The following is a 116,526-nucleotide window of genomic DNA, read 5'->3' as shown; positions in this document are numbered from 1 at the left end:
TAACCATCTGCAAAATACTTGTAGAAAGGCTAGAGATAAATAGAGGATGAGCCCTCTCCTCTGGCAGCTCACAGTCCAGTAGGGGCTGAAGAGAGTAACCTTGTATGTGTGCTAAATGACCTACTATGTGCCAGGAATCATTCCAGCCAGGGACACTTTCATCAACATTCATAATAATTATTATTGTTGTTAGGTGCTGTTGAGTTGGTTCCAACTCATAGCGACCCTATGTACCACCGAAAGAAACACTGCCCAGTCTTGCACCATCCTCACAATCGTCGTTATGCTTGAGCCCATTGTTGCAGTCACTGGTCAATCCATCTCACTGAGGTTCTTCCTCTCTTTCGCTGACCCTCTACTTTACCAAGCATGATATCCTTCTCCAGAGACTGATCCCCCCGATAACATGTCCAAAGTATGTCAGAGGTAGTCTCGCCATCCTTACTTCTAAGGAGCATTCTGGTTGTATTTCTTCCAAGACAGATTTGTTAATTCTTTTGGCAGTAATAATAGTATCAATAATATCAGTATTATTAATGTTAATAATAATAACATTAATATTAATAGCAAATATTATTGAACCTGACTATGTGCCAGGCACTTTGCTAAGCCATTTACAAGGATTATCTCATTTAATCTTCACCCCAATCCCATGGGGAGATGTGACTACAATTTTAAGGATAAGGAATCTGATGCTCAGGGAGGTTGAGCATCTCATCCACGAGCACATAGGAAGTGGGTGGGAAACCAAGGATTTATACTCAGGTCTGTCTGATCAGAGCTTCTACCACAGGGTGCTGTGATAGAGGTGCTGGGCACTGTGGTGGAGGGGCAGGGTACTGGGGTAGAGGGGCAGAGTACTATGGTACAGGGACAGGATACTGAGGTAGAGGGGCAAGGTACTATGGTACAGGGGCAGGGTACTGGAGTAAAGGGCAGGGTACTGGAGTAAAGGGCAGGGTACTGGGGTAGAGTGGCAGGGTACTGGGGTAGAGGGGCAGGGACTGGGGTAGAGGGGCAGGGTACTAGGGTAGAGCATAGGGTACTGAGGTAGAGGGGCAGGGTACTATGGAAGAAGGCAGGGTACTGGGGTAGAGGGACAGGGTACTGGGGTAGAGGGCAGGGTACTATAGAAGAAGGCAGGGTACTGGGGTAGAGGGGCAGGGTACTGGGGTAGAGGGCAGGGTACTGTGGAAGAAGGCAGGGTACTGGGGTACAGAGGCAGGGTACTGTGTTTGCTGAGCCCCTCTCTGGTGCCAGCGGATGGGCTTTGGATGCCAGGATGACTCAGTAGGCCCTCATAGGAGCTCAAGATTTGAGCAGTGGAGACAAACCTTCCTTTCATTTATTTTTTTACACATTCAAAAAACAAAAAACAACAAAAAATAAAAAGCCTATACTCATCCCCAACACTGGGCCAGGTCCTTTGCTCTGTCTGCGCACACAGAAAAGAGTAAAATCTGTGCCTGCCTGCGAGGCGCTTCCAGTCTGGTCAGTGACTGCTGCAAACCGCTAAGCGCATGGTGTGTCCCCAGGGCTGTGGGGCACCAAGGCAAATGTTGTTGTTGGTAGTCGCTGTCCAGTTGGTCCCCGACTCACGGTGACCTCATGCACAATGGAACAAAACGCTGCCCCTGCTTAGCCCTTTGCCATCTCCATCATCGGTTGCGGAACAGAACATTGTGATCCCCAGGGTTTTCAATGGCTGATTTTTGGAAGTAGATCCTAGTCCACCTTAGCCTGGTACTCTGCTAAAACCAGTTCAGCGTCATAGCAACACACGAGCCTCCCTGACAGATGGGAGTTTTTTCCAAGAATGAGCTCTGTAAATCAAAGCACCCAATAAGTGATTGGTCCATTGATTGAAATGCTTCACAAGAAGTTGCTAGCAGCGATAGGGCCAGATTCAACCACCCAGGGCTTTCTCAATGCGGAGCAGATCTACCCTCAGCTTGGCTGGCTCAAAGCGAATCTACAGCTCTAGGCTGCAGAGCCTCCTGCAAACTCAAAGTAAAATGCAGCAATCTCGGCCTGCCTCCCAAGGGGGTCGTGAGCATTAATTAGTTACCATTGGTAAAGTGCTCTGAAGATGTAGGGGTGTATAAACATGGCAACTCATTAGGCCTCTCCACACCACCATGCTCTACAGCCTGGGAACTGCTAATTGAGAAATAATTAACACCTCAGGGTGCTGAGGATAGATGCCTGGCTTTTCCAGGATTGGAAGAGAAGTAATAGCATGCACGGGGAACAGGGAGAAATATAAGGCTGCTTTGAATATGTGGACTCCGAATTATGCCAAGGGAGTATTCACCCAACCCCCCACCCATCCTCACAAAAGCGGGAGTGAGGATATTGCCCAGCAAAACTTTTGGGACTGACCTCCTTGGGGAAAACCCCAACCATAGTGTGAGGTGCAAAGGACAAGCAAGTCTCTTAGAGACAAAAGGGCTCAGTCCAGCCCAGCTCTGCCCGGCCTCTGAGCTGGTGGGCACACGCCAGTCATGTGGTCTCCCGAGCTGTAAAAGCAGATGATAACATGTGGCCACCCCACGCCCTCCCCGGGTTGTCCAGTGACTTCCCTCTACACCAGCCTGCACATTCAGAGCAATCGTCTCAGGGACTATAAAATCCTGATGCCTGAGCCTACCCCAGATCAATACCCACTGTCTCTATGGTGGGGACACATGGCAGTTCCAATGCAGCCAAAGCTGAGAACCACCGCTCTGTCCTGTGTGCCAAGCACTGTGTTAGGAGCAGTAAGAAATAAAGATGTTACCCCACCATGCCTCCATGCCTCCCTCACAACTGCTTATCATTTCCTGATTCGGGCCTTCGACTGTCTGGGTCCCTCTGCCTGGTTACTCTCCCCTGTCAAGCCTCTGCCATTCTTGTTCTGGTAAGCCCCCATCATCCGCGAGGCCCAGCTCAAAGGTCACCTCCTCAGTGAAGCCTACCTCCCCGTGCTCCGGCGGGACTTTTCTCAGCCCCCGTTACACCACTAATCACTCTGTGCTGTTCCTTGTAGCTCCTGGCAGTAGGTGAGCTTTTTAGGGCCAGGAGAATCACCAGTAAAAAGCCCTATTGGCACAGTGATTAAGTGCTCAGCTGCTAACCAAAAGATAGGCACTTTGAACCCACCAGCTATTCCATGAGAGAAAAAATGTGGCAGTCTGCTTCCATAAAAATTACAGCCCTGGAAACCCTATAGGGCATTACCAGTGTCATGCATAGGGTCTGGCACATTTTAGGCAATCAATAAATTATAGCTGTTATTAGTTGTTGTTGTTGTTAGTTGCCATTGAGTCAGCTTGGACTCATGGTGACTTTACGTACAACACAGAGAAGCATTGTCTGGTCCTGTACCATCTTCATGATTGTCGGCATGCTCAGATCCATTGTTGCAGCCACCGTGTGATTTGAGTGCCTTCCACCCTAGAGCGCTCCTCTTCTAGCGCTATATTGGACAATATTCTGTTGTGATCCATAGGGTTTTTGTTCACTGATTTTTGGAAGTAGATCACCAGACCTTTCTTCCTAGTCTGTCTTAATCTGGAAACTCCACTGAAACGTGTCCACCTGCTAGGATTTGAAATGCTGGTGGCATCATTTCCAAAATCATAGCAACATGCAAGCCAACACAGTACAACAAACAGACAAGTGGTGGTGTTATTAAATATGTAGAGCTCTGACTCAAACACTGCAACAATTGTGAGGATGGTGCAGGACCAGGCAGTGTTTTGTTCTGTCGTCCACAGATTCTGTCGCTATGAGTCAGAATTGACTTGATGGCACCTAATGACAACAAATGATATGCAGCTCCCACCTCAGGACATTTGCACTTGTTCCCTCTGTCTGGAACATTCTTTCCCCAGGTAGCTGCAAGGCTCTGTTTCTCACCTCCTTCAAGTCTTTGCTAAAATGTCACCTTTTTGATGAAGCTTTCCTTGATCATCCCGTTTTAAATGGCAACCACCCAACCTCCACTCCATTCCCCTTCCCTGGTTTATTTTTCTCCATAACATTTAACATCATCTGACTGATAGACCCTGTCATTATTTAAAATTTCATATTTTCTTCAAACATCAACAAAGCAAATGGATTTTTGCAGTAATTTTAGCTTTTTAAAAAATATTGCATTAAGATATTATTTATCTTGATTACTCAGTATTTTGGCACTCCCTTAAATTTTGTGCCCTTGTCAAGTACCTCATTTGCCTCATCCTACTCCTGGCTCTAAAGGTTTTGACATACTTCTTTTATTTCACTCATGTATTGGTTTATTGACTGTCTCCCCTCACTAAAATGTAGGCTACATTGACAGCCAGGATTTTTGTTAGTCTGTTTAGTTCACTGCAGTAGTCCCAGTGTCTAGAGCAGTGCCTGGGACCTGGTAGGTGCTTAATAAATATTTTGTGAATAAATGTTTGATTTCGTGTTTTAAAGAATGCCTTAGGGTTTGTAAAAAAAAAAAAAAAAAGAAAGAAAGAAAAGGCCGTTTTCCAGCTTTTCAATTTTTTTATTTAAAAAATCTAAAGTTATTTAAATTGAAAGCCCGTAAAATCACAGGGTACATGCGAAACTCCATTGGCCGATGTGTTGTCATGGTTACACCATGACGGGTTGTCGCCCTATTCGGACAGTGGGGCGGGAGTGCCTGGCAGCAGGAGGGAACACCAGACCAACGAGAGCGGCTTTGATCATAGAGTTAGACTTCTCTACTTCCTAGAGGGCACATCCGGAACGGTAATTTATTCATCGCTGCCCCAGCCAATCCATGATCCTGGGGGAGAGCCAAGCTCTCTCTCTTTGCCTAAGCTTCCGGAAAACCTCTCACGTGCGTCTAGAATGGGGTGGGGCCAGAGTGCGCGCTTCCCGCCTACGTGAGCGCGGCTTTGTGATTGGCGAAAAGCACAGGAAGGGGGTCTCGGGGCTGACACTGCCTCTGACGCTGGCGCGCTGGCCCGGCACAGCGGTCTCGCGGGTGGTGTTGGCTGTAGCTGCGGTTGGTGAGTGTGGGTGACAGCGAGGGACGAGTGATGGGCGGGGGGCAGTGGAGTGAAGAGAAGACCGTGTTCTGGGTGGCGGAGGTCTGGGACCTTGATGCCTGTTTTCCCACTCGCATCCGGGCCTTGAAGTGGGAGGGGGCAACAATCATATAAACTCCTGAATAATACTCATCTCCTAGTCCCAGGTTCCTCTGTTGTAAAATGAGGGCAAGTACTTCTTGTCTGCCTCGTATTGTTGTGAGCGTGACGGTGTTTCTGCAAGTGCCAGCCCTGGAAAGGCCCTGAAAAGATCAAATTTCCTATTTTACGTATGGGGAAACTGAGATCCGGAGAATGGAGCGCATTGACCAGCGAGTTGAAGGCCGGGCCAGTTCTTAGAGCTAGATCTGAAATTCCATTGCTGTTTTATGCAGCATGGTCAAGTGATGGTAACTTAATGGGATTTGGAGCCCAGGACCTTGCCTGTCTTCCAGGTGTGGCCCTGCGCTCATTTGCTGTGTTGCTTGACACAAGTGACTTCACCTGCCTGATCTTTTCTGTGCTTTGGGCACAATAGTAATTATAGCAAACACTTTATGGCACTTATTGTCTACCAGGCACTGTTCCAAGCGCTTTGAGTTCTGTGCGACTTCTTGCTTGTATTGCCAAGGATTGTGAGTCAAAGAATCTTTAAAAAGGCCTGGGCTGGGAAGGTGGGCAGCCTGCCACAGAACAAAAAACCAAATAAACCAAACCTGTTGCCGTCGAGTCGATCCCAACTCGTAGTGACCCTATAGGACAGAGTAGAACTATCCCATAGAGTTTCCATCCAGCGCCTGGTGGATTCAAACTGCCCACCTTTTGGTTAGCAGCTGTAACACTTAACCCCTACGCCAGCATCAGGGTGCTCTGTAAATATTTGTTGAATGGTCGAATGACTCCGAAGCTCTTTGTCAGAATCTGAGGTGCTGGACAGGTAGTTACTATATTGCTTTGGAGGGATTGTCTGTGGATAACCTGGAACGACTGAGATGCTACTAATTATCTTCCTGTTTGTATAAGCTCAAGTGGCCTGGTGGGGGAGGGCTTAAGGCTTCTACTTAAATTATCTAGATAATTATCTCATCATATTCCTTCACTTTGTTCTTCATCTGTTAATATATTTGATCAACAAACAAAGACATCAGGAGAGACCAGTCCCTGGAGAAGGACATCATGCTAGAAGGTCATCGAAAAAGAGGAACACCCTCAATGAGATGGATTGACACAGTGGCCACAACAATGGGCTCAAGCATAACAACGATTGTGAGGATGGCACAGGACCAGGCGGTGTTTGGTTCTGTTGTGCATAGGGTCAGTATGAGTCTGAACTGACTCAGCAGCACCTAAAGACAATAGATATAGAGGCATTGTGCTGGGCCCTGAAATGTAAAAATGTAGAAAACCTCATGAACTTATAGTTTCAAGGAGGAATAGGACATGAAACAATTTTCCCTCCAAGAGCCTGCTCATAATGGTTTCTCAGAAACATTTTTAAAAATTATCCGATCACAGCATAATAAATACTGTAAAGAATTAGAAGCATGTGCAGTGGGAGCACAGAGAAGGCAGTGACTGTCTGCACTTAGAGGGGTAGGGAAGGCTGCTTAGAATAAGTGAACCTTCAGTGATGAAGTGGAGTTGGTGGAGATTGAGGAAAGGAGACATCTTGGCTGAAGGTGGCCTCTTCTGGGAATGACAGGCAGTTTGGGGCATGATGGGGGAGTGGTGGAGCCCTGGTGGCGTAGTGGTTAAGAATTTGGCTGCTAACGAAAAGATTGGCAGTTTGAATCCACCAGCCACTCCTTGGAAACCTTATAGGGCAGTTCTACTCTGTCCTATAGGGTCATAATGAGTCGGAATCGACTCAACAGCAATGGGTTTGTTTTTTATTTGGTTTAGGGGAGTGGCAAGAAGCTGGAAGAAGTGTGTTGAGATCAAAATATGTAGAGGCTTAGGTGCAATTCTGAGAAAATTATGATGGATTATAAGGAGACTAATTGAATCAGCTATTTTTTTTTTAGCTGTACTGTGGAGACTAGACTGTAGACTGACAGGGTTTAAGGATCATTCAGTTCATTCATTAATAAAACATTAATGTGTATCGTGTCCAGCTACTATGTTGGAGGCTGGGCATACAGCTTGGAATAAAACAGGCCTGGTTACTGCCCTCATGGGAGTTTACAGTCTAAATCAGCAAGTGAGCAGTTAGGCTCCTGCAGTGGTTCTCAAAGTGTAGTCCCCAGTTCAGCAGCATCAGCCTCTTTGGAGAACTTGTTAGAAATGCAAATTCTTGGGCTATACCACAAACCTACTGAGTCAGATACTCTGGGGGCAGGGCCCAGCAATCTGTTTTCACAAGCCCTCCAGGCGATTCTGATGCTTACTAAAGCTTGAGAACCACTGGGCTACGGTAACATAGCAAGCTGTACTGAGGGGCTACCCCAAAGCTGAGGCAGTAAGGGCCAGAAAGGAGTGGGCTGACTTGAGAGGGATCTTGGAGACAGGCTTCTTTGCTTCAGGACATGAACAGTTAAGGGTGAAGCTTGGGCCACTGGTCTGAGATCAGACTGCAGTAAGTGATGGAGCCAGGTGTGAGCCCACGTGTGCCTTGTCACCAAAGCCTACACTTTTCCACACCTCCCTTCACATAGGGCTCTGTCTGGCAGAGCCTCCCAACCTTTTTCAGATCATAGGCCACACAGGAAATGGTAATACTTGTACAGTGCACAGGGAAGATGGATGAGGCTGCTTGAGGTGGGAGGTGAGCAGTTGGAGGACTTGAGGCTGCTAAAGGCTGGCGGTAACCACCTGGGGATTCCAGCTACCCAGAGCTGAGAGGAATCAGCAACCCATAGAGCTTTGCTCTATGGGGTATGCCTAGAAGTACTCTCTAAATTTGGCAGTGTAAGTCAAGAACCATAAAAGAGTTCATACCCTTTAACTCTTAATTCCATTCCTGCAAATCTCTCCCAAGTATGTTGTTGTTGTTGTTAGGTGCCGTCAAGTCGGTTCCGACTCATAGCGACCCTGTGCACGACAGAATGAAACACTGTCCAGTCCTGCGCCATCCTTACAAGTATATAACCAAAAAATACCTGAAAAAAGCCTTGTGCTCATCTTAGGGGAAGGACAAACCAGTCCCTGGCAGACTCACCTCCAGAAGTGATAGAAAAGTAGAGGAACATTCAGCCCCAGGGTGAGCCACTCCTGTGCACACAGGAACATGATCCAGAAGAGGCTGTGGATGAAATATTCTGGCAGCACCAGCTGAAGAGGGAGTAGAGACACGGGCCTGGGTTAGAGGGAGGAAAAGCCACTCCTGCTTCTACGGCAGCTGACTTCTGCCTGGACCCAGCCTCCAACGTGCTGGTGGCATGAGCCCTCCCTGCAGCAGCACAGAGTCCCTGCCCCAGGACTGGGAACTGACAAGTTCCCCTCTTTGTAGTACCACCCAGCCAGTTGCCAGCTGAGTTGATTCCGACTCATGGCAACCCCATGCGTGTCAGGGTAGAATTGTGCTCCATAGGGGTCTCAATGCCTGATTTTTCAGAAGTGGATACCACGCCTGTCTTCAAAGGTGTCTGGGTGGACTTGAATCACCAGCCTTCAGTTAGCAGCCGAGCACTTAACCATTTGCCCTACCCAGGAGTTCATCTTAGATTGTGTTTAAGGGGAAGACTGACAGCTCTCCAGTAGTGGGGGGATTGTTTTTTATACAGTCACTCAGTGAAATGTTGTACTGCCATTAGAAATATTTTGTAAAATCGTGAAGAAAGGATGTCTAGTAAACTCCTGCTGTGTGCTGAAGATAACAGTGGTGAGCAAGTCAGATGTGGTTCTTGCCCGCACAGAGCTGAGTGTCTGGGGGGCAAATAGGCAGCCAAGTGAGCAATAACCTGAAAGGGTGATTGGTGTCTGATAGGGGATGGAAGAGTGGGCTGCTGCAGTAGAAGCCAGTCTTTTGGAGTATGGAGAGGGGTCAGGGAAGGCTTTCTGGGGGACAGGATGGTAATCCTAAGGCCTGGAGGGTGAATAAGGATGAATAGATGTCACTAGGCAAAGGGGAGGGGAGTGTTCTATGCAGAGGGGACAGTGTTAAGAATTAGGGTGATACAGCGGGAACACAAAGCGGGCAGTGCTGAGAGATGAGGCCAGAGGGGCCCAGCAGCCACCTCACATGGGGCCATGTACACCATGAAGGTCACACATTTGGATCTTATTCTAAGGGCATTAGGAAGCCATTGGAGGATTTTATGCAAGAAAAACTATTCCTGGCTGTGTTTTGGAAGCATCTCCCATGGCTTCAGTGTGGCAAGCAGATTGGTGCAGGGCAGGAATGGAAGTCAGGAGACCCATGAGGAGGCTGCTACAGTACGCCAGGTGAGAGATGATGGTGACCTGGACCTGGTTGGGTGCTTGGTGGTGGAGAGAAGGGGATGGACTCAGCAGCAATTGAAGAGGTAGGAATGAGGGGCTGAGTGGGCTGATGAATGTGGGGCAGAGGGATCGAGAGGTTTCTGGTTTGGCCATTCAGAGTGATGGCCCTGGGGAGAAGGCTGTGTTCATTCCAGGGACACTGAAGAACCTGTGTAAGGATATGTTGGATACGTAGATCTGAAGCTCAAGAGACACCTTGAGTGACGATGTTGACTTGGAGTCACCAGCCTGTGGCCTGACCAGGGAGTGTGTTGAAGTATAAGGAGAGAAAAGACACAACATTTAAGGGGTGGGCAAAGGACAGACCCAGTTGTTGTCGAGTCATTTCTGACTCCTGTGTTGCAGAGTAGAACAGTGCTCCATAGGGTATTCAATGGGTGATTTTTCAGAAGTAGATTGCCAGGCCTTCCTTTCAAGGCCCCTCTGGGTAGATTCGAACCACCAACCTTTTTTTTCAGTAGCTGAACGCTTAACAGTTTGTGCCACCCAGGGACTCCTGGGCAAAGGACAAGGGCTTGTAAAACAGACAGGATTGCAAAAAAATGTCAGCAACGGTTGTCTCTGGGCAGAGGGATTATGGCTAGTCGTCATCTTTTCTTTTTTGTTTCTCTTTTCCCTCTCATTTTATATAATAATAACATCAAACATTGAGCTCATAGTATGTACCAGATCCTGTTCTAAGAACTTTCCACAGCTCTTCCAATTCCCACAATAAACCTACAAGGTGGGTGCTGTGCTATTGCCATTTACAGATGAGGAAAGCAGGCACAGAGGGCTAAGTCACACGTCCCAGTTGACGTGGGTGCAGACCTGGGGAAGCTAGACAGAATCCGGGCTGCCTGCTCTCACAGCCTGCACTTCAAATCACTACCCAGTCGTGTCTCTCGCCAGTATATTGTTATTTTTTTCATAATTGGGTAAATACTGATTTTTTAAAATGGCGGTCAGGTAAGAAAGTAGTACTTTGGTTTGCCAGGACATTAGAGATGAAAGGCTTTGTATCTGCAAAGTCAGCGGCTGTCTAAGAAGTTTGTTGGAGACCGGACTCAGCTGGCAACTTCATGGTGTTGAAACACATTTAATGCCTATTTCTGTACAACTTATTTTCGTCCAGGCGCGAATGCTTCCTTGTGCTGTGGTGTAATGGGAAGACTGCTGACAAGATGGAGAACGTTGCCCGTCCTGGCCACCTGCAGTCGCCACCTCTCCGGGTACGTTCCCTGCAGGCTTCACCACCGTACCCTAGGGAGAGGGAAGCACTTGGTGCTGTCCCGCATGTTCCAGCCGCAGAACCTGCGGGAAGACCAGGTGCTGTCCCTGGAAGGCAGATCTGGGGACCTGACCTGTAAGAGCCAGCGGCTGATGCTTCAGGTGGGCCTGATCCACCCGGCGAGCCCCGGCTGTTACCACCTTCTGCCTTACACTGTGCGTGCCCTGGAGAAGCTCGTGCGGGTGATAGACCAGGAGATGCAGGCCATCGGGGGGCAGAAGGTCAACATGCCCAGCCTGAGCCCAGCAGACCTCTGGCGAGCCACCAATCGGTGGGACCTGATGGGCAAGGAGCTTTTAAGACTTAGAGATAGACATGGGAAGGAATACTGCTTAGGACCGACTCATGAGGAAGCCATCACAGCTCTGGTTGCCTCCCAGAAGACACTGTCCTACAAGCAGCTTCCTTTCCTGCTATACCAGGTGACAAGGAAGTTTCGGGATGAGCCTAGGCCCCGCTTTGGGCTTCTCCGTGGCCGAGAGTTTTACATGAAGGACATGTACACCTTCGACTCCTCCACAGAGGCCGCCCAGCAGACCTACAGCCTGGTGTGTGGTGCCTACTGCAGCCTGTTTAGCAGGCTGGGGCTGCCATTTGTCAAGGTTCAGGCTGACGTGGGCAGCATTGGGGGCACGATGTCTCATGAGTTCCAGTTACCGGTGGATGTTGGCGAGGACCGGCTTGCAGTCTGTCTCAGCTGCAGCTTCTCAGCCAACATGGAGACACTAGACTTGTCACAGACGCACTGCCCTGTGTGCCAGGGACCACTGACTGAAACCAAAGGCATTGAGGTAGGGCACACATTTTACCTGGGCACCAAGTACTCCTCCATTTTTAATGCCCAGTTTACCAATATCTATGGCAAACCATCGCTGGCCGAAATGGGGTGCTATGGCTTGGGTGTGACGCGGATCTTGGCTGCTGCCATTGAAGTACTTTCTACAGAGGACTGTATTCGCTGGCCTGGCCTCCTGGCCCCTTACCAAGTCTGCCTCATCCCCCCTAAGAGAGGCAGCAAGGAGGAGGCGGCCACGGAGCTCATGGGGAGCCTGCACAGCCATATCGCCGAGGCACTGCCACAGCTTCACGGCGAGGTCCTGCTGGATGACAGGACTCATCTGACCATTGGAAACAGACTGAAAGACGCCAACAAGCTTGGCTACCCCTTTGTGATAATTGCTGGCAAGAGGGCTCTGGAGGACCCTTCACATCTTGAAGTTTGGTGCCAGAACACTGGTGAGGTGGTCTTTCTTACCAAAGAGGGGGTTGTGGAATTACTGAGCACAGTGCAGGTTGCCTAAATGCCCCTATTTTTGGCTGGGTTCTCTAGAGAAGCAAAACCACTGAAGCGTCTGTATATATAGAGAGAGAGATTTTATCAAGGAAATGGCTCACGTGGTTCTAGAGGCTGAAAGTCCCAAGTCCGTGGACCAGGCTGGAAGCTTCTCCAAGCTCACAAAGCTGCAGGGACTGGCAAACCCAAGATCAGCAGGTCAGACAGCAGGCCCTGGCTCCCAGGCTGCGGAGGCCAATGAATCCCAAGATCATTAGGTAAGACAGCAAGCCACTGGCTTACAGACTGTGGAGGCTGACAAATCCCAAGTTTGGCGAGTAAGCTGGCAGGCTGCTGGCTTACAGACTGCTGAGGCTGATGAATCCCAAGATCGGCAGGTAAGCTGCTAGCTCAAGTCCCAAGAACTGGAGGTCAGATGAACAGGAGCGAGCTATAGGATCCAGAGCGAGCAAAAGCCCACAAGCCTTGCCAGAAAGTCCACCTATATTGGATGCAGGCCACACCCCCAAGGAAACTCCCTTTTAACTGATTGGCTACTCACAGCCTTATGGAGGTGATGATATTATATCAGATCTCATGGAGGTGCCAAGCTATATCATAACTGCCAAACCAGTGAGAGTCATGACCTAACCAAGTTGTCCACAGCCCTACCCCTGCCCCCATCCTGCATCCTTGGTGTTCACTCTGAGGCCGCATTTTCCTAGGGTCTCTGGGCTGGCCTCTCCAGAAACAGGGCAGCTCCTGACAGATGATGCTGTGTTTCCAGTACCTATTGCTGTTGAGTCCACTCTGACTCATAGTGACCCCGTGTGTGTCAGAGTAAAACTGCCGCATAGAGTTATCAGTGGCTGATTTTTGGGAAGTAGATTGCCAGCTTTTCTTCTGAGGCACTTCTAGGTAGACTCAAACCACCAACCTTTCAGTTAATAGCTGAATATTTAACTGCACCACCCAGGAACTCCTCGAGACTGTGTTAGGGAAACCAGTTTTTATCTCAGTCATTTGTTCACACTGTTTGTATTTTAAGTTATTAACGTTATCTGTTTGTCTGGATTGGCCAAGCCACCACATACCATTCCTCTTATATGCTACTGGCGGAAGCTTCTGTTAGGAGGCAAACAAGAAGGAAACCCGGGTTCCAGTTTTGTCCCTGGGATGAGCCGCTGTCCTCAGCTGAGTTTCCCTCCCGGTTCTGCCATCTGTGACCACAGGCCTCTTGCTGCTAGGCCCAGAGGGCAGGCCCTTCAGCCCTCCCCCACTGATCAGTGGGCTGAGTGTGTGGGCAAAAGAATCAGGAGATCTGACCCTGCCACCAAATCACTGGTGACTTGGGCATGTCCCTTTCTCTTCGGGGGCCTCTGTTTCTCATCTGTAACATGAGAAAATGGTATTAGATGTGTCAGGTCCCAACAGCTGTCCCAGGGTGGTTCCATGACAGGTCCGTGACAGGTAGAGCTGGTTTCCCTGACCCTCCACAGTCTAAGCTAACTGGCAAGTTGATATAGTTAGCTGATGGCTCAAGTCAAAAACTGCTCCAGAGACCTGGCCCTATTGAGGCAGCTTAAGCTCTCCAGATCATGTTGTATTGATTGAATAAAGTCAAACTGTTGAAATGCGCCTTGCATGTTAATTTAAAACAATGGTCTTGCACTTTTACCAGTGGAATGGCTTCCTGTCTTGAGCCTCTCCTTTCTTTTTCTACTGTTTCTACACCCCACTCAACAACAACAGCAACCAAAACAAAACAAACATTGGGGGTTGGAAAAATGTGTTTTAAACCATTTTTTCTGACAGATGCCAGGGACGAGCAGGCTTAAACCACCATGGTGACCTTGTCCTAGGAACAGAGCTGGATCCTAGAAACATTCACAAGGGGAGAATATTAAGAGATGGTCTCTGCCAACATTCTGTGAAAACTGGGAGTGAACTTTAGCTTCCACAGAGTGTCGTCTACTTTCGTTGCTCCTGTACATCAGATTGGGAGCACAGTCAGGTGCCCTGTCCTTGGCCTCCTAGGGTCTCTACATGTCCACATCTAATAAGAATGGATAGGCCAAGTTCAAGCCACCACCTCTTCAAAACATTCCTGGCAGGTATTGGAAGTGGTCCCCCCCTACCCCCAGTGGCACTTTGCCTATGGCATTGATCACATTCCTTATTTTGCAGCAGCTCATTGTATGTATGGCTCAGCCACCTATGGTTGATAGTGAGCTTCCTGAAGCCAGGGTCCTGAGCCCATTCCTAGTGCACTGCAGTTCTCATTTTGGCCTGTTTCACCTGCTCACTGGCTTTCTGGCAGCTTGTTCTGCTAGAGTAACTCCATCCCCCAAACACACCATCAGGTCTCTTAGTTAATGTATATACCAAACCCTAATGACTCCCAGGCTTCCGTTGGAATACTTCAGATTTTCAGCTCAGGATATGTGGATTCTGAGAGAGATATGGAAAGGCTGGATGGTAAGGCAGGGGACCTTACCCTTGGCTGCTGGTTGGAGTCACCTGGGTCCCATGCAGAAGTTCTGATTAAGGTCGGGGTGTGGCAGACCATATGATTTTTTAAAGCTCCCCCGGTGATTCGAATGTGCAGCCAGTCGATTGAGAGCTTCTGGCTGGCGTAAGGGTAGCCACCACCCCAAGTCCATTTTGTGGCTTGGCATTTCTTTGAGTAATTTCTATTGTGCATTATCAGACTGCTGTGAGCCCTCTGCTTTTAATGGGGTGCTCATTTATTTGTTGAGGGCCTGCCATGTGCCACTAGGCTATGAGTTCCCAGACCTTACAACTGTGCAAGATAGATGCTATTATTCCCGTTTCACAGATGAGGAAACCTGAGACTCAGTTTAAGTAGCTTACTCGAGGATGCATACATAGCTGTCAAGTGTCAGAGCTAGAATCTGAGTATCAGCCAGAAACCATGCCCTTCCTGCTACCATACATGGCCTCTGCCTTAGCAAAGCGATCTCAATAAATAAAACTGGATTATTTATGTCTGTTTAATCAGGTTGGCCTGGAGTATATGAGAAATTGGAGCTCACACAAATGGGTGCTTTAATTTTTTTAATTTTAAATTTGTGTTCCATAAGCGTATTTATGGAAGGCTAGCCTAATGTAAGCACTTTTAAAAACCAGATTCCAAGAATAGAGAACCAATTAATTTTAAATTCTTCATAAATGTGCTAGTTACAGAATGATTTGAGGATGGATAAAAGATCGTGGCGCTTTAGAACAGGAGGAGAACCTGGGACCTGTGTATCCAGCCCTCTTTTCACCAAGGGAGAACAGATCTGAAGAGAGAATTAACCTACCAGGTACCATTTGACTGACAAAACTGATTCAGGCCAGGTGCTGTGTCCCCTCAATCAGGCTACCTCTTGTTGCATTAGAAGACTGGCTGGATCACAGAAGCCTCGTAGGTTTGCTAAAATAGGTACCCATATGTTTATTTTACCATGTGGGGACAATCCAGGGAGCATGGTGATTTGCCCAAGGTCAAGCTGAACTATAACCTAGGTGTCCTGGTCATTAAGCCAGTGTTTCTTCTAGTAGCCACAGGCAGCATGATTTGGTGGAAAGATCAGAACCTGGAAGACACACAATCCTAGGTCCAACACTTTGCAGGAATGTCACATTGGATCAGTTAATTGCCCTTGGTGCCTCTCAGATTGTTCATCTGTAAGATGGCCGTGATAATGCTGCTCACCTCATAGGGTGGTTTGGGGGTTGAATGAGCTCACATGAAACGCATGGCCCGTAGTGTGCTTAAGAAGACACTTCCCTTAGACCGTATGACTTAGGAAGTCACTCCGTTGGGAGCCCAGGTTCTGCTATTAACTTCGTTATCTTGAGACCTGGGTCTTGTTTTATTGATGTGATGTTTTACAATCTTCCTGGGGAGTGCCACCAGCAAGAATTAGGTCACGCCTACAGAATGGTTCCATCTCCTTAGAGGAAAGATGGAAATATTCAAACTGCGTACCTTGCTCTCTCATTACTGAACTTGCCAGTTTTACCTCTTGCCATAAATTGATGAAATTGAGATGCTGGCAAAATAACAGGTACAGCCTGTATTATCATTGCTCATTCCTTGGAGAGACTGAGAAGCAACTGGCTGGGAAATATTTAGCAGAATTAATACTTGGGGACAAAGGCTGGTGCATAACAAAACCGTCATGTAAATCAAGCCTAGAATGTAAATCAAGGGCTCCATTAATATTCTGTTTTAATGGAGAAACACCTGCTGGGCTATCAATAAAGGAGCTTTGCAGAAATCTGTTGAAATTGCCATTTCCTTAACTACTTGTGTACCAGGCCCCTGCAGATTTCCCACCACCCATTCGCACACCAAGATGCTTATATGATTTTAGAATGGAGTTATGCACCCAGGGGCACATAAGGCTTTGTGTTAGAGTTAGGAAAAGGATTTTTAAAAGCTTTCTTAAAATGTGTGAAATTGTTTTATGATGCTATTAGACCAACAACAACAAAAAAAGTACTTCACCTAATTTTAAAAACAACAGTGAGCCAGACTGGAGACTTTGGAGTCAGACTGCATGGGGTGCACTGCACTTCCTCATACTCTCTGCACTGAACGTACAGTGTCCTCATCCTTAAAATGGGAGAACCGTGCCTGGCTCACAGCAGGTGCTTGGTAAGTGGCAGCTGCCTTATATTAGGCCAGTTGGCCCTTTGCTCATAGTAGGTGGGCGAGTGGTGTGCTGTGGCCCAGCAGGATGGATGACACCTTTAGGCCCCGCTGTTAATGCACCATCCCTGGTGTAGGGTTGGTGTCCACCTCTGTCAAGCCAGCAGCTCTAAAGGCTGCTAATGAGCTTCATAATTAGAGCTTAATTGACCTTGGCTAATTAAAACTATGTAGGTAAGGGAGTGAGGAGGAAGCACTTACCAGTTAATGGTAGTGGAGGACGCCCCATTTGCAAAGGCAGAATATGCTGCTTAGGCCCAAGAGTGCAACTGGTGGGCTAGGGGAGCCCTATTGGTGGTATGTCACTTGGTGTGGGGATTTGGCCGTAGGCTCTGGTAGAGGTTTCTGCAGACAGTGGATTCTTCTATCCAAGCAGACAGGTTGGGGACTTTACATGACACAGCAAGCACTACCTTGGAGTAGGTGGGCAACGGCAGGTGGGTCGACTGGAAGCTCCTTGAGGGCAGGGGCTGGGTCTTGTTCCTATTTGTATCTCCCAAAGGGCTGAGGAGAGTCCTGAGTTCACGTTTTGTCTGGCTCGATGTTCCATTAGCTAGCTGACTTTGGGCAAGAAACTTAACCTCTCTGTGCCACTTATCAGTAAAATGGTCCTAGAATGTTGGGAGAATTAAATGAACTAATGCATGCAAAGCCCCTAGAATGGTGTCTGCCATATTGTAAGTACTCAAGAGATGGAAGCTGAGCCATGCCAGCATATCCCCTGGAATATTTCCCTTGCAAGTCTCATTGCCTTTGCTTGTGCTGTACCCCATGCCTAGAAGGCCCTCTCACCTCCCCCACCCCCAATTCCTTCACGCCTTCATGGCCCAAATCCATCATGGGTAGTGGCTTCCACCCTAAGCTATTCCCTCCTCTGTGCCATTAGGCAGTGATTATTTGTTGTGCACCTACTATGTGCTGAGCAGGTGCTGTGTTAGGCCCCAGCAGTGCTGAAGTGTAATTTACACAAAGTAGGGAAAACCATCAGGTAAACAGACATGAAGTGATGGTGCAGATGGCAACAGGACCTGAATGAAGGCAGGGAGGAACAGTTAGGAGAGGGAGTAACAAATGGGAGGGAGTACACTAGGCAAAGGGAACTGAATTATGCAAAGGCCCAAAGCTAAGAGAGCATGGCAAGGTTGGGGAATAAAAAGTAGTGTCATAGACTGAACACTTATTACAAGCAAGCTCTATTTGTTTCACACAGATTAACTCAGATGAGGTAAGTGCTATTATCCTGCTTATACTTCAGATGAGGAAACTGAGGCACAGAGAGCCGAAACAGCGTGTCCAAGGCCATACAGCTAGTGAGCTGCAAGACTGGAATTGGAATCCAGACAGGATGGCTCCAGAGCCCACATTCTTAACCACTGCACCCTCCTGCCCCAGAACTGAAACATGTCCAGGATGACTGGGCCATGAATGCCAGGCCAAGAGTGTTGCTGAGGAAAAAGGGGGAGCCACTGAGGGTTGAGAGCAGGGATGTGGATGGACTTGCTTGTGGCTGTATTTCTCTTCACTGGAGTTCAGGGTTAGAGTTATATTCACTCAGCAGTGTGACCTTGAAGGCAGACGCTGCCCGATGCACTTTGACCTTGAGGGTCTGTCCAAGGAGCACGGAAAGGGAGGGAAGGTGGGCTGTGGTGTGAGGTGCATGGGCTCAAATCCTGGCTCTGACACTCACTAGTGGTGTGACTGCAACGTTTCTAATCACTCTCTGTCTCCATCTCCTTATTTATGAAACGGATCACAGACCTTAAAGAGAGGCTGCTCGGATTAAATAAGAGAACCCAGACACAGCAGGTTAGCGCAGGGCCGGAGCTGTGTTAACAGTGACCATAATCACTCCCCCTTCCCCGCCTGCCCTGTGCATCTGCCAGCAATGTGTGACAAGGGTTGCCTTAAGGGGGCTTTGTCCCCCCACCCCAATTCTCTCATCTATCACCCGGAATCCACAGAGGTAACCAGACAGAAGAGCACAGTGGTGGTTCGGTGGCAGAATTCTCACCTTCCATGCAGGAGACCCGGCAAACCCCACCAAACCCAACGCACCTCAGGTGCAGCCACCATGCATCTGTCATTGGAGGCTTGTGTGTTGCTATGATGCTAAACAGTTTTCAGCAGAGCTTCAGACTAAGAAGAAAGGTCTGACAATCTGCTTCCAAACATGAGCCAACAGATCACAGTGGTCCGATCCCATGCATCCCAGGCTGACTGCAGCTAAGAACCAGACTGAAGTGGTCCAGTGCCACCTCTGTAACGGAGGCCTCAGTTCTGGGAAGGGCTGCACTAGGGTGTGAGTGCTGTGGGATGGAGGGTCCCAGGGTGGTGGGAAAACCTGTGGCCTCAAGTCAGGGGTGCAGAGGCTGGTGCACAGGCTGGTGCACGTGCTTTGGCCTTGCCCCTGTCCTCCTCCTTTCTGGGCCTTGATTCTCTCATCCTTGAGGGGATCTTGGCTGGTCTCTCCTGGAGGCAAGGTGGCCCAGGAAGCACCCACCCACGAGGCCCAAGCTCACCATCCCCACAGGCAGCTTCAGCCTCATGGGCTGCTTCCCTCCCCGCACCCCCGCCGACCCCGCTCCTGGAGGAAGAGGAGAACCCAAGGACTGTCCCCCGACCAGCTGCGCCCTATCTGGCTGCTTAGGTCCCGGAATCCTGCTGCTAGTTCGCCACGGCACAGCCGCGACTCAGGGACCTGCAGACTGCGCAGCACTCGGTAAGCAATGGGGAGCGGTGGGGGGTGGGGTGGGGTGTAAGGGTGCGCTCTGCACCCCCCGGGGCCGCGTGGGCTCTGAACGCGCCTGGCCTGGCAGCCATCCGGGGAACCAGCTGCCGGCCACGTGCTCGACCGCAGGGCGCCGGGGAGCGGGGCCACGACTGGGTCTCCCCTCCCAGGCGAAATCCTAGTCCTTTTCTCCACACCAACCCAGGGCTTCATCCAGAGCCGCCTCTTCCCCTTCTACTTCCACATGGGCTCTGCCTGCCCCTTTGCGACCTGATTATTTTTTACCACATACCACCCAAGGGAGCTCCTCAATGAGGAGCCCACGCAGGTATGCAGGCCCCCTCGCCTCCCAGCCCAGTGCCCACCCTGGCTACCAGAGTTTAGGAAAACCCCTCTGAGCATACCACTTTGCTCAGAGTGCATCCAGGGCTCCCCAGGGTGCACAGAATCAATTGCAAATGCCTGGGCCCAATGATCAAGGCCTTTCATCTCCCGGTCATAGCTCTGCTCACCTCCTGCCATTCTGTCCCTCTCTCCTTGGCTCCAGTGCTACCACACTGCTCGCTGTTCCTCCAGCATGCCAGCCCAGCACCACCATACATTCCAGCACCTCCTCTGTGCTGGGCTCTGAGCTGGGCATTGGGCACACAGGTATCAGATACCAGCCTGGCTCCTGGGGAGCACAGTCTGGCAGGGTAAAAGGGTGAAAAGAACTGGGTGTAGGAGATGTGGATGCAGTGAAACATACCTGGGAAGGGCAAAAGGTCAGGAAAGGTTTCCACACCTTTGCATATACTGAGCCCTCTGCCGGGAATGCTCCTGTTTCTCCCCTTGGGCCTCTTTATCTTCTGAGACCTAGTTCATGCATCACCTCCTCTGAAAAGCCTTTCCTCTGCTCTCCCCCAGCCTCTCCATCAGGATCAATTACTCCTGCTGCTTGGGCCTCTTCTGCATCATTGATTGCATCCTCCTTCTGTCCCACATCTCCCTTGCTGATGGCTTGGGTGTTCCTCAAGGGCAGGGCCCAGTGCCCAGTGCCCAGGGCGGGACCTGCCCCAGAGCCAGCCCCAGTGAAGGTTTTGGCAGAATGACAGAAGCAAATGTTTTTTTCCAGCCCTGGTGTGGCTGCAATGTCCAAACCACCTCTAAAACGGGTGTGGGGACAGCCCTTCTAGCTCAAGAATTATGGTGCTTCCAGCACCTGTTGGGCTGGAGATAGGCATCCTGGTTCCAGATGTCAGGATGAGGGCTAGGAAATCATCTTACAGGATTGTGCCCTGCAGACATCACTGCTTACACTTTGGCAAAGGCTTTTCGCATGTAGTACCTGAGTTGATGGAGGAAGGGAATCGTGTATCACTATCATTTTGTTGAGTGCAGGTACCTTTATTAGCCTCATTTTGCCAAAAATTCTGAGTCTCAGTGAGGTTAACTTGCCCAAGATAGCACAGGAGCATGGATGTGAACCCAGGTCTCAGTGCTCTGGCTACCCTGGCGGCCTGTAATGGTGGGAGAGGGCAGCAGGAGGGCCATGTCCTGACCTTTTCTCTCCCACCCTGCTACAGCTGGTCATCTTGTTTGTGTGTGTGGCCATGGCGAACTCCCAGTGGTTTGGGCAGATGACGTCAGACATCGTGGCTGACATGTACCTTACTGAACAGAGCTATGGCCTGGGCCATGACATCAGCCTCTTCTCCAGGAAGTCCTACACCCACCTGCGAGCTACCAACCCCCACTACCAGGCCCTTTGCTGCCAGCTTACCTGCTACCATTGCCTCTTGCTCCTTTGCAACCTGGTCTGCATGGCCTGTAATGGTGTAAGCCTACACCACCTGGCCACACACCTCTTCACACTCTAGTCCTACTGACGGGGAGGGGCCTTGTGGCTTTCTCCCAAGTGAGCCTCTAGCCCTGTCGGGGGGCTCACCCAATAAACCTGCTGTGCTGAGGGCCCTCAAACCCCATTCCTCCCCAACCTGGTGAGATCTGCAAGGGGCTCCAGGGATCATCTCTCCAACCTTCTTTAACAGAAAAAGAGACTAGAGGCCCATAGCACGCACAGCACTTGCCCGTGGCCACAGAGCCAGGCAGTGTAAGCTGGGTCTGAGCTCTATCCCATTTGAGGCCAGTGAGGAGGCTGGCACCTTTCTCAGCTGTCTCAGGGTTCATGGTGGCCCATTTCTAGCCACAGTGGCTTCTCCCTAGCTGCAGATCCACCATGGGCCCTGCACGTCCACAACTCTGGTATTCCGGGCCCATTTTCTCTGGCCTTTCAGCAAGCACTACCCACTGAACATTGGCCAGAAGGGGCCAGGCTGTTTCCCCTGTCGAGGTGGGGATGACAGAGCTGCAGAACCAGAGAGCATGGCAAAGAGCCCTACAGATGTTCAGGTGAGGAACATCTGGTGACAATGCAGTCACACAGTGGGTCTGGGCAGGACCAGGACTCCAGCTTCCCATGTGGCCAACAGTAATTGAACATGCAACCACATTTCAGCAGGGTTGGGAGCCCTTTTTTTTCCATCTTTGTACTGGTGACACAGGGCATAATGACCAGGCCAACAGCGTGGGCTCCTCTCTGCACCCCTACCTTTAGGCCTGGGAAAGGCTGAGAAACTACTCTTAGGGATTGCTATTTTAAGTGCTTCAACTTATACAGACTGGTGACTACTGTGAACCTGTTTGACTCAATGAAAGTTTCATTTTATTTTTTTGGTTTAGTGCAAGGTTTTTTAATCTCAGCACTATCAACATTTGGGACGGCTAATTCTTTGCTACTGGGGGCTTTCCTGGGCATTGCAGGGTGTTTAGCACCGTCCCTGACCCACTAGATTCCAGCAGCACTCCACTGAGTTGTGACAACCAAGAATGTCTCCAGATACTGCCCAATGTCTGCTGGAGGCAAAATCACCCCTGGCTGCGAACCGCTGAACTAGCACTATCAGTCAGCATAGATGTGCCCTGGATACAGTTCACTTAACAGAAATTACTGAATAACCATGTTCCAGGCACTGTGCTGGGTCCTTCACATACCATTTTGTACAGAAGTCCCACAGACTCCAAGTGGTAGTGCCTTACCGGTGGCCGCACCAAGTCAGCAGCCACCAGGATTCAACCTGTGGTCTAACAGTCTATTATTTGAAGTCCCTTTTCACCCCTTTCCCAAGCTGAAGAAAGAGCTTGTATCTGGGACACGTGTTCTCATGGCAGAAGGAAAACAGCGCACATCTCTCACGCGATGGCAGTTCACACTTGTTGGAACACGGCACCCGTCACGTCGCTAACATCCCTTTGAAGTCAAGTTGCACAACTAAGCCCAATGCTAGAGAAGCAGAAGCATCCCTGCGGGGAGCGGGGGCTACAAGAAGGCAGGTAACTACGGGCAAGGACATACATACAAAAGCCTCTAAATAGGTAAAGGGAGCAAAGATAGCTGTAAACAAAAATACAACCTGTGACAATCATCCAACATACAAAAAGATTTTTCAGTTTAAAAGGCACAAAATCCTAAGATGTGGAAACTGGAGAGGAATTCAGGGGCCACTGCTCAAGTCTATGGTAGACCTCTGTCCTGCAAAGATCAGGAGCACTGACTGTATCTTTAGAGGTACCAAGGACCTGTTTGCATGCTGTTTATAAATGTGGAAATGGGACCTGGCTTTCCTGGCCCCATCTCACCCCAAGGCATCTATACCACATCCCACACAACTCCCCCTGTGCTCACCAAATAGCTGGAGGCTAGTGTATCTTAGCTTGGCCTTCAGCGATTCAGTAAATGCCTTAAAATTATATGCACAATTTGCTTATATGAATAAGTGCAATTTGAGGGGTAGCTTTTCTAAGTCATCTTAACTCCACAGAGGTCCAGAGCCATGTCACTGGATCCTGAGCCAGTCTCTGCAGGCCAGTTAGTCACTTGGGTCAGCTGCTGTGTTAAATGCGATAGATGGTCTCTTCTGAGATGGAGGCTGGTAGTAATACAGCTAGCTCACAGGGAATCCAAGGATGACAGGACCAAGGCACAGAGTTTTTTGTCAGCAGAGGAGAATGGAGACCAGCTGGAGCTCAGCATTTTGGCCAGAAAGGCTACAGTCCAGGGAAGTCAGCGCCAACTTCCCTAGCCAGAGGCTAGGAAGCACTGTCCTGAGAGGGAGAGAAATGGCATCTCAGAGCTGAATCAAGTGTGCTGGACTTCGGCCACAGGCGGGTGAAGGAGGAGGTCCAGGGGTCTGGCTCCCACAGCCTGGCTTGGTCACTTTACCTGGTGCACCTTTCTCCCCCGGAGATAATTCTTGCAAAAAGGAGAGGATCCTACACATACCAAAAATGCTGGTGTCAAGGCTTTTACAGAGTACCTGCAGTGAACACAATGAAAGAGAGGGGGTTAACTGAATTACAATCTTAATCATCCATGGACCTTCCCGATAACCTTTAAAGTGAACCTCTGGAAGTTAGTCAACATTAAAACCCAAGTTTAACACATTTATTTGGTTGGCTGTTTATAGAACCGGCAAATTAGCATGACGCTCTCTCCATTACCCAAGCCAGAACCTTTAGGCCAGTCCTCCAGCATCATGCCTGCCTATGGCTAAATCTGAAATAAGCTACAAAACATGCTTTCATTCATTCAGCAGACATTCAGTGAGTGCTAGCGTTAAGCCAGGTCTCCTGTGCTGAAAACACAGAGATTAAAAAAAACAAAAACCATCATCCTTGCTTCCAAGTTCAGTACTGGGGCAAGGAGATAAGGAATCAATTAATGACAGCAAGGCTCAACCGCAGACACATGTGTGAGGTACAGTGTTAGCCATGGAGGCATGATTCCCTCTCTGGGGAAGAGGAATCAGGAAAGGCTTCCTGATTGGCTTTCCTGAAAGGTTTTAGATTGGCTTTAATTTGGAAAAGTGGTGGTGATAGTGGGGGCGGCAGGAGCGGGGAGGCAAAAGCCAGGGGGTACACAGAACCAGAAGCTGTCTGCTGTTATTGGGGCAGATTGTAAAGGGAGTGAAGCAGGGTGGAGAGGGTTAGGGCCTTGGCCTCCCAGGTCTGTTAGCATTACTCAGTGGGTGTGGTTTTAGACAGGAGGCCCTATGTCTTAGCTCCGCCCAGTTCAGGGTCTAGAGTTGCCAGAAACCAGCCCTGGGAAGCCTCTTGCCTATGCTAGTCATTTAAAAAGCAATCACTTTCAACAGCATTTACATTACTTTCTGAGAAGCATGAAATTGGTTTCCCTCCACAATCTGCCTGCTTTCTCTTTAAATCCTTCCCTCCAGCCCCCCATCTCTTAGAGATAGGGTAGGTGGACCTCCAGCCTTTAAAGAATTCTATGTAATTTGCTAACAAGTGAGAAAACGAACAGTTAAAACTGTGTCTACGAACTTGGAGAAGAGAGATGTGCAGCCAGAGGAAAACACCAAGGAAAAGTCAGAGGTCAGCTCTGAGGAAATCTTCCCCTCCTGCCTACCAAGCCAAAGCAGCAGGAACAGGACAAGCTGGCCATCTCTACCAAGTCAGTCAACACATCACCAGTTCCCACCCAATCTGCCTCCTAAACCTCTCTAATCCCTCTCTACTATTTTAGGCCTCACCAGTAAATAGTACACTTAAAATCTGTGCATTACTCTGTATGTAAATTTTACCTAAACAAACCCCCTTTGGCTCCACAATGCCATCAGAATGAACTGCACACTCCCTGGCAGGGCATTCAAGGCCTTTGTGCAGGGCCCTAACTAGCTCTCCAGCCTCACCTCCTGCCACGCCCAACCTCTTCATTCTACCTCAGTGCAAAAGTATCTGCTTTTCCCTTTTTTGCTTTGCTCAAACCTTAGGGAATAGTAGTCCAGCAGCCAACTTATACACCTACTGAGGGCATTCTCTTATAGTCTGGGAACACCTCACAGCTGTAAAAGGGGACAACTTGCCAAATCCAACTGGCTGCCACCACTAGTTAACAAAGACGCCCTTGTGTAGTGGGACCACTTTACGCTTACCAGAGCACTTGGATGCCTACTCTCTCACTGGCTCTCAGAAATCCCAAGATATGGAAGGCACAAGTTATTCCCGTTCTGGAGATGAGGCAATAGCCTCGGACAGGTAGTGATCTCCTAGAGTCACACGGCCAGTAAATGACTGTATGTCTGACTTCAAGAGCCAGTGCTCTTTCCTTTAAACAATTTCCGGGGACACAGACACAATTAGGATCAGGAGGGTCAGCTCAGCTGCCCTCAGGTACAGAAGCCTGGCAGCTTTTCCCTGCTCAGACCAACCCCATTTATGTCCCCCAGCCTGGGGGTGTCACATGCAGTGCAATGAGCTGTCACTCACTGTATCCTGTCTGGCCAATGGCCCAGTTTAACAGGCCAGGTGAGGCTCCAGGATGCCATCTCACTTAGTTTTGCACCCAGTTCAGAAGTGAGGGGGTGTAGGCAATCAACCGGCAAAGCTGGCAGCCAGCGATAGCCTGAGAACCTGGCTGCCTGCCTCGGACTGTGCCTGAGCACCCTCCCCATTCTACTCAGCCCCACATGGATGACTCACCTGGGGTGCTGCAGTGTGTGCAGCAGGGTGCTCTCAGGAGGCACCCGGTATAGTTCTGCTCTCTCTGAATCCTCAAAGTAGACCTGCAAGATTAACAGAGAAGCAGTGCTGTTGCTGTTGCTGTTGTGTGCCGTCTACTTGATTCTGACTCGTAGTGACCCTGCAGGACAGAACACAACTGCCACTAGGGCTTCCAAAGCTGTAATCTTGACAGGAGCAGACTGCCAAGTCTTTTCTCCTGCAGAGCCACTGGGTGGGTTCGAACTGCTGACCTTTCTGTTAGCAGCCGAGTGCTTAACCACTGGGCCATCAAGCGCTCCTTTAGAGAACGAGTAGTCAGTATGAATAAAAGGCATCAGCAGCACTAGGTGTGCTACAGGCAAGCCCAAGGAAAAGGTAAAGAGATTGCAACTGGTATTAGCTGAGTGACTTCTTTATACAGTTGTAGGGCTGGTTACTTTGCCTTTAGTCCTCTTCGTGACACTGAAAAAACACATTACCAGCTCCGTGTTCCAAAGACAAAACCAAAGCTAAGAGAAGTGAAGTAACTTGCTAAAGTCACCCAGCTAATAAACCGAGCAGCCAGGACTCAAGCCCAGGCCTATGCAGCCTTCCCTTCCCTAACAATTCAGTCCCAGAGCCATTAGGTGTAGCGGGGAAAAAGCCGTGAGGAGGGAAAGAGCCCAAGCAGGGCGAGAAGGATGGCCACAGAGTGGACAGACCTGTGCAGGGTATCAAAGCCCAAGCAGGGCAAGGGGACGTCTGCACAGCAGGGCTGCCAAAATGTGAGGGTGTCAGAGCCCGACCAGTGGAAGAGAGCACCCACGCTGGGAGACTGCCAGCCTGAGCAGAGTGAAAGGCTTCCTTGTCATATGGCTGTCCAGCAAAGGGTGTCAGAGCTCAAGCAGGGTGAGAAGGCCGTCCACACAGGGGGTGCCTGTTGTGGGGAGTCAGAGCCTGAGGACGATGAGGAGGCTGTGCACACAGGGAGGTTGAGCAGTGCAGTCAGAGTCTACACAGGATGAGGAAGGCCCGAATGCAGAGGCCACAGCCTGACACAGGGAGTCGAGAGTCCAACCCGGTGAGGAAGGTCCATGTGGGCGAGACGCAGTGGTGGTGACAGAGACTGATTAAATATGAGGGATTGATCAAATGAATAAACATATTAAGAATAATAAAAGCCACTGTTTATAAATACTGGAGAAAACAAGAATATAAAATCTGGTATTGGATTAGAACTGGAGGTATCAATGAGAACTCATGGTTATATATGTGTGTGTGCATGTTAATGTGTACACACACACGTAAATACAGCTGAGAATGTCAGGCAATATGCACTGAAGTATTTGGGGGTGATAGGGCATCAGTTGGCATCTTACCCTCAAATAAAAAAAAAGCCAAACCTACTGCCGTTGAGTCGATTGACTCATAGTGACCCTATAGGACAGAGCGGAACTGCCCCATAAGGGTTCCCAAGGAGCAGCTGGTAGATTCAAACTGCTGACCTTTTGGTTAGCAGCTGAGCTCTTAACCACTGCGCCACCAGGGCTCCTTTCAAATTATTAGAAGATGATAAGTTCTTTGTATTGTAAATTTGCGATTGTTTAAAAAAAAAAATCCCACAGAAGAACAAAGTAAAACTTCTCTTACCTCTAAATTATCAGGGCGGTATTTTTGCTCCAAGTCCCAAGAGGGCGTTTCACCAAACATCACCATTAGATGATCAATAAACCTAAGGGCACAACGTATACTTCTGGGTGTCACTAGCTCATGACCGGGCTTTCCCACACCACAGTCCCTAGATACCGATTCTCAGATACCTCAGGGATACATAAAACATGCAATGCAGGCTTGAGCCGTTTTGACAATAGCATCCAAAATATGTACGTGTATCACCTCCTATTACTGACATAATATTGTTCTTTAAATTCACTCAGGCTTGAAAACATTACTTACATTTAGCTACTTTCTAAGCATTAATTTCATCAATCTCAAGCTAAATGTGCTAATTATATTTTTTCTAATCTTCATACACTTGATTTATTATTCACGTACAACCTAAAATGATTTCACATCTCAAGAGTGATATGTGAAAATGATATGTGATACACTCTTTGGCGAACACTCTACTGTGGTGTTACACTTACTAACCCAGTCAGCATGCTGGTGAGGCTTGTGTCTGCCACTGCAAACCTCATTAGCAAGGGAGAACTCAGCTACAGGTAGACAGGTTACACCAAACCAGGCTGTGTAAAACCCTCTCAACTATTCTACTCCCTCCTCAAGCAAAATCTACCACTTCCTACTTTCTAGTCAGTGGGAGAGAACGTAACCAGAAGCAGAAGGATCTCAGGCAGGTAAGTACCTGGAGTCCTCGTGAAAGGCAGAGATGAAGTCCGACTGGCCACACTCTGGGTACAGAAAGAGCACAGGCCAGCTCAGCCTGCCCTGGTCATCGAGACTCACTCTGGCTCCGTAGGGGTTCTCAGAGATGAGCCCATCCCGGAAAAGCTCAGCTAAACCTTCTGAGGCGGCATCTTCATCTTCACCGGCAGCTTCAGAAACTAACCTGATGTTCCTAGCCTGCATTAAAGAAACACACACACACACACAAACCTTTCTGTAGAGGAGAATGCAGACCTACTTCACTGAAATAGGGAAACAGCACTGCGAGCTCCCTGAGGGCCAGCCCTATACACAATTCATCTTCATTATCCCTGAGGCCTGGCACATGGTAGGCATCATCTGTTCAACTCATCATTAACTACACATGCTGGCCCCTGTGCCACACAGGTGAGCCAGACATGGTTTCCTGCACGCAAGGATTTCATGGTCTAAGGAGGAGACAGCTATAGAAATAATCACAACGTAAGGCAAGAAGTGGAGCTGTGGAACTGCAAAGCTGGAATGAATGATGGAGGTGCCTGGGGAATGCTAGGCCAAGGGCAATGACTTTGATAGGCAGAGCAGTTGAGGGGGGGGGGGGGGGAAGAAAGGCATTCCAAGCCAAAACCAGCGTGTGCAAAGGCAGAGAAGAAATAAGGTGTCATGTATACAGGAGTGGCAGAAGTCTCGCTTAGCTAGAACATGGAATACTTAAAATAATGTGTGTGGACTTAATCGTTACTCTTTCATGGAAATGATGGCCAAATCAAGTGTCTGAATAGGAAGGGGTTACCTCTTTTTTTTGTGTGTGTGCGCATATGTGCGTTGTGGAGAGGATCCTGAAGTTAGCACGTTAGGAGAAAATTACATGCAATCAGAATTGCTCTTGACAAATCAGGAGCTATCCATCTTAAATCAGGGGTTGGCAAACTTTCTTTGAAGGGTCACATAATAAATATTTTAGGGTTTGTGGGCCAAACTGTCTCTGTCCCAACTACTCTGCTCTGCTGTTATAATGTGAAAACAGCCATGGATAATAAATAAATAATGGAGCAAGGCTGTGTTGTAGCACTGCAGTTTGCCGATCCCTGCCTTAAACCCTCAGTAAAATACGGTTTGTATGGCTTTGTGTATACTACTGGTGAGAGTAATCTTATAAACACTGAAGTTTAAGATGAAGAGTTAGACTAAAGGAGGGAACAACCAAAAAATCTATATGCAAATGTCTGGCACTCAAATATTCTACTTTTAAGAAAATAACCAAATCCCTCACTGTGAATGATGATGAGAAACTGGAGTATTCTATTCTGCTTAATCTGTTCATACACGTTAACAGTTGGCTTGTTGTGGGGAGGGACAAAAGTAGTGCATCTTGGCAGCATTAGGTTCTCAAGGTCAGTGAGTACCTTAAATGGGTTCATAATTTAGCTGCACGAAGAATGAAACAAAGAACCTATCCCGAAACCTCACAGAAAGTCTTCTCTCCCTTTTGAAGACCAAGCAAGCCAACGTTCCAACAGGTGACTTGCTGGGTATCAAGTTAAAGGCAAGATGTGGATCAGACTGCATTCATTTCAAAATTTAAAAAGGAGAGAAAATGCCGGTGTTTTTTTAAATTGTTATTATTACAGTCAGAGAGGCAATGTCCTAAACACAGACATTCTCAGGATGCAGTATAGTACAAAGCACAGTGGTTGAGAGCAAGGGTATGTTTCTGACACACGTTAGCTGTGCCAGGTCTCTTCACCTCTCAGAGAATGTTTTATCATCTAGCAAAACAAGAACAAGCTGTCTGCCTCAGAAGTCAACTGTGAAGACTAAACGAGATAATGCTTAACACAATGTCTAAAAACAAAAAAACTAAACCTACTGCCATCCAGGTGATTCCAACTCATAGAGAGCCTACGGAACAGACCAACACTGCCGCATAGGGTTTCCAAGGCTATAAATCTTTACCGAAGCAGATTGCCACATCTTTCTCCCACAGATTGGCTAGTGGGTTTGGACAACTGACCTTCTGGTACTTAACCACTGTCCCACCAGGGTTCCCTACCCAATGTCTAGCACACAGTAAATATTCAGCATATGATAGCTAGCATCAGTTTTTATTCCAGAGCTGCGAAATCATACCCATATATACCTTTTACAAGTAGGCTCCTGTAAACAGGTTGGTATCAATGTAACTCATCAGTTACATGTTTATAAAGAGATAATGCCTTCATTTTACAGATAAGAAACTGCCTTGGAGGGGTTCTATGACTTGCCTGAGGCCAAACATGCATACATGTGGGAGTACTGAGAATAAATTTGGGTGGTCTTACTCTAGAACCCAGGTTCTTTCATCACACTGCTTCACCAAAGCAAAATGAAAATGAGCAAATTCATTCAGGTAAAGCATCCCAAGAAAGGTTCTCGACAAACTTCAGGCTTAGTGGATTTAACAGGACCAGAGGGGCCTAAGCTTTGAGAACTCACCTTGATGGCCTGGATTAAAGTCTCAATCTGATTCTGCTCCTTCTTTTCTTTCAATTTTGCTTTCCTTATATCCCTCTGTTCAGTTCGCTGAAAATGAAATTCAGATTCATCAACCCTAGGGAACTTGTTTCCTCTGTTACCCCAACCTGCTCCTGAATTACTATCTCTAGTCTCTTCAACCCATACTCCTGTGTTAAGGGATACCAGTAGTGAGATCCAATTAACATTTACAAAGCACATGTACAAAGCCTGGGGCAGCAGAAATATAAAAGTCAGTGTACAGTTCAATGAGTTTTGGCAAATGTACACACATGAGTACCCAACAGTCAAGACAGAGAACATTTTCATCCCCTAGAAAGTTCCCTCATGCCTCTTTGCAGTCAACTCCCCTCAATCACTGATCTGGTAAGTTCTTTCTTTCTATCACCAAGTAATATTCCACTGTATGAATATACAATTTGTTTATCCTTTCTCCTACTGTTGGACACAAACGCTGTTTCCAGTTCTACACTATTATGAATAAACCAGCTATGAACATTCTTACATGAATCTTTTTACAAAAACATGTTTTCATTTCTCTTAGGTAAATAGCTAGGAGTGAATCTGCTGGATTATGGAGTAGGCATATATTTCACCTTACAAGAAAATGCCAAGCTGATTTCCAAAGTGGTTGCAGCAATTTATATCCCGTGGGAAAGTGTGAGAGCTCTAGTTGCTCCCCATCTTTGCCAATATTTGGTCTGTCAGCTGTTTTAAAATCTTAGGCATCCTAGATGGTGTCAAGTGGTGTTCTACTCAAGTTTTACTTTGAATTTTTCTAATGACTACTATGTTAAGCATATTTCATTTGCTTACTGGCCATTTATATATCTTCTTTAGATAAGTATTTGTTCATATCATCAAATCAAGCCCATTTTTTAGTTTTTTTTTTTTTTGAGTATATATATTTCTTTATACATTCTGGACACAAATCCTTTGTTAGATATAAGTATTATAAATATTTTCTCCCACTCCATAGCTTGCCTTTTAATTTTCTTAACAATGTCCTTTGAAGAGCAAACTTTTCTAAAAAATAATTCACCATGAGCAAGTGGGATTCATACCGGGTATGCAGGGATGGTTCAACATTAGAAAAACCATCGATGTCATCCACCACATAAATAAAACAAAAGAACCACATAATCTTATCAATTGTTGCAGAAAAGGCATTTGACAAAGTCCAACACCCATTCATGATTAAAACTCTCAACAAAATAGGAAAGAAGAGAAATTCCTCAACATAAGCAAGGGCATTTATACAAAGCCAATAGGCAAAATCCCCCTAAATGGAGAGTCTGGAAGCATTCCCCTTGAGAACAGGAACCAGACAAGGATGCCCTTTATCACCACTCTTATTCAACATTGTGCTGGAGGTTCTAACTGGAACAATTAGGCTAGATAAACAAACACAGGGCACCGAGGCTGGTAAAGAAGAAGTATCTCTATTTGCAGATGACACGATCTTATACACAGAAAACCCTGAAGAATTCACAAGAAAACTACTGGAATAGAAGGTTTCAGCAATGTATCAGGATACAGGATAAACATAAAAATCAGTTCAATTCCTCTACACCAACAAAGAGAACACTGAAGAGGAAACCACCAAATCAACACCATTTACAATAAATAGCCCCTAAGAAGATTTTTTTTTTAAGAAGATAAAATACTTAGGAATAAATCTAACCAGAGACATAAAAGGCCTATACAAAGGAAACTGTAAGACACTACTGCAAGAAACCTACATAAGTGGAAAAAAACACACCTTGCTCACAGATAGGAAGATTCAACATTGTGAAAATGTCTATTCTACCCAAAGCAATCTACAGATATAGTACAATCACAATCCAAATTCCAATGGCACTTTTTAATGAGATAGAGAAACAAATCACCAACTTTATATGGAAGGGAAGCCCGAGATAAATAAAGCATTACTGAAAAAGAAGAACAAAGTGGGAGGCTTCACTCTACCTGAATTTTAGAACCTATTATACCACTGCAGTACTCAAAACAGCCTGGTACTGGTACAACAACAGATATACAGACCAATGGAACAGAATTGAGAATCCAGACATCAATTCATCTACCTATGAGCAGCTGATATTTAACAAAGGCCCAAAGTCAGTTAAATGGGGAAAAGACAGTCTCTTTAACAAATGGTGCTGGCATAACTGGATATCCATCTGCAAAAAAATGAAACAAGACCTGTAAATCACACCATGCACAAAAACTAACTCAAAATGGATCAAAGACCTAAATATAAAACCGAAAATGATAAAGATCATGGAAGAAAAATTAGGGACAACGCTAAGAGCCCTTATACACGGCATAAACAGTATACAAATCATTACTAACAATGCACAAACACCAGAAAAGAAACTAGATAACTGGGAACTCCTACAAATCAAACACCTATGCTCATCCAAAGACTTTACCAAAAGAGTAAAAAGGCAACCTATAAACTGGGAAAAAAAACTTGGCTATGACAAATCCCATCAGTGTCTAACCTCTAAAATCTATAAGATGCTGTAAAACCTCAACAACAAAAAGACAAATAACTCAATTAAAAAATGGGCAAAGAATATGAACAGGCACTTCACCAAAGACGACATTCAGGCAGCTAACCGGTACATGAGGAAATGCTCACAATCATTAGCCATTAGAGAAATGCAAATCAAAACTACAATGAGATTCCATCTCACTCCAACAAGGCTGGCATTAATCCAAAAAACACAAAATAATCAATGTTGGAGGTTGTAGAGAGACTGGAATACTTATACACTGCTGGTGGGACTGTAAAATGGTACAACCACTTTGGAAATCGATTTGGCACTTCCTTAAAAAGCTAGAAATAGAACTACCATATGATCTGGCAATCCTACTCCTTGGAACATACCCTAGAGAAATAAGAGCCTTCACACGAATACATATATGCACACCCATGTTCACTGCAGCACTGTTTACAATAGCAAAAAGATGTAAACAACCAAGGTGTCCATCAACAGATAAATGGATAAATAAATTATGGTATGTTCACATAATGGCATACTACACAACAATAAAGAACAATGATGAATCCCTGAAACATCTCCTAACATGGAGGAATCTGGAAAGCATGCTGAGTGAAATTAGTCAGTCACGATGGACAAATATTGTATGAGACCACTATTATAAGAACTCAAAAAAAGGCTGAAACACAGAAGAAAACATTCTTTGATGGTTACAAGGGTGGGGAGGGAGGGAGAGGAATATTCACTAACTAGATAGTAGACAAGAATTATTTTAGGTGAAGGGAAGGACAGCCTACGATACAGGGGAAGTCAGCACAACTGGACTAATTCAAAAGCTAAGAAGTTTCCTGAATACAACGAAACACTTTGAAGGACAGAGTAGCAGGGGCGGGGGTCTGGGGACCATGGTTTCAGGGGACATCTAGGTCAACTGGCATAACAAAGTGTATTAAGAAAACGTTCTGCATCCCGCTTTGGTGAGTGGCATCTTGGGTCTTAAAAGTTAGTAAGCGGTCATTTAAGATGCATCAATTGGCCTCAACCCACCTGGAGCAAAGGAGAATGAAGAACACCAAAGACACAAAGAAAATACAAGCCCAAGAAAAAGAAAAACCAAAAAAACCAAACCCAGTGCCGTCAAGTCAATTCTGACTCATAGTGACCCTATAGGACAGAATAGAACTGACCCATAAGGGCCACATAAACCAGAGACTCCATCAGCCTGAGACCAGAAGAACTAGATGGTGCCCGGCTAAGACCAATTACTGCCCTGACAGGGAACACACAGAGAATCCCTGATTGTACAGGAGAAAAGTGGGACACAGATCTCAAATTTTAGTAAAAAGACCAGACTTAATGGTCTGACCAAGACTGGAGGGACCCCAGAGGACAAGGCCCCTTGACTCTGTTAGCCCAAAACTAAAACCATTCCTGAAGCCAACTCTTCAGACAAAGATTAGACTGGGCTATAAAACATAAAACGATACTGGTGAGGAGTGTGCTTCTCAGCTCAAGTAGATACATGAGACTGTGTGGGCAGCTCCTGTCTGGAGGCGAGATGAGAAGGCAGAGGGGGACAGGAGCAGGTTGAATGGACATGGGAAATAATAGGGTGGGGAGAAGGAAAGTGCTGTCACATTGCAGGGAGAGCAACCAGGGTCATATAACAATGTGTATAAGTTTCTGTATGAGAGACTGACTTGAATTGTAAACTTTCATTTAAAGCACAATTAAAAAAAAAAACTGACATAAAATCCATATAACATAAAATTAACCATTAGCCATTTTAAAGTGTACTATTCAGGGTAATTTAGTATAGTCACTATGTTGTACAACCATTACCTCTATGTAGTTCCAAGACATTTCATCACCCCAAAAAGGGAACTCTACCCGTTAGCAGTCACTTCCTCCAGCCCCTAGTCTGCTTTCTGTATCTAGGGATTTATCTATTCTGGATGTTTCATATAAGTGGAACCAGACAATATATGACCTTTTTATGTCTAGCTTCTTTCATTTAGCATAATGTTTTCAAGGTTCATCCAAGCTGTATGAATCACTACTATATATATTATATATTCTTGCTTACTTTTATATCACACATTGTAACTGCTTATTTACTTATTTGTATTCTCACCGAGCTCCAAGGGTAGGACTGTCATATTGGCTGGTTTGGGTTTTGGTTTTTAAAGAAGAAAATGTCTGCAATGGCCTGAGAGCCACAATCTGGGGAAGCCAAATGGTAGTTGGCTGCTTATTCCACCACCAACCTTCAGCTTGTCAGCTTTAGCCCTTGTGTCCAGAAGCTTCTTCTCTTTGGCATCTATCTGCAGTCCCTCATCACACCAGCTCACGGCCTCAGCAAAGTTTTTCAGTTCCAGATGGCATAAGGCACCTGTAGAATCCAGAACCCTTAGAATGCATGGACATGGAAAGAGGCCTGCCTTGAGCAGGACCCCAACAACCCCCACCCCTAGTAACCACCAGCCAGCACCCTGAAGGGAAAACAGGCGATAAAGCCCCTTGTGCTGTACTCCCCAAACAAAGAATATATTTTACATATATATGATATATATATCCGATAAAAAAAATAAGTCTTCCAAGTATTAAGGACTCTTAAAGTCAGGAAGGTTATGGCTCATTAGCAAAGAGCACAGGCTTGAATTCTGGCTCTATCAATACCAGCTGGGCCTTATTAAAAAAAGGACTGAGCATCTCTGAGCTTCAGGTTCCTTATCTGCAAATGGAAAGAATAAAGCCTATCTCACATAATTTTTTTAAAGGGAGACAGTAAGTAGAATTTGCCTCAGCCATTCATCAAGTCAGTGGCATGACCAAAGCCATCTAGGTCTCTCCTAATCTTGTTCTTTATGGCTACCAGTTTAAGCTACCTCTTTTTTCTATTAAAAAAAAAAAAAAACAGTTTTTATTGTAATTGCGTTTTCTCCAATAAGCCTCTTTAGGTTTTACACATAATTTCAAAATACCAGAATTGGAAGGGCTTAGATATCACAGACTCCAACTCCATTTTCCAGAGATGAGCACACTGATCAGACTGGGTATCCTGCCAAGGTCACATGATAAGGTGAAACTGACAACTGATCAGAGGACTACAGACTTCCAGCCCGAGGCCAATCCCACAGGACTGCACTTGATTCACCTGCCCATCTTCGGTCTTTGGTCAGTACCTTCTTTTCCCTACAGCTGAGGAAAGCAGATCTACTTGCCATCGTCTAATCGTGACCATCCAAAGAAGCATAACTTCGTTAAAGCATTTTAAGCTGGTCCGTGGGGATGTAGCAAAGATTAATGTATGATGAAGAAATTAAAGTTTGCAAAGCACCTATCAACTTCTCAAAGAAAAGGTGAGGTATAAAAGTAATAACAGCACTGTTATTATACAGAAAGGTCAGACTACAACAGAAAAAATAATCTGGGAACACTGCAGCATCAGTGTTACCAGCAAAGGTCCTGTAACTTATCTGTTAATTAACATTAACATGGCATTTGAAGATCTCGCCCTTCAATCAATTTGGAAAAAAAAAAATTAGTATCTTAGCATCTTAGTACCTAAGCTTAAAATATCTCAATATTTGGTGTGACATGTTCCATCCTTTCCATAATGACAATCGTACTGCAGTTCTCTAAGACTTACCTCTTACTACTGCTTTCAGGTGGCTGGGTTTTAGCTTCCTGGCAGTCATCGCATCATTGAGTGCAGAACGGAAATTGCCTAACAAGTTGTGATTTAATAAAAAAGAAATTTTGAGACAGAATGTTTCCAAAATTTTGTGTGTAGTGACAAAGACACTTATACAACTTGAAGAAATATAAATCAGAGCAACTGTCTTTAGAAAAAATATAGCTGTGCTCATCGAGAGCCTCAAAAATGTTTATAACATCAGGCAACCCATAGAACATACGTGGCTTACTAGCCACATCAAAAAATGCTCAACCTCACTAATGATTATGAAAATGAAAATATGAAATAGGTAAAAATGAAAGACAGATAATATCCATTATTGAAGAAGGTATGAAAAAGGAAGAGATCCTTGCTTTAGCCTAAGCAGTAGTCAGAACTGTTGGTAATACTTCACGACTAACTTCGTTCATTGTTACATTTTTAAAAAAAAACCAGAAACAGCCTATCTACTCAGTAAAAATGGAACAGTAAAGCAAGTAGTGTAAATATGATGGAACTCCATGTAGCTATTCAAATAGCATTTGCAAATAATTTTTAATGACAGGTAAAATTGTAAGCAGAAAAAAAAGCTGCGTACAAAATTGCACACGTGCATGTAGAAACTGTTGAATTGGCGAAGTTTTGCTGTGTATATTTGTACCACAATAAAATAACTGTCCATACATTTATATATAAAATAAAACTGTGTACACAGCATGATCTCAAATATGGCAAAAAATGCATATAGAAGATCCAAGGACTTCTGGTTAAAGGTGGTAGACTGAAAACATGTACTTAACTCAGCTCCCTCCCAAAAATCCCACTGAAAAACAAACAAAAAGCTATAAACCCACAGAGAGAAAAGGAATGAGAAGAACACAGAACAAATTTTGAAAGCTGGAAAGTAAAGGGACAAGGACTGACTGACTTATCTGGCCTGAGAAAACTGAACTCTAACACAGCAGGAGGAAAGCCAAAAAGCCACCAGCTTGTGCTGCGGAACCTCCAAGACCCAGGAATTGATGGCACCGGCGATCTCTGGAAATGGGGGGTGAAGGTGCATTGAAATCTATTTAAGAAGCAGTCAGATGCCCGTGCTTGTTAACTTGTGTCCTGTGGTGGGACCTACCCCTCCCCCTTGCTTAGTGGAAGACCAGAGGTTAATTCTATATAAAGAATAAAACAGGGTCTCTGGACAGAGACCACTAGGCATAGTGGTGATTCAGTGAAAGCACATTCTAAATATTGAGCCCTTAGCCCTATTCCCCTACTTGGTTCTCAAAACACCAGGAGCTAGGATTTCCAAAAAGAGAAAACACTATAAACAGAAATAAGGAAAGTATGAAATAATTCAAAAAAAACTTTCCTAAAAACAACTCTCCAGACAGAAAAAGTTGTTCACTGAATACACAACACACAGGACCCACACTAAGGCACACTGTTATGAAACTTCAGCACATTGGAGACAAAGAAAATTCTAGAAGCTTCTAAAGGAAAACAAAACAAAGAGAACACCATTCAAAGGATCAGGAATCAGAATAGTTCTGGATTCTTAACAGCAACACTTCTGAGTATTGCTAGAAGACAATGAAGAAATGCTGTAAATTTTGAGGGAAAATGATTTTCAATCTGCAATGCCACACCTGTCCAAATTATCAATTAAACGTGAGAGTAAAATAAAGGTGTTTTCGGACATATAGCCCGTTGCTGTTGAGTCGAAAGGTTTCAGAAAGTTCACCTCTACTGCCTCCTTCATCAGAGAGCTACTGAAGAATGCATTCCACCAAAACACTGGAGTAAATCAAGAAAGAAAAAACTGTGGGATCCAGAAAACTGGGATCAAACACAAAAAAGGGAAATGGAATCCCTAAAGGAGAAGAGAGATCCCAGGATAACAGCTGTGCACTAAGCACAAAGAGTAAGCAGGCCAGACCAAAATCAGAAGACTCCCAGGGAGATGTCACCAAGAAGGTAAAATGGATGGGGCAAGGAGTTAGAAATATGGGGAGAATGCATCAATGAATTAGTGATAAGTACAATGAAAACCAAGTAAACATAATAATTAAGACAGCTATTAACTGGAAACCCTGGTGGCATAGTGGTTAAGCGCTACAGCTGCTAACCAAGAGGTCGGCAGTTCAAATCCGCCAGGTGCTCCTTGGAAACTCTATGGGGCAGTTCTACTATGTCCTACAGGGTCGCTATGAGTCAGAATTGACTCGACGGCAGTGGGTTTTGTTGGGTTATTAACTGAAGGGAAAACAAATGTTCATTAAAAAAAGAAAAATGATTATAATATTCAACATTGTTGTAAATAACATTTACATAGTGATGCAATTTACATTACATAATAATGTAAAGACTGAATACCAAACTCAAATATACACTTGAGGACATGGAGACAGAATGTATGGAGATGTGGTAGCAGTAGTGAAAGAGAATAAACTACTCATCTTCCATAGCAGGAATCAGCAGATAATGGCTAAAACTGAAAGATAAAAAAGTAGCAATGTAAGCGTGTTATTTAGTTATACGGAGATACATGTGAAAAGAAACAGCTAACAGTTGGACGTGGCTGCCTCTGAGGAGCAGAAAATGGTAGGAGAGGCAGTCGAGGGACTGATAACATTTCATAAGAAGCTTTAAAAAACTATTTGACTATTTAAATTACACGTATACGTAAATGTGATAAAAATCTGAATGTAAATAAATAAGACTAGGAGGATATATATCCAATGTTCCCAGTAGTTACATGCTTGTGGGATTATGATTTTAATTTTCTTTTTACCCTTCCTGTATTTTTCAAAGTTGCTACAATAAACACGTATTACTTTAACCACAACAACAAAAATTACTAAGACTCTCCTATTTCCAAATCAGCAGGTGGTGGTCCTACATTTTAAAAGCAGGTATCTGTCCACGTGATTTCACAGTTCTGCATGCTGCATAGAAAAGAAGAAAACCTCCATCCAGAGAGTAGCCAAGACATACTGTTCAGTTTTTTGGAAATATCTGCAATACATATCTGGGGTACAAAATAGCTGGCCAACAGTTATTTCAGTCTACTTCTTTTTCCCTTAGATTTATCCCCTAGACACTGGTGATACTACTGTTTCCAGGTTCTCTTCATCTCTCCCTGGTCAATCTATTTTGGAGCCACTTCACCTACCAGTTCCCTGTTTCTGATTCCTAAAGTTTCTTCCTCAGCCACTCATTCTGTTTTACTATACACCCTCCTTGGGGGATTTCTGACCACTTTTTTTTTTTTTTTAGCTCTCACCTGCTACCTTCATACTCTTGACTATGAACATAAATTTGTGAGTATAAATATCACATCAACATGTCCAACTACTTCCAAACTTCTCCACCTGGATATCTCACACGTACCTCGAACCTGACATGCCCCAAAATAAACTTATTACTTCTCCCCATACCCACTTCCCAAACTCTGCTCCTTTTTCTCTAGAGTACCTATTTCATGGGGTGTTATTACTATCTTCCCACTTACCCTAGCTAGAATAATCACCCAAATAATCAGTATTTCCCAAAGTTCCATCAGCAGAACAGCCCTGTAACATGTTAATAAGTGTTACTCCAAAGGGGGGGTTTACAAAACTTGAGAAAGATAGAGTGAGACTATTGTAGGTCACCTCAAGAGTTTTTAACATACTAACAAAGAAGTAACAATAATCAAACTTGCCCATGGAATTTTTTTTTTTTTACTCCAAGGGTTCCACAGAATACTTCTCGGGAAATCCTCCTTTAGATTAATATAGTATCTCTCACTCATGGACATCTATCACCTTAATCCTTCTCGTATCCCTGAGAAAAGGGTAAAAGCCACAAAAAAAATTTTTTTTTTTTTATTGAGAAGTGTTTAGGTTAAAAAAAATCTCAGATCATAACAGCTCAAATACCACACGAAAGTAACTATACTGGGTTGAATCACTGTTGTTGTTAGGTGCCATCGAGTCAATTCCAACTCATAGTGACCCCATGTACAACAGAACGAAAAACTGCCTTGCCCGGTCCTGTGCCAACCAAATCAATGCTATGTTTGGGCTCACTATTGCAGCATCTATGTCAATTCATCTCGTCAAGGGTCTTCCTCCTTTTTTGTTGGCCCTTTACTTTACCATGCATGAAGCCCTTCTCCAGGGACTGGTCTCTCCTAATAACATGTCTAAAGTACACGAGACGAAGTCTCACTATTCTCGCTTAAAGGAGCATTCTAACTGTTCTTCTTCCAAAACAGATTTGTTCGTTCTTCTGGCAGTTCATGATATATTCAATATTCTTTGCCAACACCGTAATTCAAAGGCATCGATTCTTCTTCGGTCTTCCTTATTCCTTATCCAGCTTTCACATGCATATGAAAAAGGTGGTCAAAAATACCATGACTTGGGTCAGGTGCACCTTTAAGGCACCCTTTAAGGAGATCTTTTGCCACGTATTTGCCCAATGCAATACGTCTCCCAACAGTCATGTCCCCCAAAATTTATGTCCACCAGGAAGCTCAGAATGTGACCTCATTTGGAAATAGGGTCTTTGCAGACATGATTAGCTAAGATGAAGTCATTCAAGATTAGAGCTGGCTCTAAATCCAATGAGTGATGTCTGTATAAGAAGGCCATGTGAGGACACACACAGACACACAAGGGAGAGAACACAGGAAGACAGACGCAAAGACTGGAGTGATGCTGCTACAAGCCAAAGAATGCCAACGACTGTGGGCAGCCACCAAAAGTTAGAAGACGCAAAGAAGGATTCTTCCCTAGAGCCTTCAGAGGGAACATGGCCATGCTGACACTTTGATTTTAGACTTCTAACCTCTAGAACTATGAGAGAATACATGCTGTTGCTTTAAGCTACTGAGTTTGTGGTACTTTATTACAGCAGCCCTATGAGACTAATACAGCTACTAAGCCACTTATGTGTTTCAGAGAGTAAGAATTACGCAACCTATCTTTTCACTGTCTACCAGGAAGGTCAGAGTTCACTTACAACAAACTATCCTTTAAAAAAAAAAAAAACAACTTCTTTTTGTTTTTTATCCTTAGTCTAGTTTTCTAGGATAAACCGACCCTCTTCCTCTGACTCTGTCAAACATTCTAGTATCCACTGTAAAGCCTTTTATCATAAGCTAATTCTTTAGAAAGCATTAAATAATAAAATAAATTACCCAGGTAGTACTGTGCTGCTGCCCGGTTGGTATAAAGGACAACATTCAAATCAGGGTCTGCACATTTCTTCTTTAATCCTTCGGTGTAGGAAATCACAGCTTTCTTATAGTCTTTTTCTTTAAAGTAATCATTGCCCTCACCTTTATAGATCTTGGCCTGTTCTGAAAGAGGAGGAAAAATGATCACTATTTCCTAATTTTTAAAGGGCTCATCAAAAATAAATCATGCAATAATCTAATATATGATAAACCAAACAGAAGAAGCCCATAGGGGAAGAAAACACAAATTTATTGCTATGAGAAAACGGATCAATATGGAGAAACAAAGTCATGCATACTTAACGCTACAATTAATTCCAAGGATCTTATACAGTAGATTACAAAGTGCTTACCAAAAAAAAAGAAAAAAGTATAATTATCCTAGCTCTTGGAGAAAGGATTTTTTTAATTGCTGAAAAAACAGGATGAAATTATATTTCTGCTTTTGCTTACGTTGTTTCATTCCCTGGAATGCAAAGTACCCTCCTCACTCTGCTAAGAGCCTGCAACATTTTTAAGACTTGGTTCAAATTTCCAACCCATTGTGAGCCCACTCCTGCCCTTCTGCATTCCCAGAGCTAGTACAGTAAAACCTGCAAAAGCCGGAACAGGTGTAAAGCAGGAACCTGTCAGAAAAGGAAAATGCAAATATTTTCCACTAAACGAGTGATAGAAATGTGCTAAGATCACACCCTGTCAAAAGCAGAAAACTTTTGAGACCCAGAAACAAGGCAGTCCCATTGAGTTCTGGCTCTCACAGGTTTCACTGTATACAGCTGCATATTGGCACTGATCACACACATTTGCCCTGATTCTTTAGAACAATCTGGCTATCCAGTGGAGTGTGACCTTTGAGAGCAAAAATTTGTATTTACCTTTGCCTCCTCAATGGACAGCATTTAGTAGGAATCCAAAGACGTGTGTGGAATGTATAGTGACAAGGACACTCACATGCTAACTACCTCTTGTTATCCACCAGAACTTTTCTAACTCACACTTTACCTCAATTCAACGCAGACACAAAATTAATGTTACAGTCATGTAAAATACCTTCTGGAGATCGCTCATCATCAAAAATAATTGACTGGAGGCAAGCCAAGTCCGGACTGTCTTTGGGATCAATTTCTGATGGTGCTGTCTTCATAAACAGGGGGATCTTTTCAAATTCCTGGGGATTGTTAAGAGAAGAATTAAGTCTATGAATAAAGTTTTCCACTGAGTAGATCCAATTCCATGACTCTATATCAAAGTTGCCTTACTCATCACAATTTGCTGTATCTCCCTCCCCTCATCCAGGTCTCAGTTTCCCTCTGTAAAATGAGAGTGTACGATAATGATCCCTAAAGAGTTTTTCATTTCTCATTCTACAATCATGTGCCAGGTACTTCACCCACCATCTCATTTAATCTCCACCACAACCCTACGAGCTTGCTGCTATTGTTAAGGCAATTTTACAGGTGAAGAAAGGGGCTGAGAGAAGTTAAATAACTCACTCAATATCAGAAGCAATAAGCGGTGGAGCCACAAGTCTTTCTGACTCCAAAACCCGGACTCTTAAATGTACCGACAGCTGAAACAAGACCCTCAAAACCTCGAGGCAGATTTTTAACACCCCAGTGGAAACTCTCCCGCTATCTGCTCGTAGCGCCAGTGACCCGAGGGGTGAGGTAGATGTGCCTGAGCGAGGGGCCCCAAATACTCGGACGACACCCCCACACACGTGCGGGGCCCCCGGGACCGCCCACCTCCTCCCACTTGTCCTCGTGGAAGCCGCCGCGGTAAGGCTGGCTCCGGAACTTCTCCAGGAACGAGTCCATGGCGTCGTCGGACACCGCGTCCGGCCCAAGCCGCTCCATAGCAGCTCTCCGGCCCTCCAGCCACAGTCCCGTCGTCGAGGTCCCGGTGCGGAACCGCGACGCTCCTTCCGGCGGCGCCAGCGTCCTACCCTCAATCCTCCGGGCGGCGCCGACCCGCACACCTTGGGTTCCGCCGGCGTGGGGGCGGGGCCAATCCGGCTCTATCTCCTCGGCCAAACTGTTGGCACATCCTTCCCTCCCTTCGGGAGTACCTAGTCCTGCTGCCGGTCCCTAGTACTCTTGGAGTAATGGGTAAGGCCAAAACCCCGTAGTGCCCCCACCTGATCCATCATTTCATTCCTCTGTAAAATTAGTCAGCCCATATTTACTAAGCTCCTTCTGTGTTTCAGGCCCTCTTCTAGACAAATCCTAGATAAAATCACTGCCCCGTAGGAGATTATAAGGTAGTACGGAGAGACAAAGAAGATGTAATAGTTTGTCAGGTGGTAGCAAGAGCTATTGAAAAATTTTAAACAGGGCAGTCAGGGTAGTCCTCACTGGGAAAGTGGTATTCAATCAAAGACTTGGGAGTGACAAGACACATATCTGGGGAACAGCATTCCTAAGAGAGGGAACAGGTTGCAGGGTCTAGGAGGGAGAGAGGGCGGGGGCGTGCTTGTGGAACATGAAGGAGAGGCCAGGGTATCTGGAGCCAATGAAGAAGGGGCTGAGTAGTAGGGGAGGAGGAAGGGCCAAGGGGCCATGAGGGGCCTGTTACCACTGTCTGGATTTTGGCTTTTCTTGGGAGTGCGATTGACGTGTTGGAGAGTTTTGAAAAAGGAAATCGAACATGTCTGTTTCTGAGCTTAACTCCTCCCCACTCCAACAGCAGGGATGGAAACAGGGTTTCTAGCCCAGTTGAGGTAGATCTAGTGTGCCTTCCTGCAGCCAGTTACTCAGCAGATGGCTGCCAGGCCCTGCACTGGGTGCTGCAGCCTGGTCTGGAAGGACAGACAGACAGGCAGTGGACCAGTGTAAACCAGAGCTGAGTCACAGATCTGCACAGTGGAGGCGCAGAGGGGTTGTTGTTACCTGAGGGATTCAGGAAGGTTTAACAGAGGGGGTGATGCTGGATTTGAGAGCACAGATGAGAAAAGTCTCTGCAGATGGATGGGGCTCGAGACAGGTTGGTCATCTAGGCAGTGGAAGGCTGTGTGTAGAGTCATGGAGATGTACAACAACTTGGCATGCTGGATATTGCAAGAGCTAAGAGGTAAGGCCAGCAAGGTGGGCAGGGGCCAGTGGTCCTGAGTACCTTGTTGGCCTTTATACTGCAGAGGGGTAGTGAGACATTGAAGAGATCTCAAGGGAGGGAGGGCCATGGACAAATTTGTCTTAGGAAGGCCTGGGCTTCCAGGTGAGCAAGGATTAAGGTGAAGAGACTGAGTTAAGTGATTGGCAAGGAGGCTACCAGTGACAGAGAAAAGGTCTGAAGCTTGGCCGTGGAGAAGGTGGAGCTGGCTGGCATGGTCATTATTTAATATGGGGATGAGGACTAAGGGTGATAAGGGGGCCATGAGCCTTCCAGGGCCAGAACTGTATCTTTTCTAAAATGCCCACACCTAGCAGAAGACCTTGTTCAAGTGCTTCCTTTCCTCCAAAGCCAAACCTCATTTTCCACACTTCCTCCTCCAACCCTGCTCCCTAAGCCTAGTTCCCCCTTCCTTATTCTCCTCTTCATTATCGTTTCCCCTCTTGAGTACAGAGCTTACAAAGTCCTTCTGTCTCCATTTTCCCATCTGATTCTTACAAGAACCCTGTGAAGTAAGAACAGATGATGATAGGGGAGGCTCAGAGAAGGCAAATGACTTGCTTAGTGCTCTTTGCACCCTCCAACTCAAGACTAATTTAGGGGCTGTAGTTTTTTTTAGTGGTTAAGTACTATGGCTGCTAACCAAGAGGTCAGCAGTTCGAATCTACCAGGCACTCCTTGGAAACTCTATGGGGCAGTTCTGCTCTGTCCTATAGGGTCGCTGAGTTGGAATTGACTCGACGGCAGTGGGTTTTGGTTGGTTTTAGTCTCCAGAGGAGCCCTGTGGCACAGTGATTAAAGCACTGGCCTGCTGACTGAGAGGTCAACAGTTTCAACCCACCAGCTGCTCTAGGGGAGAAAGATGTGGCAGTCTGTTTCCATAAAGATTAACCCAAAACAAAACCCATTGCCATCCAGTCAATTCCAACTCACAGTGACCCTGTAGGACAGAGTAGAACTGACCCATAGGGTTCTCAAGGAGTGGCTGGTGGGGTCTAAGTGCCTACCTTTTGATTAGCAGCCCAGGTCTTAACCACTGTACCACCAGGGCTCTCCATAAAGATTAAAGCCCTGGAAACCCTATGGGGCAGTTCTACTCAGTGCTTCAGGGTTGCTATGAGTCAGAATTAACTCAGGTTTGGTGTTTTGGTTAGTTTCCTAGGACTACCACAAGGTGAGTGGCTTTAAAGAACAGAAACTTATTATCTCAAATTCTGGGGGCTACAAATCCAAATCAGGATATTGGACATGTCGACTCCTTCTGAGGGCTTTGAAAGAGGAAGTGTCCATGCCTCTCTCCTGGCTTCCATTGTCACGTGACTGTCCTCCGTGTGCTCTTTTTATAAAATACCACTCAGAAGAGATTAGGACTAGGACTCCCCCTCTTCCAGTATGACCTTATTAACATAACAAAAGAAAACCCCTATTATCAACCAGGGTCACATTTATGGGTACAAAAATCCATTGCCATCAAGTTGATTCTGACTCATGGTGACCCCATGTGTCACCGAGTGGAACTACTCTCTAGGGTTTTCTTGGCCATAATCTTTATGGAAGCAGATCACCAGGCCTTTCTTCTGTGGCGCCACTGGGTGGGTTTGAACTGTCAACCTTTAGGTTAGTAATCAAGTGCAAACCACTTGTGCCACCTGTCTTAGGCTGGGTTCTCTAGAGAAGCAAAACCAGTAAAGCATGTAAATATATATCTAGAGAGAGATTTATATCAAGGAAATGGCGCACATGGTTGTAGAGGCTGTAACATCCCAAGTCCATGAGTCAGGATAGAGACTTCTCCTGATTCACGTAGCCAAAGGGGCTGGCGAACCCAAGATCAGCAGGCTGGAGAGCAGGGCTATTGCTCACAGGCAGTAAAGATCAATGAATCTCAAGATTGGCAGGTAAGACAACAGGCAAGCTGCTAACTCGTCCCAAGAACTGGAGGCCAGACAAATAGGAGCCAGCTGCAGGATCCAGAGTGAGCAAAAGCCCCCAACCCCTGCCTGAACGTCTGCCCACACTCGATGCAGGCCACACACCCAAGGAAACTCCCCTTCAACCGATTGGCCACTCACAGCAGATTCCACCATGGGGGTGGATCACACATCCCATCTCAACAGGGAAATGGCCACAACATCACACAACTGCCAAAACACTGAGAATCATGACCCAGACAAGTTGACACACAATCTTAACCATCACGCCACCCAAGGAATCCAACACACATTTTTGGGGGGGATACAATTCAATCATAACTGTGTCCTTGGCAGATAACAAAGCCCATCAGTTTCTGCCATGCTCCAAGGCCACCCTGACCCAGAATGTGGCAGCTGTCACTGGCCAAGGCCACCCTGGATGGAAAGGTCTCAGGCATGGGAATTGGGAGACCTCTGGGACTACACTTCCATTGGTTCCCTTGTGAGACCTTAAGCAAGGTCTGTCTGTCTTTGCGCCCATGTCCTCATCTGTAGAGTGTAAGCAAAATGCTACCCTACTACCATGAGATTCAAAGGCCGCAATGCTTTGCATCCTTCTTGGCAACGGAAAAAGCAGAGAATAGGGGACCACCCCTATTCCCTGCACTCTCTCAGGACCAGGATTCCGGTGGCCTTGGCCTACCATTCACTGGAGTGTGATTGTGTCTTCAGTGTCATGACTCCTCATCTTCAGTTGGAGCTTAAATATAGGAGCTTTCCAGGCTTATGTTTCTTCGCACTCTACACACTCTCCCAGGGAATCTCACCCCATCCTCTGTACACAGATGAACTCCAAATCTGTTTCCATCCCAGACCCTCTGCTGAGCTCCACCCTGTGCAGCCAACTACCTGTGGATGTCTCCACCAGAATGTCCCAAAAGCCCCTCAAGCTCACCGTGTTCAGACGGAACTGACCCCTGCTCCTGGTCCTGGGTTCACCACTCAGTGGGGGCACAATTGGCCCAGTCACCCACCCAGAAACCATCCTTGATGCCTCCCTCTCTCTACCTTCTGCCCATTCTGTCAACCACCAGAAAAAAAAAAAACCCATTGATGTCAGGTCGATTCTGACTCATAGTGAACCTGTAGGACAGGGTAGAACAGCCCCATAGGGTTTCCAAGGAGTAGCAGGTGGATTCAAACTGCCAACCTTTTGGTTAGCAGCTGTAGTGCTTAACCACTGCACCACCAGGGCTCCTTGTCAACTTCCTTCTCCATCCAGCACTGCCAGAGCCCAGGCCACCCTCCAGCCAGGCCCCTCTCTGTGCTCTCGTCCACTCCAGTCCCCCAGCTTTCACTGCACTAACAGAGTGACCTTTCTTCTGCCCCCTTCCTTTTTTTTTTTTTTTAAATTCTCTTTTATGCTTTGGGATTTTTGGGTGGCTCTTGGCTGCTAACTGAAAGGTTGAAGGTTGGAGACCTCCCAGAGGTGCCTTGGAGAAAAGGCCCAGTGATCTACTTCCAAAAAAATCCGCCGTTGAAAACCGTACGTGTAAAAATGGCCATGCGGACATTTGACCTCCTCTAACTTCATGAGGGAAGATCAAGATCAACATCAACCCAAGGCTGATTCCTACAAGGCGGAGGTTAGACATACCTCCTCTCCTCAAGCTTTTTACCAATTCTGACACCAGGCGTCTCTCCCATGGCACTTTCTACTTCTCTGCCAGGGCTTTGAACTGGTTTGGACCGGTTCAGTCATGGCTGATGAAGCAAAATGGGAACAGACCCAAATTTTTTTAAAATTTGGGTTAAGCAGAACAGGAAAAAATTATGGGTCAAAGCCCTGGAATGAGAGACTTGAAAGAAGGGTAGTAAGATATTACAGGAGCCTGATGCAGGAGATCAGATTATTGCCAGGACTGGGCCCCTTAGCCTTGCCTCTGCTCTGCTTGGTCAAGTGTTACAAAGCTCTTTAGCTCTGCCGATGAGTGCCCAGAGGCACCCCACTCTGCCAGAATGCCTCCTGCCCAAAGGCAGTCAACTCTCTCACTCTGTGGGGCAGCATGTCCACCATAACGGCCTTGTTCTGTGGGCCAGGAAGCCCATCTCGCCATCTCACACCAGTCTCCTGGTTCTGCTGCAGCTGTTTTTCTGCAACTGCTTCTCATCATCTCTCACCATCTCCGGTGTTACAGCTCTCTCTCTCTCTCCCCCTGTCTCCTGGGCCTAGAAGGTTCTCCATGCTGGGACCCTGGGTCTGAAGGATGTGCTCCACTCCTGGCTCTGCTTTCTTGGTCATAGTGAGGTCTCCCTCTGCTCTGGGATCGACTCTCTTTTAACCCTGGCAAAACTGGCAAACTGACCAATCCCCTCATTAGGGTTCCATGCCCCTTATTTGCATTATTAGCAATCTGCCCAATTCCCTTTTTGGGCCACAAGCACCTTATTTGCATAGTCCCACCCAATCATTGTATGGGAGTCAAAAAGACTATGGCTAGAAGGGCCCTAATAAGTAATTCATTGCACCACACTATGGAGCAGAGTTCTACTCTGACACACATGGTGTCGCCATGAATCAGAATCTATTCGACAGCAATTAGTTTTTTATGCTTCAGTGCTCCCCTCCCTCCCCCACTATAAAAAGTCATCCTAACGTAATTAATGAGTATCTTCAGTTTGAGTGTTCTTGCAAAATATTAATTCATTTGTGGATACATTTTGGATATACTTTTCTCACTCAGCACTAGGTTGGAGGCTGTCCCCTTCCTCCCCAGGCACCACAAATAACACTGCAATAGACTTCCCCATACATATCCCCGTACAGACTTGTGCAAAGATTTCCCTGAGATGTGTACCCACACATGGAATTGCTAGTTCACAGGTCTGCATAAATTTGATATGACTGAGTAGTGACAGATGGCCGTGCAGGATGTTGCACCAAGCTACCCTCCCACCAGCAGCGCCTGGGTGTTCCTGCCATACATGTGCCCGTGACGCCCGCCTGCTTGTTGTTGTTAGTTGCCATTGAGTAGATTCCAATTCATGGCCACCCCACGTGTGCAGAGTAGGACTGCTCCACAGGGTTTTTAAGGCTGTGACCTTTGAGAAGCAGATCGCCAGGGCTATCTTCCGAGGCACCTCTGGGCAGGTTTGAACTGGCAAACTTTTGGCTGGTAGTTGAGTGCTTGACTGTTTGTACCACCCAGGGACCTTCTTCCCTGCTTAGCACCCAGCTATTGCTGCTGCTGCTTCTCCTTTTTTTTTTTTTTTTTAATTGTGCTTTAGGTGAAAGTTTACAGAGCAAATTTATTTTTTCATTAAAAAATTTATACACAAATTGTTTTGTGATACTGGTTGCAGTTGCTGCAACATGTCAGCACTCTCCCTGGTCCCCTGTGTCTGTTCATCCAGCTTTCCTGTCCCTTGCTGCCTTCTGGCCGTGGCTTTGGGGCAGGTGTTGCCCACTGGGTCTTGTATACTTGATTGATCTAAAAAGCACCTTCCTCACGTGTGTTATTGTTTTATTTTTTTTTAACCGTGAATGAACAGATTTATTGACAATATTATTTGTATTTTTAAAGACACATGAAATAAAAAAAAAACCTAATTACAAATAGAAATTTGGTTTACAGTATTCTGCCTGTTAGAACTAAAAGGAAAAAAAATAAGCAAACAAACTGTAATTGAAATTGACCAGCACAGAGTTGAAGCTTTCCTAAGAGACAGAAGAAATTCTGCCTCAGGACAACAGCTTCATGCCTTTGGATTTCCAATCTGCTGTGATCTTCTCTCTCTCTCTTCTTTTTGGCAGTAATTATTTGGCTTTTTTTTTTTTTAACTGATTGTAAAAGTAATACATGCTTGATGATGAAAGTTAGACAATAATATATAAAAGAAAATATTCACTCAGAGTCCCATCACCAAGAGAGAATGTTACGGTTTTGGTTAATTTTCTTTCAATAGTTTTTTTTCCTATACACATATTGTTATAGTTTGTTTCATAGGGCTGTCTAATCTTTGGCTCAAAGGTGAACTTCAGGAGTAGCTTCAGTTCTGAGTTAGCAGGATGTCTCATGGGGTTCCTCCAATCTCTGTCAGACCAGTTAAGTATGATCTTTTTTATGGATTTGAATTTTGTTCTACATTTTTCTCCCACTCTGTCTGGAACCCTCTATTGTGATCCCTGTCAGGGCAAGCGGTGGTAGTAGCCAGACACCATCTAGTTCTTCTGGACTCAGGTTGGACTAATATTTTCGTTGTGTCTTTGGTTTTTTTCATTTTCCTTTGCTCCAGACGGGATGCGACCAATCGATATATCTTAGGTGGCTGCTCACAAGCTTTTAAGACCCCAGACACTACTCACCAAAGTAGGTTGTAGAAATTTCCTTTATGAACTGTTATGCCAATTGACCTAGATATCCTCTGAGACGATGGTCCCCAGCCCTCAGCCCCAGTAATTCGGTCCTTCAAGGTGTCTGAATGTGTCTAGAAACCTTCTATGATGTGCCCCCTTTGTGATCTATTATATATATGAATATATATGAATATATATGTATATGAATATATATGTTTTGGGGGGGTTATGCTGTACGTATAAATAGTATTTTTTTTAACCTATGTATGTATGTGGATATACTCCTATACCCCCTCTTTCTCCTATTCAGCATATATGTCTGTCTGTGTATCTACTTGTAAGTTATTGTTTTTACTGTTGTTGTAGTGTTGTATAAGCTATAGAATTTACTGTGGTTGCCTCTTTTTTTTTTTTTCTCTTGTGTTCCTTTAAGTGTCTTCCTTTGCCTTGGTCAAGTTGTGCTAACTTCCCCTATATTATGTATTGTCTTTCCTTTACCAAAGTTAACAGTTGTCTACTATCTAATTAGTGATTTCCCCTCTCCATGACTCCCCTCCCTTGTAACCATCAAAGGTTCTTTCTGTGTGTAAACCTTTTCTAGAGTTTTTATAATAGTGGTCCCAGACAATATTTGTCCTTTTGTGATTGACTTATTTCACTCAGCATAATGCCCTCCAGATTCATCCATGTCGTGAGATGTTTTCCGGATTCATCATTGTTCTTTATCGTTGCATAGTATTCCATTGTATGTATGTACCATACTTTGTTTATCCATTCATCTGTTGATGGGGACTTAGGTTGTTTCCATGTTTTTGCTCTTGTAAATAATGCTGCAATGAACATGGGTATGAATATGTCTATTTGTGTGACAACTCTTATTTCTCTAGGATATATTCCTAGGAGTGGAATTGCTGGGTCCTCTAGTATTTCTATTTCTAGCTTTTTAAGGAAGCATCATATCATTTTCCATAGTGGTTGTGCCATTTTATATTCTCACCAGCAGTATATGAGAGTTCCAGCTTCCCCACAACTTTGTCAGCATTTATTGTTTTCTTAATTTTTTATCAGTGCCATTCTTCCAGAGGTGAGATAGTATCTCATCATGGTTTTGACTTGCATCTCTAATGGCTAACGATGGTGACCATCTTTTCATATATTTGGTGGCTACCTGAATGTCCTCTTTGGTGAAGTGTCAGTTCATGTCCCTTGCCCATTTTGTGATTGAGTTGTCTTTTTATTGTTGAGTTGTTGAAGTTTTTTGTATATTTTAGAGATTAAACCTTTATCACATATGTGGTTGCCAAAGATTTTTCCCAGTCCATAGGTTTTTTTATTCCTTAGAAAAGTCTTTTTTTTTTTTTTGAAAACTCTTTTGATAATCATAAGTATTTAATTTTTAGGAGGTCCCAGTTATCTAGTTTACCTTCTGGAGTTTGTACATTTTTAGTTATGTTTGATATTCTGTTTATGCCATTAGGACCCCTAGTGTTGTCCCTATGGTTTCTTTCATGAACTTTATAGTTATAGGTTTTACATTTAGGTCTTTGATCCATTTGGAGTTAGTTTTTGTGTATGGTGTGAGGTGTGGATCCTGTTTCATTTTCTTGAAAATGGATATCCAGTTTTGCCAGTAGCATTTGTTAAAGAAACTATCTCTTCCCCATTTAATGGACTTCAACACTTTGTTGAAGATCAGGTATCCATAGGTGGGTGGATTTATTTCTGGGTTCTCAATTCTGTTTCATTGGTTTATATGTCTGTTGTTATACCAGTACCAGGATGTTTTGACTACCACAGCTGTATAGTAGGTTCTGAGACTGGGTAGTGTGGGGCCTCCTACTGTGTTATTCTTTTTCAATAATGTTTTACTTATCCGGGGGCTCTTTTTTTTTCCGTGTAAAATTGGTGGTTAATTTTCCACCTTATTAAAGAATGTTGTTGGAATTTGGATCAGGATTGCATTGTATCTATAGATTGCATTGGGTAGTATTGACATTTTCACAATGTCAAGTCTTCCTATCCATGAGTATGGTATGTTTTTCCATTTACGAAGGTCTCTTTTGGTTTCTTGCAGTAGTGTTTTATAGTTTTCTTTGTATAAATCTTTTATGTCCCTAGTTAGTTTTATCCCACCATGCATTCTTGCTCTCTGGATGAAGTCTACCCCCCCTCAACACAGCTGCCAAGACGTGGTGACCTGGCCCTAGCCCTCTGTTCCCTTTTCATTCCAGGCTCAATGCACACACAGTTGGTCCTTGGGCCTGTGTGTGCCTTGCTCTCCTCCATACACATGCACTGTCTTAGGTACCTAGAGCTGCCATAACAAAAATACCTCAAATAGGTCACTTTAAAGAACATAAATTTATTTTTCCACAGTTCTGGAGGCTAGACTCAATTCAGGGCATGTCTCTAGGTGGAAGTATTTTTTTTTTTTTTTTTTTGGCTATTTCAGCATCTAGTTGCTGCCAGCAATCCTTGGAGTTCCTTGACATTTCTTGATGTCTGTCTCTTCTCTGTGTGTCTATTCTGCTCTTTTTATAATTCAGGAGTGATTAGGTTCAGGACCCACCCTACTCTGGTGTGATACTTCATTAACATAACTAAAGAAACTCCTATTTACAAACACAGTTATATTTACAGGCACAAGGGTTAGAATCTGAACACATATTTTTAGGGGGAGGTCCCTTCTCTGGGAAGCCTTCCCTGATACTCTAGACCCCAGCTGGGCTATGTACCTTCTCTGGACTCCACAAACCCATGCCTCCCCTCATTACTGCACTGTCCTGCTGTGCTATTTGTGACTTCATTGTCTCAGCACTATTGACATCTGGGGCTGGATAATTCTTTGTTGTGGGATGTGTCCTGTGCATAGTAGAATGTGTAGCGGCATTCTTGGCCTCTGCTTACTAGATGCAAATAGCAACTCTCCACCTCTCCCCAGTTATAACAACCAAAAACATCTCCAGATATCCCCCCTCGGTTCAGAATCACTGTATTAGACTATGAACTCGGGGCCCAGGGTTGGGTCTCCTTCCTGTCTGTATCACTAGCACCCAGAGAATACCTGGCCTGGGGTAAGTACTCAGCAAACATTGCCCAAATGAGTTGTGGCCAATCTCTGGGCAAAGACTTAAAGATGGGACTCAGAGATCTCCCAAAGCTCACCAAAATCATCATCTCCTTTTGTTTTGATAATTGCCTTTGGAGTTGGGGGGAGGGAGGGTGTGGAGGACTGAGACACCAGCCTACTTACTGCATGGCCATGGGCCAGTCACTTCACCTCTCTGAGTCTCAGCTGCCTCACTTATGAAAGGTGGACAAACAGCCTACGTGAGCCAGTGAGTGCTGACTGAGTCAATGAACGAAGGCCACGCTCATCTCAAAGTGATGGTGGGAAAGGGCTCTGCCCTCCTGGCAGGCTGGTTGGGCCCAGACCTCTCCAATGAGGAACACTCAGGAGGAAAAGGTAAGCCATGTGGGATTTATATGGAGCATGGCTGGGGCCGTGACCACCCCGAGGAGGGCTAGGGGCTCAGGGACGTCACTGTTTCAGGGACATCTTCCAGGAGCCCAGTGCCTGCATGATCCAGGAGCGTCGCTGGTGGGAAGTGGGCAGGTTCTCACAGCTGGGGCTCCAGCGGTGTGTGGTGGCTGGGTCGCACACCCAAGAATCTCCATGTGGCAGCGGCCAGGAGTTCCTCCAGCAGCTGGCCAGGATGTGGTCCTGGGCCTGGGCCGCACAGATGCACACTGATGCTTCTGGGTCATGTCTCAAGTTTTCCAGAGCTGGATCATAGGAAGGGGAGAGGCAACTTAAGACCAGGTCCCCACATGGGTCTCTTTGGGTATAAAATCCTGCTTTCCGTCACCTCATCTTTCTGTCTCTCATCTTTCCGTCCCACCTCTGACAATTCCCTTTGCTCAGCATCCCCTCATCTCACCTTCCTTCAAATTTTTCACACATTTCTAAGTCTGAATCAAAACCTGCCTCCTTGAGGAAGCCTTCCTAGACTATTCCAATCTACCTCGAGGCTCCTATCAGCTTCCCCAGTTATAAAATGCAGATCATGGTGGCCATGGTCCCTCTTAAGAGTCTGAACTACTTTCTCTGTACTAGATGGGTTCTGGTGTCATTTCCTGAGCCTCATTATCTCAACTAGATTGTCAGCTTCCCAGAGTAGGGCTACGTGTTCTCTCTTATGGTGACCTCATGATACCTAACATGGTACTCACTCTGGTCAAAGACTAGCACAACTGAACTGAGCTGAAGACTCTTGCTTCGGGACATATCCCTCCCCTTTCCCTATTGCTCACTGTGCTGTGTTCCTACTCACTCTCTGTCCCCCGCCTGAAATCTCATCAGCTGCAGCAGGACTCACCGGCTTTAACTTCATTCAGACAATCTTCTGTCATTATGCTCTCCATACAGGGGACCAGGAACCCTTGAGCAGAATCCAAGAGGTAAGTGTTCCCACCCCCTAACTCCAACCCCTACCACCATCCCACTCTCAGACCAGACCTCCTCAGAGAAGCTCACCCCATCCTCTCCCAACCCCACAAATGAGGACTCGAAAGAAGGACTTCATTTTGACCCTGAGGCTGATTCCCTAAGAGGGATCTTGGCAGAGGTGGCTGGCCCAGCACAGGGATGGCACCAGGACAGGGGCAGGATCTGGTCCACAGCTGACTTGGACCCACAGTGTGGCCCTCGGCTGGTCATTTACCCAGGCTGGGCCTCAGTCTCCTCATCTGTGATGTGGAGAGATACTGCTCTGCTGCCCACTCACCAAGGAGCTTGAGAGGCAATAATATCAAAGACACAGGGGGCCTTAGATGCTGAATGCCCTGAACCTGTCAAGGGTGGCTGTGAGCAGGGTCCCTGGAGGGCCAGCGATTCAGGTGTGCTGGGTCAAGGAACCTGTTTCTTTAAAAGAGACTCAGCCCTGCACTCTCTGCTCTCCATGAGTCCTCAGCAGCCACATTACTCAGACCCCAGCCCATCCTAGCCCCATGCCTGGCTCCTGAGGTGCCTACGGGCCCTCGAATGACTGTACCACCTCTCATGGCTCAACACCTTTACCCACGCTGCTACATTGCCTGGAAGGTCCTTCCCTCACTTCTTTGCTTAGCTGATCTCTGTGTGTCCTTGAGTATTCAGCTCGACAAGTGGTTCCTCCAGGAAGTTCTTCCTGACCAATCCCCTCACCTCCAGGCTGGATTAGGTGCCTCTCTGGGCTCCCAGAGTATCTGTGAGTTCTTATCACTATATACTATGTTCCATTCTATTTGTGATTTATGAATATCTTTTTTCCACCAGGAAGAAAGGCCTGGTGATCTACTTCCGAAAATTAGCCCATGAAAGCCTTGTTGATCACAAGAGAACACTGTCCAACTCCCTTGCTTTGGACACCTCATCAGAAGGGATCAGTTGCTGGAGGAGGGCATCATGTTTGGGGAGAGGGCCAATAAGGGCGTGGGAGACCCTCAGTGAGATGGGCTGGCACAACAGCCCCAATGATGGACTCACACATGCTGGCGATTGTGAGGATGACAAAGACAGCATTTCATTCTGTTGTGCATACAGTCTCCATGAGTTGGTGTCAACTAGACGGCTCCTAACGGTAACAACAACAGCATCTCCCACCAGACCTGGGGTTTCTTAATCTTAGATCCACTGGAGGGGTGGGAAGTGTCTCTAAGCATCCTAAAGTTACATGCAAAACTGTAAATTGTATGCATATAAGCATTTTCTAGAGAAAGCGTTCATAACTTTCTTTAAGGTCTCACAAAAGATTCGTAACCTCAGAAAGGTTAAGAATCACTACACTATGCTGGGAGCTCAGCTTTGTTTCCCCAGCACAGGCCCTGGCACAGGGAAGACTCTCCTGGGTGTTAAACAAATAGGTCACCAACTACCACTTTTAGAAGTGATTCATTTGGAGGAAGATTTAAAGAAATCAGCATCTTGGAACCAGATGTCACTCTGTGCAGGAAGCTGCCTCTGAATGGCCCCCCACATTCGATGGGCTACCCTCAGTCTTGGGCATCCCTCCTCCGGCCCAGGACTGAGCATATTGACAGATCTTGTTTTTCCTCTTTCCCCTACTCCCACCATCAGCATCACCTCCTGAAGGGTTCTTTGTTTCTCTAGCGCTAAGCATGCCTGACTCAGTGTTATTTGTTGCTGTCAAGCTGGTTTTGACTCATGAAGACCCCATGTGTTAAAGTAGAACTCTAGGGTTTTCTTGGCTGTAATCTTTATGGAAGCAAATCACCAGGCCTTTCTTCCACGGTGGCTGGGTGGGTTGAAAACGATGACCTTTAGGTTAGGAGTCGAGTGCAAGCCATTTGCACCACCCAGGGACCTTAGAGTAGGGATCAATAAACGTTTGTTAAATAAGCCAATTAATGGATGGATGGATAAAAAAACAAGCAAATTAATTGGGGAAAGCACAAAAAAAAAAACAAGCATTGCTTTTAAAGGGGAGGAGGCTGGGAGCATCATCATCTCCAAGCCCCTTTGCAGCAGGGACTCCCCGTCCTTGGTGAAGGCCATGTGGATATTTTGAAGAGAATGGCTGAAAGGAGACCCATCTACCCAGCATGCCATCAGAAGAGTCCTGTGTGGGGATTCTGGGCAAGGGGAATCTGCTGTTTATTCTTTCCCAGAAAGGCAAAGGTTGGGATTATGGGAAATAGAAGGATTAAGGTGACTAGCATTCATTGAACTCTTTGATATGCCGGACCTCAAGGCTGGCGCCTTTCAAAATATATTCTCATTCAATCTGTAAAACAAGATTCGATCCCCATCTTACAGATGAGGAAACTGAGGCTCAGTGGGAGTAAATGACTCGGGGCCACACAGAAAGGGGATGATGGAGCTGAAAATTCTGCTTGACCTTTTCTACTGCATAGTTTAGCCCTTCCTGTTGAAGCCAGTGGGGAATTTGGCTGAGCTTTGGTTGGGCTTGGACCCATGCTATGCTCCAGGGAGGAAGCAGCAATTCTGCTGTGCACAGTTGCCCAGGTTGTGGCCTGTACAAGGACTCCAGGCCAAATCCAGTCTACAGCCCATTTCCCAAGCTGTGATCTCAGAGGAGGGAGGATCTTTCTAATTTGTACCATAGTGCTATCTGCTGGCCAACCTTTGCATCCAAAGGGAGGCATTCATCCAGGTGGCAGAAAGGCTGACAGCCTGGAAGGAAGCAAATTAGACAGCAGGTAGGGACCTGGCAGCAGGGGTAGTTATGCCAGGGCAGGTTACCTATGAACATGACTGAGGACTTCCGGAGGGAGGCCCGGGAGTTCTTGGCATACTCCAGGCTCTGGCTGAGGAACTTGGAGGCACTGTCTCCGTGAATGTTCACCTGGGTCAAAGAGAAATCCAAGAGTGCTGGGCTTTCAGGGGACTAATTATCCACCCTACCTTCCTGAAGCTAGGAATGGTGACCCTGGCAGGCAGCCAAGCCCTGGCCTTCTGCCTCCTAAACATCTCTGCCACCCACTATCTGCCTGAGCCTTCCCAGAGGCCAAGCCTCTTCTCTTAGCTGATTGCTTCAATAGTCTTCCTGCCTTCAGCATCTCCTCTTCCAATCTATCCCCTGCTGCAGGTGGACAGAAGGTTCTAATATGTAAATCCAGCCAGAGGTGGAGATGGTTAGGGCATGTGAGAGACAGAGAGGTAAGGAGACAGGTCTGATCAGGGTGAAAGATTCAAGCTCCTGAGCAGTGAGGGAGTAAACTGGATGGTTAAGAGGTCTAAAAGGTGCTTAAAAGCCAGGCAGGAATAGGGCTTACATATATACTAGAAAACAGGAAGTCAGCATTCATTCTTGGTAGGGCAGTGACAAAGCAGTGTTTGGAGCAAAATAGTCAGTGGTATTCAGGATGGGTTTGATCAAGTAGAAACTGGGAGGCGGGTGTCCAGCTAAGAGTTTGTTGAGGGAGATGAAGAAAAATCTGATCACTTTTCCGTTGACAACTCCTTCCTGTCAAGATCTAAACTCCTGGGCCTGGTATGCAAAGCCTTCATGATCATGTTCTGCATCTAACATTCCTTCGCAGCCTCATCTCCCACCACTGCCTCCTTCTTCTATGCATGCTGTGCTCTAGTCCAAGGATACAGCCCAGCTGTCCTCAGACAGGCAGGCTTCTTGGCACCTCCGTGCTTTGTACAGGTGATTACTCCTGTTCGCAGTGATCTTCCTTCCTTTCTTCACCTGATAAATTCTCTCATCCTTTGAGGCTCAGCTCAGAAGCCACCTCCTCCCTGAAGCCTTCTGCAACCCTCAGGCAGAGCTTATCCCACCACCCTTGAGGTTTCTGCAGCATCTTGCACATCCTTTGTCATGGTAGCAATGGCACTGGGTTGTAATTATTTACACCTGTCTCCCCCACTGGACCCACAGCTCCCCAAGAGAAGGGGCTGTCTCATTCAGGTCAGGGTTCTCAACACCCTGGGCAGGATCTAGCACAGAGCAGGCAATGAAGAAACTGAGATGTTAGCTAAATCAGTTAATTAATTAGTGAGAAGGTTACCACCTCTTCTTAAAGCTAAGGCTAGAGGTTGACCTTGAGTGAGAAAAGCTGTTGATGGCCTGGAGCAAGAAGAGACTGAGAATCTAGAGGGGTCACAAGCCAGGCCTCTGCTTATGTGACTCCACAAGTGGCCTGTGGAGTTGTGACAGGCATAGTGTTAAATTCACTGTTAATTAATGTCTTATGAAAATCTGAGTTTCCAAGCTTATTGGACACATTGTGACTGGGGAACCCCTGAATCTGTTGCCCTGAGATAATCTTTAAACTTGAACTAAAACTATCCCATGAAGTCATCTTTAAACTCAACAACAGTTTAGCCCAACTAATAAAGAAGGTTTGCCTTGGGCAGTACACTCTTTTAAAGAATTATCTATATGAAATCAAATTGACAAGAGTAACTCTAAAACAGAGGAGAAGTTTAGGGGACAAAGAGTCTACATTAATGGTGGTGAAACAATATGGGTAGAGACTGTGAGAATGGTGACACAATGTCAAGAATGTAATCAATGTCATTGAACTGTACATGTCGAAAAATGTTGAATGGGTGTATGTTATGTATATTTTCACCGAAAATAAAATGAAAAAAAAAAAAAGATCTGGGTTTCTGGTTTTCTTTTAAACTGGAGGACCCAGCATGAGTGGCCTGTGGGGTGACAGTGAACTGGGGCTCTCCACTGTTGCTTTTGATGGGTCTAGACTCTCCAGATTGCCCCAGGCCCCCCACCACTTCCACTTTGCTCATGGTCATTATCTCCTGGTCACTGTAGGCATTTGAATTAGCGGCCCTGGCCAAACACCTGCTCCAGATAGCTTTTCCTCCTCTGTAAGACAATAGCAATAATGCTAGATACTTGACTGCCCAGGTTTTGAACGTTATTTATAATAATGATGTCAAGCCGATGTCTCAGTCATAATGACAATCTGTTACTATGTATATATGTCTAGTGGATGCTGGGATACCCCTCCCAGATCAGATCTCCCTTCAGGTATTATGGATGTATTTCCTCAGGTATAGGGATTGCCTCAACTGAGGAAAACTACCTTGCCTAAGGTCAAACCCCTTCCTGGGGTGACCAGCATCCAACAACAGATAGCCAGGAGGCTGTAGAGACCTGGACCCTGGCCCCAATTTGAAGGACTTTCACATAGGGCTGGCTGAGAACTTCACTGAAACTACATGGCAGCTCAACTTCTCCCTTGACCAATCCTGCTTCCCTCCTCTCCATTCCACAGGTGTTGATCCCAAGGACCCTCTGTAAGAAACCTCCTGCAGCTAACCTCTGTCCCAGAGTCAGCTTCCTGGGGACCCAACCTGAGAACAGGGAAGGTACACTGAGACTAGATGGCAAAGCTTCCCAAAGGTTGTATTGAGGAACTGGGGCTGTCTCCTGCAGGGCAGTGTGCCACAAGGAGTTCACAAGTGTTACCTAGAGAGGTGTTCTGTGGTTAAATAAGTTTGGGAAATGATGAATTAAACAACAGTGAACACAATTCTGCAGTACAGGACCTCTCAGAGCCTTTAATGTGCTAATGTCATTACAAATCTCCAAGAGGAAAATGACTCTGCAGTATTTCCCAAACTCATTTGCCTTGGAACTTCTTTTCCCCCCTGGGGTATATCTTGTGGGACTGATGTTGCCAGGCAGCTAACAAAGCTCTTTAAGCAGTAATATAATACAGACAGACTAGTGTTTTAACAACCTCTCTCTAGTGGCTGTGTGGGGATTGAAATGGAAAATCGTAAGTTGAGAGACATGCTGAGCTTGAAGTGCCTGTGGTTCATTCAGGGGAAGGTGTCCAGAAAGCCCCTGGAAAGGAAACACAGGAAATGGGGCAAGAAGTGAGAGATGGAGATGGACATTCAGGAGCCAATGACTTGTAGGTGGTGATGGAAATCATCAGATAGGATGCTTGTGTAACAAGAAGGAAAAGTAAAGAATCCTCTACCCCCAAATACTCGTAACCAACCATTGTAGACCCAGGAAGCACTCACAAGGTACTTGCAGATTTTGGCCACCGTCTGCTGATGGTTGTCCCAGGGCTTCCGGCTGTAAGCTCTTTTTGGCAACTCCCAACCCATGAAGCAAGAACAGCGGAACAGGGTCTTCACACATTTCTGGGAACCAATAGGAATAGAATACCATAGCTGTGGAATTCCAGGACAGCAGACCATGTTCCAACAAAAAAAAAAAGTATGGAGACTAGATTTTGGAAAACCAATTCCTCTTTCAAACATACAAGTGAAGTTAGCTGTTTCGGGGTAGTGGGTGTCTTTGGAAAACAGACTCTTATAAGACAGAAATAACTACTCCCCAAAGGATTATTTCTTGATTCTGCCTTGGTTTCTGTAAAGAGAGGCATACCTGCTGGTTCTCAGGGTGGTAGAGGCCTCAGTGCCCCCAGCACACTCACCTGGCTCACCTCGGCATTGCCCTCTTGCATGACCAGCAACAGGGGCACCAAGGTGCTGATGAGCTGCTCCTCCATGGCCGCGGTGCATGGGGACCGCAGCTTCTGGACCACCTTCCCGTACAGGTTGATGCAGGAGCAGCGTACGTCCTCTCGTGACTGGGGTGAAAGGGAAGGCTCAGGGGGTGCCCTCCTCTGAGAGGCTGCCCAGGCCTCTGTCCTCCTGTACCTACCCAGAGCAGCAGGGCCTCCTTTCACTCATTCTGATGGGCCCTCCAGGCACAAAGGCACAGGGACAGCCCAGGCCACCCAGCAGGCCTGGTTGGGTGCCAGCATCCCCTCCCCTGAGCCTAGGTCTGAAGCTGTCCCCACTCTTCTCAGCCAGGGCCCCCACTAACCTAAAAGGTGCCTTAGTGCCCAGTGGCAAAATGTCCACCTCTGCCAGGAACAATAAAAATCATTCAGCACCTCTAGGTGGATCAATTACAATAAGGTGACTCTCTCTGGAGAGACTTGATTACAAAAGAAAAGCTCACTCTGAAAGGACCGGTTAGAGAAAGGAAGCTTCTCTGGGTGAACCACTTAGAAAAAGGGGCCTTCTCTGGGTGAACCAAAGAAAAAGAGGCCTTCTATGGGAGAACCAATTAGAAAAAGGAGCCTCATCTGGGAGAAATAATTAGAAAAAGGGACCTTCTGTGGTAAAAGCACTTAGAAAAAGGAACCTTCTCTGGGAGAACCAGTTAGAAAAAGGGACCTCCTCTGGGTGAACCAATTAGAAAAAGGGACCTTCCCCGGGAGAACCAGGTAGAAAAAGCGACCTTCTCTGGGTGAGCCAATTAGAAAAAGGAACATTGTCTAGAAGAAATAATTAGAAAAAGGGAACTTCTATGGTAGAACCACTTAGAAAAGGGAACATTCTCTGGGAGAACCAGTTAGAAAAAGGGACCTCCTCTAGGTAAACCAATTAGAAAAAAGGACCTCCTCTGGGTGAGCCAATTAGAAAAAGGGACCTCCTCTGGGTGAACCAATTAGAAAAAGGAACACTGTCTAGAAGAAATAATTAGAAAAAGGGAACTTCTATGGTAGAGCCACTTAGAAAAAGGGACCTTCTCCGTGGGAACCAATTAGAAAAAGTGACCTTCCCTGGGAGAACCAGTTAGAAAAAGCTACCTCCTCTGGGTGAACCAATTAGAAAAAGGAACATTGTTTAGAAGAAATAATTAGAAAAAGGGAACTTCTATGGTAGAACCACTTAGAAAAAGGGACCTTCTCTGGCAGAACCAATTACAACAAGACATGGATCATTTGGAGCAAGGGGCCCCATTCTCCGTCTGACTACACCCTAACAAATCCCAGGGTATAAGGACTGGGGTACTACAAGGTATTGCACCCCCAGGGTAGTAGAGAACTGCCCTTCATACACCACCACCACTCCCATTCCCCTCTACACGTGCCAGAACGGCTGCTTACATCACTGAAGTGTGGCAGCAGGACCTGCAGCATCTCCACATAGACCGAGCTGTCCGAAAGCTTCCGGTCCTGCCCCTTGAAGATAGTCTTGAGGCTGTGGACTGCCTCTACCACCAGCTGCCCATCCACACTCTGCAGGCCCTTTACCATGGAGGGTAGGAGAGCCTGCACCTTGGCTGTCTGTGGGGCAGGAGTGTCTGTGGTGGAGGCTCCTACCTGGGCTAACAGGTAGGAGGTCCAGCCTCTGATTCACCAATATGCACTTGGTGAACAAATTACCACCAGCAGGCCTCTGTTTATGCTATCCCACCTGCCTGGAATGCCCTCATGCAAGCTCTTGCTCCCCGCTGAAGCCCTCTTTGGCCTCAGTGACTCCTTACTGGCCCAGACGCCTGAGGCCCTCTGTTGTCTGCTTCCTTCCTTGGCACTAGGTAGACACAGCCCTGAATTGTGAGTTATCTTTCTAAGTCTACGGCCTACCCCTTCATCCTGGCTACATCGTGAGCTGCAACAGTGCCTGGTAAAGAAAAACAAAGCTATTTTTTTCAATGCTAATCATGTGTCTTGGCTTCCTAATCTGTAAAATGGGAATAATTACTGCCATTTCTGCCGCTTATCCTGCTCCTCCTACATACAGAGCTGGAAAACCTGAATTAGAAACTATTACAAAAAGAATAAAGCATGTAAAGGATTATTAAGGGATAGTTCCTGGGTGGTGCAAATGGCTAAGTGCTGGACTATTCATTGAAAGTTTGACAAATTTGAGCCCACCCAGAGGCACCTCAGAAGAAAGGCCTGGCAATCTGCTTCAGAAAGGTACAGCTTTGAAAATTCTGTGGAATACAGCTCTACTCGGTACATGTCTGGTCACCATGAGTCAGAATCAACTCAACAGTAACTAACAACAACAAAAACATCCATTTTATAGATGGGACAATCAAGGCTGGGACAGAGATAGGGTTTGATTCTGGCCACCAGCATCTGAGAGACTCTGATGGCCAAGCTCCATCCTTCCTCCAGCCAGGAACCTGGCTGGGCCAGGATCTTCTCCACCCTCACTCACCTTCTCAGTCCTGCGGGCCAGGATGACCAGGCCGCGGATGGACAGCACCTTCATGATGGGGTCGCGGTGGCTCAGGCCTTCCGCCATCCGCCCCAGAGAGTACTCCTCAGGGATCCGCCGTACCTGCTCCATCTGGAGGAGCTGAGGGAGCAAACGAGTAATCACTCACAAGGCCAAGAGGCAAGAGTGGTCCACTGCCCTCCCCAGGGAAGGTAGTACACGTTGGATAACCAGGAAACCAGGTATGGTGCATGAATGAATAGCTGCTGGCTGGGTCAGCACTGTACAATGCAAGCCACTGGTCGTCTGCCTCTGTAAAGATTACAACCAAGAAAAAACTATAGAGCAACTAGCATCACACATTAGGTAGCCATGAGACAGAATCAACTCAATGGCAACAGATGCTTTTTTTTTTTTAATTGAACTTTAGATGAAGGTTTACAGAACAAACTAGTTTCTCAACAAACAGTTAGTACACACATTGTTGTATGACATTGGTTAGCTTTGCTTTTTTAATAGGCAAATAACTCCCAAATGTCTATCTCTAGTCTCAGCTTCTGCCCAGAACTTGAGAACTGGAAAACCAGCAGTTCACTGGACATCTCCACTGGAGGGCCATCAGGCACCTCATGGCAAAGCTGAGCATGCCACTCTCTCCTGTGAGTCCTCTGTGGCCCCCTACTGCCTTTTGCCATCTGGCCCCTGCTTGCCTCTGTGGCCTCATTCTCAGTATGCCCATCATGTAGCCAAGATTCTTACCACTAGCCAACCAGCTTCTACCTAAACTGCCCACCATTTTCTGAATGACCCAGACTGTTTTGTCCCTTCTCTGCTGGCAGGATGACCTTCTGCAGGGACTCCCACCTCTACTCTGATCCCCACTCACCTTGCACGGCTCCATCTGAAGCTCAGCCTCCCTTGAGGCTACACTTGACATTGCTCCTCAGGTCCCCCCTCCACCATCCCAGGCTGACTGCCCCTTCTTGGGGTCCCTGGGAGCCACAAACATCCCCCTGAGACAGCACCTGGAAACCTTTAGTGTTCCCGTCTGCTTTCACATCTGCCTCCCCTATCAGTCTGAGGGCTTCCTTGAGGACAAAAGCCAGGCTGTTCATCCTGGAATTCCTCTACCTAACACGAGGTCTGCTGTGGTCTATGTGTTTAGGGAACATTTGTATCATGACTTCAGGTCCAACATGAAACTCGGTCCCTTTCCCTCCTTAGAATTGCTCTTCCTACTGGGTTCCCCATTGCAGGGCTAACATCACCAGCCCCTCATTGTCTGAGCCAAAAATTGGCCCTTACCCTCATTTCTTTCTCACTCTCTACCTCCCTCTCTGCCTCAGTAGTCTTCAGTCCCTGCTGAGTCATCCTCATAAACAGTTTCATTCCCTCATCTTACATCTACACCACTACTGACACTATTGCAACGGTGTGTCTGTATGATGGGAAGGAAGAGCTGAGGAGAGGGAGGGCTAGAGTAGAGGGTGCAGGACACTTGAGGGGCAGGAAGTTCTCCAAGGAGGGAGGAAAGGGGAGCTCCACCTTTCCTAGCCCCCAACCCCCCCCCCCCCATTATAGACACAACCGCAGCTCAGGTATACTCCACACCAGGCTCTGGGCCAGGTATGAGACACACAGAAATGAGTAATAATAATAATAACAGTAACATAGCTGACTCATGGGGGTGCCCCCTATGTGCCAGGCACTGTTCTAAGTGCTTTACATGAACTCACTTAATCATCAAAACCATAAGAGGTCATTAAGTAGTAAAGAATGTCTGCCTTGAGCATTGTGCTCTTTTAAGAGCTATCTATATGGGATCAAACTGACAACAGCAACTCAAAAGATTAGATAGGAACCTTAGGGGCAGTGAGTTTATGTTAGTGGGGGAGGAGCAACTCAGAAAAGCAGGGTGAGAATGGTTGTACAACTCAAAGGATGTAATCAATGTCACTGGAATGTACATGTAAAAACGGTTGAATTGGTGTATGTGTTGCTGTGTATATTCTCAGCGACAACAAAACCATATGAGGTCAGCAATTCATTATCCCCATATTACAGGTAAGGAAACTGAAGTGCAGACAGGTTAAGTGACTTACCCAAGGTCACACAGCTCCCCTGAGAGGTCACCCACTGCTGGGGGAAGCAGACACACACAGTCACAGCATAGAGGGCTAAGGGGAGCCTGGGAGGGACAGCTGCACTATGTTAAAGTGCCACAGCAAATGGGCAAGCATGGCTCTGGCTAGGAGTGGGCCACCTCTTCTGGAAATGTAGGACTGAGCCTGGGTGAGGACTTTGTCCCAGAAGGGATGGCTGCTGCTCAGGGCTACAGGAGGATGTTAGGGAAAGCTAGGCCCAGGATCCCTGATCTTGTACTAGACTTAGGAAGCACCCTCAATGTCTGGCAAGGTCCACATCCTCTCCCATTAACAGGCTTAGAGAGAAGTGCACCACACAACAGGCTGACCAGGATAGAGGAGCGAGTCAGGCGGAATCTGTGGTCTGAATCTCTCTGGACTCCCTGAGCTGTGTGATCTTGAAAAATACCCCTAATTCACCTATACACGAGCATTGCATTTGCTTTCTTTGCAGGGTTCCTGACCAGATTAGTGGGGTAAAATACGAAAGAGGTTAGCACAGTGTTTGGCAAATAGTAGATCCTCAAGAAATGGTCCTCTCCCTTTCCTTCAGCAGGGTCATGAAAGAAATAAGAAGTAGAGCCAGGGCAGAGCTGGGGCTAGAACCCAGGACTCCTGGCCCCAAGACCCAGGCATGTCCTCTCCAGAGGTGGTACATTCTGCTGGTCTCTGCAGTGCCAGGCGGAGCATTCACTGAGGCACTCATTCATCCATCCAGTCCCCATGGCCTGGGGCCCTCTCTGGGCCAGGCCTGTACTGGCCCTGGAGATACAACACAAACATGACATGGTCCCTGCCTTTCAGGCTCACGGTCCAGCTGGAAAGGCACAAAAGATGCAATAAGTGCTACCTCTTCTCCATTTAGCAAACTTGACTTACTTGGCAAGCTCAAATGTCACTTCCTCCAGGAAGCCTTCCTTAACCTCACTACCTTTCAAGGAGGCAGTAAGCCTCCTGCCTCTGAGTACCACTGGATAGACCCTGGGAATAACCTGGATCCTCCTGCATCACAATCATCAGGTCACAAGACACAGGCAAGGAAGGTAGTTAAGAGAGCAAGTTTTAGAACCCAAATGTCTGGGTTTGAATCCTGGATCTGCTGCTTAATAGTTGCATAGTCATGGGAAAGTTATATAAATCTGTAACTCAATTTCCTTTTCTGTAAAACAGGGGATATAATAGCACCTGCCTGGTAGGATTATGGAAACCCCGGTGGCATAGTGGTTAAGTGCTGCAGCTGCTAACCAAAGGGTCGGCAGTTTGAATCCACCAGGCACTCCTTGGAAACTCTATGGGGCAGTTCTACCCTGTCCTATAGGGTCACTATGAGTCAGAATCAACTTGACAGCACTGGGTTTGGTTTGTTTTTTTTTTTGGTAGGATTATTGTGAGGATTAAATGAACCAATACATGGAAAGCTCTTAGAGCATACCTGGAAGATAGTAGGTGCTCATTAACATTGGAAAACATGACTTTAGTGATAGAAACAACATGGGAGATTGCAAGATAAAATTCTGCAAGGCCAATGAATTATTCATTGGAAATGCCTCTTTTCAACAACATAAATGGCTACTATACATGTGGATCTCGACAGATGAAATGGACAGGAATCAAATCAGTTACAACTGTGAAAAGAGATGATGGAGAAGCTCAATATCATCAGTCAGAACAAGGCCAGGGGCCAACTGTGGGACAGACCATTAATTGTTCATATGCAAGTTCAAGTTGAAGCTGAAGAAAATTTTTAAAAATCTACAAGAGCCAAAGCACAACCTTGAGTATATCCCACCTGAATTTAGAGACCATATCAAGAATAGACTTGACTGATACTAGCTACTAAAGACCAGATGAGTTGTGGGATGACACCAAGGACATCATACATGAAGAAAGCAAAAGATCATTAAAAAGACAGAAAAAAAAAAAAAGACCAAAATGGTGTATGAAGAGGCTCTGTAACTTGCTCTTGAATGTCAAGTAGCTAAAGTAAAGGGAAGAAATGATGACATGAAAGAGCTGAACAAAAGATTTCAAAGGGTGGCTGGAGAAGACAAAGTAAGACATAATAATGACATGTGCAAAGACCTGGAGTTAGAAAACCAAAAAGGAAGAACACACTCAGCATTCTTAAGCTGCAAGAACTGAAGAACAAAATTAAGCCTCGAGTTGCAATAGTGAAAGATTCTACAGGCAAAAACTTGAATGATGCAGGAATGAGGTGGGGCCAAGACGGCAGAGTAGTCAGAGGTTTCTGGTGATCCCTCTTACAACAAAGACCCAAAAAAAACAAGTGGAACAATTATATATATGACAAGCTAGGAGCCCTGAACATCAAAGGCCAAGTAAGAAAATGGACTGAGCATCAGAGGGAGGGAGAGATGGTTCAGAAGCGGAGAGGGGCTGCCGGACCTGAATTACCAGGAACCCTCAGGTACCATTCCCTGGAGTGACCACAGTGGGGCTGGAGGTAGCATTCCAGAAATGGTTTCCTTAGGGAGAGATAGACCCGCACAGCCTACTCACACCTCAGGAAACAGAGAAGAATGGTGCTCTCAGCAAAAGCTAAGTACTTGCACTTATTTTACTGTGCCCCCAGCCCCAAAGCCAGCTTCAGTGGCTGTCAATTTCCCTGAGCCTGAGACAGGTTCTGCAGTGTGCTCTGAGCCATTCTCCCGGACTTGGAGAATGAGTAAATTCACAACTGGGGGAAAAGATAATCTGCCAGCTCCACTAAGCTGGGGAGCTCAGTACAGAAGCGGCTCCTGTCCAGGCACAAACAGTGACTTTGAATACCTTGAATACATTTCCCCCCTGCATGGATCTGTGTGGGCCCATTTTAGGAGAATAGGCCCTTGTTGGTAGACTGCAACTGTTTCAGCTGTGCAGTGGAGAGGTGGGTGTTTGATGTTTGACACCACTTTGCCTAATAAACAGGGTCCTCACCTACCCACATCAGGGGCCTAAGGACTGGCGGCTCCACCCATGTCAACTAGCCATTCGTGACAGGGGTCCAAGGATATGTGGTACCTCCTGGTCCAAAAGCATTGGGCATCCATGGTCCAGCTGCAGAACCCACCCACCTGTGCATCCTAGGGAACAGTGATGCACTTTCCTCACAGACACTCAGGGGATGGTTGTCAGCCCCCGCCTTGTTCACAGCATGACCCCCTGCTGCAACCAGATACCTGTACCTACACCAATCACCCCTGCCCCTCCAAGACTGTATGACAGAGCCTATACCACACACTTGATGACCAACTACCTGGACACCTGAGCTGAATCCATACAAGAAAAGTGAATGGACTCCTAGGCTCATATACCTGGTAACAGCTCTAGCCATCTGGTGAAAGGACATCAGAGCTTCAAAGGGAAAAAGAAATCAAGCTAGCTCACTCAGACAGCCTATTTACACATATAAAAACAAAACAAAGCAAGAAGCTAAGATACAGTAAGCAAACATAAAGTAAACTAATATAATAACTTATAGATGGCTTGGAGACAACAGTCAATATCAAATCACATGAGGGAGCAGACCATGATTGCTTCAACAAGCTCTCAAAACAAAGAACCAAGGAATCTTCCAGACGAAGGTGTATTCCTGGAATTACCAGACGCAGAATACAAAAGATCAATATACAGAACTCTTCAAAACATCAGGAATGAGATCAGGCAAAACTCAGAAAAAGCCAAGGAACACACAGATAAAGCAGCTGAAGAAATTAAAAAGCTTATTCAAGGATATAATGAAAAATTTAATAAGCTGCAAGAATCCATAGAGAGACAGCAATCAGAAATTCAGAAGATTAACAATAAAATTACAGAATTAGACAATTCAATAGAAAGTCAGAGGAGCAGAATTGAGGATGTAGAAGGCAGAATTAGTGAGATTGAAGACAAAACACCTGGCACCAATAAATTTGAAGGAAAATCAGATTAAAGAATTTTAAAAAATGAAGAAACCCTAAGAATCGTGTGGCACCCTCTCAAGAGAAATAACCTACGAGTGATTGAAGTACCAGAACAGGGAGGGATAACAGAGAATACAGAGAGAATTGTCGAAGATTTGTTGGCAGAAAACTTCCCTGATATTGTGAAAGATGAGGAGATACCTACCCAAGACGTTCATTGAACTCCACATAAGGTGCATCTCAAAAGAAAGTCACCAAGACATATTATAATCAAACTTACCAAAACCAAAGATAAAGGGAGAATTTTAAGAGCAGCTAGGGATAAACGAAAAGTCACCTACAAAGTCCAGTCAATAAGAATAAGCTTGGACTACTCGGCAGAAACCATGCAGGCATAGGGCAATAAAGGATGACTTATATAAAGCATTGAAGGAAAAAAATTACCAGCCAAGAGTCATATATCCAGCAAAACAGTCTCTCAAATAAGAAGGCAAAATTAGGACATTTCCAGATAAACAGAAGTTTAGGGAATTCATAAAAACCAAACCAAAACTTCAAGAAATACTAAAGGGAGTTCTCTGGTTAGAAAATCAATAATATCTGATACCAACCCAAGACTAGAACACAGAACAGAGTAACCAGATGTCAACCCAGATAGGGAAATCACAAAAATAAATTAAGATAAAAAAAAAAATACAACAGGGAAACAACGATGTCATTATGTAAATGAAGACAACATTAAAACAATAAAGTGGGACTAAGAAATGTAGTCACAGATCTTTCATATGGAGAGGAGGTTAAGGCAATATAAAGAAATAAAAGTTAGGTTTAAACTTAGAAAAATAGGGGTAAATATTAAGGTAACCACGAAGGAGACAAATAATCCTACTCATCAAAATAAAATACAAGAAAAAAAAATAAAGACTCAGCAAAAACAAAATCAACAACAATGAATAAGAGGAAAAGACAATATATAAAGATGAATGACGCAGAAAGTTATCAAAAGAGGATGGAAGGAATACAGAGTCATTATACCAAAAAGAATTGGTTGGCACCCAACCATTTCTAGGTGGCTCATAAAAGAACTGATGATACTGAAAGAAGTCCAAGCTGTACTGAAGGCATTGGCAAAAAACAAGTCTCCATGAATTGACGGAATACCAAATGAGATATTTCAACAAACGGGTGCAATGCTGGAAATGCTTTCTGGTCTATGCCAAGAAATTTGGAAGATAAACACAATGGAGTATTACACAACAATAAAGAACAATGATGAATCTGTGAAACATCTCATAACATGGATGAATCTGGAACACACTATGCTGGGTGAAGTAAGTCAATCACAAAAGGACAAATATTGTATGAGACCACTACCGTAAATACTCATGAAAAGGTTTACATACAAAAGGAAACAATCTTTGATGGTTACGAGGGAGGGGAGAGGTGGGAATGAGAAAACACTTAATAGACAATAGATAAGTGGTAACTTTGGTGAAGGGTAATACAATATACAATACAGGGGAAGCCAGCACAACCTGTACAAGGCAAGGTCAGGGTAGCTCCATACACACATCCAAACTCCCTGACAGACAGAATTGCTAGGCTGAGGGCTGTGGAGCCATGATCTCAGGGAACATCTAGCTCAATTGGCATAACATAATTTATAAAGAACATGTTCTACATTCTACTTTGGGGAGTAGCGTCTGGGGTCTTAAAAGCCTGTGAGCAGCCATCTAGGATACTCCACTGGCCTCACACCTTCAGGGGCAAGGAAGAGTGAAGAAAACTAAAGATACAAGGGAAAGATTAGTTCAAAGGACTAAAGGACCACATCTACCATATGGCCACCACCAAACTCAGTCCAGAACAACGAGATGGTGCCTGGCTACCACCACTGACTGCTCTGACAGGGGTCACAATAGAGGGTCCCAGACACAGCTGGAGAAAAATGTAGAACAAAATTCTAACTCAAAAAGAAAGACCAGACTTGCTGGCCTGACAGAGACTGGAGGAACCCTGAGAGCATGGCCCCAGATACCCTTTCAGCTCAGTAATGAGGTCACTCCTGTGGTTCACCCTTCAGCTGAAGATTGAACAGGCCATGGAACAAAACAAGGCTAAAGGGGCACACCAGCCCTGGAGCAGGGACTGGAAGGCAGGAAGGAACAAGAAAGCTGGTAATAGGGAACCCAGTGTTGAGAATGGAGAGTGTTGACATGTCGTGGGTTGTTAACCAATGTCACAGAACAATCTGTGTACTAACTGTTTGATAAGAAACTAGTTTGTTCTGTAAACCTTCATCTGAAGTACAATTTAAAAAAGGTATCAACAAAGTATTATTGCATCGAGCAAATCTGCTGCTAAAGACCTCTTTAAAGCATTAAAAAGCAAAGATGTCACCTTGAGGACTAACGGGCACCTGACTCAAGCCATGGTATTTTCAATTGCCTCATATGCATACAAAAGCTGGACAACGAATAAGGAAGATCAAAGAAGAATTGACGCATTTGAATTACGATGTTACCAGATGAATGAACAAATCTGTCTTGGAAGAAATAAAGCCAGAATGCTCCTTAGAAGTGAGAATGGTGAGAATTTGTCCCACAGACTTTGGGCATGTTATTAGGAGGGACCAGTCCCTGGAGAAGGACATCATGCTTGGTAAGGTAGAGGGTCAGGGAAAAAGCGGAAGACCCTCCAGGAGATGGATCGACATAGTGGCTGTAACAATGGGTTTAAACATAGCAAAAATTGTGAGGGTGGTGCAGCATTGAGCGGAGTTTCATTCCGTTGTGCACACAGCTGCTATGAGTTGGAACTGACTGGACTGTATCTAACAACATAACATTATTATTGGTTAGTCTCCCTTTCTGGGTCTGACTCTATCAACTTCTCCGGACTCATCTCTTATTATGAATCTCTCTCTCTAGCCTCTGCCCCACATACACACTCAGCTTAGATGTCATTTCCTCTAGGAAGCCCTCCCTGATGACACCCCAAGTTTCCTATTCTCCCCACCCCGCTGCCTGGGCTCCCCCATCATCACCCTTTAGGACCTCAGGTTGTGATTAGGGTGTCATCTGTCTCCCCTGCACCGAGAACTCCTCGAGGACACGGCGGAGTTAAATTAATATTTGTATCTCTGGAGTCCAGTAAAAGTTGGCTGTTGCCTGCGATGCTAGGGGGTCTGGGAAGAGTGGAACGGGGTGAAGGGGAGGAGAGAAGAGGAAAGGAGGAGGGAAGGAGACCTACAGGGTCTCCATAAGCAAGAGAAATCATGCTTGAGGGAAGGCTTTGTAAACTGCCAAGAACTGTTCACAAGGGAGAAATGACCAGTAGTGGAACTGAGGCCTATGCTCAGGGGAAGGCCCGTACAGAGCCCCCCACCCCATGCCCAGTGGCCCAGTTGGTACCTCCACAAAGAAGGCGGTGGCGGTGATCTTGTGCTTCTCGTCGCCTCGCTCCAGGAGTGGGATGAGCAGGTAGAGAATGCGGCACAGCTCCTGGCAGGAGTAGTGCACCATAGCCCTGGGGGTGGGAGTGGGAGGCAGGCCCCTCAGGCTCTCTGGGCTCAGGGGGACCTGCTCACGACACCATGGGCAAGCCAGGGTCACCTGGGTGCCTGCGTTCCCAGGATGACCCCCCGGATGGGATCTCAGAGGCCATCTAGTTTAACCGCTTCGTTTTACAGATGGGGAAACTGAGGGCCAGAGCAAATCAGTAAGAGAGACAGGCTTAAGATCCCTGACTGTACCTGACCACTTCAGGAAAAGAGACAGAAGGAGAGCATGTGAGGAACCGCTCACTAATGCCAGGCCCAGGCAGGCGCTTCCACATTGTTACTTCATTCAATCCTCACCATTACCCTTCAAGGCAGGTTACTATTATTATCCCCATTTCCTGGATGAGGAGACAGAGGCTTGGATGGTGAGCCACTTAAGATCACCCACACACACATACGTACAGAGCTGGAAAATGGCAGAGCTTTGACCCCTGCCCAGGCAGGACTCCTCACTCAAGTTTCGTCATTTATTCTACTAAGCCAATAGTTCTCAGTGTGGAACACTGGGGCCAGCAGCATCAGTATCAGCATCAGCTGGGAACCTGTTAGTTAGCTTGGGTTCAAATCCTGCCCCAAAACTAGCTGCGTGACTTTGGGCAAGTCTCTTGACTTCTTTGGGCCTCAGGTTCCTCATGTATAACACTGGGATAATGGTAGTGCTATTTCATTGGTCATGGTGAGGCTTAAATGGGTAATCCATGTACAGCTCTTTGCATGGTGCCTAGAGCATAGTAAGTGCTCAGTAAGCACTGTTGTATCCTGAGACCTCCAAGGAGAGCACCATCCTGGGCACTCAAGGTGCAGGACTAAGAAACTAGGCTGGTTCCTTCAGGGGCCACATTATAGAAATTAAGTTGCCCAGGACCCCATGACAGTCTGTGTGTGGTTGGGGAGAGTCCTGATCTGGGGTCAGTAGGTCATTTTCCAGCTCTATCACTTCCTAGTCGTGTAACCTTGGGTACAGGACTGCCTGTGTCTAGACCTTGGTATGCTCCTCTGCAAAATGTGCCTTAATCCCTGCCCCACCGTGATCATAATAATGATAACAGAAGATAACACGTGTTCAGCTCTTACCATGTGAGCTGTTCTAAGTACTTTACACGTAATTTGTTTACTCCTCACTCCGAACTTCTGAGACGTGTGCTATTATTATTTCAATTTTACTGATGAGAAAACTGACACGTGGGCTGGGGAGAAGTAATTGGCCCGAGGTCAGACAGCTGATAAGCAGGGAGCTGGGGTTCAGACAGGGCAGACCTACCCCAACCCACAACCTTAACTGCTAGGGTAAACAGCCACTTCTATAAAGCGGTGAGAAAGCATTATTGTAAATAATCAAAGTGCTCTGCAATTGCCAGAACCATTACAACCAGAGTTTATATCCGTAGAGTGTTGGGCCAGCTTTCACATCTGTTGGATCCCCAACCACCCTCCGAGATAGACCATATTCTCCCTGTTGTCGAGAAGAGGTTATAGACTGAGCAGAAGAAACCAGCCCAGAGAAAGATGCAAACCCAAGTCTGTCTGAAGATCCTGGGGTCTCTCCCACCCCTGCCCGTGGCGGTCCCCCATCCTCAGGCCTCACCTTGCCAGCAAGGACACTCCACGGTGGTGGTTCTCAGCCTGCTTCAAGAAGTCCCAGCCGCCCTGGTCCTCCAGAAAGGTGGCCTCATAGGAGCAACCCATCTTCAGCAGCAGGGTTTTCACCACTTTCACCACCCAGCTGCCAAGACAAGGAGGCTGAGACCTCATGTCCACCCTGTCCCAGGCAGGCCGGGCTGCCTTCCACCCGGGGCTCTCTCACCATCAGCTCCCGTCTGGCCCTGCAAGCTTCTCTCCACCGCGCTAATTGTCAGATACAGCATTCAGTGTACCCATAAAGGGTTGCTTTAAAAAATAATATTCCCTTTGAGAACAAGAGAGTAAACAGAAGAAAAATTCACCTCCCTTTGGAGACTGCTTCCACTCTCTTTTCTTCAGAACCTTGTTTTGCTGAAGGGAGAAGTCTGCCCCTCCCCAGGGCAGCTGGGTGTCTCAGGTTCTGCCTTACTCTCACCCTCCACTCCCATCTGTTGTTCCCCTCAAGCCCAAGACTGACCCCATGCAGCTGGGTGGGCACCTTGGGGGACAGTCCTGTCCCCCCACTGGTACACTCATTGTCCCAGTGTGAAAATTCAAGCTTCTCCTGAGGCCAGGGCTTTGGAATCATCCCACCCTTATGGTGACTAACTGAAACATGTGCTGTCAATAATAGACCCTGTGTTCGGGTCCTGAAGCTGCCATAACAAAATACCACAAATTGGGTGGCTTAAAACAACGGATATTTATTTTCTCACAGTTTTGGAGGCTAGAAGTCCAAAATCAAGGTGTCAGCAGGGACATCCTCCAACTGAAGACTCCAGAGGAGAATCCTTCCTTGCCTTTTCCCAGCTTTGGATGGCTCTGGCCATCCTTGCTGCTCTTTGGCTCGTAGCAACATCACTCCAATCTCTGCCTCCATGGTCACATGGCCTTCTCTCCTGTTCTTCTTCTGTGTCTCTATATCCAAATCTCCCTCTCCTTTCTTTTATGATATCACCAGTCGTTGAATTCAGTGCCTACCCTAATCTAGTATGGCCTCATTTTTAGTTGAATACATCTGCTAAGTCTCTATTTCCAAATAAGACCACATTCACAGGTCCCAGGACATGACTTTTAGGGGGACACTACTCAGCCCATGACAGCCCCTACCAGCAATGGCTCCAGGGTTCAACGCTAAAGAGAAAGCAGGAAGGGTGAAAGGAAGAAAGTGTGAAAGAAAGAAAATGTAAAAGAAGGTAAGGAAGAAGATGAGACAGGGAGAGAGGGAGGGAAGGGAGGAAAGAGAAAAGGAAGGAAGGGAAGATGGAGACACAGAGGCACGCTGTAAGTGCTGCCCACCCAAACAGCCTGGGGGCTCAATCTCCCCAACTCTCCCATCTCTACCCTCTTCCCTTGCCCCTAAAACTCCAAGTACTGGCTGAATGGCTAAGCTGAGATTATACATTTTCATTTGGAAAAGAATAATTATTCCCTTCAATTTCAAGAACCAGAACCTTTAACTATGACAGGATGAGCAGCTTGTGCATGCTCTTCTAGGGTCTCCATCTCCAGGACAGCTTTCGTCACCTTCTCATTAACTGGCTTGGGGACAGCGTTGAGCTCAGGAGCTCAGAAGGCTTCACACAGTCACGTTTACACAGACTCCTTGTCCTCATTCTCAGTGGTGAGTATATATATTTAGGCAAGAGCTTCTGAACACAAAATGACATCGTTAGTAGTTTGTCCTCTCCAGCCTTTCTCCATTTCCTCAACTGGGTTCCAAATTTTAACAAGAATGACCTTATGCATCTCCTTTCTCCCTGACTCACCCTCAAATGATATGCTTGTAATAGCCAAAAGTGATGCCATGCTGCTCTGTGAAGTGCAGAGCTGACATCTGGGGAAGAAGGCTGCGGTGGTGTAGCGGCTCTTCTGTTGTCCTTAAACACCCACTCTACAAGTTTTACCTTCCAGGAAAGCTCTTGGCTTTCCTCAGCGACATTGAGCAAGGGCCGCCTTGAAATACTCACTCCCTTTCCCTCTCCTAGGATTGGGGGGAGAAGTCAGTGATACGACATGAGGCTGCTTTAAAGCCTGTAGCTGTTGCAGGGTGCAGAGACTGGATGGCCATGCCTTTGGTGGCTACTCCACTAGGACTCCTCTCTCCCCCTTCAACCCAAAGTCGGATGTGACAGGACTTGGGTCAGTAGAGTTAATCCTTGCATTCATCCCCTGACCAGCCTCGCCTCTCCTCACTGAATGACATAACCACCTGTGGGCACCTGTCAGCTTCTCTGAGCTTTTCCTCTTCATCGCTGGAGTCTGTAACACCGTGATCTACTCCGGTTCCAAATTCAGCGTAGTTGTTTCCTAGGGCTGCCGTAACAAAGTACCTCAGATACAGTGGCTTAAAACAGAATTGATTCTCTCACAGGTCTGGAGGCCAGAAGTCCAAAGTCAGTATCATACGATGAAATCAAGATGTCAGCAGAGCTCCGCTATACCCAGGCATGGCCTCGTGATTTTTCTGACCCTTGTCAGTGTGTGGCTGGCCTGCCTGTTTCTGTCTCACAGGCTGCTTTCTGTGACGTGGAGGTAAGGCCAGGCATGCCAGCTCTCTTCCAGCTCCCTCATGTCGTCACTCAATGAATGAATGCTTCATTCCACGTTGGCAAGTCATGCTCTTCATCATACAACAGTCAGGAATGTTTCCACTCCGTGCGTCTCTTTCTCCTCCGCCTCCAGCACCTTCCCCACTTTCCTCTTGGTTTGTTTTATCCTAGAGCTTACCAGCTTTCTGTGTCAAGGGCGATGTGCTCGGAGCAGCAGCTACTAGTGCAGGAGAATCAGAATTGGTGCCACATTATGGGCACGTGCTCTCAGTCAGTGAGGTGATCCTATTTGGTCTTCACAACACACCTATGGGGTGGGAATTATTTACCCCATTTCATAGGCAAGGAAATCAACCTGCCAAGTTTACCCAAAGTACAAAGCACTAAATGACAGAGCCAGGGTTCAAATCCAAGACTTTCTGACTTCAAGCCCTCCTACACAACTGCTTGCCCTCTGCCCTTCAAAATGCCCCTTTTGGAGTATAATATGCAATAGAAGCCCCAAAACAAAAGAATGATAAAACTCAACTATATAAAAACCTAAAATTTTTGAATGCCAAAAGACCATAAAATAGTTACAAGGTAAGTGACAAACTGGTATGCAAATGACAAAGAATTAATTTCCTTAACATACAAAGAGCTTTTACAAAGTAATAAGAAAATTTCCCAACAGTCCTATATAAAAATAGGCAAATGTCAAGAGCAGTTTACCGAAAAAGAAATACAAATGGCATTTAATCCTATTTAGAGATGTTCAATCTCACTCATAATAAGAGAAATGTAAACTAAAACTATAATGAAATAGTTTTTTGTTTTTTCAGCTCTCAGACTGGCAAAGATAAAAATATTTTGTAATAAATTGTGTTGATGAGGGTGTGGAAAAATAGACATTCTCATACATTGCTGGTGGCAGTGCCCTCTGTGGGGGAGCAGTTTAGCAAATGAGCACTTTAGGTCAAGAATTTTCTACCACATATTCTTGTTCCACTTTAATATTTAAATACAGAAATCCTTTGATGCACCAATTCGACCTTCAGGAATTCATCCTACATATGTAATCACACGTGTACATAAAGACATATGAACAACGAAATTCACTACAACATCGTAAATGCAAGGGCTAGAAACTCCCTAAATCAAGAAGAGCCCAGTTAAATAAATTACTATGTTGGAATTCTGTTCATAGGAATACTATGTGGCTATTAAAATAATGAGGCAACTTTTTATGTAATAATCTCCAAAATAGAGTATATGATAAGAGCAAAATTGCATAACAGTGCGTAAGGTATGCTACCACTGGTGTAAATATAGAGAATATAAATACATGTGCTTATATGTGTATAGACCACATCTTATGAATTGAATTATCTCTCTCAAAGAAAGATATGTTGAAGGCCTAACCCACAGTAGCTGTGAATGTGACCTTTTTGGAAATAGGGTCTTTGAAGATGTTATCAGCTAACATGAGGTCATGCTGAAGTAGGGGACAGTGGTGGTTCAGCGGTAGAATCCCAGCCTTGCGCATGGAAGGCCACCATCACCCGTCTGTCAGGGAAAGCTTGCAGGTTGCTACGGTGCTGATCAGCTTTCAGTGGAGCTTCCAGACTAAGATGGACTAGGAAGAAAGGCCTGGAGATCTAGTTCTAAAAATCAGCCAATGACACTCACAACGTGCGTTTCATTCCATTGTGCGTGAGGTTGCCTTGGGTTGGGGGCCAACTCGACGGCAGCTAACAACAACATACTGGAGTGGGTGGGTCCTAATCCAAGCTGAATGGTATCCTTATAAAAGAAGGGACACAGAGAGACAGAGGGAAGAGGGCCATGTGAAGGTGGAGTTATGCTACAGCTGCAAGCTAAGGAACACTTGGAGCTACCAGAAGCTGGGAGAAACAGGGAAGGTTCTTCCCCTAGAGCTTTCGGAGATGGCCCTGAATTCAAAGTACTAACTTCCAGGACTGTGAGATAATAATCTTCTGTTCTTATAGGCCACCAGGTAGCATCTCTGGAAGGGGATGAAAAAAATATGTGTCTTAGTCATCTAGTGCTGCTATAACAGAAATACCACAAGTGAGTGGATTTAACAAACCGAAATTTATCTTCTCACAGTCTGGTAGGCTAGAAGTTCCAATTCAGGGCACCAGCTCCAGAGGAAAGCTTTCTCTCTCTCAGTTCTGGATGAAGGTCCATATCAATTTTCCCCTGGTCTAGAAGCTTCACAGCACAGGGACACCGGGTCCAAAGGACACGCTCTGCTTCTGGCACTACTTCCTTGGTGATATGAGGTCCCCCTGTCTCTCTGCTTGCTTCTCTCTTTTATATTCCGAAAGAGATTGACTCAAGATACAACCTAATCTTGTAGATCCAGTCCTGCCTCATTAACATAATTGCCTCTAATCCTACCTCATTAACATCATAGAGGTAGGATTTACAACACATAGGAAAATCACATCAGATGACAAAATGGTGGACAATCACACAATGCTAGGAATCATGGCCTAGCCAAGTTGACACATATTTTGAGGACACAATTCAATCCATAACAATATGGTTGTCTTTGGAGAGGATAACAGGGGTAGGATAAAAAGGGAGACTTGCTTTTTTGTCTTTTGAATGTTTTACCCATGTGCATATATTACCTATTATAATTAATAATTAAAAGTAAGACACTCAGTTCTTCGATATGAACCTAATACAAATAATATCTCTAGGGAGGGAGGAAAGGAAAATGAAATGGTGAGTGCCTTGGGAGAGGGACTATGGTCCTCTCCTGGGTCCAGTACTAAGTTCAGTGTCTGACACAGAGCAGGTGCTCAAAAACCATCGTTGAACGAATTATTGGCGCTACTAAAATTGTCTTTCTGTTTTCTCTTCTATTCTCAAAGCTAATTTCTGTTGATTGATCACTCTAAGGACTTCTGGAAGGGCCCTTGCTGGGTGGCTGTCCCCACTGCCAGGGACAGCAGATAAAGTGAGATGGGCAAAGCATACCGGACAGGTACGAAGGCAGGCGGCTGTGCATCCTTATTGGTGTCCTTGCGGGAGGACACACGGCCAGGCAGGTTGAGGCCAATGTGGTAGTGGACTTGAATGAGCAGGGCCAGGAGCAGCTGGGGGTAGATTCGCCTTACACGACCCATGCAGCTGTTGACAGACAGGAGCTCACACAGGCCGCTGGCTGCCTGTGGGGGGCAGAGGGGAGGTTGCTGGGATATCCTGGCCCATCTTCCCAGCACTCCCGGCTGGGGCCAGGACTGCTTCTCGGGGAGGTTGAACCCAAATCTTTGCTTTTCTCTGGCCCAGCCTGGGAAAGTCTAGATCCTCCCGTAAGCCCCCTGGCCCTCTGGGTGGGTCCTACCCAAAACAGTAACAATAGCCGCCGCTTATCTTTGGTCCAGGAGTCCCCGGGTAGTACAAATGGTTAATATGCATGGCTGCTAACTGAAAGGTTGGAGGTTCAAGTCTACCCAGAGGCACCTTGGAAGAAAGACCTGGTGATCTACTTTGGTAAAATAAGCCGCTGGAAACCCTATGGAGCACAGTTCTACTCTGACATACATGGGGTCATCATTTGTCTGAATCAACTTGACAGCAACCGGTAGCTGATAGCTTTGGTCCTGGGTTTGATCGCTACACAACCCTGGAAGAATCATGGCAGAGGGATCCCTTCCCACCTCCTGTGGGGCAGTCTTGATCCCATTTTGCAGGTGGGGAGATGGCTCAGAGGGACAAATGGACTGGCTCAAGGTCACCCAGCCCCTTGGGGGCACAGCTGGGATTTGCACTCAGGTTTTCAGATACTGGCCGTAGTGTGCCCTGTCTCCTCTTCATTCACAACATAGACACACAGATGGTGGGAGCACCAGGCTGGTCTCTTTACCCTGGGCCATTAAACTAGATTGTCCCCCCCCACCCCCGCCCCTACGTGATCAGCACCAAGGAAAACTAATGCTCGAGCAGGAGCCAGGGGAGGCACTCTGTCCTGGACTCCGTCCTGGACTCCATCACTGCAGGCCCTCTCCTGCCTGTTCCAGTCCATGGCTCCTTCTGTCAACCCTCCAAAGCCCCATGAACTTGGAGTCAGACTTTGGCTTTGCTGGGATTTGGCCCACAGTGCTCCCTGGGACCCACTTTGCACTCACCATCCAGTGTCTCCATCTGCCAGCCCAGCTCTGGCCCTGGCCTGGCCCATCCCTCACACTCAGCCCACCAAGGCCTCTCTCCCTGACAGAGAACAATGCGCTGGGGCAGAGGGCGTAGGTTGGGGTAACTAGACCCAGTGGCTCGTTCTGGCTCCACCATTCCCTGTCCCTTCTTTGAACCTCAGACTCATCTGTAAAGTGGGAGTACTGATCCTCCTCCAGCCAACCTCACAGGTTTGGTGGAGGGTAAATGAGATGGTGGTAGTGAGAATGCTATGCAGTCGGCCTTTGGTATCTGCAGAGAGTGATTCCCGGACCCTGGGATAGAAAGCTCAAGTCACTAATATAAAACGGCGTTGTACTTGCAATATAACCTACATACATCCTCCCCGTGTACTTTAAATCATCTCTAGATTACTTATAATACCCAAACAATGTAAATACTATGTAAATAGTTGTAAAGTGCTATCTAGATAGCACTTTACACTCCCTCTTAGCCTTTGAGAGATTGCTTTGACCCCTTAATTTCTTTTTAGGGGGCATTTTTTCACAGAAACAAAGGGTGCACACAACACAAGTAGAGAACTCATGAGACTGAGAGGAACAATGCTCAAACAACGAGGGCTGGAGAGAGACTGAGGATCCCTGAAATGGCAGGAGGCTAGGGCAGGGTATGCCTACACATTACTTCATTCACATGGGTTCACCGAAATGCCAAGTTTTGCTTTTGGAACTTTTTTTTTTTGTCCAAATATTTTCGATTCACAGCTGATTGAAACCGTGGATGTGGAACCTGCAGTTACTGAGGGCCAACTTTATAAAGCAATGGTCAAGAGCTGTGCCACTAGGCCCCATGCAGCCAGCCCAAGGGAAAAGCATTTCATTGTGGAGCGGAAGAATCCCCATGTTCCCTTGGAAATAAGCAATATCATGTGGGCTGGATGAGAGCAATCCACAATAGTTGTTTGTACTTTGCTGCTTAGGAAGCCCTTTCATACACAATCTCACTCTTCTCAACAGTTAGGTAAGATAGACAAGACAGGAATTATTTCCACCCATTTTACAGATCTAAATGGTAAGGCTGGAAAGGGGAAGTGATCGGTGAAGGTTATATAGTGTGGTCTTCCTTATTCACTGTCTAGCTTTGCATGCATATGAGATGATTGAAAATACCATGAATAAGGAAGACCAAAGAAGGACTGATAACTTTGACTTATGGTGTTGGTGAAGAATACTGAATATGCCTTGGACTGCGAGAAAAATAAACCAATCTGTCCTGGAAGAAGGCGAGCCAGAATGCTCTTTAGAAGCAAGGATGGCGAGACTTTGCCTCACATACTTTGAACATGTTATTAGGAGAGACCAGTCCCTGGAGAATGACATCATGCTTGGTAAAGTGGAGGGTCAGCAAAAAAGAGGAAGACCCTAAAGGAGATGGACTGACACAGTGGCTGCAACAATGGGCTCAAACACAGCAACAATTGTGAGGATGAAGCAGGACCGGGCAGTGTTTCGTTCTGTTGTACATGGGGTCTCTTTGAGTCGGAACCTGCTCAACAGCACCTAACAAACATATAGTGAGGCAGTGGCGCAGTGTTTCGTTCTGTTGTACATGGGGTCTCTTTGAGTCGGAACCTGCTCAACAGCACCTAACAAACATATAGTGAGGCAGTGGCAAAGCTAGGACAAGCCTCTTGGACTCAAAGCCCTTGCACTTTTCACAGTGATCCCAAAGCTGCTATTTCCAGAGTACAGTCTGTAATGTAGAGAAGCGTCTCTAGTCAGGTGCCAGAGGGCTCTGCTCTTGGCTCTGTCTTACACAAACTGTTTATCAATACCACAGATAAAAATTCTGTTCAGGGCGTCTCCACACCTACACTATGCTTGTTGAACAAGAAGCTTGAGTGAGTGACTGGTAAACACACTAACACACAGTGATTGAAGGAGGAATGGATGATTGCCCAAATCAGGCAGAGAATGACACTGACACCCTAGTCATAGAACACAGTGGTAGGGGAGATACGGCAATGAAGCATGGGATTTGGGGGTAAGCAGTCTGGGCCAGAGTCCTCGCACCACCACTCACTAGTTAGGTGACCTTGACTGAGATGTGGAACATCTCTGAGCAGCAGTACCCTCCTCTGGAAATGGGATAAAGCACCCCCTCCTCTGTCTACTACATATTTATTTATTTGCTCAATCTCATGGATTGAATTGTGTCCCCCCAAAGTACACCTCAACTTGGTTAGGCTATGATTCCCAGTATCGTGTGGTTGTCCTCCATTTTGTGATTGTAATTTTATGTCAAAGAGGATTAGGGTGGGATTGTAACACCCTTACCCAGGTCACATCCTGATTCGATGTAAAGGGAGTCTCCCTGGGATGTGGCCTGCACCACCTTTTATCTTAGAAGAGATAAAAGGAAAAGGAAGCAAGCAGAGAGTCGGGGACCCCGTACCACCAAGAAAGCAGTGTTAGGAGCAGAGTGCATCCTTCGGACCCAGAGTCCTTGCACGGAGAAGCACCTAGTCTGTTGGAAGATTGATGAGAAGGCCGACAGAGAGAGAAAGCCTTCCCCTGGAGCTGATGCCCTGAATTTGGACTTTTAGACTACTTTATTGTGAGGAAATACATTCCTCTTTGTTAAAGCCATTCACCTGTGGTATTTCTGTTACAGCAGCACTAGATAACTAAGATACTCCCCTTCATCAGAATATCTCGTTCTCTGCTGAATCCTCAGAACCTTTGAGTGTGCCTGGCACACAGTAGGTGCTCAATAAATATTTATTGAATAAATAAATCAGCCCAACAAAAATTTTTCAAGTGCCTACTATGTGCCAGGTGTATGCTAGGCATTGGGATATCATGGTGAACAAAACAGGCACAGATACTACCTCATCCATCTCACATAATTATCCAACAATTGCCCACACTTCCGTCAAATCACAACTGGGGTAAATTCCCCCAAGGTGAAGTATGTGTCATGGGAAAGTGTAACAGACATACTTGACCTGGTCAGAGAGATTGGGGAGGACCTTCCTGAGGAGGTGATATTTGAGCTGAGAACTGAGAGATGAGTATGAGTTGAGTAAGTGGAGAATCTTCTAGGCAGAGAGAACAGCACGTGCAAAGGGCCTGTGGCAGGAGGACATGTGGTAGGTATGAAGTCCTGAGAAAGACCAGGGAGGTGAGGCAGAACAAGCACAAGGATCATGGAGTGTGGCGAGCCTAGAGAGGGGTGCAGGGCCTTGCAGCACAGGCAGGACGAGTGTGTTACTCTCAAGGGCAACGGAAGCCATTGAGGAGGGTGAGAAGAATGGATGTATATTTCTCAAAGACTTTTTGGCTGTGGTACAGATTGGAAGGAGCCCCTGGGTAACATAAATGGTTAAGTGCTCTACTACCATAGAAAGGTTGCTGGCTCGAACCCACCCGGAGATGCCTCGGAAGAAAGACGTGGTGATCCACTTCCGAAAGCTCACAGCCTTGAAAATCCTATGGAGCCGTTCTGCTCTGCACACAGGGGGTCACCATGAGTCAGAGTCAACTCAACAGCAACAGGTATAGATTGGAGGGGCAAGAGTGGAGGCAGGGAGATGAGTGAGAAGCAGGGGTGTCATCCAGCAGGCTTGGACCAGGGTGGTGGCAATGGAGGCACAGAGAAACCCATCTCTCCAGTCCACTTGTAGCAGGCACCTGCTATCTGCCAGCTCTTCCTGCCTCTCCCACCTGACTGTCAGCCAGCACCCTGCAGTCAGAGCTGCCTCTTCCCTCTGTGCTCCCAGGGCTGCACTGAGCCTGGCAGCAAGGAGTAGTTAAGCATTTGTGCTGCCTAAATGAAGAAATGAGTTCTCATTTAATCTTCACAACCACCAAATAAGGCAGATACTATTTCCATTTATGGATGCAGAGACTCAGCCTCAGAGAGGTGAAATGACTTGCTCAGGTCACAAACTAGTAGCGTAGTAACGTCAGACTCAGACTCAGAGCTGTGGCTCCGAGGCTGTTTTGTTTCCACTGTCCCAGGCTGCTGCTGTCACTGTAAGTAGCACTACTGTTATTGTCCAGCAGATGACAAGAGCCCAGAGACAGAGACTTGCCTAAGGCCACGTAACCAGTTACTGGCGGCGTGGGAAACTCAAAGCCGAAGAAGCCCTTTGTGCTGAGCTCAGTAAAGGGAGGGAAGGAGAGGAGAAGGGCAGGAAGGGGCAGAGCTGGGGGCGGATCCTCACCGCTAGGGGCACGATGGAGGCCCGGCCCTTCTTAGTGACAGGCTTCTCCTTCAGGCTGGTCAGCAGTAGATCCAGGAGGTCTCGGACATCACAGCTGGGCTTGCGCAGTATTAGCTGCCTCCACATCTCTGCTCCATTGCTGAAAGGCCACAGGGAGGATGGTTAGTGGTGGCCAGGGCAGTGGGGCCCACCCTCCTTCAAATGATTTGGGGAGGGGAAAGAGAAGGTGCCATTGTAATGACATTCATGGGCATGCCAGGAAAGAATGGTCCAAAAAACACTCCCCAGGAAGCAGGGGTGCTAATAACTATTGAAAAAGCTGTTTCCTGGGTATCATACCAGGTGCTTACATAGAATTTATTTCCTTAGCAAATATTTATGATTTGCTATATGCAAGACACTAGGCCAAATCTCTGGGAATACAGACATGAACAAGACAGTCAAGACATTCAAGGTCATTGAAATCTCATGCCCCTCAAAGTGGGTGTTGTCATTCCCGTTTTACAGATGCAGAATTGAGGTTCAGAGAGCTGAAGTCACTAGTCCAGGACTATACAGCTGATGAGCAGCAGAATCAAGACTAGATCAGGTCCAATGTCTCCATCCCCAGATGGCACATTTGGTTAAGTGCCCAACTACTAACTGAAAAGTTGGCAGTTTGAATCCACCCAGGTGCCCTGGAAGAAAGGCCTGGCAATCTGCTTCTGAAAGGTCACAGCCTTAAAAACCTTATAGAGTACAGTTCTACCCTGCACACATGAGGTTACTAGGAGTTGGAATCGACTAGATGGCAACTGTTCTTTTTTTTTTTTTTAAGCTCTCTAAAGCCTATGTTCTTTCCTCTATGCCAAGGAGCAAGAATCAAAGCAGCTGAACCCTCTGGGGCCTGGATCTTGCACTTGTCACACAATACCAGGGAGCAGTGCTGATGGGCCGGTGTGGTAAAGGGTTAACAAAAATCTTTTTCCCTTCTGCATGAGCATTTGAACCTTCCATTAACTTTCTAGCTCTGTTCCCCTGGAAACCTGATAAAGATAGTATGTCAACTATGTTGCTAGGCAACGTTGCTTATGGTAGAAATGACCCGACTGGTAAATTGCATCTGGGCTGGGAAGAAGTATATATTAACTATAAGAACCGGGTGGGGATACTACAGCATTGAGCTTCCCAGGGTGCTGTGACTCTTGTAACTGAGCTTGTCCCAGTGGGAACCCTGGAACCCAGCTCTATGGAGTTATTATAGGAGAGATTGTTTCCCGCGAGGCCTCAGCCACTTAAGCCAGGGCAGCTCCTGAACTCACCCCATGAGCCTCCTTCCCTCACACCCAGGGGCCTAACTACGGAAAATAGCCCCTAGGTCAATTAGTGTTAAATTGCTGAATGGTCTCTCACAGCTGGCAATGGAAACTGTGATGGCCAATAGAAACTGCTAATTGGCTCCCTGCCTCAAGCGGTGCCCAGAGCATGCAGGTGAAGCCCGGGGCACGCGCCCTACCTGCCCTCCTTAGCTAGTCCTCTGCTCACCCCTGAGCTTTCACCTGGCAGGCCCAAGAGATCAACTACTGGACTCAAGGCCAAAACTAGGGTGAGGCAAGTGAGGCATCCAGGGCCCAAGATTTAAGGAGGCGCTCACTCTTAGGTTCCTGCAAGTGCAGCCTCAGCACCTGAGTGTAGTTGCCTCCTTAACTTTTGCATCCTGAGTGCCTCATTTGCCTCACCCCAGTCTCAGCCCTGTCTGGACTGCTGTGTGAATGACTGTGGGGACATCTGCAAAGAGAAGCCCCTGACACTGCCCTGTTCTCTATCCTGAATGACTCCAGTGTCAAGTGTGGCCCAGGATAGTCTCGTGAATCTGAATGTTTAGTTGGACCCAAAAGAAACCGCCCTGGTGGTCAGTGCAGCTGATAAGGGTGAAATCCTTCCAGGTGGGAGGATGGGGCTATGCCAGGCTGGCCCTCGCCATCCTGATTACTCTCAGTCTCTATGAATGATAGCAATGCTCTTTACTGGAAACACACCCCATTTGCCCAGCTCTGCACAATTCTTTCACATTTGTTCTCAAACGACTTTGCAATCGAGTGCTAACTTAAAGGTTGGCAGTTTGAACCCACCCAGCAGCACTGCAGAAGAAAAGCCCTGGTAATCTGCTTCCATTAATATTACAGCCAAGAAAACCCTATGGAGCAGTCCTACTCTGACACACATGGGATCACCATGTGTTGGAATCGATTGCAATTAATAACAATACCACACAACGCCTTGTTTTATTCATTCACAGAACACATGGGCATGTTTCCTGCGCTGAGAGGCTGAGGCCAGCCATGCTGGTCTCTGGTGCCCACGAGCTCACTGTCTGGCCCTGTTCCCCTCTGTCCATCAGAATGTGAGTGTGGCATGTCCTCCAGCAGAGGCCAGGCCCCAGCAGGCACTCAGGACCACTGGCTGCATTACTTGTCACAACTACCCCTCCAGTGTAGATGCAGGGATATTTCTTCCTCTCGACTATGGGGGAACACTGAAGCCCAGAAAGGGCAAGCAGTTGCCCAAAGTCACACAGCAGCTGAAGGTAGAGTCAGGGCAACACTCAGGCCTCCTTTCCCTGGTATCACTAAAAGAGCTCTGGGCTTGGAGTCAGTCAGACCTGAGTTTAGGTCCTGGTTTTGTTGCTTGCTCACTGGTACCCAGGGCAAGAAACTACCTGCTGAGCCTCAGTTTCCTCATCTGTAAATGGGACTGTTGTGAGAATTGGAGAATGTACTAAATGCCCAGCATGGTGCTTGACACCCAGCAGTGCTCATGAAGAAGGGCCATCTGGGAGGGCAGGGGAGCAGAAGGGGGGGTTCCCAGCCCCCACTTGGTACCTGTCCAGTGGGAGGGGGCACATGAGCAGGGCCACAACCACCTCAGTCATGAAGGAGCTGGCCAGAAGGGAGACAGGCAGCAGGGCCACCTCGCGGGCCCGTGGCTCCTGGATGTGGCTCAGCTGCACATAGATGGCCTGCATGATTTCCGGGATCTGGGGCACAGCCAGGCAGCCATGAACAGGTGGGAGGCAGGCAGACAGAGAAGCCAAAGGAGGCATGGGGGAAGGGCGTAGGGGGATGGGAGGAGGAAGGAAGGGATGTGACAGGAGTGACAGGAGAGAGGGTGACAGGAGGCAGGGAGGAGAAAGCAAGGAGAGAAATGGGGGGACAGACAGCCAGCGCCTGCTCTTCCCTGGGATGAGTCAGTTGGTATCAGCTGCCTCCTCCCCCTCCCAACTCAGTTTGCTTTCTCTTGGGGGTGGGGAGAAAGCTGCAGGTTGGGGGCTCCCAGAACTCAGCTACCACCCCTCCACTCTACTCTGCCCCAGTGCTTGGTTAGGGTTTCAACATCACTCCCCACCCCTCCAACCTCATCCACAGACAAGCAGGCTGCTCAGAGTAACAAGCAGGCCCTGTAGGGACTCCCAGACCCCCAGTGACAGCCCAGTCCCCTGCCCGCAGCGGGCCTTACCACCTCCAGCGCCCTGTGCCGGTACCACTCCAGCACCGAGCTGAGCGTGACTTCCGAAGCCAGCTGCATCATCTCCCCCGAGTCCTTCCCAAGAGCCTCTGAGCCACCCTTCAACCCTTCCAGGGCTGCCAGCAGCAGGTCCTTTACCTGTTGGGGTCCCAGGAAGTCCCCAAATTCCTGAAACAAAGATGGAGAGATGCTGACATACCTGGCACAATATACAGATGTACAAACACAGCCACAGAGGGGCCCACGCATACAGGGTTGGTAGGGGAGGAGGGGCTACAGTAGAAGAGATGACATGGTCCCTGCCCCCAGGACTGGGTAGCACCTATCAAGGAGAACAAAGTCATGACCCAGGAGTCGTGGCAAAGGGCAGAGGAGGAGGAGGTGCTCAGGAGGGGCTAACGAGATGGGGAAGGCTTCCTGCAGAGGGGGCCAGCTGAGGGAGGGGGAGGGTAAGGCACTTGGGGTGGAAGGCTGACAGGCAGCAGGCAGTCACCGCGATCACACGCAGGATGTTCTGGCACGGGCTGACGGGGTTATAGGGCCCCAGGAAGCGCTTGTTGCTCTCGTAGAGGTCCATCTTGTTGGTCTGCTCCTTGTCTCTGGCTCCTGCAAGGAGAGAACATCTCCGTGAGGCCTGGCCACCCTAATTGTTTAAACCAGAAGTGTACAGATCTTAAGTAACCCCCGTGATAAATTTGCACGCAGTGAACATACTGTGTAGCCAGCAAATTTGGAGCATGACAGGCACCCCAGAAGCCCCTTTTGTGCCCCCCGCTTCCAATCATTATCCCCTCCCCGCCCAGGGTAACTGCTCTTCCAACTTCTGCATCCCTAGATTAGTTCTGCTTGCTTTTGAACTTTGTTTAAATGGACTCAGACAATATGTTGTCCTTTGCAGCTGGTTCCTTTTACTCAACATTACATGGGTGAGATTCATCTATACTGTCGCAGGTAGCATTAGTTCATTCATTCTCAGTGCTGTCTAAATTCCCATGGTGTAAATATAAAACCCAAACCAAACCGAGTGCTGTCGAGTCGATTCCGACTCATAGCGACCCTATAGGACAGAGTAGAACTGCCCCATAGAGTCTCCAAGGAGCGCCTGGCGGATTGGAACTGCCGACCCTGCGGTTAGCAGCTGTAGCACTTGGGCACTACGCCGCCAGAGTTTCCGTGGTGTAAATATATCACCACTTATTTATCTATTCTACTTGTGATGGGGAAACCCTGGCGGCGTAGTGGTTAAGTGCTACAGCTGCTAACCAAAGGGTCGGCAGTTGGAATCCGCCAGGCGCTCCTTGGAAACTCTATGGAGCAGTTCTACTCTGTCCCATAGGGTCGCTATGAGTCGGAATCGACTCGACAGCACTGGGTTTGGTTTGGGTTTTGGACTTGTGATGGACATTTGGGCTGTTTCTAGCTATTATGCGTAGAACTACGATGAACATTCTAGTACATGTCTTTTGGTGAAAATATGTACACATTTTTTGGGGGGCATATACCTAGGAGTGGAATTTCTGGACGGTGGGGTAGGCATATGTTCAGCTTCAGGAGATACTACTGAACAATTTCCACAGCGGGGAATTAGCCAACTAGCTCCTACTGGTGGTGTACGGGAAACCCCGGTGGTATAGTGGTTAAGTGCTACAGCTGCTAAACAAATGATTGGCGGTTTGAATCCACCAGGTGCTGCTTGGAAACCCTGTGGAGCAGTTCTACTCTGTCCTGTAGGGTCACTATGAGTTGGAATTGACTCCACAGCAATGGATTTGGGTTTGTTTTTTTTTTTTTTTATCCGTGTATAAGAGTTCTGGCTGCTCCACATCTTGCCAGCACATGGTATTGCCAGTCTGTTTTTTTTTTATTGTGCTTTAAGTGAAAGTTTACAAATTGAGTCAGTATCTCATACAAAAATTTATATGCACCTTGCTATATACTCTTAACTGCTCTCCCTCTAATAAGACCGTCTGCTCCTTCCCTCCACTCTCTCTTTTCGTGTCCATTTAGCCAGCTTCTAACCTCCTCTGCCCTCTCATCTCCCTTCCGGATAGGAGCTGCCCACATAGTCTCAAGTGTCTACTTGATCCAAGAAGCTCACTCCTCACCAGCATCATTTTCTATCCCATTGTCCAGTTCAATCTAATCCCTGTCTGAAGAGTTGGCTTTGGGAATGGTTCCTGTCCCAGGCCAATAGAAGGTCTGGGGGCCACGACCACCAGGGTCCTTCTAGTCTCAGTCGGACCATTAAGTCTGGTCTTTTTACAAGGATTTGGGGTCTGCATTCCACTGCTCTCCTGCTCCCTCAGGGGTTCTCTGTTGTGTTCCCTATCAGGGCAGTCATCGGTTGTAGCCAGGCACCATCTAGTTCTTCTGGTCTCAGGATGCTGTAGTCTCCGGTTTATGTGCCCCTTTCTGTCTCTTGGACTCATAATTACCTTGTGTCCTTCGTGTTCTTCATTCTCCTTTGCTCCAGGTGGGTTGAGACCAATTGATGCACCTTAGATGGCTGCTTGCTAGCGCTTAAGACCCCAGACGCCACTCTCCAAAGTGGGATGCAGAATGTTTCCTTAATAGATTTTATTATGCCACTTGACTTAGATGTCCCCTGAAACCATGATCCCCAAACCCCTACCCCTGCTATGCTGGCCTTCGAAGCATTCAGTTCATTCAGGAAACTTCTTTGCTTTTGGTTTAGTCCAGCTGTGCTGACCTCTCCTGTATTGTGTGTTGTCTTTCCCTTCACCTAAAGTAGTTCTCATCTACTACCTAATTAGTGAATACCCCTCTCCCTCCCTCCCTCCCTCCCTCCCTCCCTTCTCTCATAACCGTCAAAGAATTTTTCTTCTCTGTTTAAACTGTTTCTCCAGTTCTTGTAATAATGGTCTTATACAATATTTGTCCTTTTGCAACTGACTAATTTCATTTAGCATAATGCCTTCCAGACTCCTCCATGTTATGAAATGTTTCACAGATTCCTCACTGTTCTTTATGGATGTATAGTATTCCATCGCGTGAATATACCATAATTTATATATTCATTCATCCGTTGATGGGCACCTTGGTTGCTTCCATTTTTTGCTATTGAAAACAGTGCTGCAATGAACATGGGTGTGCACATATGTGTTTGTATAAAGGCTCTTATTTCTCTAGGATATATTCCAAGGAGTGGGATTGCTGGATCCTTTTTTTTTTTTTTTTATGGTAGTTCTATTTCTAGCTTTCTACCCAGCAAAAAAAAGGAAGCGCCAAATCGATTTCCACAGTGGTTGTGTGATTTTATATTCCCATCAGCAGTGTATAAGTATTCCAGTCTCTCCACAACCTCTCCAACAGTTATTATTTTGTGTTTTTTGGATTAGTGCCAGCCTTGTTGGAGTGAGATGGAATCTCATAGTAGCTTTGATTTGCATTTCTCTAATGGCTAATGATCCTAAGCACTTCCTCATGTATCTGTTAGCTGCCTGAATGTCTTCTTTAGTGAAGTGCCTGTTCATATCCTTTGCCCATTTTTTTAAATTGGGTTATTTGTCTTTTTGTAGCTGAGTTTTTGCAGTACCGTGTAGATTTTAGAGATCAGGTGCTGATCGGAAATGCCATAGCTAAAAACTTTTTCCCGGTCTGTAGGTAATCTTTTTACTCTTTTGGTGAAGTCTTCGGATGAGGATAGGTGTTTGATTTTTAGGAGTTCCCAGTTATCTAGTTTTTCTTCTGCATTGTTAGTAATGTTTTATATACTGTTTGTGCCATGTGTTAGGGCTCCTAATGTTGTCCCTATTTTCATCTGTTTCATTTTTTACATTCTGGGGCTGGGGATGATGGTGGTGCCCCTTTTAAATTGTAACCCTTCTACCCCAGGCACTCCCAATTCCCTTTTCTGCCTTTTTTTTTTTTAAAGCACTTTCACCATGTGACTTGCAATATGTATTATTTATTTTGTTCATTGTTTGTCTTGGGGCAACAAGAACACACGCTTAATGAGGGTGGATAGTTGAATTCATCTCTTCACTGCTATGTCTGCAGTACCTAGAATAGTACCTGGCACATGTTGTTGTCAGTGGCTGTGAAGTCGATTCCGACTCATGGGGACCCCACGTATGCAGAGTAGAACTGCTCCATAAGGTTTTCAAGGTTGTGACCTTTGGAAGCAGATCTCCAGGCCTGTCTTCCAAGGCAACTCTGGGTGGGTTTGAACTGCCAACCTTTTGGCTAGTAGCTGAATACTTAACCATTTGTGCCACCCAGGGACTCAGGGGCTCCATATTTTCTGTGGAAAGAAACGCATTTCAGGTCCATTTCCTGAGCCCTTACCAGGGCCTGGCCTGGGTCCTGCCTGCATCCCCTCAAGGTATGCAAAACACCAAAACCAAACCAAACTCCTTGCTGTGGAATCAGCTCCGACTCCTAGTGCCCCATAGGGTTTCCAAGGAGCAGCTAGTGGATTCAAACTGCTGACCTTTTGCTTAGCAGCCAAGCACTTAAGCACTGTGCCACAAGAAAGGGCCATCAAGGCAGAGTGATCCTAAGGACCAAGTGCGGGGGTTGTTTGTAAAGGGAAAGAGCTTGAGGTCTGTAATCTGGCAGACCCGGGTTGGAATATAGATTTGCTTCTTGTAGTCAGGGTGTCTGGACAAGCCACTTTACTCCTTGAGACTTTGCCAATGTGGGTTTGACCTAGGGAGAAATACAAAATAAAATACAGGCTGCCCAGTTACATTTGAATTCAGATAAACAATGAATAATTTTTAGTATAAGTATGTCCCAAATATACTAAAAATTATTCATTTATCTGAAATTCAAATTTAACTGCACATTCTGTATTTTTATTTGCCAAATCTGACAATTCTAATTTGGTCTGTAATATTCCTACCCCTCAGGCCAATCATGGAGCCCAGATGGTGAAGTGGCTAAGCGTTTGGGTGCTAATCAAAAGGTCGGCAGTTCGAATCTACCAGCTGCTCCTTTGAAACTCTATGCAGTAGTCTACTCTGTCCTACAGGGTCGCTGTGAGTCAGAATCGGCTTGGCGGCAGTGGGGTTTTTTGTTTTGGTTAAGGCCAGGCATAACATGGCTTGTACCACCCTCACCCCATCACTCAGGAGGCGTGAGTAGTTCCCAGGGACCAAATCTTTGCCCCAACACTGGGGATCCAGAAGAGCAGGGACAGCAGACAGATCCCCGAAGGCTGGAGTGATAGGCTGAAATGAGGAAGATGGGCCTTGTAGGTGAGGGACAAAAGAAACTCTATACAACAAGTACCTATAATGACCCAGCACTGAGCTGGCCTCTTCACATATAGGATCTTGTTTAATCTTTTGAAAAGCTTGCAAGTTATACCTATTGTGCCCTTTTTACAGATGAGGAGACCTAGGCCTGGGTAAGCAATGTCGTTTGCCTGAGGTCACACAGCTAGGAAGGGCCAGAGCTGGGTCTTTTACCTAGGTCACTATGTCTCCAGAGCCAGTGGAGTTTAAACAATATGTCAAGGTCCTCTGGTTTGGGGCAGAGTTGGGACAATGGAGAAGAAGAAGGTAAGTAACAGCTGGTACCATCCACCTCTAGCTGTAGATGCAGGGCCAGATGAGTACCTGTGTCAGCCCATACCACATTCCCAGTTCCCTGATGCCAAATCTAGGGGTAGTCCCTCAACAATGGGTTTTAACCACTCCAGATTCTAAGATAAGACCTGTTTTTGGTTCACTCATTCAATAAATATTCACTGAGCACCCACCATGTGCCAGTCCCAGTGCTAGGCCTTAAGAATACTGTTGTGAATAAGAAACCACCCTGGTCTACCCTCAATGGGGTAATAAATCCAGTAGGGAAGACAAAGAAGCTTGCCATTAAGGCTATCACGCCCTGGTATATGCAATAGCATGGAAACGTGAAGATAAGTCACAAATTAAGCTTGGAAGGATGAAAAAATGCTCAGGTAGAAAAAGGGTTTCTTTAAACAAAACAGGTTTGTTTGTAGGCTGTCTCTGGTTCTGAAGTGACTAAGGCTTCACACAAGTTGTCCCAGGCCCATCTGACCTTACCCTGGTCTCCCCCATATCTCACCAGCACTTTATTGCCAAGGCCCCAGCCTGCCTCACCCCAGATTCCCACGCTGAGCGTCTATTCAGAGGTCTTGCTTTGGAAGCACTCAAATAGGGCTTACTCTTTTGGAGCTCCAGAATGGTGTAAAGGATGGTGATGCCGTCCAGAGCTTCCCGGCCGATCTCCTCGTCAGGATCCCCGATGCGAAGGATGAGCCTCCCCAGCAGAAGCCCCAGTGCCGGGAACCCCGAGGACATCTATTTGTGTCAGAATCTTAGAGACTGAGTCTTATTGGTTCGATAACACTATACGGTAATGGTGAACAGAGCCGAATGGTTTGGCCCTGGCAGCAGATAGAGGATAGTGAGGGCCACCCAGCATTCCCTGGATAGATGCACAGGCCCTCTCAGAACTAGGAAGATTCTCCCCATGACTGCCCACCCCTCCCAGGGGCCACTCACAAAGAAAGGCAGAGTCAGAAGTGTGTGGTTCAACACGGAGACATTGCTGTTCACAGCCCGCGCTCTCTCATGGGCTTTCCCAGAGTTCATCCAGGGCCCCAGGGGCTGTGGGGACAATAAGAGCAGGACTGAGAACTGCAGGCTGGATGCCAGCCCCTGCTGCTGGGGTGGACAGCCAGCCATTGCCAATCAGCAGGAAGCTTCCACGGAGGGTGTGAAGGTAACTCACCACAGCCCTCATCCTCTTTTCAGAGTTTAGGGGGTGATAGGGTCCAGAAGCTGAGAACAGGGCTGAGAAACAGGAGGGAAGAAGTGGGTTGATGAGGAGAAATGAGAGGTGGAGGGTCTTGCAGACACAAGAGAGAGACAGAGAGGAGAATGGAGTAGAGAGGAGATGGGGACATCTAAAGCAGGAAGATGGGGGACAGAGAGAGAGTGAAGGGGTGCAGGACTGGGACAAGGGCTGTAAGAGGGACAGAGAGGCAGAACACTGGCACAAGATGACATCCTGGAGTCAAATCACTCCTTCCTGCACCCAGCCCCCACCACTCCTGAGTCAGTTCCCCTCTCCCTGTCCCCACTCACCCCTACCCCATACCTCCAAGATGCTCTTCAGCCCAGCAGGAGTGGGGTCCTCAACAAAGAGGGCGTTGAGCAGTGTCTGCAGGGCGTCCAGGGTCTGATGATAAAGTACCTGTGGACAGGAGGAGGACCAAGTCACTACGGAGCTTCTAGGGCAGGCTCCACCCCAGACAATCCCTGGCATGGGTCAGAGGAGAAGGGGGCTCTCAGGCCCAGGAAAGCTGCTTTCTGGCCGGGCCTCTGAGACTAACTTGATGGGTTATATTGGGCAAATGACTTCCTTCCATGTGTTACAATTTCTTCATTGGCAAATTGGTAGTAATTATCCCTGCCCTTCCTAGCCTAAACAGGTTGGAAGCAGAGGGTCAGCATTTGCTGAGAGTCTACCACGGGCCAGGAAAGTGCCTGGTGGGTTTTACAACCATAGCCCTTTGTTTTCCTCGTTTTGCAAACGAGTAGATACTTGACCAAGATCACACAGCAAGGAAGTTTCAAGTCATGAGGAACAAATGAGAGGATGGATGGGAACGTGCTCTAGCATTGTAAGAGTTAGGAGAACCAACGTTATTTTTATTATTGTCTGTGGGAAAGTTCTCTGATTCTTTTTTGAACTTCTACTCCTAAACGTAAAGATTTTCCAAGTGGGCCCTCTTAAGGAAGCCATCCCTCCTTTGAGGTTCCAGGTTCCTTATCCCACAGTTCTGGAATCGTCTTTTGGAGGTATAGGCATTACACGTACACAGGCTGGGTGGTGGGTTTGAGCCACTCTGGGAAGACCCTCTCTTCCTTGCCTCCCTTCCTCTTGTCAGCTCCCCAAGCCTGTTTCAGGGGTTCTCACTGTCCAGGCCTCCCAAGCTTTTGAACAACCAGGAGCCAGAGGTTCTCAGGTTTATACCACAACCACCAAGCAAGCCTCACCCACCAACTACCTCCTCCTTCCCTGCCATGTGCTGCCAATCACTATGCAGCACTGACCTCTGCTGGTCATGTCTGGTATGACATGACGGCTGCCCCCTCTTCTCACCTGGCAAGGATCCCCCAACTTTCCTTTGAGCCTCTCAGCACAGCCCCGCGGGGACTCAGAGCCCTCAAACTGCCAACGTGGCCTGACCCCACCCACTCTCCAGCCTCACTTCTCACCACTCTAGCCCTCTCCCTCTGGGCTCCACCCACACTACCTTCTTGTCATCCTGCAGCCACCATGTTCTCTCTGTCCACAGATCCCCACAGAAACTGCTCCCTCTGCCTAGAATACTCCTCCTTCTACCACCCCCTTCTAATTAATTCTTCTGTAGCCTCTCCGCTCCGCCATCACGATCCCTCAGGGAATATCCCCCAGTGCACGCTCTTTGCAGCACCACCTGTTGTTATTTTTAGCATTTACCACTGTTGTAATTTTGCATTTATTTGTATGATTCTTTGATAACTTCTATTTCTCCCCTCCCGGCTCCATTGTTACTGAGTTTGGCGTGAAGTAGGCACTCGGTTAACATTTGCTGAATGAAAGAATGAATGAATGTGCCTCACCTGAGCTGACACTCTCTCCTTTAACCTCCCCGCTCCCCAGTGACCCCAGCTGTCCCTTCATCCTGAGTCACCTCTGCACTCCAGTGACCCCAGCTCTCCCCTGTCCTAGGGGTCACCTCTGCCTGCTCCTCTCAGGATAACCCTGCAGCAGTATGAAGATGCTTGCATCAGCCTTTTAAGTTTCCTCTTCTCCAAACCTCAGCCCCAACTCCCCCGGTCTTCCTTTGTGATGGTCTGGTCTTTAGTCCTTCCACCCCCAAATCCTGGCCACCTTCTCTGACCATGCCAACGTTTGTCCAGAAGTAGACAGGGTCCTCCAGATGAGGGTCCCCTTGTTCTGAGGATTCACTCATTGATCAAACACCCATTGAGTGTCTGCTCAGGCCAAGAGAGGTGAGAATTGCCAAGGCCAGGCAGCTAATAAATGGGAAGTGAATTTCCAGATCGACCTCCTGAAACACCTTTCTACTTCTCTACCCTGGGAGTGCAGAAACGCGCCTCAGTGTCAGGATCATGAGAGGGAGGCCCTGAGGAGGCACCTGGGAGGGCGGGGACTGCCTCACCTGTATGGCCTCAGCCTTGGCTTCATCTCTCTCTTGCATGGCCTGCACAGAGGGCAAGGAGAACACACTCTTCACGCACACATTCACCAGCTCTGACCTCTCCCGCAACCCCAGGACTGGCTGCTTGTGACTGGAGAAGAGACAAGAAGCAAAGACATCGAGTGAGGGAATGGGCCCTGTTGCTGGAGGAGAGGAAGCTAAGGATGTGGGGCTGGCCTAAGGGCTGCCTGAGATTCAGACTCCAAAAAAGGAGGGGAAGAGGTGGAGGAAGAGGGAAGCAGGGTGTGGGTGTCAGAGAGCCCTGGGCAAGGGAGAAGAAAAGGCGAAGAGTGGCAGGGGCACCAGGGAAAGGCTGCAGAAGAGACAGGCAGAGCCCGGAGGAGCAGTGAGAAGGGGAGAGGGGAGTCGTTGTGGACACCTCAGCTGGGTCAGGGTCTCCATGGCCTGCCGGCGAACACTGCTCGAGAGGGAATCCAGTGGCTCCTCTTGGATCTGCTTCTGGAAAGGGGACCCCAGAGAGGCTGATGAGAGGGGCAGGACCACGCCAGACCTCAGAGGGAGCAGGCCATGCAGCCCCTCAGCCTGCGCAGAACTCCCCCACCGGTGCCACACCCTGCTGGGCCTCCAGGAGCTGGAGAGCTCACTCGCTACTAAAACCCATCCTGGGCCCTCACTTCAAGACCACCAGAAACACCCTACACCCTAACCAGCTGCACCCCACATATAGGGCTCAGCAAGCACTGTGTCAGCAGCCTTGGGATGGGGAGCCATGTTTAAAGCGCAGACGGACCTGACCAGAAAACATCATACATGGCCCTTGAAAGCTGTCTGGTTGGATTCCTTCAAAACATTCAACAAATTACTTCTCACTTCCACTTAGGACCTAGCACTTGCACAAAGTAGGTGCTCAATTAATGTTAGTTAAATGAAGATGCAAAGGGTAAGGATTTTTTCCTCTTTTTAAGGGAAGCCAAATATAGTTTTGAAAACATCAGTGGCTATCACTGCCAAAACTCATTCTGGCAGATGACTGAGAAGTGACTGCGTTTAGCAAAATGGTGAGGAAACTTTCTGAGTTTCCCACGAGGAGGAATTTCTGGGGAAAGAATGCATTAAATAATAATAACTGTTACTGGATGCATAAAGCTTTATAGTTAACTAACCATGGGGTTGTGTTCTCCCAGCGACCCATCGATACAGGTATTATCACACCTGTTTGTGAGATGAGAAGAAGGAGGCTCAGAAAAATAAAGTGACTTTTCCAAGCTCCCTCAGGAAGTTAGTGGTGGAGCTAGGGCTCAAGCCTAGGTGACCTGCCTCCTCATCCTGTCGGCTGCCCACCTCAGCCCCCTGTTTCCTCAGCAGGAAACCTCGGGCCTTCCATCCCCTCCCCACCCCGGTGCCACAGACCCGGATGTGACTTCCGCACCATCATCTTCTGCATCAGGATCTTCTTCTCTCCTTCTGAGTCCAGCAGATTCTGACCCTTCTGGATGGTGAGGCCATTCTCGACCTTGGGGGCAGCAGAGCACAAAGCCACAAGGTGAGTACCACACTGAACCTAACCCTCAGGAGTTGCTGATAGCCACCCATTAACCACCCAACTCGTTCACCTGCTCTTCCCCAGCCGCCGGCCACCTGCATTGGCTCAGGAGAAGTAACAAACCACAACGGGATCTCGGGGTGGGGTGGGGTGGAGATTTGAGAAGATCACAGTGGCAGGGGGTGGGTGGGGAGGATAATCCCTCAAGGTCAGCATTTGGAGGAGGACCAGGTGTCAGAGGCCCCCACCTCCGGTCAACCAAGGGAGAAGAGCAGGAGCTGGTGAGATAGGAAAGGTCCTAAAACTTCAACTGGAAATTCTACCACTAGCCTCACTTCTTAAGGGCCTCCTAGGACATACTGGTCAGGTTAAGGCATTTTGCTACCTAAGACAGAGAACAAACACATTAACTGATGTCGAGTTAATCTACGAGTTCCCACTATCTTATGGAAGAAGCAAAAACAGATAACTTCATATAGTAAAGATAACAAAAGAAGCTTATCTGATGGAGAGGGTGATGGGTTAAAGATGACCATAAGTTCTTTCCTGCTTTGCCTACTAAGAGGTAGAGTCTATTTCCTCTCCCCTTAAATCTGGACTCATCTTACAACTACCTTTAACTAAGTGATGCTGTGCCAGGTTCTAGCCTAGCCCTTAAGGAAACTGGCAACTGGTATGTTCCTCTTTTTCCCTCTGGGACCCAGCCGCCATGCTGTAAGGAAGCCCAGACTAGACTATGGAATGATGAGAGACCATGTGGAAAGAGTTCCTGGGTGATAAAGAGTCATCTTGGATGTTCCAACCCCCGACAGCAATCTCAGTCTACACCACGTGGAGCAGAAGAACCACCCAGCAGACAGAGTGAATTTTAAGCCTCTAAGTTTTGAGGTGGTTTGTTAAACAGAAACTGATAACTTAAACAGTGAGAGCGATGGTGGAGGGATGGCTAATTTGGACCAAATGATCAGGAAAGGACTGTCAGAGGAGGCGACATTTGGGCTGAGCTTTGAATGACAAGGAAGAGATAGCCATGTGAAGAAGGAAGAGGAAGGCCTGCCTGTCTCCCCAAACTAGAGTATCAGTTCACTATTATATCCTTAATGCCTAAAGAGTGCATACCACATACCAGGAGCTCAGTAAAAAACTGACTGAATGGCTAAATAAACTCTTTATGTAGGCACCACGCTCAGTGCGGTGTATACATTATCTAACACAGGCCTCACTTCAACTACTGCACCTATTTTATAAATGTGAAGAACCTTCCTGACAGAGGAAACAGCAAGTACAAGGGCCCTGAGACAGGAATGAGCTTGGCATTGTGAGAAACAGAACGAAGGCTGGTGTGGAAATAGCAAGATGGGTAACCGGGAGAACGTCACAGGATGAGGACAGGTGCTCCCAAAATGCAGGGCCTCTTCTTGGTCCTGTCACCCTCCCTCCACTCCCACCCTGCACTGCCGCAGAGACTGGAGCTTGCCCCTAAGCAGCCTGGGGCCAGAGCCTCCCTCCTGCTTACTCCCCTGGTACTGGCTGTCCATCTGGGTTCCCTTGTATCCTGGCCTGGGTGGATTCCCTTTCTCTGAATTCTGTCCACCTTTCAGTCTTGCCAGTATATCATATATCCATATATCGCAGTCAAGGTCACCAGCCTGTCTAGTCTGCCTCCACCGGACTGGCCTTCTGTGGCCTGCTACATGGCCAAGACCTGGGTTGGGGCCAACTGTGTCCTGAAAAAGGCCGTATCCAGCCTTTCTGTCCCTTTCAGAGCCTCTCCCACAATTCATTCAGTCATTCAAAAAACTTCTATTGAGCACCTAGTATGTGCCAGGCACTCTTCTAGATGCTGGGCATAGAGTTGTAAACAAGACAGACAGGAATCCTTGTCGCTATGGAGGTTACCTTCTAGAGTGGCGAGACTGACAATAAGACTGATTAAGCAGAGCATTTAAAAAAAAAAAAAAAGAGCATAGAGCGTATCAAATGGTGGTGAGTACAATGGAGGAAAGAAAAGCTGGGCAGAGGACAGGCAAAGCCAGGTGATGTGTGTGGGGGTGGGGTGGGGGATCTCCAGGAGAGTCAGCTGGGGGTTAAGCAGGAGGCGTACCAGAGCCATGTTGCTTTCATCCTCTCTCTTCCCAGGCATCTTCACCAGACAAGAGGGCACCTCATCGAAGATTCCTGCATGTCACGATTTCAATGAGGAGAGAAAAGGGAGGGTAAAGATACAGAGTACAAAGTCCCCTCTCCCCTTCAATCCTGGCTCCCCCAGCAGCCAAAGAGAGCTTTTAAAAGTGTAAATGAGCTCATGTCACCACTCTGGTCCTCCTTAAAACCCTGCAGTGATGCTCCAGTTCACAGAGCACAAAGCCAGCATCCTTGCCAGAGCCTTCAAGGCCCTGCAGGGCCTGCGTTCCCTCCCCACCTCCCCAGCCCTGTCTCCCTCCGCTCTCCCCTTTCTCACCATGCTCTGGCCACTTCTGCCTCCTTGCAGTCCCCAGAAAGCTTCCCCCTTAAGGCCTTTGCACATGTGGTTTCCTCTACCTGGGCTGTCCCCTGCCTCACCCCCTTACCCAGTGAGGGGTCACCTCCTTCAGTCTCTGCTTGCCTGCACTCCTCAGAAAGGTCTCCCTAAACCCCCAGGCTACATGAGGGCTCTCCCTGACCCTCTTCATCATCCTATTCTCTTCTTTCCACAGTTGTCGCAATTTATAATTAAACATTTATTTGTTATAGTAGATACCTGCTGTCTTGCCAACCCCAAACTTCCTCACTTTTCTTTAGGTGAAAGAACCTCTCTCTTTCCTATGGGCTGCCCATTCCATGTAGCTAGGTGAAGCTGAATTCTGCAACCCCCACCCATCAGCCCCTCTTCAAACAGAGGTGGTCTGGAACCCAAGCTTGGCCAATCTGAGCGCTTCACGCCCCGAGACACAGGGGCCATTCCAGGGGTGGGCACTTGGCTGAGCAGAGCCAGTAGAGCCCCTTATGGGGGCTGAGGGCATCACCGAGGGAGAGAGGCCTCTCTCCTGAGATGGCGGTCACAGACGCCTAGACCTTCAGGGCATCTCGGCCACCAGAGGATGCCATGGAGCATGGAGCCAACAGGGATAAAAGCAGAGACGAGAGGGAACACAGAGAGAGAGGAGATTTCTGATATTATTTGAACTTTTGGATTAACCCTGCTTATATTTTTTTATAGCTAGCTCTATCCCTGGACTTTTTAGTTATGTGAGCCAATAAAGTCCCTGGTTTGCTTAAGCAACTTTGAATTGGATTTTTTTCTAAATCGTGTTACTTATTTTTTTTATTGTGCCTTAGGTGAATTTTTTTTTTTTTTTAGGTGAAGGTTTACAGAGCAAATGAGTTTTTCGTTAAACAGTTGATACACATATTGTTTTGTGACATTGGTTACCAACCTTGCACTGTGTCAACACTCTCCCCTTCTCAACCTTGGGTTCCCCATTTCCATTCATCCAGCTTTCCTGTCCCCTCCTGCGTTTTCATCCTTACCGCTGGGCTCGTGTGCCCATTTAGTCTTGTATACATGGTTGAACTACGTGTCTTATTGTTTATTTTATGGGCCTGCCTAATCTTTGGTACTGAGTTAAAAGGGTGTCTGGGTGCTATACTCTCGGGGTTTCTCCAGTCTCTATCAGACCAGTACGTGTGGTCTTTTTTTGTGAGTTTAAATTTTGTTCTACATTTTTATCCAGCTCTATCCAGGACCCTGTATTGTGATCCCTGTCAGAGCAGTTGGTGGTGATAGCCAGGCACCATCTAGTTGTGCTGGACTCAGTCTGGTGTTGCGATGGATTTTAATCTTTTGCAACAAAAAAGGACATTCTTGCAATGAAAAATCCCAACTTTATGGAGAGGGTCTCTTAGAAGACTTGGGTGGGCCTTGGGCTTTGTTTTCTGTCCCACCCCCCACAAATGATTCTTAATATGTAAATCAGATTGCATCACCCCTGCATAAACTCAAATGTTTATTGAATAAACTAATTATTTAGTGCCCAGCCACTGTGGTAGGCACTACTAGAGAGTCAGGGGTGAATAAAACAGACAGAATTCTAGCTCCCGTGGAGCTCAAAGACTAGTAGGGAAGATACATTAAATGTATGTAAGGTTTAGACCCCAAAGGGCCACCTCCTTACTGCAGGTGGACACCAGAAGTAAATTTGCTGTTTACCCACACCCAAGGGATTTCTTGAGATTTCATTATAGATATATGGATAGATAGATGGGTAGACAGTTTGGAAAACAAAATTGACGTAATCGAAACACACAGAACATGGCACCCTATGCCTGAATAATGCAGATTCTTTTCAAATGCAATAGAACCTTTACTAAAACTTACATGTGCTGAACCATAAATCAAAACTTAACAAATTTCAAAGGATTTAAATCACATAGACTATTTCTGACCATAGTGAAATTAAGCCAGAAATCAATAACAGAAAAATTTCTAGAAAACATTTGGAAATTTAGCACTCACTTCTAAATAATTCATGTATCAATGAAGAAATCCCAATTAAAAACTAGAGAGTATTTTGAATTGATTGATTAAAAAAATGGAACATATCAAAACTTGTAGGATTCAGTGAAGTCATGCCTTAAGGGAAATTTATGGCTTTAAATGGATATTTTAGAAAATAAATACAGAAAATCAATGATTTAAACTTTATCTCAAGAAGAAAAAACTAAAAAGTTAAAGCAAAGAAAGTAATAAAAAGAAAAATTAAAAAGCAGAAATTGGTAAAATGGAAAGTATGCATACAATAGAGAAAACCACAAAGCCGAAAGTTCTCTAAAAAGATTGCATGAAACCTATAACTAACAATTTACTTGATGGTGAACAATGCTTTCCCTAATAAGATCAGGAACACAGCAAGAATGTCTGCTGTCATCATTTCTATTCAATATTGTACTGTCAGTGCTAGCCAGCGCAATGACGCAAGAAAAAGAAATAAAGACATGGAGATTGGAAAGAGAGAAGTAAAACTCTTATTCACAGAACAATATGATTGTCTATATAGAAAATCCTATGGAGTCTGAAAAAAAAGCCACTAGAATCAGTTTAGCAAGATTGTGGGATCCAAAAAAATCAATATATTTCTATAGACTAACAACAAATAATCAGAAATTTAAAAAACAATAAAAATTATGACAGCATAAAAAAATTCTTAGATGGCCCACATGAACCACAGCCTCTTCTAGCCGGAGCCCAGAAGAACTAGATGGTGCCCAGCTACCACTACTGATGGTTCTGACCAGGGACACAATAGAAGGCCCCAGACAGAATGGGAGAAAAATGTAGAACAAAACTCAAATTCATAAAAAGACCAGACTTACTGGACTAATAGGGACTAGAGGAACCCCAGAGATCATCGCCCTAAGATACCCTTTTAACCTGGAACTGAAGACACTGCAGGAGGTCGCCTTTCAGCCAAATAATGAATTGGCCGGTAAAATAAACAATAACACCTGCGAGGAATATGCTCCTCTAAACAATCAACTATATCAGACCAAATGGTCAGCATTCACACAAAAGCAAAGATAAGAAGGCAAGGAGGGGCAGGGAAACTGGATGGATGGAAACAGGACAGGCAGCATGGAAATGGTGAGAGTGCTGTCATATTACAGGGAGTGTAACCAATGTCACAGAACAATTTGTGTATGAATTTTGAATGGGAATCTAATTTGCCTTGTAAAGTTTCACCTAAAACACAATAAAATATTCAAAAAATTTAAAAAATAACAAAAAATTCTTAGAGATAAATCTGACAAAAGATGTACAAGATCCATAAACTGAAAATAATAAAACATTCCTGAGAGAAATTAAAGAAGATCTAAATAAATAGATACCAAGTTCATGGATCAAAAGAATATTAAAATGTCAATTTTCCCCAACTTGATCTATAGTCAATGCAGTCTCATTCAAAATCTCAGAAAGCTTCTTTTGTAGAAATTGGCAAGCCAATTCTAAAATTCATATGGTAAATCAAAGGATTTAGAATAGCAAAAATAACTAAAAAATAAGCACAAAGTTGGAGAACTTATGCTACCTGATTTCAAGACTTATTATAAATCTACTGTAATAAATTTGTTTTGGAGGAAGTACAGCCAGACTTGTCCTTAGAATCAAAGATGGCAAGACTTCATCTTGCTTACTTTGGACATGTCGTCAGAAGAGACAAATTGCTGGAGAAAGACATCATGATTGGTAAAGTAGAGGGTCAGCAAAAAAGAGGGAAACCCTCAATGAGATGGATTGACACAGTGGTTGCAACAAAGAGCTCAGATAAAGCAACAATTATGAGGATATTATAGGAATGGGCAACGTTTCGTTCTGTTACATGTAAAATTGCTATGAGTCAGAGCTGACTCAATGGCACCTAACAACAACCACAGTAAAAACAGTATGGTAAAGGGATAGACACATAGATCAATATAACAGCATAGACAGTCCAGAAATAGACCCACATATATAAGGTCAATTGATTTTTGAAAAAGAGGCAAAAGCAATTAAGTGGAGAAAGGGTAGTCTTTTCAGCCAATGATACTGGAAAAAATACATTACATTAAAAAAAAAAAAAAAACCTGGATCCGTATCTCATGCCATATAAAAAATTAGCTAAAGTTGATCATAGTTGTAAATATAAAACTTAGAACTATAAAACCTAATACAAGAAAACATAGAAGAAAGTCTTTGTGATTTTGAGTTAGGCAAGTATGATCCATAAGAGAAAAAAATTGATAAATTAGACTTTTTCAAAATTAAGAATGCTTTGAAAGACACTACGAGAGAATGAAAAGACAAACAACAGAGTGAGAAAAAATATTTGTAAATCATCTATCTGATAAAAGACATATCCAAGATATATATTTAAAAAACCTGAAAAACTCTTTAAAAAGTAAGAAAACATGCCACGTTTTTTTAAATGGCCAAAAGACTTTAACAGACACTTCACCAAAGACGATATATGGATAGCAAAATAAGTACATGAAAAAAATCCTAACATCATTAGTCATTAGGGAAATGCAAATTAAAACCAAAATGAGATACAACTACATACCTATTGGAATGGCTAAAAGCAAAAAGCCTGACAATATCAAGTCTTGGAGATGATGTGGAGTGACTGGAGTTCCCATGTGCTGCTGGTAGGAACATAAAATGATACATCAACTTTGGAAAGTTATTAAAAAGTTAAACATACACCTACCATGTGATGTAGCCATTTCAATACTAGATATTTACCCAAGAGAAATGGAGGTATATGTCCTTACAAAGACCTGCACATGGATTTCCCAGCAGTTTTGTTTGTAACAGCCAAAACCTAGAAACAACCCAAATGAATTGAATTGATAAACAAATTGCAGTATATCCATACAATGGACTGCAACTGAGCAATAAAAAGAATGAACTATAGTTTTATAGATGTACATTGTAACAAGAATAAATCTCAAAACAATTTTGCTGAATGAAAGAAGAGTACATACCATATGATTCCATTTATATAAAATTCCAGAAAATGCAAACTAATTTATAGCAACAGATAGCAAGCAAGTGGTATTTGCCTAGGGACAGTAGTAGGAGGCAGAATTACAAAGGGACATGAGGAATCTTTTGGCACTAAAGGATAGTTTTGCTTGTGGTGAATGGTATAGGTGAATACATATGTAAAAATTTATCAAACTATAAACTTGAAGTAAGTGTAGTTTAGTGTATGTCAATTATAATCAATAAAGCTATTTTTAATGGTAATCAAAACTTCCTCTTACCTTCCACTCACCCCATCCCCCAAATCCTCAAGACAAAAAGGTTTTACAGATGAGTAAAGAATGCACAAGAATGAAGTTGGACCCCTACCTCACGCCATATAAAAAAATTATCTCAAAATGAATCAAAGGCCTAAATGTAAGAGCTAAAATTAGAAAACTCTTAGAAGAAAACATAAGCATAAATCATGACCTTGGATTAGGTAATGGTTTCTTACATGTGACACTAAAACACAATCAACTCGAGAAAAAAAAAGTAAATTGGATATCATCAAAACTAAAAATGTTTGTGCTTTAAAAGACACCATCAAGAAAGTGAAGAAGATGGCCAGCAGAACAGGAGGATATATTTACAACTTATCTATCTGATAAGGGACTTGTATCTACACTATATGAAGAACTCTTAGCACTCAATAATAAAAAGACAAGTAATCCAATTTTTGACGACGTGGGCTAAGGATTTAAATTGACATTTCTCTAAAAATACACAAGTGGCCAATAAGCACATGAAAAGATGTACAACATCATTAGCCATCAGTGAAATGCAAATCCAAACCACAACACAGTCTCATTTCACGCCCACTAGGATAACTATTTAAAAAACAAACAAACAAGCATGGACAATAACAAGTATTTGGTGAGGATGTGAAGAAATTGGAGCCCTCATACACAGCTGGTGGGGATGTAAAATGGTTCAGGCACTGTTTTAGGCTGGGTTCTCTAGAGAAGCAAAACCAGTAAAGCATATAAATATATAGAGAGAGATTTGTATCAAGGAAATGGCTCACGCAGTTGTAGAGGCTGTAATGTCCCAAATCTGTGGGTCAGGAAAGAGGCGTCTGATTCACATAGCTGAAGGGGCTGGCGAACTCAAGATTAGCAGGCCAGAGGGCAAGGCTGTTGCTCACAGGCTGTGAAGCTCACCGAATCCCAAGATCAGCAGGCAAGATGGCAGGTAAGCTGCTAGCTCAAGTCCCAAGAACTGGAGGTCAGACAAACAGGAGCCAGCTGCAGGATCCAGAACAAGTAAGAGCCCCTGAGCCCTGCCTGAACATCCGCCCACACTCGATGCAGTCCCCATGCTCAAGGAAACTCCCCTTCAACTGACTGGCTACTCACAGCAGATCCCGTCATGGGGGTGATCATGTATCAAATCTCAACAAGGAAGTGATCAAAACATTACACGACTGCCAAAACACTGAGAATCATGGCCCAGCCAAGTTGACACACAATTTTAACCACCACAGGCACTTTGAAAAACAGTCTGGCAGTTCCTCAAATTGTTAAACACACAGTTACCATATCACCCAACAGTTCCACTACTGGGTATATACACAAGAGAATGAAAACTTATGCCCACATAAAAACTTGTACACAACAATAGAATACTATGCATCAATAAAGAACAGTGACGAATCTGTGAAACATTTCATAACATGGAGGAACCTGGAAGGCATTATGCTGAGCGAAATTAGTCAGAGGCAAAAGGACAAATATTGTATAAGACCACTATGATAAGATCTTGAGAAATGGTATAAACTGAGAAGAACACATACTTTTGTGGTTACGAGGTGGGGAGGGAGGGAGGGTGGGAGAGGGTTTTTTACTGATTAGTTAGTAGATAAGAACTACTTTAGGTGAAGGGAAGGACAATACTCAATACAAAGAAGGTCAGCTCAAATGGACTGGACCAAAAGCAAAGAAGTTTCCTGGATAAACTGAATGCTTCAAAGGTCAGTGAAGCAAGGGCGGGGTTTGGGGACTATGGCTTAAGGGGACTTCTAAGTCAATTGGCAAAATAATACTATTATGAAAACATTCTGCATCCTACTTTGAAATGTGGCATCTGGGGTCTTAAATGCTAACAAGCGGCCATCTAAGATGCATCAATTGGTCTCAACCCACCTGGATCAAAGGAGAATGAAGAACACCAAGGTCGCACAACAACTATGAGCCCAAGAGACAGAAAGGGCCACATGAACCAGAGACTTACATCATCCTGAGACCAGAAGAACTAGATGGTGTCCGGCCACAACTGATGACTGCCCTGACAGGGAGCACAACAGAGAACCCCTGAGGGAGCAGGAGATCAGTGGGATGCAGACCCCAAATTCTCATAAAAAGACCAGACTTAACGGTCTGACTGAGACTAGAGGAATCCTGGCGGTCATGGTCCCCAAACCTTCTGTTGGCCCAGGACAGGAACCATTCCCCAAGGCAACTCATCAGACATGGAAGGGACTGGACAATGGGTTGGAGAGAGATGTTGATGAAGAGTGAGCTACTTGTATCAGGTGGACACTTGGGACTGTGTTGGCATCTCGTGTCTGGAGGGGAGATGGGAGGGTAGAGAGGGTTAGAAACTGGCAAAATTGTTACAAAAGGAGAGACCGGAAGGGCTGACTCATTAGGGGGAGAGTAAGTGGGAACATGGAGTAAGGTGTGTATAAGCTTATACGTGACAGACTGACTTGATTTGTAAACGTTCACTTAAAGCTCAATAAAAATTATTAAAAAAAAAAACTTGTACACAAACGTTCATAGATGCATTCTTCAAAATAGCCAAAAAATGGAAACAACCCAAGTGTTCACCAACCGATGAATGGCTAAATAAAGCATAGTTTAGCCATACAATGGAATATTATTTGACAATAAAATGGAATAAAGTAATGTTATAAAGCACAACATGCATGAACCTTGAAAACATTATGGTTAGTGAAAGAAGCCAGGCACAAAGGACCACATATTGTATGATCCCATTTATAGGAAATATCCAGAACAGGAAAATCCATAGAGACAGAAAGTAGATTAGTGGTTGCCTAAGGTTGGAGGGCATGGGGGGAGCTGAGGGGTGATGGCTGAGAGGTGAGGTTTCTTTTAGGAGTAATGGTTGCCCAACTGTGAATCTATGAAAAGGCACCGACTCGTGCACTTTAAATGTATTTGTGTGTGTGGCATGTGAATTATATCTCAGTAAAGCTGTTAAAAAGGAGCTCTGGTGGCACAGTGGAAGTACAAATCCACCAGCCCCTCTGCAGGAGAAACGTGGCAATCTTGGAAACCCTGTGGGGCAGAACTACTCCGTCCTGTAGGGTTGCTATGAGTCAGATTCAACTCGATGGCAATGGGGATGGTTTAATGCTGTTAAAAAGAAAAAGATAACAAAATAATAAATGTTGGAGAGGCTGCGGAGAGATTGGAACTCTCATACACTGCTGGTGGGATTGTAAAATGGTACAACCACTTTGGAAATCTATCTGGCGTTATCTTAAACAGTTAGAAATAGAACTACCATACAACCCAGAAATCCCACTCCTCGGAATATACCCTAGAGATACAAGAGCCTTCATACAAACAGATATATGCACACCCATGTTTATTGCAGCTCTGTTTACAATAGCAAAAAGTTGGAAGCAACCAAGGTGTCCATCAACGGATGAATGGGTAAATAAATTGTGGTATATTCACACAATGGAATACTACGCATCGATAAAGAACAGTGACGAATCTCTGAAACATTTCATAACATGGAGGAACCTGGAAGGCATTATGCTGAGCGAAATGAGTCAGAGGCAAAAGGACAAATATTGTATAAGACCACTATTATAAGATCTTGAGAAATAGTAAACCTGAGAAGAACACATACTTTTGTGGTTACGACGGGGGGAGGGAGGGAGGGTGGGAGAGGGTTTTTTATTGATTAATCAGTAGATAAGAACTGCTTTAGGTGAAGGGAAAGACAACACTCAATACATGGAAGGTCAGCTCAATTGGACTGGACCAAAAGCAAAGAAGTTTCCGGGATAAAATGAATGCTTCAAAGCTCAGCAGAGCAAGCGCGGGGGTCTGGGGAACATGGTTTGCGGGGACTTCTAAGTCAATTGGCAAAATAATTCTACTATGAAATCATTCTGCATCCCACTTTGAAATGTGGCGTCTGGGGTCTTAAATGCTAACAAGCAGCCATCTAAGATGCAGCAATTGGTCTCAACCCACCTGGAGCAAAGGAAAATGAAGAACACCAAGCCCACATGACAACTAAGAGCCCAAGAGACAGAAAGGGCCACATGAACCAGAGACCTACATCATCCTGAGACCAGAAGAACTAGTTGGTGCCCGGCCACAATCGATGACTGCCCTGACAGGGAGCTCAGCAGAGGACCCCTGAGGGAGCAGGAGAGCAGTGGGATGCAGACCCCAAATTCTCATAAGAAGACCAAACTTAATGGTCTGACTGAGACTGGAGGAATCCCGGTGGCCATGCTCCCCAGACCTTCTGTTGACACAGGACAGGAACCATCCCTGAAGAAAACTCATCAGACATGAAAGGGACTGGTCAGCGGGGGGAAGAGAGACGCTGATGAAGAGTGAGCTAATTATAGCAGGTGGACACTTGAGATTGTGTTGGCAACTCTTGTCTGGAGGGGGGATGGGAGGATAGAGAGAGAGGGAAGCCGGCAAAATTGTCAAGAAAGGAGAGACTGAAAGGGCTGACTCAAGACGGGGAGAGTAAGTGGGAGTAGGGAGTGAGATGTATGTAAACTTATATGTGACAGACTGATTGGATTTGTAAACGTTCACTTGAAGCTTAATAAAAGTTATTATAAAAAAAAAAGAAAAAGATAAACTTACAGAAATAAAGTTCCTCTACAACATCAGTACAAATAGGAATTGTATTAGAAAATAAGATATGATCCATGATAGCAATAAAACCTAGAGAGCATGTAGGAATTAATCTATCCCTAGCTATGAGCTGGAATTGACTCAATGGCAACGGGTAATATTGGGTAAATACTTTATGAAGAATTATTTTTAATTCTAATAAAGGATATAGCCTTTAAAGGAAAATTTGAATAGATATACAAATTAACAACACTGTAATAAAAATGCCATTGTCTAGTTTTGAGGAACTAGGCAAACTTATTCTAAAAGTACATGGACTAATAACTAAGTCAATTTTGAGAAAGAATTTTAAAGAGGGATTCTCACTCTACCAGATATGAATACCATATTTTAAATAACACACCCACACCTGTAACACTTATAGCACGCCTAGGAAAATAATGTGCAAGGAGGTCGCACGGTTGGCAAAAGCATATAACGCGAGCGTTATTTGCATAAAAATATCGTACATATTACAAAGCCATGGTAATTTTTGAAACATCATAATATGGTATTGATGCATGAACAAACAAAAATAGATTGAGAAAAGATATTTACAACATCACAAATCGACAGGGGTTAAGTTACGGAACTCCTGTGTGTTAAGGGTGAGGCACAGGCTCCAGGCAGGACCCCAAGGCCCTGCACAGGTGAAGATCTCAAAGACTCAAGAGAGGTGTGCTGAGCCTAGAGCCTGCATGCTGCACTGGTAAAACTTTGGCTTGAGAAGCCCAGGTTTAAAATTTGTCAAGAAAGAAACCTTAAATGGGGGGTATAATTGGCTAATGAACTAAAAATTTAGACAGAATACAAGTATTATTACTATTTTATGGAAGTATGACAGTTAAGGAAATTGAAGCTCATGAAGTACCTTGTCCCAAGTCGCACAGCTAGCACAGGCTGAATACTAGTTCTTTTGTGTATAATTAATCCACTGCACATCGTGTGTAATATATATGTCCTTTCCCCTCCCTGCCCACAAGTCTGAATGCTGACTCCTTCCAGGTCAGTGATCTCTCTGGGGCATTTCCATTTGCCTTACTCACCCTCAGGGATGTTTTGGAAGACCGTGGTATCCTTATCCTTGGTGTCAGAGGTGGAGAACCCCAGGGGGAACTTGCCTGCCTCAACATTGGTCGCCTCGCTCCAGCCGTCCAGATTTTCATCCAGGGGTATGGTGCGAATGCTGTTGTCCTCGGAATAATCTGGCTGACTGCTCAGCGTCAGGGTGGAGGTGTCGCTGAAGAGGAGGCTGGAGCCCATGCTCAGGGTCTCATTGGAGCCCAGGACCAGGGTCATGCACGAGGATGGAAAGAGGGCAGAGTTGGGCCCATGGGTGCTGGAGTGCAGGCTGATACCGTCAGTGTAGCAGGGATTCAGGGTCATGCATGAAACCTTAGTGAAGGTCACATTCAAATCAGATCTGGGGTTGACATTTGAAACCACATTGATGGTGCCCCTGGAGCTTGTGTTCCAGGTTGCATCCAAGGCTCCTTTAGAAACAGACTCAAAGATGTTATGGGAAGACAAAGTGATGGTTTCACTTGTGTCTGGGATGGGGGTCCCTGGAGTGGCATCCAGATCCAGTATAGGGACATTTCCTGAGTCAGGATCCAGAGAAGTGCTTAAGGCTGGAATAAGAACTGCTTTTGAGCCTGGCCTGGAAACGCTGTGGCCCATCACCAGGGCCTCTTTTGAATGGGGCCTTACAAATGGGTTTGATTCAGGCCTGGAAGGATTGGAGTTACTCTGACCCAAACCAAAAACCTTGCTTGAGAGGGCATTGAAGGTCTCCTCAGAATTTGGCCCAGAGTGGTTGTCCGAGCTCAGATCAGGGGCCTCAGTAGAGCCAGGGCTCAGGATGAGATTTGAGGCTGGACAAAGGGGCCCACAGGAGTCAGGCTTTGAGATGTGGTTCGAATCCAAGCCCACAGCCTCAGCAGGGTGGGAACTGGGAGTCTGGAGGGAGGCTGGAACCGGGGCTTTAGTGTCCCCAGGTCTGGGGGTGCTATCAGACATCAGGCCAGGGGTTTCCCCTGAGACAGGACTCAGAGCTGGGTTAAGGTCTGAAACGAGAGCCAAGCCAGAACTCAAGGGTAGATTCAAGGTAGGAACGAGGGCCACATCTGGGTTGGGCACAGAGACAGTGCCAGAGCCTAAAACAGGGGCCTCACTGGCGTTGAGACTTGGCGTCATCTTTGAGTTTTCACGGAGAGTCAGACTAACTCCTGGACTCAGGGCCATGCCCAGCCTGGAGGTCTTTCAGTGCCACTGCCCCCTTCTCTCCAACAGCCGACGGTTGAGCTTCCTGTAGTGCTCCTGAGAGAAAGGCAAATGTGGCCATGCCACACCTTGTTAGAGCTTTTTCATGGCTCCCTTTAGGATGAAGGCCCTCACTGTGGTTTACAATGTCCCCAGTGACCACACCCAGCCCACCTCTCCAGGCCCATCTTGCACAGCTTTCTATGTTCCAGACGATGTGTTTCAGTTCTTTTACCACACCCTACTTTCTGTCCTTGACCACTCCCTACTCACTAAGGCCTCATACAT

At 46.2% G+C, this 116,526-nt stretch overlaps 3 protein-coding genes and 1 long non-coding RNA gene across 6 annotated transcripts; 2 read left to right on the top strand and 2 right to left on the bottom strand.

The window, feature by feature from the left end:
- The first annotated feature begins 4,883 nt into the window (after positions 1 to 4,883).
- On the top strand, positions 4,884 to 17,871 carry PARS2 (prolyl-tRNA synthetase 2, mitochondrial). 2 transcript variants are annotated; one of them, XM_049879360.1, is made up of 2 exons: positions 4,884 to 5,009; positions 10,582 to 17,870. In XM_049879360.1, exon 2 carries the CDS (start codon positions 10,611 to 10,613, stop codon positions 12,036 to 12,038), a length of 1,428 nt encoding a protein of 475 aa, XP_049735317.1. In that variant the 5' UTR covers positions 4,884 to 5,009; positions 10,582 to 10,610; the 3' UTR covers positions 12,039 to 17,870. The 2 variants fall into 2 exon arrangements, with proteins under 2 accessions (XP_049735317.1, XP_049735318.1); XM_049879361.1 differs by lacking the exon at positions 4,884 to 5,009 and adding an exon at positions 6,359 to 9,410 and having other exon boundaries at positions 10,582 to 17,871.
- Positions 17,872 to 19,818: 1,947 nt separating this feature from the next.
- Positions 19,819 to 44,231, bottom strand: TTC4 (tetratricopeptide repeat domain 4). 2 transcript variants are annotated; one of them, XM_049879362.1, is made up of 11 exons: positions 44,050 to 44,231; positions 43,355 to 43,472; positions 42,266 to 42,427; positions 37,057 to 37,134; positions 35,672 to 35,796; positions 30,859 to 30,945; positions 28,364 to 28,581; positions 27,649 to 27,730; positions 25,999 to 26,081; positions 23,723 to 23,816; positions 19,819 to 23,604 (listed from the first exon to the last, which is right to left on the bottom strand). In XM_049879362.1, exons 1-11 carry the CDS (start codon positions 44,158 to 44,160, stop codon positions 23,590 to 23,592), a joined length of 1,173 nt encoding a protein of 390 aa, XP_049735319.1. In that variant the 5' UTR covers positions 44,161 to 44,231; the 3' UTR covers positions 19,819 to 23,589. The 2 variants fall into 2 exon arrangements, with proteins under 2 accessions (XP_049735319.1, XP_049735320.1); XM_049879363.1 differs by having other exon boundaries at positions 19,821 to 23,816.
- A 77-nt stretch (positions 44,232 to 44,308) lies between these two features.
- On the top strand, positions 44,309 to 60,796 carry LOC126073113 (uncharacterized). The gene is made up of 4 exons (XR_007516654.1): positions 44,309 to 44,412; positions 54,996 to 55,148; positions 56,046 to 56,143; positions 57,000 to 60,796. It is a non-coding gene; the product is annotated as an uncharacterized LOC126073113 (long non-coding RNA).
- Positions 55,224 to 116,220, bottom strand: MROH7 (maestro heat like repeat family member 7). Its single transcript, XM_049879352.1, has 22 exons — positions 115,023 to 116,220; positions 103,640 to 103,713; positions 101,422 to 101,505; positions 100,411 to 100,490; positions 99,993 to 100,122; positions 97,919 to 98,014; positions 97,321 to 97,425; positions 96,981 to 97,116; positions 91,317 to 91,429; positions 90,815 to 90,991; positions 90,181 to 90,335; positions 87,320 to 87,458; positions 81,937 to 82,127; positions 76,359 to 76,496; positions 74,625 to 74,739; positions 65,163 to 65,303; positions 64,100 to 64,279; positions 62,633 to 62,788; positions 62,214 to 62,336; positions 58,947 to 59,049; positions 56,062 to 56,124; positions 55,224 to 55,468 (listed from the first exon to the last, which is right to left on the bottom strand). Exons 1-22 carry the CDS (start codon positions 116,218 to 116,220, stop codon positions 55,224 to 55,226), a joined length of 3,942 nt encoding a protein of 1,313 aa, XP_049735309.1.
- Positions 116,221 to 116,526: the final 306 nt, after the last annotated feature.

This window comes from Elephas maximus, chromosome 3, assembly GCF_024166365.1.
Source record: "Elephas maximus indicus isolate mEleMax1 chromosome 3, mEleMax1 primary haplotype, whole genome shotgun sequence".
Classification (NCBI taxonomy): Eukaryota; Metazoa; Chordata; class Mammalia; order Proboscidea; family Elephantidae; genus Elephas; species Elephas maximus.
Note: the sequence above shows the minus strand (reverse complement) of the source record. Positions and strands in the feature narration are given on the sequence as shown.

Bases quoted from the DNA above. Each gene is read 5' to 3' on its own strand.
- MROH7 (XM_049879352.1), bottom strand. From the start codon at position 116,220: ATGGCCCTGAGTCCAGGAGTTAGTCTGACTCTCCGTGAAAACTCAAAG. The intron at 87,459-90,180 runs GTACCAAGTGGG...GTGGCCTTTCAG, and splicing joins TGCCCCCTCCCACTGGACAG to CAATGGAGCAGAGATGTGGA. The intron at 62,337-62,632 runs GTGAGTGTGCTG...ATTGGTTCCCAG, and splicing joins GCAATGCCGAGGTGAGCCAG to AAATGTGTGAAGACCCTGTT.
- TTC4 (XM_049879362.1), bottom strand. From the start codon at position 44,160: ATGGAGCGGCTTGGGCCGGACGCGGTGTCCGACGACGCCATGGACTCG. The intron at 30,946-35,671 runs GTTGGTGGTGGA...TTTCATTTTCAG, and splicing joins CTAAAGCTGACAAGCTGAAG to CGAACTGAACAGAGGGATAT. The intron at 27,731-28,363 runs GTACTTACCTGC...TTGTGCCCTTAG, and splicing joins GCCTTTCACGAGGACTCCAG to GTTTATTGATCATCTAATGG.
- PARS2 (XM_049879361.1), top strand. From the start codon at position 10,611: ATGGGAAGACTGCTGACAAGATGGAGAACGTTGCCCGTCCTGGCCACC.